The 140,481-nt window shown below is 49.4% G+C and overlaps 5 protein-coding genes across 32 annotated transcripts; all 5 read right to left on the bottom strand.

The window, feature by feature from the left end:
* Positions 1-47,619: 47,619 nt before the first annotated feature.
* On the bottom strand, positions 47,620-54,737 carry WDR13 (WD repeat domain 13). 6 transcript variants are annotated; one of them, XM_021080039.2, is made up of 10 exons: positions 54,624-54,737; positions 54,081-54,275; positions 53,266-53,506; positions 51,875-51,984; positions 51,626-51,756; positions 50,464-50,771; positions 49,666-49,846; positions 49,421-49,562; positions 48,310-48,428; positions 47,620-47,891 (listed from the first exon to the last, which is right to left on the bottom strand). In XM_021080039.2, exons 3-10 carry the CDS (start codon positions 53,269-53,271, stop codon positions 47,707-47,709), a joined length of 1,182 nt encoding a protein of 393 aa, XP_020935698.1. In that variant the 5' UTR covers positions 53,272-53,506; positions 54,081-54,275; positions 54,624-54,737; the 3' UTR covers positions 47,620-47,706. The 6 variants fall into 6 exon arrangements, with proteins under 6 accessions (XP_020935698.1, XP_020935699.1, XP_020935695.1 ...); XM_021080040.2 differs by having other exon boundaries at positions 53,266-53,885; positions 54,196-54,275; XM_021080036.2 differs by having other exon boundaries at positions 54,196-54,275.
* A 15,494-nt stretch (positions 54,738-70,231) lies between these two features.
* RBM3 (RNA binding motif protein 3) lies at positions 70,232-73,770 on the bottom strand. 9 transcript variants are annotated; one of them, XR_014834579.1, is made up of 8 exons: positions 73,670-73,728; positions 72,945-73,063; positions 72,596-72,702; positions 72,180-72,448; positions 71,853-71,952; positions 71,651-71,750; positions 71,124-71,209; positions 70,232-70,807 (listed from the first exon to the last, which is right to left on the bottom strand). XR_014834579.1 is itself a non-coding variant. In XM_005657795.4 (7 exons), exons 2-6 carry the CDS (start codon positions 73,045-73,047, stop codon positions 71,149-71,151), a joined length of 471 nt encoding a protein of 156 aa, XP_005657852.1. In that variant the 5' UTR covers positions 73,048-73,063; positions 73,670-73,728; the 3' UTR covers positions 70,232-70,807; positions 71,128-71,148.
* Positions 73,771-81,239: 7,469 nt separating this feature from the next.
* Positions 81,240-95,515, bottom strand: TBC1D25 (TBC1 domain family member 25). 2 transcript variants are annotated; one of them, XM_021079832.2, is made up of 6 exons: positions 95,283-95,515; positions 93,186-93,295; positions 91,144-91,298; positions 84,007-84,134; positions 83,681-83,869; positions 81,240-82,844 (listed from the first exon to the last, which is right to left on the bottom strand). In XM_021079832.2, exons 1-6 carry the CDS (start codon positions 95,400-95,402, stop codon positions 81,474-81,476), a joined length of 2,073 nt encoding a protein of 690 aa, XP_020935491.1. In that variant the 5' UTR covers positions 95,403-95,515; the 3' UTR covers positions 81,240-81,473. The 2 variants fall into 2 exon arrangements, with proteins under 2 accessions (XP_020935491.1, XP_084863981.1); XM_085007855.1 differs by lacking the exon at positions 95,283-95,515 and adding an exon at positions 93,694-93,772 and having other exon boundaries at positions 93,186-93,607.
* A 3,742-nt stretch (positions 95,516-99,257) lies between these two features.
* EBP (EBP cholestenol delta-isomerase) lies at positions 99,258-107,191 on the bottom strand. Of its 6 annotated transcripts, none has more exons than XM_005657790.3 (6): positions 107,070-107,191; positions 106,690-106,795; positions 105,472-105,842; positions 101,243-101,279; positions 100,981-101,111; positions 99,258-99,724 (listed from the first exon to the last, which is right to left on the bottom strand). In XM_005657790.3, exons 3-6 carry the CDS (start codon positions 105,770-105,772, stop codon positions 99,501-99,503), a joined length of 693 nt encoding a protein of 230 aa, XP_005657847.1. In that variant the 5' UTR covers positions 105,773-105,842; positions 106,690-106,795; positions 107,070-107,191; the 3' UTR covers positions 99,258-99,500.
* A 1,113-nt stretch (positions 107,192-108,304) lies between these two features.
* Positions 108,305-124,109, bottom strand: PORCN (porcupine O-acyltransferase). Of its 9 annotated transcripts, XM_005657803.4 has the most exons (16): positions 123,972-124,109; positions 123,546-123,657; positions 123,133-123,305; positions 121,385-121,577; positions 120,972-121,015; positions 120,428-120,609; positions 120,217-120,347; positions 120,084-120,101; positions 118,151-118,165; positions 117,902-118,027; positions 117,637-117,737; positions 115,365-115,441; positions 115,173-115,236; positions 114,975-115,060; positions 112,253-112,363; positions 108,305-108,755 (listed from the first exon to the last, which is right to left on the bottom strand). In XM_005657803.4, the coding sequence occupies exons 3-16, from the start codon at positions 123,266-123,268 to the stop codon at positions 108,654-108,656; spliced, it is 1,386 nt and encodes a 461-aa protein (XP_005657860.1). In that variant the 5' UTR covers positions 123,269-123,305; positions 123,546-123,657; positions 123,972-124,109; the 3' UTR covers positions 108,305-108,653. The 9 variants fall into 9 exon arrangements, 8 of the variants coding, with proteins under 8 accessions (XP_005657860.1, XP_084863983.1, XP_003360347.2 ...); XR_014835359.1 differs by lacking the exon at positions 123,546-123,657 and having other exon boundaries at positions 117,868-118,027; XM_085007857.1 differs by lacking the exon at positions 118,151-118,165.
* Between the last annotated feature and the right edge of the window lie 16,372 nt (positions 124,110-140,481).

Here is a 140,481-nt window from a genome sequence, read left to right as displayed (position 1 = left end):
GGTCACTTTGCTGTATAGCAGAAATTGACAGAACACTGTAAATCAACTATAATTAAAAAATTAAAGAAAGGGTTAAGGATCCGGTGTTGCTGTGGCTGTGGCGTAGGCCAGTGGCTACAGCTCTGATTCAACCCCTAGCCTGGGAACCTCCATGTGCCTCAGGTGTCGCCCTAAAAAGACCAAAAAAAAAATAAAATTAAAGAAAAGCAAATAAATAAAAAGAACAAAACCCCTAATCCAGTTTTTCCAGTTGTTCTCAGCAGGAGAATGGATTGAAAACTTCTAAGTCAGCCCCACAGCGGGGAGCAGAAGTCCTAACTCACTTCTCAGTAATCTGGTGAACCCCCAGGAACCTGAGCATATCCGTAACCTGCACCCACCCATGTTCCCCCAATACCTTCCTCTGCCAACCCCCAGGGGGTCACCCAATGAAGAGTCATTTCCTGTCTCTCCCTTGTGCTTATCTGCCTTTATTTTGAGGGGATATTGCTTGCAAGATCCCGACTGCCATGCCCCAAGTCCTGAGTAGGTAAAAAGACACCTTCAGTGACATTGGGGGTGTCTTCCACATTCGGGTCACTGTCACATGATTGAGCCCATGATGGAGAGGTAGGTCCTACCGCTGGCCTCTGAGACCAAACTGAGGCCAAGACAGCGAAATGTCCTTTGCCACACTGTCCTCCTCCCCTTACCTTCTGGCTCCTCGGGGTCCTCCCTACCCCTGATGGAGGGGTGCTTCCTGGGGACAGGCCTAAGGAAACAGCAGTTCCCAGCCCTCTGACTCAATGCTCCCTCTTCACAAGAAACATCTGGGGAGGGCTTTTGCCATCCTGGAATGACATTCATGTATGTTCCAAGTTTCTTTCTTTCTTTTTTTTTTTTTTTTTGTCTTTTGTCTTTTTACGGCCTCACCCGCGGCATATGGAGGTTCCCAGGCTAGGGGTCAAGTCAGAGCTGTAGGTGCTGGCCTACACCACAGCCACAGCAATACCAGATCTGAGCTGGGTCTGCGACCTACACCACAGCTCATGGCAAAGCTAGATCCTTAACCCACTGAGTGAGACCAGGGATCGAACCTGTGTCCTCATGGATACTAGTCGTCGTTCCCACGACAGGAACTCCTTTTTTTTATGTTACAGGTTTTGATGGTGTGGGGCTGTCCCCCAGCATCTCAGACCCCTGCCCGTTCAATGCCAAAGTACCCCAATCATTGTGATAAACAAAGTCTGCCTACCAGGATTTCCCAGGGCAGGCAGGAACTAGACCTCTGCCTTTTTTTTTTTTTTTTTGGCCACCCTGTGTGGCACATGGAGTTCCCGGGGGCCTGGGATCAGATCTGAGCCGAAGTCACAACCTAAGCCACAGCTGCAGCAACACCAGATCCTTAACCCACTGAACTGGGCTGGGTATCGAACCTGTGTCCTGGTGCTCCCAAGACACCTTGGATCCCATTGTGCCACAGCGGGAACTTCTTGCCAGCTCCCTACCACCTAGCACGAGACACCGCATACAGAGGCTCAATCAATATTTGTTGAATAATCACTATACAGTCCAGGTATTTATGCTGTGATTCAGTGCCCTCTTTCCATTAGGCTCCTTTGTCCTCCCTTCAATCCCCTGCCTGGGAAATGGGACAAGGAAAACAGCTTAGTGTGCAGGGGCCAGCCCCTCCCACAGAAGTGTCTACACTGTCCACTGATGCTATGGGCAAATAGGCACTTTAGGGACCCTCAGGAGATGGGCTGATTTCTAGTCCTGGTGGGGGTGGAGCGAGGAAAGGGCATGCACAGAAAAGCAGAGACACCTGTGGACATTAGAATTGCTCAGTGGAGGGGTTCCCATTGTGGCGAAGCGGGCATGAACCCAAGTAGTATCCATGAGGATGCAGGTTGGATCCCTGGCCTCACTCAGTGGGTTAAGGATCCAGTGTTGCCTTGAGCTGTGGTGTAGGTTGCAACTGATGCTCAGATTGCACATTGCTGTGGCTGTGGCAAAGGCCAGCAGCTACAGCTCCAATTGGACTCCTAGCTTGGGAACTTCCATATGCCTCGAATGTGGCCCTAAAGAGCAAGAAAAAAAGGGGGGGGGGAATTGCTCAGTAGATAGAACCCATTATGAAGCCTCCAGCTTTGGCTCTGGCTCTGGCACTTACCAGTTGTTAACCTCTAGGTGCCTCAGTTCTCTCATCCATAAAGTGGAGATAATAATAGCAGTTAAGACTGTTGTGAAGACTGAATAAACTCATTCAAGTCGAATGATGAGGACATAACACGTTATAATTAGTCATCGGTGTGTGTTTTCATGAAGTAGCCCAGTAACTTGGAGATAAATGAACTATCCCTCCCTCAGCCTAGCATTGTCACCCCTGTCCCAATCCTCTCCTCACTGTCCTCCATTAGACGTTCAGGTCCAACCATCATTGGCGGATGGTCAGAGACCTTCCCACTGCCCTTTCTCTATGTTTCCTTGCTGCAAAGCCCAACTCAGAGATCCATTCTCTGGGACCATCCAAGACTCCTCCAAAGCCAGGACATACTCCTAGAGACCTCCCTGCCAAACTCGAAGTCCCACCCACCACGTTTTATGCCCTCCTCCTTCCACCTGCAGGGGAAAACACCGTGCCAGCCAGCCTTCTCCTTCCCTTCTAGGCTGGTGCTGCTAACCTTGGACCAGGCGGAAGCCAAAGGTGCCCTCGTAGTCCCTACACTGCCCACAACCTCAAAGTCACCACCAACGCTCCCTAAATGGGTACTCCCTACCTCTCTACCACGATCTGTGACCCCCAAGTGTCTATTTCCCAGCCTGTGTGACACCAGAAGGGTCCACACCCGAATTTGTATGACTCTAGGAGTTTCCACTTTCCGGTCTCTGAGTACCAGGGACCGCCCACACCCTTGACAGGGAGCCCAGGAGTAATCCATTCCTGCAGCCTGGAACGGACTACTGAGGGCCGGGGGTGGGGGTTGGGGGGGGACGCAAAATGGAACAGTCTGCCCAGGATCGTACCACTGCGGAGAGGGTGGCCATCTTGTAAGAAACAATTTTGTTTGTGGTGGAGGAAAAAAACGGCTGCCTCATTCCCTAATGGAGAAAGGACTGTCGCCATCCTGCTTGTCCCAAGATTCCTGTACCGTCCTCCCGACTCCCAGCCGCTTCAGGGGGGTGTGCTCACGCTGGTCGCGCCCTCAGCAGCTCTTACACCCGCCATCTTAAACCACTCTCACCGTCCCCTCTATTCCTTAATTTCGAAGTAGCTCGCTAAGCAGCGGAGCCGGTAATTGGCTCAGGGGTGGGGAGAGCAGGATCCAGGGCTCTGATTGGTCGATAGTCAAATTCTCCTCCCAGCTCTTCTTTGAAGCTGCAAGGGTTCGGAGAATAACACAGCCCCGCCTCCGCTTCCGCGCTCCGGGCTTCCATTGGTCACGGGTTCGGAGCATGCGCAGTGGGTGCCAGACCCTTGTGCCTGGCCTCTTAAGCTGCACTTTGGGGCTTTCGTGTGATGGGTTCGAATACCGCCTCGGAGGTTCAGATTGTTTACGTGTAGAAGGGGTAAAAATTAATGTTTACTCCTGGGGGTTAGTAAGATCACACACCAGGGCGTGGTGCCTAGTGCACTGAGCCATACAATCGTAAACTCTGTAACTATCCCACTAGGGTTTTCTTGCCACTGCCCAGGGGTTCTTGCATTCATTATTCTCTAGTCAAAACAAAAGGCGTTCTTTGAGTTTTAGGAAAACTCTCAGAAGTTACTTTAAATAAAAGTACATCTTGCCACAATAGGATGAGCACAGTTGGGCCAGGACTGAAAATTGCGGTGAACATCTTGTGGTCTTCAGATATGATGTACTAAAATTATTAATTTTACTCCTGAAAAGACTGGTACAAAATTACAGGAGTTCAAAGCCCTGACAGCGAGGCCTTTGACAAAATGTATTTAAGAGAATACAAACTTTACCCAGTATTCAATGTTGTGCAAAGCGATGGTTAGGCCTGGTCAGACCACGACAGGATTGCTATGATTGCTAGGTGTTATTTAATGTACATCACAGTGATACCTACTTTAAAGTCTGCAATGTTTACATTATATATGTAAACTAAACTATAAGTCTAGATTATATGCATTATATAAATATCTATAAATACATACATGATTCACAGGGATATAGATGGTATAGGTGGGGCCCCAGTTCACTGGCCTGGGTCAGTCACATGCTGAAAGGGAGGGGACTGTTGATCATTTAACACAGTGCCCCCAATTTTAGGAAGCCTGTGCCCTGAGTCTCCCGCTTTCACCAGACGGGACAAATTTCTCTTAATTCACTCAGAAACTCCAAGTGTATGCCCAGCACTGCCTCCACTGCTGAAAACACAAGCAGGCCTTTGTATCAGCTCTGATTCTATTACAAGTGTGCATATGGGCACTTGAGGTGCTGGGTAGAAAAAAATCGAAAGGTCAGTTAAAGTGTGAGCACTTGGTCATCACTAAATGTTTCTGATGGTGACCGGATTTGTAACATATACTTCAATTTTGTATCTACACTCAGGGTCCACAGTTGGTGAGGGGTGCATTGTTTTTGAGATCTTGCCCTAATGCTTATAGTATGGTATGAACCAACATGCAATACGCTATATAGTTTCTTTTTACAGAAAAACACCCCAAAGTGATACAATTAAAGAAGACAGAAATGGAAGGTCTTTAGCTTATGAATTAAAGGATGAGTCTATTTGAATAAAATAAAAGGATTTAAAAAAAAAACTCCAATAAATAGGAGAGCCTGTCGTGGCTCAGCAGGAACAAATCTGACTGGTATCCATGAGGACGCAGGTTCAATCCCTGGCCTCGCTCAGTGGGTTAAGGATCTGGCATTGCCGTGAGCTGTGATGTAGGTTTCAGACACGGCTTGGATCTGGCATTGCTGTGGCTGTGGCGCAGGCCGGCAGCTGTAGCACTGATTTGACCCCTAGCCTGGGAACCTCCATATGCTGCAGGTATGGCTCTAAAAAGACCAAAAAAAAATTTTTTTTTTAAATAACAAACCTCCAATAAGTATAGCTTGCTTTATATGTTTGTAGTCCTTTAAATTATACATCATCATCAACTTGATTACAAACAACTTGAAGAGAAAAAGAGTTGTGGTGTTTTGTTTGTTTATTTGTTTTGGCTGTGCCCTAAGCCTGTGGACATTCCTGGGCCAGGAATTAAACCCTCACCACAACAGGGACCCAAGCCTCAGTGATAATGCTGTATCCTTAACAGGCTGTGCCACAACCAAACTCCGTTTTTTTTTAAGTTGGCTACATTTGGTAACTATGGGAGAACACAACGTGTATGTTTAGAGGCTCATGATCAACAGAGCTTTCAGAGAATTGAATGATAAAAATGTACACACGCAGTTCCTGCTGTGGCACAATGGGATCAGGTGTGTCTTGGGAGCACTGAGTCGAAGGTTCGATCCCTGGCCATTGCCTTGTGACTGTGGCTTGGATCTGATCCCTGGCCCAGAAACTCCATATGCCACAGGATAGCCAAAAATGAAAAAAAACAAAACAAAACAGTAAAAATGTACACATGCATTGTATTGGCATAGCTGGTGTGAGTGCTGCAAGTTGGTCAGGAACCTTTTAAAATTTATTTATGGCTAACAATGGTTTTTTAAAATCAAAGCAAAAAAAAAATTTTTTTTTTGTCTTTTCTAGGGCTGCACTCTTGGCATATGGAGGTTCCCAGGCTAGGGGTCGAATTGGAGCTGTAGCCACCGGCCTACACCAGAGCCACAGCAATGCAGGATCTGAGCCTTGCCTACGACCTACACCACAGCTCACGGCAACTCCAGATCCTTAACACACTGAGCGAGGCCTGGGATCAAACCCACAACCTCATGGTTCCTAGTCGGATTCGTTAACCACTGCACCACGACGGGAACTCCTAAAATCTTAATTATAAAATAATTATAGCAATGCAGGGTATTTGGCAAGGAATGAGACCAGTTACCAAACAGAATCTCTCCTCCTGCCATAAAGCTCTGAATATCTGCTTGTGAGGTCCCTGAATGTCATAGTGGTTTGTTTTTCATAAAGAGTAAAAATAGATGCCAGTTTACAGTGCACTTAATGGCCAGACAGCTTCTGAGCCTCATCCCAAAGATTTATTTTCCCAAAAGAAATACACTATTTACTGAAATCAAAACAAGTAAATGGAGGAATTCCTGGTGTGGCTCAATGGGTTAAGAACCTGACTAGTATCCGTGAGCATGTGGGCTTGATCCCTGGCCTTGCTCAGCGGGCTCGGGATCCTGAGTTGCCACAAGCTGCAGTGTGGGTCTCAGATGCAGCTTGGATCTTGTGTTGCTGTGGCTGTGATATAGGCTAGCAGCTGCAGCTCACATTCGACCCCTAGCCTGGGAACCTCCATATGCTGAAGGTGTGGCCCTAAAAAGAAAAAAAAAATGAAGTCGAGGAAGAGGCGTTCCCGTTGTGGCTCAGTGGGTTAAGAAACCGACATAGTGTCCACGAGAATGCAGGTTTGATCCCTGGCCTCGCTCCATGGGTTAAGGATCCGGCATTGCCACGAGCTGTGGTGTGGGTCACAGATGCGGTTCAGATCCTGGGTTGTTCTGGCTGTGGTGTAGGCCAGTAGCTGCAGCTCCAGTTTGACCTCTAGCCTGGGAACTTCCATATGCCATGAGTGCGGCCCTAAAAAGGCAAAAAAAAAAAAAAAAAAAAGAATAAGAAAAAGAGGAAGAGACACCAGAGCTGTGTGCACACAGAGAAAAGGCCAAGTGAGGACACAGGGAAGAGGCAGCCATCTTTAAGCCAAGGAGAAATCAAACCTGCCAGCCCCTTAAACGTGGACTTCCAGCCTCCAGAACTGTGAGAAAATCAATTTCTGCTGTTTAAGCCAACCAGATCCATGGTGCTCGATTAGGACAGCCTGAGCGCATTAGTACAGATGGTTACAAACATGCCTCCCCTGTCTGTACTCATGCCCCCTAGCCGAGTGACTTTGCAGCTCCCTCATCCAGAGGTGGAGTCTATTTTTTTAGGCAGGCTTTGTGACTTGCTTTGGCCAACAGAATGCACCAGAACTTCCATTAGGGGAGATCTCGAGCTCAGGCCTCAAGAGACCTTGCAGCTTCTGCCTGGCCCCTGCTGCAGGGTTGCCCTGAGCCCTCCATGCCAGGGAGCCGGTCTGGTCTGCTGGAGGATGAGAGCGACGGTGGCGGAGAACCAAGACTCACTGCTGATAGCTGGCATCAACTGCCAGACACATGAACAAGGCCACTGGAATCTCCAGCCCCGATGATCCTCCAGTTGACTGCAGCCACATGACCGCGCAGAGAGAAATCCAAGTTCATAACCACCAGCTGATCCCAGGTCAAATTGCCCACCTACAGGATCATGAGCAAATACACTGTTGTAATTTAAAGCCACTAAGTTTTTTTATTTTTATTTTTATTTTTTTGGTGTCTTTTTGCCTTTTCTAGGGCCACACCCACAGCATACAGAGGTTCCCAGGCTAGGGGTCTAATCAGAGTTGTAGCCGCCAGCCTACACCACAGCCACAGCAATATGGGATCCGAGCCGCGTCTGCAACCTACACCACAGCTCCTGGCAACGCTGGATCCTTCTCCCACTGAGCGAGGCCAGGGATCGAACCTGCAACCTCATGATTTTTAGTTGGATTCGTTAACCACTGAGCCATGACAGGAACTCCCAAAGCCACTAAATTCTGTAGTCCTTTGTTTTGCAGCAGTAATTAAGCTGACATAGCATTCTCTCCCTGGTCTGGGCTTCGGCAACCTGACAATATTCCTGAATGGCAAACTTTGGGCAGCCAAAGTGCCAATCCTTGTTGGTGGTAGACCACAGAGGCAGAGAAGACACTCTGGGCCCCTGGCTGAGAGCCTCCTTATGACACGCAATCCTTGTCCACTTCAATTCTCCTTCCCCAAATTCAGAGTCAGTAGCCTTTGCTGGCCTTTTTGTTCGTCGGTTTGTGTTGCTGTTGTTGTTGTTTGTTTTAGCCATGCTGGAAGTTCCCAGAGCCAGGAATTAAAACTGAGCCATGGCAGTAACCCGAGCCACAGCAGTAACAATGCCAAGTCCTTAATTGCTAGGCCACCAGGGAACTCTTGCCTTTGCTGTTTTTGAAGTTGTCATGACTACTGGACATTCCAAAAACAAAAATAAAAAAAAAAAAAAAGAGAAAGAGAGAGAGAGATTCTTAAGGAGCTCTTGCTGTGGTGCAGTGGGTTAAGAATCCAACTGCAGCAGCTTGGGTTGCTGGAGAGGCTTGGGTTTGATCCCTGACCCACTGCAGTGGGTTAAAGAATCTGGTGTTGCCGCAGCTACGGCGTAGATTGCCGCCGTGGCTTGGATTCAGTCCCTGGCCTGGGAACTTAACATATGTCTCAGGTACAGCCATTTAAAAAAAAAAAAAGATTTTTTTAAGGCAATTATGAGCCTTTACCAAAGACATGTCACTGCAAGGTATATTATGGGCAAGTGACAGCACATAATTTGAATACCTAGTTATTAGTCTGAATAAGAAGGTTGAAGGTGTTAACTACATAATTTCAAAATTAAAAAACAGTATTCTTCAAGATTTAGAAAAAAAGACAGTTAAGATTGCATGGTTATTAATTTGACAGAAGTCAACACAAGATGGGAGAAATTGTCTCTATCTGGAATATTTGTCACACACAAAAAAAAAGAAATGAAGACTTTGTGATAGGGCAATAAATGCTTTATGTGTTTTTAAAATGTCCCTCTAAGAATAATAGCTTTTAGGTTTTTTTTCAATGTTTTTCTTTTTTGGTTGCACCTGCAGCATGTGAAAGTTCCCAGGCCAGGGATCGAACCCTTGCCACAGCAGTGATCTGAGCCACAGCAGTGACAACACCAAATACTTAACCCGAGGAGCCACACAGGAACTTCAAGAATAATAGCCTTTAAATATTAAAAATTATATGTTGTGGTATTATTTTTAATTTTCTTTAATTTTTATTTTTTTTTTATTTTAGGGCCACAGGTACAACATATAGAAGTTCTCAGGCTAGGGGCCACATCAGAGCTATAGCTGCCGGCCTACGCCGCAGCCACGGAAATGTGGGATCAGAGTCTCATCTGTGACCTACACCACAGCTCAGGGCAATGCCGGATCCTTAACCCACTGAGCGAGGTCAGGGATCAAACCTGAATCCTCACAGATACTAGTTGGATTGTTTCCACTGAGCCACAATGGGAACTGCTGTTTTTTTAATTTTAAGTGATTATTATTTGGCATTTATTTCTGTTACTATTCCTTTTCCTTAATGTTTTGATTATCAAATATCTATATCAGGGAGAGATTATTTTACATATTACTGTCATAATATTTCGGTTCTTAGTAAAAATCAACCATGAATTAATCATATATTTTAACAGAAAATCTCTGTGATAATCCTATAACCACCAAAAAACTCACCGATTATTAAACTATAGTCATTTGTTATTATTTTATTTTATTTTATTTATTTATTTTTGGGTTTTTTTGCCATTTCTTGGGCCGCTCCCGCAGCATATGGAGGTGCCCAGGCTAGGGGTCGAATCAGAGCTGTAGCCTCCGGCCTACGCCAGAGCCACAGCCACTCGGGATCCGAGCTGTGTCTGCAACCTACACCACAGCTCACGGCAATGCTGGATCCTTAACTCACTGAGCAAGGCCAGGAATCAAACCTGCAACCTCATGGTTCCTAGTTGGATTCATTAACCACTGAACCATGACGGGAACTCCCACTCATTATTATTTTAAAGCACACAAATAAAGTGTTATGAAAAATGCAAAAATAATTGCCTATTTTTACATGTTTGCCAAGGCTATTACAGAAATCTTTCCACTGCCAAAGGTAGTTGGAATTTTTACTTGATTTATTTGTTTGTTTATTTATTTATTTATTTTGCTTTTTAGGGGTGCACTCGGGTCATATGGAAGTTCCCAGGCTAGGGGTCGAATCAGAAAGGCAGCCACCAGCCTACATGGCAGCTTGCAGCAATGCTGGATCCTTAACCCACTGAGCAAGGCCAGGGAACCAACCTGCATCCTCATGGATACTGGTCGGGTTCATAACCCATTGAGCCACAATGGGAACTCCTTCACTTGATTTCAAACCAAATCCATAATGTTAACATAATCTCCATTAGCAACTTGTTGGCACTGGGTAAGAGGAAATCCCTCTTTATGTCTTATGTTGAACTTTCAAAACCATTCTCTAATGCAATGTTATTAAAAAGGGCTTTTATTCCAAATGAGCATTGAATTTCATGCCAAGATTTTCCATTTCATATCTTGATTACGCACATTTATTATTATGTTTATTTTTTATTTTTAATATTTTTTTCACTTTGCAAACCCCATTTTTATTTGGATTAAACTAGTTACCACGTAAATCTCTTTTGATACAGAAATCAGGGAGTTCCCATTGTGGCGCAGTGGTTAACGAATCCGACTAGGAACCATGAAGTTTCGGGTTCCATCTCTGGCCTCTCTCCGTGGGTTAAGGATCCGGCGTGGCCGTGAGCTGTGGTGTAGGTTGCAGACGCAGCTCGGATCCCGCGTTGCTGTGGCTCTGGTGTAGGCCGGTGGCTACAGCTCTAATTGGACCCCTAGCCTGGGAACTTCCATATGCCGTGGGAGCGGCCCTAGAAAAGACAAAAAAAAAAGAAGAAGAAGAAGAAGAAATCAGAATAAACCAAATTTTAACCCGGTCTGAAAATGTTCAAGTTCAAAAGTCAATAACACCAATTTGGAGATCTTACACAAAGATTAAGCACATGTAAGTATGTTTGCTTTTGGTCCACATCAAAGCTTACACGCTAATAGGAGTTCCCGTGGTGGCTCAGTAGTTAACGAATCCAACTAGGAACCATGAGGTTGCGGGTTCGGTCCCTGCCCTTGCTCAGTGGGTGAAGGATCCAGCGTTGCCATGAGCTGTGGGGTACGTTGCAGAGGTGGCTCAGATCCCACGTTGCTGTGGCTGTGGTGTAGGCTGGTGACTACAGCTCCGATTCGACCCCTAGCCTGGGAACCTCCGTATGCTGCGGGAGCAGCCCTAGAAAAAGCAAAAAAAAAAAAAAAAAGCTTACATGCTAACAGCACTTCCTTGAATATTAACTCTCAACTTCCAGTCTCTAGTTTCTTCAGAGTTCTTCCCTGCGGTTAAGTGACACTTGTCATTCAGGAAAGTGATATTACCGTAATCCTTCTAAACCTTCATCGAAACAGGAGACCAAAATACATCCCCACGTGGCAGAGGGAAAGCTGTATCACAAGGCTGAGAAACCTCCAGAAACTCACCTAAGGAGCAGAAAAGCCTCCTGACAATTAGGCGACCTTTGTATGGCCCTTCTTCAGACAAACCAATGTGTGTATACACTTTATATGCACATTCACACAGACAGGTGTGTACATGATTGTGCAGATTGTAAAACAATAGATTGGGAGTTCCCGTCGTGGCGCAATGGTTAACGAATCCGACTAAGAACCATGCGGTTGCAGGTTCGGTCCCTGCCCTTGCTCAGTGGGTTAAGGATCCGGCGTTGCGGTGAGCTGTGGTGTAGGTTGCAGACGTGGCTCAGATCCCGCGTTGCTGTGGCTCTGGCGTAGGCCGGTGGCTACAGCTCCGATTCGACCCCTAGCCTGGGAACCTCCATATGCCGCGGGAGCGGCCCCAGAAATAGCAAAAAGACAAAAAAATAAAAATAAAATAAAATAAAATAAAATAAAACCATAGATTGGTCAGGGGCCTCAAGGGGAAAAGCCAAATTATGCAGAGTGCTCAAAGTGATCTGGTGAGTCACACCTCAAATTCATCTCTTCGTTTTGTCTTTTTGGGGGCACACTCGTGGCGTGTGGAGGTTCCCAGGTTAGGGGGCGAATCAGAGCTATAGTTGCTGGCCGACACCACAGCCACAGCCACAGCAACACCAGATCCGAGCAGGTTAAGGACCTGGTGTTGTCCCTGTTGTGGCTCTGGTGACTGCTGTTGCTCGGATTGGACCCGTGGCCCTGGAATTTCTGCATGCCAGGGGTGTGGCCAAAAAAATCAACCACGCAAACAAACAAAAAAGCTGAGCAGCGTCCTCTAAAGCAGGCCCTCTGCTCCCCTATCCCCTCATCTTATTCATCTATCAAAGTCCTAGTCTTTCTTCAGATTTTAGCTGAGACATCGCTCTTCCCAGGAGTCCTTCCCTCACACCCCAAGTTCAAGTTCTGTGCCTCTCTTCTGAGCTTCCAAGACCCTCAGACTTACCCCATCATTCTTTCTGTGTAATCAATAAGTGGGCAAGAGACTTGTGGCTTGGTTTCGCTGTTTCAAGCCTGTAGGAAACATTCAAGAAATAGCTGTGGGGAGTTCCCGCTGTGGTGCAATGTGTTAAGAATCCGACTGCAGCGGCTCAGGTCGCTGCAGAACTGTGAGTTCCATCCCCAGCCCAGTGCAGTGGGTTAAAGGATCTGGTATTGCCAAGCTGCGGCTCCAATTCAATCCCTGGCCTGGGAACATCCATATCCTGCAGATGCAGCCATTAAAAAAAAGAAGAAACGAATTAGCTGTGGGATGAGTGAATAAATGAATGTGTGAATGATACACACCACAGATTTCCACAAATCCTCACTGACTCCCATAATGCACAGTACGCCCAGGGCTGAGCTGTCTGGGGCGGGGAAGAGGGATGAGACAGAAATGAATGAGTCCAGGAGTTCCCGTTGTGGCTCAGTGGTAACGATCTGACTAGCATCCATGAGGATGCAGGTTCGATCCCAGGCCTCGTCACTGGGTTAGGAATTCAGCGTTGCTGTGGGCTGCAGTGAAGGTTTCAGACGCAGCTCAGATCCCATGTCCCTGTGGCTCTGGTGTAGGCGGGCAGCTGTGGCTCTGATTTGACCCCTAGCCTGGGACTCTCCATATGCCGCGGGTGTGGCCCTAAAAAGCCAAAAAAAAAGAAAAAAGAAATGAATGAGTCCAGCCCTTGTGGTTTCACTGCTACTTGGGGAGACAAGCTAGAAGACAACTATGGGTAATGCAGCGTCCCCTAAACTAGTGGAGAGGGAGAGGTGGAGGGAGGGCAGCTGAGGCAGGAAAACCAATTCGATGTCATTGGCGAGGAGGCAAATAAAATTTGGTTCATCCAAATTAGTTTCTCCATCCACATAGGAGAACAATCACATGAATATAAATTACGAACTGGGGAATCAAGCCTGACACCTTCATAGTCAAATGCAGATGAGTAGGCTACATACACTCTTAGCGGTGAGTGATGTATTATCTACAAGTGGGTGTTATTACAAGTGATTTATTACAGTGGGGTCCTACTGCATAGCACAAGGAATATTCAATATCTTGGATAAACTATAATGGTAAAGAACATGAAACAGAATATATAAATGTATAACCGAATCACTTTGCTGTAGAGCAGAAATTAACAACATTGCAAATCAACTGTACTTAAACAAACAAACAAAAAAAGGAGTTCCTGCAGTAGCTCAGCAGGTAAGAACCCAACTAGTATCCTTGAGGATGCGGGTTCGCTCCCTGGCCTTGCTCAGTGGGTTCAGGATCCAGCGTTGCCGTGAGCAGTGGGGAAGGTCACAGACGTGGCTCGGATCTGGTTTTGCTGTGGCTCTGGTGTAGGGTGGCAGCTACAGCTTCAACTTCACCCCTAGCCTGGGAACTTCCATATGCCCCAAGTGCAGCACGAAACAGAAAAAATAAATAAATAAATAAAATAAATTTAAAAGAAACAAATGATTTATTATTTTCCAGTAATTTCAGGGCATTCTGCATGCCACTTGTCCCCTTCTTCCTGCTCTCATCTTCTCAAGCCTGAGTCCTCCACAGAGCCTGCCCTCCTCAGCCGCGGTCGCGGTCAGATCATGTGTGATCTGGACTCCACCCAGTTCTGGCTCAGCCACTCGGGCTCTGCTCGTTCCCTCTTCGGGCAGCACTGGGCTGGGCTGAGCTGTGCCCTGAGGCTGGAAGCAATCTGAAGCCTCATATTTCTGTGTTCCCTTCACAGTGCCTGGGTTAGAGCAGACTGGAAGATGGGGAAAGTTTTATAATATGTATATGATAGAGTATTTATTGCTTTTTTTTTTTTTTTGGTCACGCTCGTGGCAAGTGGAAGTTCCTGGACCAGGGATTGAACCCAAGCTACAGCAGCAACCTGAGCCACTGCAGTGACAATGTCAGATCCCCAAACTGCTAGAGCACCAGGGATCTCCAATTTATTGCTTCTCTAAAAATGTTTCGGAGTTCCCGTCGTGGCTTAGCGGTTAATGAACCCCACTAGGATCCATGAGGACCCAGGTTCGATCCCTGGCCTTGCTCTGTGGGTCAAGGATCCAGCATTGCCGTGAGCTGTGGTGTAGGTCACAGAAGTGGCTTGAATCCTGAGTTGCTGTGGCTGTGGCATAGGCCGGCAACTGTAGCTCCGATTTGACCCTTAGCCTGGGAACCAGCATATGCTGTGGAAGCGGCCCTAGAAAAGGCAAAAAGACACCACCCCCCAAAAAAAGAAAGTAAAAGGTGAGGAGGAACATGGGTGGGCGGGGGGGGATAGCTGAGAGAAAGATCTCTGAGGAGGTAGAAGGCGAGGGGGCTAAGAGCCCAGGGGACAGGGTGGATGGCAGGTGAGAAGCCATCTCTATTGCTCCGAATTGATGCCAAGAGGTGAGACGGTGGCAGGTGCGGCCAAGCTTGGAGCATCGCATGGAGCGGCGTCTCACGGCTCGGGCTGCTAGAACAAATTACCACGGACTGCGTGGCTTAACCAGCCTTTGTTTCTCACACTTACGGAGGATGGACGTCTGAGATCAGGATGCCAACGTGGGCAGGTACTTGTGAGAGCCCACCTCCTGGTTGACAGATGGCTGCCTTTTTGCTGTGTCCTCACATGGCGGGAAGAAAGAGGGAAAGTGGCGGGGGGTCGGGGGGCAGAGAGAGAGAGAGAGGGCATTTCTCAATCTCTCTTGTCACTTATACGGTCACTCATCCCATTCGTGAGGGCATGCAGGGCTCCACCCTCACGACCTAATCACCTCCCAGATGCCTCACCTCTTTTTATTTTTTATTTTATTTTATTTTATTTTTATTTTTGTCTTTTTGCCATTTTCTTGGGCCACTCCTGCGGCATATGGAGGTTCCCAGGCTAGGGGTTGAATCGGAGCTGTAGCTGCCAGCCTACACCACAGCCACAGCCACTCGGGTTCCGAGCTTCATCTGCGACCTCTACACCACAGCTCATGGCAACGCTTGATCCTTAACCCACGGAGCGAGGCCAGGGATCGAACCCACACCCTCATGGATCCTAGTCGTGTTCATTACCGCTGAACCATGACAAAAGATGAGAACTCTGAGGCCTCACCTCTTAATACTATCACTTTGGGGATTAGGGCTTTAACATATGAATGGGGGGCGGGGCACAAACCTTTGGGTCCACAGGAAGTGGTAAAAGCTGTTAGTAGAAAGAATTTCAATCTGTTAGCTTTATTTTCTCTGAGAAGCAGGAGGTGAAGTTACTTGACGGAAACGAGGAGTTAAAAATGGAGTAGTGGGGCTTCAAAAGAGATGGTTTGGGATTATCCTTCTGGTGCATTCGAAGGGAAGCGACCAGAGATCCACAGAGGTTTGGGCAGCTGCCTGCAAAGGTCCATGGGGTGTTTCCTAGTCATCCCCTCTCCGTTGGTACAGAGTGGGGCATACTTGAGTTGAATATCGTCAAATCATTATTGCCAACTAAAAACCATGATGGAAATTCTAGTAGAAGAAGTGACTGGTTTGGAGGACTTTCTAGTGGGAGAGTTCCTCCAGCTCTAACCCCAAACCACACCAGTCACCACCTTTCACAGTAACCTCCTAAAGGGCGCCTCTTGGCATCGCCTGGGCTGAGAAGAGATTCCTGCTGCCACCTTCTGGGAAAATGAATAACCAAAGTAAACGCTTCACTGGTATTCAAGGAGAAACCACATATTGGGACATTGCTGGAGTCATCCTTTGAATTCATTCCTTTACTTACCATTGGACCTATTTTTTTTTTCTGTCTTTTTAGGGCTGCACCTGAGACATGTGGAGGTTCCTAGACTAGGGGTCCAATTGGAACTACAGCTGCTGGCCTACACCACAGCCACAGCCACTTGGGATCCAAGCTGTGTCTGTAACCTACACCACAGCTCACAGCAACACTGGACCCTTAACCCACTGAGCGAGGCCAGGGATCGAACCTGCGTCCTCATGGATGCTAGTCAGATTCGTTTCTGCTGAGCCACAAGGGGAACTCCAAATGGACCCATGTTTGAAATTTCACAGTAGAAATAGCATCTGTGTTAGGCATTAATCAGCCAGTGCATTCTACCTTGCAATTCTCCAATCATTCTGAGGAGACTGGAAATTGTTTTTCAAGCAGTTCCTGCTGCGGCTTAAGAATCCAACTACAGCGGCTCCGGTTGCTTGGAGGTGGGCGTTTGATCCCTGGCTGGGCGCAGCAGGTTAAAGGGTGTCAGCTGTGGCTTAGATTCAATCCCTGGTTTGGAAACTTCCATATGCTGCAGGTGCAGCCATAAAATTTTTTTAAATTGTTTTTGGAAACATTTTTTTTTGCATTTTATTTTTATATCTTTATTTTTTTAAATTTATTATTATTGGAGTTCCCGTCGCAGTGCAGAGGAAACAAATCTGCCTAGGAACCATGAGGTTGTGGGTTCCATCCCTGGCCCCGGCTCAGTGGGTTAAGGATCTGGCGATGCCGTGAGCTGTGGTGTAGGTCACAGATGCAGCTTGGATCCTGAGTTGCCGTGGCTGTGGTGTAGGCTGGCAGCTGTAGCTCCGCGTTAACCCCTAGCCTGGGAACCTCCCTATGTCACGGGTGCAGCCCTAAAAAAGACAAAAGACAAAAAAAAAATCTTACTGCAGTGGCTTGAGTCGCTGCAGAGATGCAGATTCTACAGGTTTGATTCCCCAGTTCTGCCTGGCACAGTGGATTAAAAGATCTGGCATTGGAGTTCCCGTCGTGGCGCAGTGGTTAACGAATCCGACTAGGAACCATGAGGTTGCAGGTTCGGTCCCTGCCCTTGCTCAGTGGGTTAACGATCCGGCGTTGCCGTGAGCTGTGGTGTAGGTCGCAGACACGGCTCGGATCCCTCGTTGCTGTGGCTCTGGCGTAGGCCAGTGGCTACAGCTCCGATTCGATCCCTAGCCTGGGAACCTCCATATGCCGTGGAAGCGGCCCAAAGAAATAGCAAAAAGACAAAAAAAAAAAAAAAAAAAAAAAGATCTGGCATTGCAGCAGCTGCAGTGTAGGTCACAGCTACGGCTTGGGTTCAATCCTTGGCCCAGGAACTTCCATATGCCATGGGCGTGGTTATAAAAATGAACAGAAAGGGGAGAAAGGACATCATCTCAGAATATAGCCACGTCATCCTTTGGGACTCCGGAGATCCAGAGAAGGGGGCAAGAATGGGGGCGAAGATGTCAAAGACTGAGCAGGAAGAAGAGAAGAAAGATAAGAACTTCACTTTTCCCGATCATGCAGGATGGGACAGCTGGTGGAAAGATAAAGGAAATAAGCTTGGGGTAGGGGTAAAGCTTGGGAAGTCCCTTTGAGAGAAATGGGAATTTCTTCCCAAAGGCAAACAAAAGTTCTTTTCTGAGGGTTGTTAAAGCCCAACAGCACCTGCAGTCCCTTCTTGGTTGACAAATTGGTGTGCCATCCCCTGTTATTGGTGATGATTTGGGGGTGGGGGCAAGGAGGTAGTACAGAAACCATGGTCTATTTGTGGAAGCCTGGAAAAGTCAGATCTGAAGCCAAGAAAATGAAAACTTTATTTTGTCTTTTTAGGGCCACACCTGCGGTATATGGAGGTTCCAGGCTAGGGGTTGAATCAGAGCTACAGCTGCTGGCCTACACCACAGCTAGAGCAACGCCAGATGCAAGCCATGTCTGCAACCTACACCACAGCTCATGGCAATGCCAGATCCTTAACCCACTAGGCAAGGCCAGGGATCAAACCTGCGTACTCATGGATACTAGTCAGATTCGTTTCCGCTGAGCCACCATGGGAACTCCTGACATGTGTTTTTGTAAAGAACCCTACGAATGCTTCTCACAGTTCTAATAGCAGGTCCTTGAGGAAGTCAGTAGTCTTTGGTCAAGAGAACAGCGGTGGCAGCACCATCCTTCAGCCCTCATTTCTCATCTGGCCTATCTTGCAGGCACACACTATGCTTGGGGTTGCTGAGGCTGCTGGGGCAAGATAAAGCCTGTCCAACTCTCCTGGCTTGGGCACATGTTGTATAGCTTTGTCAAGGTATAATTTACACATAAAATCCACCCATTATACAGATGGCCAAAAAACACATGAAAAGATGTTCAACATCACTCATCATTAGAGAAATGCAAATCAAAACCATGATAAGGTACCACCTTTCACCAGCCAGAATGGCCATCATCCAAAAGTCTACACACAAGAAGTGCTGGAGAGGGTGTGGAGAAAAAGGAACCCTAGTACACTGTGGGTGGGATTGTAAATTGGTGCAACCACTGTGGAAAGCAGTATGGAGATGCCTCAGAAAACTAAACATAGAACTACCATTTGATCCAGCCATCCCACTCCTGGGCATCGACCCAGAGAAAAGCATGACTCGCAAAGACACATGCACCCCAATGTTCATTGCAGCACTCTTTACAATAGCCAAGACATGAAACAACCTCAATGTCCATCGACGGAGGAGTGGAGCAAGAAGAGGTGGTCCATATACACAATGGAATATGACTCAGCCATCAAAAGGAACGAAATACCAGATTTTTAGCATCATGGATGGACCTAGAAATGATCATGCTAAGTGAAGTCAGCCAGACAGTGAGACACCAACATCAAATGCTTTCACTGACATGTGGAATCTGAAAAAAGGACACAATGAAATTCTTTGCAGAATAGATACTGACTCACAGACTTTGAAAAACTTACGGTTTCCAAAGGAGACAATTTGGGGGGTGGGGGGATGTGCTTGGGTTGTGCGCTGTAAATCCTGTGAAACTGGATTGTGATGATCACTGTACAGCTATGGATGTGATAAAAAATAAAATAAAAATTCACTCATTGTAAGTGTCCAATTCAAAGGGTTTTTTTTTGCCTTTTTGCTTTTTAGGGCCACCCCCATGGCATATGGAGGTTTCCAGGCTAGGGGTCTAATCGGAGCTGTTGCCACTGCCCTACACCACAGCCACAGCAACACTGGATCCTCAACCCACTGAGTGAGGCCAGGGATCGAACCTGTGTCCTCATGGATGCCAGTCAGATTCGTTTCCACTGAGCCACGACGGGAACTCCTGTTCCTTTGTATTACTGAGGGTCATCCAATATTTGGATATACCACGTTTTGTTTACCCGTTCACCAGTAATGGACATATAGATAGTTTCCAGATTGGGCTTATTACAAATAATGCTGCTATAAATATTCACATACAAGTCTTTGTGGGGACATGTTTCTATTTTCTTGAGTAGATTCCTAGGATCGAAGTAAATTTTTAAGAAATGTGTCCTGGAGTTCCCGTTGTGGGGCAGTGGAAACAAATCCGTCTAGCAACCATGAGGTTGTGGGTTCAATCCCCGGCCTTGATCAGTGGGTGAAGGATCTGGCGATGCCGTGAGCTGTGATGTAGGTCACAGATGCAGCTCGGATCCTGCGTGGCTGTGGCTGTGGTGTAGGCTGGCAGCGGTAGCTCCGATTTAACCCCTAGCCTGGGAACCTCCATGTGCTGCGGGTGCAGCCCTAAAAAAAAAGAAAAAAAAAAGAAAAAAAAAAGAATTGTGTATTAGCTGGGAGTTCACGCTGTGGTGATGGGGGTTAAGAATCTGACTGCAGTGGCTTGGGTTGCTTCATTGGCACCAGTTTGATCTGCAGCCTGGCACAGCGGGTTAAAGGACCTGGCATTACTGCAGTCGTGGCATAGGTCTCATAAGTGGTATTGGCAAAGGAACAGACACATAGATCAATGGAGCAAAATAGAGGGCTCGGAAATAGACTCACACAATACTGATATTTGGTTTTTGGCAAAGCTGCAAAAGAAATTCGATGGCAGCAGGAGAGTCTTTTTCTTTTTCTTTCTTTCTTTCTTTTTTCTTTCTGCTTTTTGGAGCCGCACCTGCAGTATATGGAGGTTCCCAGGCTAGGGATCGAATCAGAGCTGCAGCAGCCGGCCCACACCACAGCCACAGCAATGTGGGAATCCAAGCTACATCTGTGACCTACACCACAGCTCACAGCAATGCCAGATCCTTAACCCACTGAGCGAGGCCAGGGAACAAACCCGTATCCTTATGGATACTAGTAGGATTCCTTTCTGCTGCACCACAATGGGAACTCCTATAGGACATTCTTGAAAAGACCAAACTCTAGTGAGCGGAACAGATCCGTGATTTCCAGGGAGTTGGGGTGCAGGCAGGGTATATCTAGAAAGTAATAGTAGAAAGACTTTTTTGGAGTGATGGAAATATTTTGTATCCGATTGTGGTGGTGCTCGCACAAAGATGTAAAATTCATGGAGTTTGTCAATAAAAGGATAAAAGTCCTGGAGTTCTTACAGACCAAAAAAGAAAAAAAAAATTCGAAATTCTTTACATGGGCAAAGGATAACAAAATTTTTTTTAATATTTTAAAATTTTTTCTTCTTTTTAGGGCCACACCCACAGCATACGGAGGTTCCCAGGCTAGGGGTCAAATTCGGAGGTGTAGCCACCAGCCTATACCACAGCCACAGCAACTCGGGACCTGAGCTGCGTCTGCAACCTACACCACAGCTCACGGCAACGCTGGATTCTTCACCCACTGAACAAGGCCAGGGATCGAACCTGCAACCTCGTGATTCGTAGTCGGATTCATTAACCCCTAAACCACGACGGAAACGCCCATGATTTTTATTTTTTAATCTTATTGAAGTATAGTTAATTTACAATGTCTGTTAGTTTCAGGTGTACAGGAAAAGATACACACACACATATATATTCTTTTTCAGATTATTTTCCCTTATAAGTTATTACAAAATATTGACTAGAATTCCTTGTGCCATGCCGTAGGTCCTTGTTGGTTATCTATTTTCTATATAGTAGGGTGTATATCTTAATCCCAATCTCCTAATTTACACCTCCCCAGCCTCCCCTTTGGTAACTGTAAGTTTGTTTTCTCTGTCTGTGAGTCCCTCTTTGTAAGCAAATTCACTTGTATCCAAACATGTTTTTTTTTGTTTTTTGTTTTTGCTTTTCAGGGCTGCACCTGCAGCATATGGAAATTCCCAGGCTAGGGGTTGAATCAGAGCTACCGCTGCCGACCTACGCCACAGCTCACGGCAACGCCGGATCCTTAATCCACTGAGCGAGGCCAGGGATCGAACCCGCATCCTCATGGATGCTAGTTGGGTTCGTTAACCACTGAGCCACGAAGGCAACTTCTAGCTGTTCTTGTTGATCTTGAACTCCTCATGGAAGCTTCATGTTGGGCAGCCTCGAGGATGGATGGACCACTTCAGGCTGACAGGTGGAGCGCCTCCACCCCTCCTCTTAGTGATGCTGAGGCCCCTTCCTCACCGCATATTCCTTATCGCTTTGGTAAATGGAGGAGTCCCTGGCCCTCCCAGGGGACCTGGTCATCTTATGGGTTTTTCACAGCACATATTCACTCCAGCATACTCACGTTGACCCTTCACCATCTGTTCCAGTAGTCCTGCCACTTCTAGTTCACACAGCATGAAGCTTGCTCCAGGCCTCACAGATGGCGGTGAAAGTTCAAAAGTGCAAGGATGAAAAAAAAATCCTAAAAAAGTTAAAAAAAAAAAAAAGCTTAAATTCATGAGAATAAGGATCAAAGGGCTATTTCATTTCTCCTCCGGTCAGATGGTGATGATAAGAGCCGTTTATTGTTTTGCCCCGGGTGTGTGTGTGCAGTATCTAGAACAGTGCCCAGCACATCGTGGACAGTCAATAAATACTTGTTATATGACTGATTGGAGCCCTCGCTTGAAAAATAGCTTTAAACCTAGATCTGTATCACTGCCCAGTTAACCTTCAAGGCGGAGGCCACACAGGGACAGCTCCTCAATAGTTTATAATAATCTATATGGGAAAAAAGAATGGATAGATATGCATGTATCGCCGATTCACTTTGCTGTACACTGGAAACAAATGCAACATTGTAAGTCAACTATAATCCAATAAATTTTAAATAATAATATGCATAAAATATGCACGTATAATGTATTATTCAAATATTAAAAAGACTGAGGACAAAATATAGGTATCATTGGACAAATAAGGATGCACTGATCAATGCCCACAGATGCAAGGTGAAAAATATACCAAAACATGTTCTCCAGCTGGAGTTCCCATTGTGGCTCAGTGCTAACAAACCCGACTAGAATCCAAGAGGATTCCTGGCCTCGCTCAGTGGGTGACGGATCCGGCGTTGCCGTGAGCTGTGGTGTAGGTCACAGATGAGGTTCTGATCCCACGTTGCTGTTGCTGTGGCTATGGTGTAGGCCAGTAGCTGCAGCTCCGATTGGACCCCTAGCCTGGGAACCTCCATATGTCCCAGGTGCAGCCCTAAAAAGCAAAAAAAACAAAAACAAACAACAAAAAAATGAAAGAAAGAAAAGTGAGCAAAGAAATTGGTGTGAATGCTGATAGATAAGAAACATTGAGTATCAAAAAAAGTAGCATTAATTATACACTTTACATTTCTGATAACTTTTTTTTTTTCTGTTTTAGGGCCGCACCCGTGGCATATGGAGGTTCCCAGGCTAGGGGTCCAATCGGAGCTGCCGCTGCTGGCCTACACCACAGCCACAGCAACGTGGGATCTGAGCCTTGTCTGTGACCTACACCACAGCTCACGGCAATGCCAGATCCTTAACCCACTGAGTGAGGGCAGAGATTGAACCCAAAACCTCATGGCTACTAGTTGGACTTGTCTGTGTGGCACCACAACGGGAACTCCTACATTTCTGATAACTTTTGATAACAAGCTAGACATTGAATTACCAAAAATATTAACAGGAGAGATGAGAGGAAGAAGAGTGGCCTGCGATCCTGATGAATCTGTTTTTGTTAAAGTGATACATCAGGATTTTAAAAAGCAGACAATAGGAGTTTCCATCATGGCTCAGTGGTTAACAAATCCAACGAGGAACCATGAGGTTTCGGGTTTGATCCCTGGCCTCGCTCAGTGGGTTAAGGATCCGGCGTTGTCCTAAGCTGTGGTGTAGGTCGAAGACACAGCTCAGATATGGCGTTGCTGTGGCTCTGGTGTAGGCCAGCGGCTGCAGCTCCAATTAGACCCCTAGCCTGGGAACCTCCATATGCCACAGGTGCAGCCCTGGAAAAGATAAAAATAAAAAAAAAAATTTTAAAAAGCAGACAATGGGCATGCTGATTAACTCTAGTCATTGGTAGGAAATTGTAGGTTTTAGTTTGTTAAGAATTCTATATAAACATAAAAATAATAGGAATAGAATATATACCTCCCAGAGTTCCCTGATGGCTCAGAGGCAGATTAAGGATCTGGCATTGTCACTGCTGTGGCTCAGGTCACTGCTATGGCATTGGTTTGATCCCTGACATGGGAACTTCTGCATGCGAGGATGAGGCCAAATTTAAAAAGAAAAAACTATATATATATATATAAATTCCGAGCCACTGAGGGGAAAAAAAAAATTAAAACCCCTAAATCAATCCAAGAGGTGAAACAAATGTACATATGCACTGATATTGTGTTGTAAAAATATTTATATTTACATATGGGTAGTTTAAAATTAGAGGTTATACCTCTAATTAAGGAAAATTATACTATTGATTAAATTTAGGCCTTCCTGGTGTGGCTCAGTGGTAACAGCTAGTATTCATGAGATTGCAGGTTTGATCTCGGGCCTTGCTCAGTGGGTTAAGGATCCAGTGTTGCCTTGAGCTGCAGTGTAGGTCGCAGACGTGGCTTGGATCCGGCATTTGCTGTGGCTGTGGTGTCCGCCAGCAGCTGCAGCTCCAATTTGACCCCTAGCCTGGGCACTTTCATGTGGGTGTGGCCCTAAAAAGACAAAATAAATAAATAAATAAATAAACCTGAGCCCCAGCCCCAGCTGTGACCTACACTACAGCTGCATCAATGCTGCATCCTTTACCCTGTGCCACAGCAGGAACTCCCACACCTAGACGTTTTAAGTGTGTGATTTTATATGAAGAAGGAAAGTAAATGATTTTCTCAAGTATAATTTCTAAATTTTCTAAACTTCGCAAAAGAACATGTTGCCTTTCCAATCAGAACGAACACTAGTTTTTAATCTATAAAAACATAAAGAGATAGCAGGCACTTCAAGAATAACTGTATGGGACAGTGTTATAACATGAGGGTAAATGATGATAATACTGGATATGTTTCTAGCAAATTAGGTTGAGATTTGAAATATTTATTTTGTGTTTCTATATTTTTGAATCTCTCGCTATAATCAAGCATTCCATTTGAATTTTTTTTGGTCTTTTTTTTTTTTTTTTTTGGCATTTCTTGGGCTGCTCCCGCAGCATATGGAGGTTCCCAGGCTAGGGGTCGAATCAGAGCTGTAGCCACCGGCCCACACCACAGCCACAGCAACGCGGGATCCGAGCTGCGTCTGCGACCTACACCACAACTCACCGCAACGCTGGATCCTTAACCCACTGAGCAAGGCCAGGGATCGAACCCGCAACCTCATGGTTCCTAGTCGGATTCGTTAACCACTGCGCCACGATGGGAACTCCCCATTTGAATTTTAAAATTGTAAAATAGGCATTCAGAAGTATCGTTACTGAAAAACTGCGTATCATATAGTAATACTGAAGTGAAAAAGTCTGATCCAAAATATGTATGTGGGAACTCAATTTTATGGAAATATATTTATGTAAATAAACACGGAAATTTAGAAATATTTAAACATGTAAAGTACAGAAATGAGAATTATGGAGTTCCCGCTGTGGGGCAACAGACTCAGTGGCGTCTCTGGAGCCCTGGGACAGGGGTTTGATCCCTGGCCGGGCACAGTGGGTTAAGGATCTAGCATTGCCACGGCTGCGACATGGGTCACAACTGCAGCTCATATCCCTGGCCCATATACCTCGGGTGGCAACAAAAGAAAAAAAAATTTTTTTAAAGGAAATGCGAATTATCCCTAGAACGGTGGGTCTTTGCCTGACATTTATTTCTACCATGTAGTTCCTTCTTTTCTGAAAAACTCACAAGCAGCGTGGATGACTTTGCTCATGAGAAAACAGTATTTCTGGAATGAAAGTAAAGGAGATAGGAAGCCACGGAAGGCTCGCATTCCGATATAAACGATAAAACCACAAGACAAACCTGCCTGTCGCCTCTCCACGTAGGGAGCATGCGCGCTCCGCCCGTGCGCTCCCCCCACCCCGCCCCGTGTGAACATTGTGTGTCGAACTGATGGGAGCCGTCAGACCGGTCCTTCGAAGAAGGGCCACTGGCCCCAAATAGTTCTTTCCCGCTTACCACACCTGGCCTACCGCACTGGTTCGCAGAATCCACTGGGGGTCTTGCTAAATAAACCCTAAGCTGCGAGGTCCCAGCCTCAGTTTTCCCATGCAGCGGGTCTGGGGTGGGATCCGAGAATTTACCTTTTTTTTTTTTTTCTGTCTTTTTGCCATTTCTTGGGCCGCTCCCGCGGCATATGGAGGTTCCCAGGCTAGGGGTCCAATCGGAGCTGTAGCCACCTGCCTGTGCAGCCATAGCAACGCGGGATCCGAGCCGCGTCTGCAAACTACACCACAGCTCCCGGCAACGCCGGATCCTTAACCCACTGAGCAAGGGCAGGGACCGAACCCGCAACCTCTTGGTTCCTAGTCGGATTCGTTCACCACTGATCCACCACGGGAACTCCTACATCCTCGCTTTGAGAACCGCCGGCCTCGTGTCTGGGTCCGCAAACTGAGGACAATGAGCCTGGCAGGTGTGTGAGGCCCGGGACCTAAGGGCTCCGTGGCTAGGGACGCTCTCCTCCAAGGTTTTTAGCTTTCCAGCATTTCTCGACAACTTGGGAAAATTGCGGGCATCTAATGTGGGGTTAACTAGTGTGGATTTACCAAGCCTAGGCAGAGTAGAAATGGAATTTTAGAAAGGGTGTCCGATGAGAGTTTGCAGTGTGGTCCTCAAATTTATTTCCGATTCAAAGGAGGCAGGCAAGTACTGCCGCAGTGAGCAGGTTTCCCGCAAACCCTGCAACAAGCAGCTTCCTTTCCAGCAGCCATCAGGCGCCCAGGCGTTTTTTTCAGACGCGAAAGGCGGGTGAAGAGGCCGCGTCGATGAGGGGGTGGGGTGAGGGATGGAGGGCGTCTTGGCATTTCTGGAGCAACATCGCCACCAAGAGGAAAATTTAACAAAGCCTCAAGCCACGTGGGCAAACAGAATGAAGCTTCCATAAAAGAAAGGAATGCTTTGTTGAAATAGAAAATCCAGAAGTCTTGAGAGAGAGATCCCGAAGCCAAGTTGAAGATGATCCCACAGATTATAGATGGGACAATTTGAGCTTCAACAAGTTATTGTCATAACGGGTTGAAATACATGAAATATAAACCAGTTTAAGATCCGCAAACTCCCAGGAGTTCCGGTCATGGCTCGGTGGTTAAGGAACCCGACTAGTATCCATGAGGTTGTGGGTTTGATCCCTGGCCCCGCTCAGTGGGTTAAGGATCCAGTGTTGCCGTGAGCTGTGGTGTAGGTCGCAGACGTGGCTCAGATCTGGATCTGGCATTGCTGTGGCTGTGGTGTAGGTCGGCAGCTGTAGCTCCGATTGGACCCCTAGCCTGGGAACCTCCATATGCCACGGGTGCAGCCCTAAAAAGACCAAAAAAAGAAAAAAAAAAAATCCACAAACTCCTGATACAAATAAAAATAGCTTATTGGTCACCTTGGGAGAATGCTTGGGAAACAACTCTGTATAAAGAAAACTGATAAATACAGCAAAAGAATTAAGCATCTATCTTTTTTCTTTTCTTTCGTCATTTTAGGGCCATACTTGTGACATATGGAAGTTCCCAGGCTTGGGGTCAAATCCCAGCTGTAGTTGCAGCCTACACCACAGCCACAGCAACACTGGTGTTCGACCTACACCAGACTTTGACAACACAAGTCTTCAAACTACACCACAGCTCATGGTAACACTGGATCCCAGACCCACTGAGTGAGGCCAGGGAAGCGAACCCAAACTCACATCCTCATGGGTACTAGTCAGATTTGTTTCCGCTTCACCACAAGGGGAACTCCATCTCTTTCTTTCTTTCTCTTTCTCTTTTGTCTTTTTGGGGCCACACCTACAGCACACCAGTCTTCGACCTACACCCCAGCTCACCACAACACCAGATCCTTAACCCACTGATCGAGGCCAGGGATCGAACCTGCGTCCTCATGGATGCTAGTCAGATTCATTTCCACTGAGCCACAACAAGAAGCCCCCTTCCTTCCTTTCCTCCTTTCTTCTTTCTTTCTTTCTTGGCAGCACCTGCAGCATATGGAAGTTCCTGGGCCAGGGGTTGAATAGGAGCTGCAGCCTATCCCACCCTTAATCCACTGGGTGAGGCCAGGGATGGAACCACATCTTCACAGAGACAACATCGTGTTCTTAACCTGCTGAGTCACAACGGGAACTCCTATCCTGTTTTTCTTATACAAGGCAGCACTGGCGAGGGGGCAGTTCTCCTTTATTATATTTGGGCTAACAAATGAAGAAGGAATAATTACAACATGGTAAATCAGCTATATGTCAATAAAAATTTTAAAAATAAAAAAATAAAAAAAATTAAAAATGAAGAAGGAACGAACAAATAAGAACATTCCCTTTTGAGAGTTCCCTTGTGGCACAGTGGGTTAAGAACCTGGTGTTGTCATTTCAGCAGCTCAGGTCGCTTCTGTGGCACGAGTTTGATCGAACTCCAATAAATATGACAGGAACTCCAATAAATAAACCATTCTGATAGGGGTGGAGTAGGCACAGGTAGTTGTAGAAGTCCCAGTAGAGGATCATAGATAGAGAAGGAAATCTAGGGGGTGCTGGGAGATCATTGTAAGTTCAAACATTGCTGGAAAAAAGGGAGCTCCCATTGTGGCACAGTGGAAACGAATCCAACTAGGAACCATGAGGTTGCGGGTTCAATCCCTGGCCTCGCTCACTGGGTTAAGGATCCGGCGTTGCTGGGAGCTGTTGTGCAGGTTTGAAGACGCGGCTCGGACCCCGTGTGGCTGTGGCTCTGGTGTAGGCCAGTGGCTACAGCTCCGATTGGACCCCTGGCCTGGGAACCTCCATACGCCGCGGGTGAGGCCTTAAAAAGGATGAAAGACAAAAAAAAATATTGCTGAAAAAAGCCATCAGAACGAGGCAGGCTTGCTTGACAAGTGGAGGTATGAGAATTGCCTCAGGTCATTGGGTGGGGCTGGGATGAGGCCTGCATTCAGATTCAGACCTGGGGCAGGAGTTTGGGGACCGCCCTTCTGCTGATTTGAATACACAGCTTACTGGAGACCCAGGAGGAGCTACTACTCCCAGAAAGGAAGAGGCGGTCTTCTCCGACCCCCACTCCCCTCGGAAGAGAAAACTGTAGCCCACCCCATCCTCCTCCGGGCATAGCTTCAGTGCCTGCCCGCTGGCACCTCTCACAAGGGTCCTATCCTAATAAATCTATTTCTTGCCTATCCCTTTGTCTCTTGCTGAATTCCTTCTGCGCAAAGACATGAAGAACCTGAACCTCAAGTGAGTCCAGACACAGGGTGAGGGATTCTAATTTAAAACCATGGGTTCGGAGTTCCCGTCGTGGCGCAGCAGAAACGAATCCACCTAGGAACCATGAGGTTGTGAGTTCGATCCCTGGCCTTGCTCAGTGGGTTGAGGATCCAGCGTTGCCGTGAGCTGTGGTGTAGGTCACAGACACGGCTCCAATCTGGTGTGGCTGTGGCTGTGGTGTAGGCCAGTGGCTACAGCTCCAATTGGACCCCTAGCCTGGGAACCTCCATATACCATGGGTCCGGCCCTAAAAAGACAAAAGACAAAAGACGAAAACAAACAAACAAAAACAACCCTGGGTTCAAATCCCAATCTGGGTTTTGCCTGAGTTCGAGTCCCAGCACTTGGGTTCAAGTCTCAGTTCGTATTCTGGCTAGGGTCAGGCCATTGGTACTGTCAGTTTCAATTCCATTCCAATGTTCCATTTTTGTAACCCCTTTGTGAATAAGTGGATCCAGGCGCCACCCATAAATGACTGATGACACCTCAAAAAAAGAGAGAGACAACCAACAGTCTGTGCCTAGTTATGGGGGCGCAAAGCATCTCTGTGAAACCATCCTGAGTGTATATAACTATTCAGGGAACTGAGAAGGCTGACTGGCTATTGGATGAGTTAGGATTTCTTATTTTTATTTTATTTTTTTTTAGATGAGAAAATGGTATTGAGGTTAGAACTTCCCAACCGTCCTTATCTTTCTGACAGACACCCACACTGACAGAGTCTAGAGAAAATAATATGATGCCTGAGATTTGCTTTGAAATAATCTGAGGGGTGCCTAGTGGATGGGATAGAGATGAAAGATGGTTGGTCATGTTTATAAACTTTGGCCAAGTTTACAAAGGTTGGAGCTGGGGGATGAGAACAGAAGGCTCCCTTTGTTGATCTCAGAGTTCTCAACGTGGCTCAGTGGAAATGAATCTGACTAGCATCCATGAGGACGCAGGTTTGATCCCTGGCCTTGTTCAGTGGGTTAAGGATCCAGCGTTGCTGTGAGCTGTGTGGCGTAGGCCAGCTAGCTCTGATTCGACAAAACAAAACAAAACAGTGTCCCTTTGCTGATCTCTAGGCTTTTGTTTAAGTTCTTTTTTTTTTTTTTTTTGTGGTCTTTTGTCTTTTTAGGCCCACACCCGCAGCATATGGAGGTTTCCAGGCTAGGGGTGGAATCAGAGGTATAACTGCCGGTCTACACCACAGCCACAGCAATGCCAGATCTGAGCCGAGTCTGCGACCTACACCACAACCTCATGGTTCCTAATTGGATTCATTTCCACTGTGCCACGATGGAAACTCCTATATAAGTTTCTAATATGCCATAATACAAAGTAAAAATAAAATCTGATGACTATAATTATGCCTTTTTATCTTTTTTGGAGTTCCTGGGCCGGGGAACAGATCCAAGCCCCACATGTGATCTACAATGCAGCCCAAGGCAGTGCCAGATCCATAACCCACTATGCTGGGCCAGGGATAGAACCTGCATCCAGATGCTGCAGAGACCCCGCCAATCCCGCTGTGCCACAGTGGGAACTCCTGGAATTATGTGCTTTTATAAGCACAGCGCCCTTAATTCAGACCAAGATTTGAACACACTCTTAGCACACACTGCATTTATATAACTTGTATACGTACAGCTGGTGTGAAATGGGGCTTAATAAAGTTTTAGATGTCCTAGTTTCATGCAATCCTGAGTCATGTTACCACTTATGAGTCATTTCCCAAATCCACAACACCTCCTTCCTGTTAAGGAAGTAGCAATTCAATCCACAATTAGCTTTTCTTTTTCTAGTAAAGGCAGGCACGAATTCTTGTGGTGGTGCATTTTGTATGTACATGGAATTTTGTTTTACCTGTAGAGGGTCTCAACTTATCCTGAGCCATTTCTTTTTTTCTTTTTTTTTTTTTTTTTTTTTTTGTCTTTTTAGGGCCACACCTGCGACATGTGGACATTCCCAGGTTAGAGGTTGAATTGGAGCTATAGCCACCGGACTATGCCACAGCCACAGCAATGTGGGATCCGAGCCGTATCTTCGACCTACACCACAACTCCCAGCAACGCTGGATCCTTAACCCACTGAGCGAGGCCAGGGATGGAACCTGCAACTTCATGGATGCTAGTCCGATTCATTTCCACTGAGCCACGACGGGAACTCCTGTCCTGAGCCATTTCATGGTTAATTGCATGTGCAGGAAATTCATGTTTCAACCACTTGTGAGAAATGACACTTCTCTCAATCAGCCGTATTAGCTGTTAGGGTTGCTTAAAATCCCTCAGTGGCTCCCAGCCTCCCTGGAAGGATGCCTTCTGCTCACACATCAATTAATTTCTGGGTTTTGTCGGCTGAGGTCAAGGTGGCAGGAAGGTTCTCAACACACAGGAAAAGAGCCGTTGTGACCTAGACCGCAAGCACCAAATGGGACCCCCTTCCTTCCAGGGAACAATGTGACTGGCAGCCGTTTCAAGGCTTCTGGAATCAGGTGCAGAGCCTGTGCTGGAAAGAGCCAGCACGGGAGGCCTGAGACTGTGGCCTCTGTACACCAATGTCAAATAGAAACTCAGAGACTGGAGTTCCCGTCATGCCTCAGTGGCTAACGAATCCAACTAAGAACCATGAGGTTTGTGGGTTCGATCCCTGGCCTCGCTCGGTGGGTTAAGGATCAGGCGTTGCCATGAGCTGTGGTGTAGGTCACAGATGTGGCTTGGATCTGGCGTTGCTGTGGCTGTGGTGTAGGCTGGCGGCTACAGCTCCGATTTGACCCCTAGCCTGGGAACCTCCATATGCCGCAGGAGCGGCCCTAGAAGAGACAAAAAAAGACAATAAAAGAAAAAACAGCTGTTTTCACCTCCCGTGTAGGGAAAACCCAGGTTTCCATCTCTTTCTGTGTTTCCCTTTCCGGTGTGTCTCCTTTCCTACTCACAGAGAACACTCACGACGCCTCTGACACCAGATGTGTGGGGTTTCCCCTACCCCATGCAATTCTGTGTGACCCCAGCTGGATGTCCTACAGTTTAACTCAGTAATGGTGACACTATCTACGTGGAGATGGAATCGGATCCCGCGGGTTAAGGCTCAGTCTGATGAGACTCTTCCCATCCTGCTTCAGATGCCAGTTGCAAGTTGTACGTTCTCAGGGTACCCATAACCTCTGACTGGTTTGGTTAAAATTCAGAGGTACCAGAGATCCCACTGTGGTGCAATGGGATCGGTGGTGTCTTGGGAGTGCTGGGACTCGGGTTCGAACCCCGGCCCGGCACAGTGGATTAAGGATTCTGAGTTGCCGAAGCTGTGGCTTCACTGATGACTGAATCCCTGGCCTGGGAGCTCCATAGGTCACGAGGCAGCCAAGAATAAAAAATTAAAAAGAGGAATTCCTGACGTGGCACAGTGGCTAACAAATCCAACTAGGAACCACGAGGTTTTGGGTTCGATCCCTGGCCTTGCTCAGTGGGTTGAGGATCTGGCGTTGCCGTGAGCTGTGGTGTAGGTCGCAGACGCGGCTCGGATCTGGCATTGCTGTGACTGTGGCGTAGGCCAGTGGCTACGGCTCCAATTAGACCCCTAGCCTGGGAGTCTCCATATGCCGTGGGAGTGGCCCTAGGAAAGGCAAAAAGACCAAAAATAAATAAATAAAAAGAAAATCAGAGGTTCCCCGCAGCCCCCTCCTCAGGTTTGATTAATTTGCTAGAAAATCAAGGAACTCGGCTCACAGAAATCAGGGAAGTGCTTACCAGTCTGTTTAAGGGCAGGATAAAGGGTCCAGATGAACAGGCAGATGAAGAGATGCACAGGGTAAGGTCTGGGAGGCTTCCTAGCGCCGGAGCTTCTGTGCCCGTGGAGCTGGGGTTACCCTTCCAGTGTGGTTGGTTCACCGACCTGGAAGCTCCCAGAACCCCAGGCCATTGGGGTTTCATGGTGGCTTCCTCACGTGGGCATGATCAATTAGTAACTCCGTTTCCAGCCCCTCTCCCCTCTCTGGAGGATGGGGGATGGGGCAGAAAAATCCCAAGCTTCTTTGTTTTTTTCCTTTTTTTTAAAATGGCCACACCTGTGGTATAGGGCCATTCCCAGGCTCGGGGTTGAATCAGAGCTACAGTGGGTTGAGGATCTGGCATTGCCGTGAGCTGCCGTGTAGGTCACAGACTCGGCTCAGATCCCGCATTGCTGTGGCTGAGGTGTAGGCCGGCAGCTGCAGCTTTGATTCAACCCCTAGCCTGGGAACCTCCATATGCGGCCCTAAAAAGCAAAAAGATAAATATTTTATTTATTTATTTTACTTATTTATTTATTTGCCATGGCTCTTTAGAACATGTTTGTCCTGGGAAATATAGATCTCTTGCCTCTGCAAGTCCCTAATACCGTTTTTTATTTTACTTTATTTTTATTTATTTATTTATTTATTTGTCTTTTTAGGGCTGCACCCATGGCATATGGAGGTTCCTAGGCTAGGGGTGCAATCAGAGCTACAGCTGCCAGCCTACACAACAGCCACAGCCACGCTGGATCCTTAACCCACTGAGCAAGGCCAGGGATCGAACCCTCGTCCTCATGGATACTAGTCGGGTTCGTTAACCACTGAGCCAGGATGGGAACTCCCCTAATGCTGTTTATTTACTGCAGGTGACATCTTACCCATAATAACAGGCTTCCAGTGACTCCTCCTACAGAAGTTACTGTGTTTGGTCGATAAGGACCACAAAAGCAAGCCTTGCACAGAGCGTGGTGGGGAAAGTGGACAATACTTCATTTTGTGAACATGCTAAATTTTCCATTTGGTATTCTGTAGTATAAATGTAGAACAAGATGACTTTTTTTAAAAGAATGAATGTTTTGTTAGAAAAGGATCTCTCGGAGTTCCCGTCGTGGCTCAGTGGTTAACGAATTCAACTAGGAACCATGAGGTCACAGGTTCGGTCCCTGGCCTTGTTCAGTGGGTTAAGGATCTGGCGTTGCTGTCAGCTATGGTATGGGTTGCAGACGCGGCTCAGATCCCACGTTGCTGTGGCTCTGGCATAGGCCAGCAGCTGCATCTCTGATTCAACCCCTAGCCTGGGAACCTCCATATGCCACAAGAAATGGCAAAAAGTCAAAAAAAAAAAAAAAAGAAGGATCTCTCTTATTTTTTTCTTTTTACGACCACATCTGGGGCATATGGAAATTCCCAGGCTAGGGGTGGAATCGGAGCTGTAACCGCCAGCCTTCACCACAGCCACAGCAACGCAGGATCCAAGCCGCGTCTGCAACCTACACCACAGCTCATGACAGCGCCGGAGCCTCAACCTGCTGAGTGAACCTGGGTCCTTATGGATGCTAGTCGGGTTCTTTAGCCACAATGGGAACTCCTCCTGAACTCTTTCAACAATAATCACTGTGTTCCTAGAATGGGCTCTGTTGCAAGGACGACTGTACCCCTGCCTTCCACCTGCCACCACCAGTGGGGAGGAATGCCAAGGGCATGGCAGGGTAGGGAGTCCCCATTGTACAATGAATATCTGTTCCTCATCTGGCATGGCTTGAGCTCGACCTGGGGGAGCATGATGTCACCATACTAATGAGCCAAGATGCCCTGCTGGAATTGTGGAGAAATTGTCTCAGAAGTCCCTGGAGGTGGTGGACATGGCCCAGAGGACTGCCTGGCACCTGGTGCAGAGCCTGTGGATGGAGTGACTGACTTGTGTACCAGTGGCGGAGGACACACAGGTAAAGTCACCTGCCACCAAGTCTGCAATTTTAGGCGCCCTAGACAGGAGGCAGTCTCACATGTGGACTAGTCACGGTGAGAGCTGATACATAGGTAGCTCAAGGCCAATGGTTGGGAGTGATTGTTTAGGCCTAGAGCCTTGAACTTGGCTTGTAAACGACATGAATGAGAGTCACTCAAAATCAGCCTGGCACCACCATTCTAATGCCTCCGTCTCATAAGATCCTGTGGAGGAAATGCCACACCAGCCAGGAGAAGCAATCCATTTGACAAGCCACCCACCTGCCCCCAGGAGTGGCCAGAGAGCCCTGGGACAGCCCCATAGGTATAAGAACCAGAGCTCATCAGGGCATCTGTCTGACCCCATACATGGGTAAAGGGTAAGAGAGGGCACCTCTAAAAAGGAAAAATTGGGATCAGGGCCCATGTGGGTTCTGGTCCAGACTTAGGATACCTCACTCAATTGGCACTTTTGCCCTGGCCAGGCCAACTTCTTTGTATATTAGAAGTCGTACTAATTACAGGTATGTATTATTTTTTTTTTGGCTGCACCCTCAGCATGTGGAAGTTCCCAGGCCAGGAATCGAACCTGTGCCCCCGCTGCAACCAGAGCCACAGCAGTGACAACGCCAGATCCTTAACCTGCTGTGCCACAAGAGAACTCCAGAAGGACTCATTTTAGACTTTCTTGCTTCATGGAATCACTTCCTAGGGCTAGGATGAGGCAAATGAAGTGTCTCCAGTATAAAACTTAAGGAAGCGGGAGTTCCCGTCGTGGTGCAGCGGAAATGAATCTGACTAGGAACCATAAGGTTGCAGGTTCAATCCCTGGCCTTGCTCACTGGATTACGGCCCTGGCATTGCCGTGAGTTGCAGTGTAGGTCTCCATTGCAGCTTGGATCCCACAGCCCTGAAAAGCAAAACAAAAACAAAACAAAACAAAAAACACTTGATGTAAGAATCCTGAGGTTACCAGGGGCCCCCAGGAGGAGCTGGAAAATGAAGCCAACATGGAGAAGCCAAAGCAGAACTTTGAGCAGGGCTTCTGAGTATTATTATCTAAGCCTCTGAGTCCAGCCTTGTCCAAAGTCAAACTACACCCGAATGTCTTGGTTGTCTGCTGTGGGTCGGGAATTCAGGCAGAGCAGGTCAGCAATGATGGCTTGTCTCTGCTCCTCCTGACCTGGGGCCTCAGCTAGGAGACCAGAAGAAGGCCAAGGGCAGGGTCATCTGAAGGCTCCCACACCCACATGGGTGGTAGTTGATGCTGGTTCCAGCCTGGGCCTCTCCATGTGGTTGGTTTGGGCTTCTTCACGGCATCAGGGCTGGGTTCCAAGACGGAGCTTCCAGAGAGAGAGAGAGAGAGAGAGAGAGAGGCAGGGGGACGTTGTATCACCTTTCATGACCAGTTTTGGAAGTTATATAGTGTCCTTCCCCCGACATCCTACTCATGGAGGCAGTCACAAGGTCCTGCCCAAATTCAGATGGAGAAGAAAAAGGTTCTCTCCACCCCCACCCCGCTTTATTTTGCTTTTTTAGGGCTGCACCCACGGCACATGGAGGTTCCCAGGCTAGGGGTTGAATCGGAGCTGTAGCCACCCGCCTATACCACAGCCACAGCAATGCGGGATCCAAGCCGCATCTGTGACCTACACCACAGCTCACGGCAATGCCGGATCCTTCACCCACTGAGCAAGGCCAGGGATCGAACCCGCAACCTCATGGTTCCTAGTCAGATTCGTTAACCCCTGACCCACGATGGGAACTCCCTGGGGACTTTTATATGCTGAGAGCACAGCCCAAAAAAATCATTAAAAAATAAAGTGTAACCTAGCCCAGTGCCTGCAACATAGCAAGTGCTCAGGGATAATTAGAAGTTATTGTCAATAATCATTAGCATTGGAGTTGCTGCCGTGGTGCAGTGGGTTTAAGAATCTGACTGCAGCAGCTTGGGTTGCTGCAGAGGCAAGCCTCGATCGCTGGCCTGGGAAATTCCATATGCCATATATTCAAGTCTTAACCCCTGGTACATGTGAATGGGATCTTATTTGGAAATCAGGTCTTTGCAGGTGTAATTAAGATGTAAGTTAAGGAGTTCCCATCGTGGCGCAGCGGTTATCGAATCCGACTAGGAACCATGAGGTTGCGGGTTCGGTCCCTGCCCTTGCTCAGTGGGTTAACGATCCGGCGTTGCCGGGAGCTGTGGTGTAGGTTGCAGACGCGGCTTGGATCCCGCGTTGCTGTGGCTCTGGCGTAGGACAGTGGCTACAGCTCCAATTCGACCCCTAGCCTGGGAACCTCCACATGCCGCGGGAGCGGCCCAAAGAAATAGCAAAAAAACAAACAAACAAACAAAAAAGATGTAAGTTAAGATGAGGTCGTACTAGATTAGGGTGGGCCCTGAATCCAGTCACGTACATCCTTATGAGAAGAGGCACAGAGGGAGTTTCCCTGTGGCTCAGTAGAGTGGGAGCCTGAGTGGTACCATACCATGGGCTTGTAGGTTTGATCCTCGGCCTTGCTCGCTGTGTTGGGGATCAGGCATTGCTGTAGGCTTCGGCGTGGGTCGCAGTTGCAGCTCTGATTTGACCCCTAGCTCAGAAACTTCCATATGCCATGGGTGCAGCCCTAAACAAATAAATAAAACAATAACAAAACCCACTACACTCTGCTCCTTGCCCTTCCCTATTCCCCCTATTTAGAAAAAAAAAAAGAAAAAGAAAAAGGGAGTTCTCGTCATGGCTCAGCGGTTAATGAATCTGACTAGCATCCATGAGGATGCAGGTTCGATCCCTAGCCTTGCTCAGTGGGTTAAGGATACAGCGTTGCCATGAGCTGTGGTGTAGGTTGCAGACACCGCTTGGATCCTGAGTTGCTGTGACTGTGGTGTAGGCTGGTGGTACAGCTCCGATTCGACCCCTAGCCTGGGAACCTCCATATGCTGTAGGTGCGGCCCTAAAAAGCAAAAAAAAAAAAAAAAAAAAAAGGCACAGAGAAACAGGGAGAATGCCATGGGCCATCAAGGATGCTGGCAATCCACCAGAAGCTGGAAGAGATTAGAAAGGACTCTCCTTGGAGCTCCCTGGTAGCCTAGTGGTTAAGGATGCTGCATTGTCACGGCTATGGCTTGGGTCTGATCCCTGACCCAGGAACTTAAAAAAAAAAAAAAAAAAGGTCTTTCCTTAGAGACTTCAGAGGGAACAATGGCCCTGTCGACACCTTGATTTCAGATTTTTTTTTTAAGGAGTTCCCATTGTGGCTCAGTGGTTAACAAACCCAACGAATCTATGAGGACACAGGTTCGATTCCTGCCCTTGCTCAGTCAGTTAATGACCCAGCAATGCCATGAGCTCTGGTGTAGGTCACAAACACAGCTCGAATCCTGCATGGCTGTGGCTGTGGTGTAGGTCAGTGGCTACAGCTCTGATTCGACCCCTAGCCTGGGAATTTCCATACGCCACAGGTGCAGCCCTAAATAGACAAAAAAATAAGTAAATAAATTTCAGACTTCTAAATTCCAGATCCATCAGAGAATAACTTTGGGGTTTTTTGGGTTTTGTTTGTGTGTTTTTAGGGCCACACCTTGCGGCAAATGGAAGTTCCCAGACTAGGGATTGAATTGGAGCTGCAGCTGTGACCTATGCCATACCCATAGCAATGCCAGATCTGAGCTGCGTCTGCAACCTACACTGCAGGCTCACCGCAACGCCAGATCCTTAACGCACTGAGTGAGGCCAGGGATTGAAGCTGCATCCTCATGGATGCTAGTTGGGTTCTTAATCCACTGAGCCACAATGCGAACTTCAAATTTCTGTTATTTTAAGGCCTTCCCCTGCAACGCACACACAAAAGACTCAGAGGTTTACTGACACCTTATTCTTTTCCAGGCACTGGGAACACATTGATGACTAAAGTAAGGACCCTGCCTCCAAGGAGCTGGCAGCAACACAAGCAGTCAAGGAGTTCCCGTCATGGCGCAGTGGTTAAGGAATCCGACTAGGAACCATGAGGTGCGGGTTCGGTCCCTGCCCTTGCTCAGTGGGTTAAGGATCTGGTGTTACCGTGAGCTGTGGTGTAGGTCGCAGATGAGGATCGGATCCTGTGTTGCTGTGGCTGTGGTGTAGGCTGGCAGCTGCAGCTCCAATTCAACCCCTAGCCTGGGAACCTCCATATGCCGCAGGAGCGGCTGTAGAAAAGGCAAAAAGACAAAAACAAACAAACGAAAAACAATCAGTCGAGCAAGGGATGGAGGAGTGTGAGGATGACAGCATGGGACTGTGTAGAAGAGTCTCAGTGCTAGGGGTCCCCAAGACCAGCCCCAGGTTTGACAATTCACTCTGAGGACTCACAGGACTCTGTGTAGTCATACTCACCATGCTTTATTAAAGTGAAAGGACATGGAGTTCCCCTCGTGGCTCAGCAGTTAACGAACCCGACTAGCATCCATGAGGATGCAGGTTCGATCCCTGGCCTCGCTCCGTGGGTGAAGGATCCAGCATTGCTGTGAGCTGTGGTCTAGGTTGCAGACATGGCTCTGATCCCACATTGCTGTGGCTATGGCATAGGCTGGCAGCTGTAGCTCCAATTCCACCCCTAGCCTGGGAACCTCCATATGCTGTGGGTGTGGCCCCAAAAAGACCATAAATAAATAAATTAATAAATAAGTAAAGCGAAAGGACATAAAGCACAAAAAGGCACATGGGGCAAAGTGGGGAGAGGACCAGGAACTAGCCTCTAAGACTCCTTAGAGTCCCATGGGATACGCTTAATTCCTCTAGCAGTGAACTGTGACAACGCATCTGAAACATCGTCTAGAGGGAAACTCACCTGCTGGGAGAGGTCAAGATTTTTTATCAGGGGCTGGTCACGTGGGCACCCTCGGGAGATCATGCAGCAAAATGCCAACTCCCCAGAAGGAAAGCAGGTGCTCAGCGCAAACACCCAGGGTTTGTACAAACCGGAGGCACAGTCAGCCACCTGTCATTTAGAGACCTGCTGGGGACCCTCCCAAAATCCGAATTCCCGGATGCCAGCTGTATGAGTCAGCTCGGGCTACCATACAAGTTACTGCAGGCTGGGCGGCTTCAACAAGAGAAATTTCTTTTCCACGATCAGTGTGCCACCAGGGCTGCCTTCTGGTGATGGTGAGGACTCTTCCTGGCTTGTAGACAGCGACCTTTTTTTTTTTCCTTTTTTAGGGCCACACCCTCGGCATATGGGGTCAAGTTGGAGCTGCAGCTGCCGGCCACAGCCACAGCCACAGCCACAGCCACTCTGGATCCAAGCCATGTCTTCGACCTACACCGCAGCTCATGGCAACACTGGGTCCTTAATCCACCGATCAAGGTCAGGGATCGAACCCCCATCCTCATGAATACTAGCTGGGTTCGTCAACCCCTGAGCCACGACAGGAACTCCGTGATAGCCGCCTTCTTGCTGTGTCTTCACATGGCCTTTCCTCTGCGCCTGCACCAAGAGAGCCAGATCTCATCCTCTTCATGTAAGGACATCGGTCCGATTGGATCAGGGCCCCATCCTTATGAGCTCATTTAACCTTAATCACCTCCTTAAAGCCTCATCTCCAAATCAGTCACTTTGGCAGTAGGGCTTCAACATGCCTTTATAGTGGGGACATAATTCAGTCTTTAACACTAAGGGCCAACTTGTTTTCTTTTTTCTCTTTGTCTTTTTAGAGCCGCACCGGGGGCATATGGCGGTTCCCAGGCTGGGGATGTAATTGGAGTTGCAGCTGCAGCCACAGCAAGGCCAGACCCGAGCAGCACCTGCAATCTCCACTGCAGCTCTTGGCAACACCAGATCCTTAACCCTCTGAGCAAGGCCAGGGATCAAACAGGAATCCTCATGGATACTAGTCAGGTTCTTAACCCTGAGACACAGCGGGAACTCCCAAGGGCCAACTTTGCAAGCAGAGCTGTCCTTTCTAAGGACAGCAGTCTTGTAACCGAGCAGGACCCTGAGAGGCCTTCCCAGCGTGCACCTTCACTCATGTCCTCCACTTGCCCTTTTATCTACAGGAAAACTTTAGTCAAAGAGCCAATTTAGGAGTTCCCGTTGTGGCGCAGCAGAAATGAATCGGACTAGGAACCGTGAGGTTGTGGGTTCGATCCCTGGCCTCACCCAGTGGGTTGAGGATCCGGCGTTGCCATGAGCTGTGATGTAGGTCGCAGATGCAGCTCGGATCCGTGTGGCTGTGGCTGTGGCGTAGGCTGGCGGCTACAGCTCCAATTGGACCCCTAGCCTGGGAACCTCCGTATGCCTCGGGTGTAGCCCTAAAAAGACAAAAAAAAAAAAAAAGAATGACCAAGACCAGATCAACCCTGTCAGGAAGCCAGAGCATCATCACCCTGGATAGATAGAAGAACAGCTTCAGAAATTCTAGCCTGAACTTCACTTAGGGTGGTAGGAGGAGACTGGTGGCTCCTTTTTTAATAACTGAGTGCTAATTTTCTAATCATTATTGCATCATGGTCTGAGATTATGGTCAATGGAAGTTTTTTGTTTGTTTGTTTGTTTTTGTTTTTTAGTAACTTGAGGGTTTCTCGGAGTTCCCGTCATGGCTCAGCAGAATCCGACTAGTATCCATGAAGATGTGCGTTTGATGCCTGGCCTAGCTCAGTGGGTCAGGGATCTGGCGTTGCCGTGAGCTGTAGTGTAGATCGGAGATGCTGCTTGGATGCTGGGTTGCTGTTGCTGTGACGTTGGCAGGCCTGCAGCTGTAGCTCCGATTCGACCCCTAGCCTGGGAACCTCCAGATACCATGGGTGCGGCCCTAAAAAGCAAAAAAAAAAAAAAAACAAAAAACTTAGTTGAATCTCCATTATCTAATTATTAACGGCAGAAATGAAAGACTATCAGAGTTCCCTGGTGACCTAATGGGTAAGGACTAAGCCTTGTCACTGCTGTGGCTTGGTTCAATTCCTGCTGTGGCTTGGTTCAATTTCTGCATGCTACAACTACAGCAATCAACCAACCAACCAATCAATCAATCCATTAAAAAAAGGAAAGAAAGAATATCTACTCATTTCTGTTCTCCTTTGTGAATGGGGTGCAGACACTCCTAGTGTCACACTGACAGGAGTGTGAAGGCTCCAGGAGTCACCCAGGCTAAGTGTAGGCACACTTGGGGTAACACAGACTAGGAAGTGGTTTCCCATGAATCACCCACAGTGTAATTTGGAAACTGGATTGAGACAGGCTGAGTTTATTTTTTATTTATTTATTTATTTGGTCTTTTTGCCTTTTCTAAGGGCCGCTTCCCACAGCATATGGAGGGTCCCAGGCTAGGGGTCAAATTGGAGCTGCAGCTGCTGGCCTACACCAGAGCCACAGCAACACAGGATCTGAGCTGCGTCTGCGACCTACACCACAGCTCACGGCAACAACGGATCCTTAACCTGCTGAACAGGGCCAGGGATCGAATCCGCAACCTCATGGTTCCTAGTCGGATTCGTTAACCACTGAGCCATGACAGGAACTCAGAGACAGACCGAGTTTAGACACTCCTGGTATAACACAGACTGTGGTATGAATACTTCTGGAGTCATAGAGACTAGGGTGTTGATATTCTAGTCACAAGGACTGAAGTGTGGACACTCCTGGGGTAGGGACCTCCTGCAGCCACACAGACTGGAGTCTGGACCCCTGTGGTCATATAGACTGTGTTGTGGAGACTCCTCAGCTCACACAGAGTCAGATAATGGGTCATGGGAGGGTCCATATCCTAGCCTGTGACTCTGCTAGGATCTACATTGATTTCTGTGTCCAGTTTTGTCCACACTGCAATCTCTCACCTCATTACATCCCACTGTAGTTTGTATTTCAGCAGTACTGACCACTCTGAAGTCCTTATAAATTCACTAGTTTTCTGGAATTCCCGACATGGCCCAGTGGAAACAAGTCCGACTAGGAACCAGGAGGTTGCAGGTTCAATCCCTGGCCCCGCTCAGTGGGTTAAGGAGCTGGCGCTGCCATGAGCTGTAGTGTAGGTCACAGACGCAGCTCGGATCCCTCGTGGCTGTGGCTGTGGCTGTGGTGTAGGCCGGCAGCTGTAGCTCCAATTGGACCCCTAGCCTGGGAACCTCCATATGCTGCGGGTGTGGCCCTTAAAAAAAATGTTCAGTAGTTTTCATCCCCTATATTTGAATTCAGGCAAGAAGGCCACTAATGCTGGAACATTTACTATAAGCCCAAGTTGGAAGTCTTTCCATCGGGGCACAGATGTTGAAAGACTTAATAACGGTCCAGGTTCAAGGTCAGAAAATAGGGAATGGATGATGGACTAGCTACATGCCAGAGTCCATGCTCTAAAACAAGAGATTATTGACAGTGAAATTACTAACAAAAGCCCTTGTCTAAGGTCAGGCCGGATGGGCAATCACAGCGGTAGCCTTAGAGGCCCCAGTGGAAGATGATGCCATCAGGGGGGGATTGATGGTGGAAGAATTAACAGGGACTGTGGTTCAGGGAGTTCTCGTTTTGGCTCAGCGGGCTAAGGACTCGATGTTGTCCCTGTGGGATGTGGGTTCAATCCCTGGCCTCACTCAGTGGGTTAAGGATCCAGTGTTGCCACAAGCTGTAGCATAGATGGCAAACGCTGCGGCTCAGACCTGGCATTGCTGTGGCTGTGGCATAGGCTGGAAGCTGCAGCTCCGATTCAACCCCTAACCTGGAAACTTCCATATGCTGAGGGTGCAGCCCTAAAAAGCACAAAACAAAACAAAACACAAAAAACAGTGACTATGGTTCAGTCAGATAAGAGGAGCATTGATGGCAGCAGAGTTAAAACACAGGTTCAGTAATAGACCAGAAAATCACTGATAGTGGAATCAAGAGATGCAGATTTGGGGTCAGATAAGAGGGATCAGGATCTTTTTGTTTGTTTGTTTGTTTAGGGCCACACTCCGGGCATATGGAAGTTCCCAGGCTAGGGGTCAAATCAGAGCAACAGCTGCTGGTGTACACCACAGCCACGGCAATGCTGGATCCATGCTGCCTGAGACTATACCACAGCTCATGGCATCATCGGATTCTCAACCCCCTGAGCGAGGCCAAGGATTGAACCCAGATCCCCACGGATACTAGTCGGGTTCCTTATGGATAAGCCACAACGGGAACTCCAGGGGCCAGGATTTTTAAAATTAGTTAACAGCTGTTCTCTTTGCGAGTTCGAGTTTTTTGAACACAAGCCACCAGCTCTCCTTGCTTGGCCCTGAGATAAACCTTTCTCTGTGCCAAATATCGAAGTTTTGGTTTGTTCGGCCTCACTGGGCATTGGGCACAGAAACTTGCGTTTGGTAACAATTTTGGCGAAGCCAGCCTGAGCCCATGGCAGATTGACCTGGCCAGAGGCAGCCCCTTCCCTGAATCCCAGCAGCTACCTGAGTTCATCTCAATCTGGGAACTGGGAGGGAATGCAGGCGCCTGCCACCCCAGGGTGTGAGGTTGTTTGGAGCTGAGAAACATCCTGAGATACAGTCGACATCTGGTGTCACTTGGGATTTTTTTTTTTTTTTTTTTTTTTTTTTGCATTCTAGGGCTGCACCTGCGGCATATGGAAGTTTCCAGGCTAGAGGTTGAATTGGAGCTGTAGCCACCGGCCTACACCACAGTCACAGCAAGGCTGGATCTTAGCCGAATCTTCGACCTACACCACAGCAACAACCCTGGATCCTTAACTCATCGAGTGAGGCCAGGGATTGAACCCACATCCTCATGGATACTAGTCAGATTTGTCTCTGCTGTGCCACAATGGAAACTCCCTGGTGTTACTGGGAGTAAGTCGCTCCAGCTTGCACAGGTGGGAATTCTACCCACTTTATCTGGGTCCATCCTCTTTTGGGAGCCAGGCCAGTCTGGAATCCTCTGTCTGGGAGTGGAAGTGGAATTTTGGGGCTACTGATTGTGGGACCCTGTTTGTTGTTTGTATGTGTATGTGTCCCCCACACACACACACACAAAAACAACCCACAAATGTTCTGATTATCTAGACAAGAGAGGTGTTGATGTTAGAATAGTTAGCAAATGCTTGAACTCTGACCAGAGAGGCATTCATGGTGCAACAGTTAACATAGCCCCTGGTTTAGGGTCAGATCAGAGAAAAAGAGATGGGGACAACTGAATAAATATCTGGGTTTGAGGTCAGCCAAGAGGGGAATAGAGGAGTTCCCATTGTGGCTCAGTGGGTTACGGACCCAACTAGTACCCGTGAGGATGTGGGTTTGATCCTTGGCCTCGCTCAGTGGGTTAAGGATCTGGCATTGTCCTGAGCTGTGGTGTAGATCACAAATGTGGCTTGGATCCAGAGTTGCTGTGGCAGTGGTGTAGGCCGGCAGCTATGGCTCCGATTCTACCCCTAGACTGGGAACTTCCATGTGCCACGGGTGCAGCCCTAAAAAGCAAAAAAAGGGTCGGGGGGAGGAACAGATTCTAGAACAGTGAACAGAGCCTGGGCTTTGAACTCAGATTCTAGGAGCACTGATGTTGGAAGAAATAACTGCATGAGTTCAGCAACAGATCCACAGGGAACAGGTGACAGAGCAGTTACCAGAGGACCCGGTTTAAGGTAAAACCAAAGGGGAGTTGATGGTGGTGTATTTAACAGGTTTGAGGATAGGCCTGGATTGGAAGAATTTAAGTGGCTGTGCAACATAATTAGACCAGTAGATTGCTGAATTTGGAAGAGTTAAGAAATCCTGGTGAAGAATCAGACAGATGGAAGAGCAAAGATAGTGGAAAAGCTGTGATTAGGAATCAGGATGACACTGAAGGTGGAATGACAGTAAAAGAGACCCTAGTTTGAGAACAGATCAGGAGGACATTGACGTTGCAGTAGTAAATAGTGGACCAGGTCTGAGGCCGGACCAGGGGAGCACTGCTTAAGAGTTCACATGGGGGAGTTCCCATCATGGCACAGTGGTTAACGAATCTGACTAGGAACCATGAGGTTGCAGGTTCGATCCCTGGCCTTGCTCAGTGGGTTAAGGATCTGGCGTTGCCATGAGCTGTGGTGTAGGTCACAGACATGGCTCGGATCCCGCGTTGCTGTGGCTCTGGCATAGGCCGGCGGCTACAGCTCTGATGAGACCCCTAGCCTGGGAACCTCCATGTGCCGCAGCAGTGGCCCAAGAAATGGCCAAAAAAAAAAAAAAAAGAGATTTAAATGGGGAGTTCTCATCATGGCACAGTGGAAAAAATCCGACTAGGAACCATGAGGTTGCGGGTTTGATCCCTGGCCTCAGTCACTGGGTTAAGGATCCGGTGTTGCCGTCAGCTGTGGGGTAGGTCGAAGATGTGGCTCTGATCTGGCATTGCTGTGGCTGTGGTGTAGGCCGGCAGCTGTAGCTCCGATTGGACCCCTAGTCTGGGAACCTCCATATGCCACCAGTGCAGCTCTAAAAAAAAAAAAAAAAAAAAGAAAGAAAGAAAAAGAAATGCTTCTGGATGTATGTAACCCCGCTGTCCAACAACTGTGGTTTGAATGAACAAAAGGTTATTGTCCTCCACCAACAAGACTGCTGGTGTTAGTTCAGCCTCTCAACAACCTTGGGCCAGTTTTGTGTCTCTGGGACTCTGCTGCGGACTGACCCAAGGTCTCAAGATGGTAGCTGCACATCCCACTGAGGCCTCTGGATGTGGCAGCCTGTGGAGCTGCAGCGAAGGATGGGGCTGGAGGAAGAGCGTCTTTGATATCCTGGCAACGTTGACATTTCCTCGTGACTCAGGTCACTGACAAGGGGTTTGGGTTACTATCGATCTCCCTGTCTGCACCCCAAGCTTTCTGCCCTCACTCAGGGCTCCTCTTGAATACTGAACATCACTCTGTGGTCTCTGGGCTGTTCCGGACCTTGAATTTGGGCTCTGGGTGGGCATGGGGCGGGGGAGCTGGAGGTGGTCTGGGGTTTCTCTGGGGTGGAGAGAGATTCCCCATCCCCTTCCCTCTCCAACAGGAGCCGCTACCTGAGCCTTGGCAGGGGGGCCCACAGTTGCTCTGCACTGGCTTGGCGCTCTAAGTCCTCAACACCTCTGCTCCGTGCTTGCGAAAAACAATCAATGCACTGACAGGTGTGGGGCCCAGGTAGCAGCTGCCCGAAGGTCGGGTTGGGGGAGCCCAGGAGCCTCAGCCTCCCTGAGAAACCAGCAGAGTCCCGCGGACTAACAGGGTGAAATCACTGTGGTAGAAGCCAACATTCCTTACTTCAGCCCTTCTGCTGCGGCCACCCCGGTGCGAGTCCCCATTACTGCTCACCTCAACTACCGTGGGGTCTCCCGACCGGCCCCCCACTTCTGCTCACCCGCCCCAATCTGTTCTCTTCTCAGAGGGGGATCCTCTTATAACCAAGTCAGATCATGTCCCTACTCCGTTCAAAACCTTCTTATGACTCACCCCTCATGCAGCAAAAAAGCTCTAGACCAACCATGACCCCAAAGCCCTCCAGGATCTGGCCTGTCCAACCTCGTGTCCTACCAAACCCTGATCCAGTCACATTGACCTCTACAACAGTCCTTCTGGCGCATTCTAGCCTCAGGGCCTTTGCACTGCCTTTACTCTGCCTATAACATTCTTCTCCCTCACACATCATGGCTCCCTCTCACGTCATTCATCTTTAAATTTCACAGTCAGGAACCTCTTTCGTGGTCACATCAAAAAAACAACACAACCTCCCCGCTGCCACCCGCCACCACCCCACCTCTGGAAACTCTATCCCCTGTCCCCACTTTTTCTTCCCAACACTCAACTTTTGCTGACCTATTATCTATTTTTATCTATTCTTTACCTGCCCGCACCGGAATATAAGCGCCATGAGGGTAGTGGTTCCTGTCAGTTTAGGTCATAACTAGACCCTCAGTTCCTGGCACATAGTAGGTGTTTGATAATGTCTGTCCAGTGTGTGGCTGTGGAAAACACTTGAAGTGGTGCCTCTGACAGGGCCGGCCGACCTTCCTAAATGGGTGTTGAATGAATGAATCAATCAATGCATGAAGGCGTGAATGAGGAGGTGAACCCCGTCGCATCTTGGGGCCTAAGAGCTGCCCTCTCCCCCCGCAGATCTGGGAGCCAGCCATCGGCACGACCACGGGTACTTTATTTACAAACACAACTGGGGCAGAAGGCCGGTGGGAAGGTGGGACAGTGGCAGGGCTGACATCTCCTACTTCTGCTCCCGCCTCCAGACGATGACCATGCCGCTGGCGTCACTGGAGGCCAGCAGGCTCTCGTCGCAGTTGAAGCTGACGTCCAGCACGGGCGCGCTGTGGCCCTGCAGCTTGTTGACGGCGGCCTTGGCTGCTCGCTCCACGTCAAAGAAATGCACGCACATGTCCTCGCTGCCTGTCACTGCGCAGGGGAGAGGAGAGGCCCTCAGGAGGCATCGCAGGGGGCCACTGGGTGCTCTGCGTGTGACGCCTCTGGGGTGTCTGAGGTATTGCAGGGTTTCGGTCCAAGGCGTGAGGTCCTGTGGCTGGGGGCTTGGGGGTGGACCGTCCCTAGATGGGAGGTCGCCTAGCTGTTTTGGCTCTGTGTTCAGAAGGTCTCTGAGCTCTCTGTGGTTGGTGGGAGGGGCTCCTGTGTCTTAGGTTGGGAGGTTTCTGCCTGTTTGGGGGTCTACGTTTAGTGTGAGGTTGCTGGGACACGAGGACTCGAGGAGCAGGAGGTCAGGGCATCAGGGTGTCATGATATCTGAGCCAGATCAGCACCAGCCTTGGTCCCTGCCTCTCCCCAGCCACCTAGACCCCCCTGCCCCCATGGCACTCACCCACACAGGCCCCTTGGCGGAAGGACATGAGAGGGCAGAAGATGCTGCGTACGGGGTGCGAGCTCTGCTCAATGGGGAAGCTCCTCTTCAGCTGCAGGGTCCCCTCATTGTCCACCACCCTGAGAGGAGGAGGAGAGTGGGTCAGGGGGCAGCCTCAGCCAGTCTATGTCCCCACCCCTGCACCTAAGGTCTTTTCAAGGTTCATGATTTTTTTTTTCTCTTTAGGGCTGCACTGGAGGCATATGGAAGCTCCCAGGGTAGGGGTCAAATCGGAGCTATAGCCACAGTCATGCAGGATCCGAGGCTTGTCTGTAACCTACACCATAGCTCACAGCAACGCCAGATCCTTAACCCACTGATCAAGGCCAGGGATCGAACCCACATCCTCGTGGATACTAGTCAGATTCTTTTCCGCTGCGCCACAATGGGAACTGCCAAACCCCTCACTTTTTTTTTTTTTTTTTGCTTTTTAGGGCCACACCCACGCCATATAGAGGTTCCCAGGCTAGGGGTCTAATTGGAACTACAGCTGCCGGCCTACACCACAGTTACAGCAATGCAGGACCTGAGCCGCATCTGTAACCTACACCACAAGTCATGGCAATGCCAAATCCTTAACCCACTGAGCGAGGCCAGGGATCGAACCCGAAACCTCAGGGTTACTAGTTGGATTTCTTTCCACTGTGCCACAATGGGAACTCTGCAAACCCCTCACTTAAAAAATAAATAAATAAAAAAGGAAGGAAGGAAGAAATGCAGGCCAGTGCTCTAAGGGGGCTCCAGTCTATCTTATGGCTCAGTTTGTTCATCTGTGAAATGGACACGAGAACAGCACCCACCTCATAGGGTTGCTATGAGGATTAAATGAGATGTTACGTATGCAGCAGTGCTTTGAACAGGGCCTGGCCCCCGTAACTGCTACACACATGCTAACTACTGCGATTACTACTGCTCCTGCTGGTGTCACCATTATTGTGTGAGTACTATTATTAGGAGACCAGACCTCCGCTCTCAATGAAAGTAACCTCCATGGCTTAGTCTGCTGGGACCATGGGGTTTCCCATCTCAGTCTGACGGAGGTGGCAGGCCCCCTACCTCCAGGCAGACCCACCTGTAGAGCAGCAGCTTGTTGAGGCAAGCATTGATGAGCAGGGAGGGGTCCCGGGCCTCGCGGCTGACCCAGGAGCGGGCGGAGATGCTGGTCACGGGGCTGCCCTCGTGCACCACCAGACGCTTGGCTTTGGTCAGCTTCCCTGCGGCAGCAGAGGGAGGGGAGGCAGAGGTGAGCGCAGGGACTGGGCACCTGGAGGCGGCGGGGAGCTCGAGCACCTGGAGGCGGGCCGGGGGCTGGCCTACCTGTGGCCATGTCGAAGAGGAAGGAGAAAATGCTGCCACGATCATCGCCCGCCCAGAGGAGCCGGCCGGGGGCGTCAAAGGACAGAGCGAGGACGCGGCCTGTCAGCTTGCTGGAGCCGCCCTTCACCTTCTTGCCCGTGGAGATGTTCATGACGTGCACGTTGTGCTTGGCGTTCCCCACCTGTGCGTGAGACCCGCACACCATCACCCTGCTCCCAGCCAGTCCCTCCTTGAGTCTGACCACAGTGGGGCGGCTGTGGATGGGGCAGGCTGATCCCTACTGGACACTCATCACGGTGAGGCTGGGCCAGGGGACCAGAAGGTGACCCAGGCCTGTACCTCCCGAGCCAGCCCCTCTTGTGACCTGACCGGAGTAGGCGACTGCTCCCAGGAGTAAAAGGGGCCTGTCCTCCCGGTCCTTCCGGGAGGGTTTACTACACTGGGGTGGTAGTTGCTGCTGCAGCTGAAAAGAGCCCAGAGCACAGGCTCCCTTGGCCAGCTCCCCCTACCCCTCGCTGAGGGCCCGGCCAGCAGCCCCTGTAGCTGGAAAATGGTAGGATCAAGGCTGATGGGACTGTGACCCCTGATTGCCCCCCCTCCATCCCCAAGGGTCTACCACAGTGAGGCCAGGCCAGACCAGGAACTGCACCCCCCTGGTTCTGCCCTGCTGCCCTCTGAGTCTGACCAGCAGAGGGCTGAGGCCATGGACTAGAGGGGTCTCCCTCATCCTGATCCCCAAGGGGCAGCCCTCCCAGGCTCGCAGCCCGCCTTTGGTGAAGGGGCGCCCTGGGGCCTGACCACAGTGAGGTTGTTGTTGACGGGCTGGAAGGTGCAGCAGAGCAGTTCGGCCCCGTCGGGGTCAGGGATCTCCCGGATGCAGCGGCCATCCTCAGAGGCCCAGATGCGCATGGTGGCATCGAGAGAGGTGGACACGAGGATGTCATTGGAGAGGGACCAGGCGAAGTCGGAGACACCCCGCGTGTGGCCCCGCAGCACGCGGAGCACGGTGGGCGGGGCGGGCACCAGCTGGCACAGCGAGATGCTGCCATCGAGCGAGCAGCAGGCCAGGCGGTGCCGGTCGTCGTTGGCGAAGCGCACCCGTGGGACTGCAAGGCCAAGGGACCGTTTGTGAGAGCTGGCAAGGTCACCAGTGCTTTCATTTAGAGGAGGTTCTGATGTGTGCGCTTGGGGGCAGGACCCACCACACCAAGCGCAGTGGCCTCAGCAAAGGGCTTTCCTTGGCTAAGAAGGGGAGCTGGAACCCCAGATGGCCCTATGCCAAAAGCTCCCTAAATCTTGGCAGAAACCTCAGGGACTGCAAATGATTTCTGAAACGTGCAAAGGCCTCTACATCTCAGGAAGCGCTCTACAATTACCAAGGTCTTGGCGGCTTGAAAAACTCACTCTGCCTTTGCAAGGTTTTAAGCTCATCCAAGTGACTCAGGACCCCAAAAGCTTCTGCAAAGTGTTTTAATTTTTTTTTTTTTTTTTTTTTTTGCTTTTTAGGGCTGCACCTGCAGCATATGAAAGTCCCCAGGCTAGGGGTCCAATCAGAATGACAGCTGCCGGCCTACACCACAGCTGTAGCAATGCAGGATCCAAGCTGCGTCTTCGACCTACACCACAGCTCATGGCAACGCTGGATCCTTAGCCCACTGAGCGAGGCCAGGGATCAAACCTGCATCCTCATGAATACTAGTCAGGTTCGTTAAACACGGAGCCACGAAGGGAACTCCCAAAGTGCTCTTTTTAAGCTGCTGAGCCCTCTATGGTAGACAAAGTAGCCTAGACTTTGCAGATCACGCTGCAGGGGGCTTTTAGGTTTACGATAGGTTTGATGAATGGCAATTCCTCCATCGGAGATGGGCCCGAGATGCTGCATTCCAGAAAAGGATGCACCAGGTGGCTATCTGCGTATGGGCAGATGTGTGGTGAGGGGACCTGCCACCCACTGGCTCACCTGCCTCATCCACGTGTTGGTCAAAAACATGGTACATGCCCGCAAAGGCATAGTTCTCGCTCAGCGATGTGTCCCCGGCCATGGCTCGACTTGCTTCTGCCGCTGACGTGGGCACCACGCTGCCGGGGGGCCTAGGCCCCAAGAAGAGGGAGGGATGAGAGGAGGGAGGAACTAGCATTTGGCCCGCCGTTGCACTGTGGCCCCTCTCCTCCTCACAAACCCCCGCCCTCCGCTGCCCCTGGTGCCCACCTGTCCTCATAGACAGCACGGTTCATCTGTGCTTGCAGCTGGTAGGAGCCGCGGCTGACAGAACGGCGGTGCCCACGGGCCCCCAGAGCCCGAGGATCATCCTCGAAGTCCTGCAAACACAGAGGGTCAGGGAGGGCACACCTGGGAGACAGCCCTCAAGAACGGATGAGGTCTGGTGTCTTCAAAACACACCCAGAACCAGATCCCTCCTCACCCCTTCCACCGCCACCACCATTGCCTGGACTACTTTGGCGGCCTCTGTACTAGTTCCCCTGCTCTCACCCTTGCCCTGCTCAGGAAATACTCGACAAACATTCTTTGCACAAAAAGCGAACACTTTTCCCCCAGAAAACCACTCGGCTTGGTCTCTTGCCTCATTCACGTCTCAGCTCAAGTGTCACCTCAGAGAGGCCCTTCCTGATCATCCCATCAAAAACAGCTTCCCAGGGAGTTCCCGTTGTGGCGCGGTGGCTAACAAATCCGACTAGGAACCATGAGGTTGTGGGTTCGATCCCTGGCCTTGCTTGGTGGGTTAAGGATCCAGCGTTGCTGTGAGCTGTGGGGTAGGTTGCAAAGGTGGCTCTGGCGTAGGCCGGTGGCTACAGCTCCAATTAGACCCCTAGCCTGGGAACTTCCATATGCTGCGGGAAGCGGCCCTAGAAAAGGCAAAAAGACAAAATAAATAAATAAATAAATAAGCTTCCTGGAGTTCCCATCATGGCTTAGCGGTAATGAACCTAACTAGTATCCATGAGGAGGCAGGTTCCATCCCTGACCTCACTCAGTGGGTTAAGGAGTCGGCGTTGTTAGAACTGTGGTGTAGGTCACCGATGCAGCTCAGATCCCGAGTTGCTGTGGTTGTGGTGTAGGCTGGCAGCTGTAGCTGTAGCTCTGATTCGACCCCTACCCTAGGAACTTCCATATGCTGCTGCAGGTGCGGCCCTGAAAAAGCAATGCTAGAGCTGTGGCATGGGCCGAAACTGCAGCGTGGGTTCAATCCCTGGCCAGAGAAGTTCCACAGACTGCGGGTGCAGCCAAAAAAAAAAAAAAAAATTAGCTTCCCTCTGTCCCCCACACCAGTCTTGCTTCACCCCCAAATCTGCTTTATTTTTCCACGGTTAGCACTTCTCACTACAAACCATGGTAGTTATTGTTTATCTGGTTTGCTATGTTTATTGACCTATTTATCTTGCTTATTGCCTGCTGATCAACCTGTTATCTTGTTTATTGTCCGTTTGTTGATTTATCTCATACATTGTCTCTTTCTACCCTCTGCTCATCCCAAGAGCCTGGAACAGTGCCTGGCACATAGCGGGTGCTTGACAAGTCTGTTGAGTTAATATACAGGGAGGCAGGTGATACGCATGGCAGGTGGCTGGGGAGGAGCTCACCTCCATGCGGTCAAGGGTAGTGCGGCTGCTGCGGACGATGCTGTTGCTATAGGCACGAGCACTGCCTGGCTCGGAGAGGGGCCCGTAGCGCTGGCCCAGCAGCTGCCCACGCAGCCTCAGGTACTGCCGACGCAATGCTGGAGGGTGCCCAGCCTTGGCATTCTCCCGCAGTAGCTGGCTGCGCCGCCGGATATACTGCGTCCGAAACTGTGGAAACGTTGGTGTGCGGTATGCGTTGTATCTACGATGGCAGGAGGCAAGGCGGGTAGCAGGCACAGGACAGAGGGAATCAATCAGCTCAGGGGATGGGGAAGGAAGAATGAGGTTTGTGGCAGTGAGGGGTCAGGATGGCAAATGATCAGCAGTGGTGATGGGTTCCTCTGGTGCTGTGATGAAGGCGAGTCACAGTAACAATGGACAGGGCAATGAGGTCAGTGTGGGCACAATGGAGGTTGTCCGCAGCTCTGCTGGAGACTGGCATGGGATATGGGTTGACTGAGTTAGGGTAGACAATAGGTGCCACGCTGACATGGTGATGGAGATTACTATGGGGCAATGGTGGGGATCAGTATGGGATGGCGATTGGGTCAGAATGGGGAAGTGATGTTGGTAAGAGAAGTCTGGGGGCAAAAGTGGGGAATAGGATGTCACTAGCCTGGGATCCATCACCCCCTCCCAAAGGCTCTAATAACACAGACGCTTTGCGCATGCCCCACCTGTGACTGTATTTTCCTAACATGCTCTTTAACGACCCTCTATGGCCAATCCTCCTCACTGCGGGCAAGCCCCCACGCCATGCTACTGCGCATGCTCACCTCCAGCAGGCCCACTCAGCAGCACAAGGCAAGGTCTCCGCCCAGCCTCATTTAACGCCATTGCGCATGCACCACAGTAACTTCCGCTCCCACGAGGTCCGACCCCCCGCCTCACCTCGCATCTACTGCTAAAACCTGCTGCCACACCGCGGCCATTCCCCGGCCTCCTCTTCCGGCGTGTCCGCCCGCGGGAGCCTGCAGGACAAGGGCCTGGAAAGTCAGCGTCTCAAGTGAAGAGATCTAGTTCCGCCCCTTCCGCCAGGCGATCGTTGCCTTAGACACCGAGTCCCTCCAGGCCAGGACGTCGCGAAATCCCACCCGGTTATTAGCATGGTCATCACCCTAGTCCTGCCCTTCCCGGGCAGTGCCCTGATGACGCACAAAGGCAACTCAGACCTGGCCCCGCCCCTCCCCGATCACCATAGCAACGCCCCTCCTCCCCACCGCCTAGCTATACTCGCTGGCTTCCCCACCCCTCCTGCCACCACCGCCCCCCGCCTTCCCTTCTCGGGTCCAAGATTAGGACCCGGGATCAGGGACCACCTCCGGGGCTGCCTCCGGCTCTTGAGGCTCCCGGGGCGGCCCTGAGACCAGTGTCACCCTTCTCTCCTCTCTCTCCCTCTCTCTCCCAGGCTCCAGGCAAGATGGCCGCCTACTGCCAGGGAGAATGCTGAGTTCAGAGCAAATCGATAGGAATCCTCCCCAGGGCGTGGGAGCATCACGCAGGCGCATTAAGGGACAATAGCTTCTGGCACCAGGATGAAGGCTCCACCCTTTTAAAGTATATCCACCTTTAGTCCCTAGTGGCATTTTTTTGTGTACACTAGAACAATGTCCAGGGGCCACAGGGACAGGCGCGAGTATGTGAATCACTCACTAAAAATCAGAAATAGTACTTTCAAGAAAAAGAAACACGACTTTCTTTTGAAAGAGTGGTATAAGCTGCTTTTTAGCCACACAATCTTGACTAAGCAAGATTTGAAGTGCACAATAAAAAATAATCACACATGCAAGGCCCCTAGAAAGTTTTCCAGCAGTTCCTGTTGCATATCAGTGGTTAACAAACCCGACTAAGCTACATGAGGATGGGGGTTTGATCCCTAGTCTCGTTCAGTGGGTTGAGGATCCAGCAGTGCCAGGAGCTGTGGCGTAGGTTGCAGACGCCACTCAGATCTGGTGTGGCTGTGGCTGTGGCTGTGGCTGTGGCGTAGGCCAGAGGCTATGGCTCTGATTCAACCCCTAGCCTGGGAATCCCCATATGCCTGGGGTGCAGCCCTAAAAAGAAAAAAAAAATCCAGTTCTTAGGTGACTGATGGGCCTTTCAGACACCCCTGAAATGAGGAGTCCTTTCTGTGTTGGGGTGGGGGCAGTGGGCTTGGATTCTTCCAGGAAACTTAGTGTGAGTCTCTGAAGGCAGAAGACATAATTAGGCACAACAAGCTTTGAGGTTTGGATTCCAAGAGGCTATCTGAATCATCCTTACTTTGACTCCAAAAGGAAGCTGCATCTCTAGTCATCTTAAAGTGATCAGAATATACAATGTATGAAGCTGAAATATAATGTTTAGTAGTCTCCTGTTGGATCTTAACATCAACTGACACAGTTCTCACAAATATTGTTCAGATGATTGTATCTGCTATAGAATGTGTTAATTTTTCACACTGTTTTTTATAACAAACAGTAATTTTTTGGTCACACCCATAGCCTGCAGAAGTTCCCCGGTCAGGAATTGAACCCACGCCATAGCTGTAACCAGAACCACAGCCATGGCAATGCTGGATCCTTAACCTACTAAGCCACAAGGGAACTCTGAGAAATATTTTTTAAAAGCCACCTAACATGAGACACAGCCAAAAATATATTGCCCTTTGTGTTCTAACAAAAGTAGACCACACTGTATTGTACTAATTTAGTACCTCCCTCCTCCATGTAACTAAGCTACAGGTGTCTTTTCAGGATATTGAACACCTTTTTGTTTCATAATTGCTAAGGAATAAACTATTTCACTGAACAAACATGTAACCACTAACATTTATTGGACAATGTGTTGGATATTGTTCAAAGTGATTTACATGTATTAATTTAATCCTAATAACTGAATGTCGTGGGTCCGTCCCATTACTATCCTCATTTTATGGATGAGGAAGTCCGAAGCCCAGAAAGTCCATGGATAACGCTTTGTTCAACTGGACCCCCATTTGTGACCAGCATTGGTTTTACAGTTGGCTCTTGTAAACACAGGTTTGAACTATGCAAGTCCATTTATACACAGGGTTTTTTTTCAATAAAAATTACAGCACTACACCATCCACGGTTGACTGAATCCACAGATGCATAATCATGGATATAGAGAACCAACTACGGGATTTGAGCATCTGTGGGTTTTGGTATCCACAGCAGGTCCTGGAGCCAATCCTCCACAGACAGCAATGAACAACTTTTTTTTTTTTTTGCCATAAAGGATGATGCAATCAACATCTATCTGGCTCACCCTGACACTCCCTAGTCAGAACCCCACCCCTTCATCCTACCATTCAGCTTCCAAAGAAACCTGGTGGGAACAAGTCACAGGAACGTCAAGGACACCAGGAAGATTTGTCTCACTGCCAGAATTAATTTTTTGTTCTTGTTATTTTAAAAATATTCATGTTAAGGAGTTCCCGTTGTGGCACAGTGGTTAACGAATCCGACTAGGAACCATGAGGTTGTGGGTTCGATCCCTGGCCTTGCTCAGTGGGTTAAGGATCTGGCATTGCCATGAGCTATGGTGTGGGTCACAGACGTGGCTTGCATCCCGCATTGCTGTGGCTCTGGCATAGGCTGGCAGCAACAGCTCCGATTCGACCCCTAGCCTGGGAACCTCCATATGCCCTGAGTGCGGCCATAGAAAAGACAAAAAAATGTATGAATTACCTATTAATGTGTATAAAGTGTTCATAATGACACCTGTTGCGAGACCATTTGCTGTCATTCCAGGAAACAGTACTTTTCAGAAGGCAGTATAATTTGGCCACTACCACAGGCTCTGACAACTTATGTGGTATTTGTAAATCTTAGACTAGCATCTGGATCACAGAAGATTATCTACTAAATGTTGACTACTGGTAGTTGTTTTAGTCTTTTATCTTTATTTTTTTAGGGCCGCACCCACAGCACATGAAAGTTTCCAGGCTAGGGGTCGAATCGGAGCTGTAGCTGCCAGCCTACACCACGGCCACAGCAATGCCAGATCCGAGCCTCGTCTTTGACCTACATCACAGCTCACGGCAATGCTGGATCCTTAACCCATCGAGCAAGGCCAGGGATCAAACCCGCAGCCTCATGGATACTAGTCGGGTTATTAACCGCTGAGCCACGATGGGAACTCCATGTTAGTTGCTTTAAAAGCTTTTCCCGGAGTTCCCGTCGTGGCGCAGTGGTTGACGAATCCGACTAGGAACCATGAGGTTGCGGGTTCGGTCCCTGCCCTTGCTCAGTGGGTTGACGATCCGGCGTTGCCGTGAGCTGTGGTGTAGGTTGCAGACGCGGCTCGGATCCTGCGTTGCTGTGGCTCTGGCGTAGGCCGGTGGCTACAGCTCCGATTCAACCCCTAGCCTGGGAACCTCCATATGCTGCGGGAGCGGCCCAGGAAATAGCAACAACAAAAGACAAAAAGACAAAAGACAAAAAAAAAAAAAAAAAATCTTTTCCGGAGTTCCCGTCATGGCACAGTGGTTAACAAATCCGACTAGGAACCATGAGGTTTCGGATTCGATCCCTGGCCTTGCTCAGTGGGTTAACAATCTGGCATTGCCGTGAGCTGTGGTGGAGGTTGCAGACACGGCTCGGATCCCCCGTTGCTGTGGCTCTGGCGTAGGCCGGTGGCTACAGCTCCGATTAGACCCCTAGCCTGGGAACTCCATATGCCGTGAGAGCGGCCCAATAAATGGCAAAAAAAACAAACAAAAAAAATAATAAAAGCTTTTCCCAGTAACAGATCCATCTGCCACAGGTAAATCTGGTGCAGAAATAATGTGAATTAGAATGACCACAGCCACCCCCTTACATTTTTGTGCTTTGTATTTTTTCAACTTTCATTTTTAAACATTTACACACTCTCAGAGTTCCCGTTGTGCCGCAGCGGTTAATGAATCCAACTAGGAACCATGAGGTTGCAAGTTCGATACCTGGCCTCGCTCAGTGGGTGAAGGATCTGGCATTGCTGTGAGCTGTGGTGTAGGTGGCAGACGAGGCTCGGATCCCACATTGCTGTGGCTGTGGTGTAGGCCAGTGGCTACAGCTCCAATTAGACCCCTAGCCTGGGAACCTCCATATGCTGCAGGTGCAGCCCTAGAAAAGGTTAAAAAAAATAGAAAAGAAAATTTACACACTCTTATTGGATTAAAAATGGGTTTTAAACAATAAGCTGATGACAGAAGGCACTTTCAGTTTTTTGGGAGCTTGGAGAGAAAGGGGCAGAATTTATGTGTGTGTGAATGGCAGGTCAGAGGGGGTCTCAGGCCTGGGAGTATCAGGTCACCAGAAGCAGCTCCTGGAGGTTTTGAGTGACCTTGGTTACAATCATCTAAAAAAGCTCAAGTCCATGAAGAATCACAAGTCCTACCCACTCTAATATACTGGGGCTATGTTACTGTCAGAGTGCTGGTTGAGGGTGCCGAATGAACAAACAAAAACAGATTAGGACAGAAAAGGCAGGTAAGCCAGAGCTGTTTAAAGACAATGCCACAGAGTTCCTGTTGTGGTGCAGCAAAAACATAGCTGACTAGCATCCATAAGGATGTGGGTTCGATCCCTGGCCTCGCTCAGTGGGTTGAGGATCCGGCGTTGCCGTGAGCTGTGTGTAGGTTGCAGATGCGGATCGGACCTGGTGTTGCTGTGGTTGTGGTGTAAGCTGGTGGCTACAGCTCCAATTAGACCCCTAGCCTGGGAACCTCCATATGCCAAGGGTGCGGCCCTAGAAAAGACAAAAAGCAAAAAAATAAAAAATAAAAATAAAAAATAAGATAAAATAGAAACCAGATCCTGCACTTGGGAAAAGCCTCTCAGACCACTTGAGCAACCTCCAGCCAGCTGCAATAGCAAGCCAAGCTTCCAATATTTATCAAGCCCCTACTAGGTGCAAGGCACTGGAGAAACAGCAGTAACTCAGATAAACGGTCCCTGCTTTCATGGACTTGCCATTCTAGTTGTAAAGGTAAGTGATAAATAAAATATTTATTTATTTACTTACTTAGTCTTTTCGTCTTTTTAGGGCCACACCAGTGGCATATGGAGGTTCCCAGACTAGAGGTCTAATCGGAGCTGTAGCCGCCGGCCTACACCAGAGCCACAGCAACACCAGATCTAGCTGCATCTGTGACCTCCACCACAGCTCACGGCAACGCCAGATCCTTAACCTGCTGAGCAAGGCCAGGGATCAAACCCACAACCTCATGGTTCCTAGTCGGATTCGTTTCCGCTACTCTGCGATGGCAACTCCAAGATCATTTTTTAAATTGGTATTTACTATCACTAAAATAGTATTTTGGTTGGCGTTGAAAGCAGTGGGGGGAGAGGGGGAGGGATGAAAAATAAATTTAAGCTGGAACCTGAATGAAAAGGAGCCAGATACACAAAGCTCCGGACACTGAATGTGTGGATAAGGCCAGTGAGGGCAGGCAGTGACTGATTCAGAGGAGAAATCACTTCACAGGGTCAGAACTGAAGTCACTCTTAAGATCTCAATCCCATTTACCCAGTGAATGATTCAGTGCCAGACTGGGGGCCTGAGCAAGACCAGACCTTGGGTTTGGTACTTCAGTCCCAGGTGGTACAGCTACATGAGCACAGCCCTCGATTCTTCCTGCTTTTTCTTGCTAATCCACTGAACCTGTATCTGGTTGCTTTTCTTTTTTCTTTTTTGTCTTTTTAGGGCCACACCCACAGCATATGGAGGTTCCCAGGCCAGGGGTCAAATGGGAGCTGCAGCCACTTGCCTACACCACAGCCATAGCAACACCAGATCTGAGCCACGTTTGCAACCTACACCACAGCTCACAGCAATGCCAGATCCTTAACCCACCGAGTGAGGCCAGGGATCAAACCTGCATCCTCATGGATACCAGTCAGATTTGTTTCCACTGACCCCGGACCGGAACTCCTCTGGTTGCTTTTCAAATGTTAAGCCATCCTTGCTTTCCTGGGATAAGTCTCACCTGGATTTGGTGACAGCCTGCATTTACCAAACACTTACTATAGCGTTCTTACAGAACTGTCACAACAGCCCTAATGAGATAGTGGGACATTTAGCCCCACTTTGGAGATGAGAAAAGTGAACCCTGGAGGGATTTACTGCCCATGGCCACAGATGTAGAAAATATTAAAACTAGCATTTGGGGAATTCCCATTGTGACTCAGTGGGTTACAAACTCAACTACTATCCATGAGGATGCAGGTTGGATCCCTGGCCTCGCTCAGTGGGTTAAGGATCCAGCATTGCTGTGAGCTGTGGTGTAGGTCGCAGATGCAGCTCTCACTTGACCCCTAGCCTGGGAACTTCCATATGCTGTGGGTGTGGCCTTAAAATGACAAAAATAAATATTAAAAAATAAATAAAACCAGCATCTGGAACCCGGCAGGAAGTAGAACCAGACTAAGTTTCTCATCCTGGATACCAGAAAGCACCACCACTCTCTGGTAACAAGCCAACAGTGTTGATGACAATACCCCATCCCTCTGTCACCTCTCTGTACATCCCTTTAGTCAAATCCCAAAGCAACTTCCACTCCTGTCTTTCAACCTCCTGCACTGGTAGATCTGCCCTGAAATCTACAACAACTCCCAGTTGGGTGAGAAGCCGACCTCTTAGGCTTCCCCTCCAACTCTGTCCCCTGTTACTCTATCCGGTTATGTTCCAGTCATACTGACTTTCTTGCACATCCTTTTAAGATTGCACAGGCGGGGAGTTCCCATCGTGCAGTGGAAACAAATCTGACTAGCATCCATGAGTACGTGGGTTCGACCCCTGGCCTCACTCAGTGAGTCAAGGATCTGGCAATGCCGTGGGCTGTGGTGTAGGTTGCGGACGCGGCTCGGATCCGGAGATGCTGTGGCTGTGGTGTAGGCCAGTAGCTACAGCTCCCATGTGACCCCTAGTCTGGGAACTTCCATACGCCTAGGGTGTGGCCCTAAAAAAAAAAAAAAAAAAAAAAAAAAAGACAAAGATTGCACAGGACTTCCCTGGAGGCACAAAGGGTCCAGTGTAGTCACTTGGGTTGCTGCTGTGGTGTGGGTTTGAATCCCTGACCCGGGAACTTCTGCATGCCATGGGCACAGCTAAAAAAAAAAAAAAAAAAAAGAGACTGCACAAACTGTTCCATTCCTGAGATCTGGGAAACTGTCTTCTGTGCACACAACACTTTTACTCATCCTACAGTAATAGTACTGAAATGAGCACCTTGTCCCAGGCACTGCTTGAGGTATTTCACATAGAAAACCTTTTTTTGTTTTTTTTTTTTTTTTTTTTTTTTGGCCATGCCCACAGCATGCTGAAGTTCCTGGGTCAGGGATCCAACCCACACCACAGCAGTGACAACGTTGTTGTATCTTTAACTTGATGAGCCATGAGGGAACTCCAAAAAAAGACCTTTAATACTCAGGACAACCCTATGAAGTTGGTACTATTATTAGCCCATGTCACAGATTGGGAGATGGAGGCAAAGACATGAAATAACCTGTTCAAGGCTACACAGCCAGTGAGTGATGGAGTTGGATCAACCCAGGCCACCTGGCTCCAGAATCCTTACTCTTTAACCACTGCACTATTTAACGCCAATTCCCAAAGTGCTTCGCGTGAGGTCCTCCTGTGTGGATTCATAACAATCTCTCTCTCATCCCACCCCCTTTGTTTGATCTGTCAGCAAATCCCGTCAGTTCCCCCTTCAGAACTTACCCAGAATCCAACCTCTCCTCTCCATGTCCCCTGCTGCCACCACCCTTGCTGGCCTCCTCACTGCTTCTGCCCTTGTCCCCTCCCTGTCTGTCCTCACAGCAGCCAGAGGGTCCTGTTGCAACCCAAGTCAGCCCCCGGCCCTTCTCTACTTAGACCCCTGCTCCATCTCAAGAAAAAGCCAAAGTCCTCCCTATAGCTGGCAAGGCCCTACAGGACCAGGCCCTGTTACCTCTCTGACCTCATCTCCTGCCACCAGCCCCCTCGCTCACTCTGCTCCCACTGCACCGACCTTCTTATTGTTCTTCACACACACAACCACAGGGCCTTTGCACTTGCTTGCTTTTCCTTCTGCCTGTAATTCTCCTCTTCCAGATGTCAAGGCAAGGCAAGGCTGAGAGATTTGGCTGGTAAAGAAATGTGTCCTCATTTGATTCAGATATTTGCTACTTACAGAGACAGCAAGAAGAGCCACAGATGCCAGCTCGTGTTCCTCATGCCGGGTAATGGAGAAACTAAAAGGGGCCAGATGACTGCAGCACGGATGGTAGGATAGTGTATTGCCAAGAAGCTAGAAATAAGCTAGGCAGTTCTACAACCTTAAATCAGTGGAGAGAAGGAACAGAAAGCCACATACCTTACTACCAGAACCTTGGGAGATGAGAAACCGTCTCATGACAGCCTCCTTGGTAGAGAGGGAGGTGAGTGAGAAATGGCCTTGTAGCCTCTTGTGCTCCGTGTTCCGAGGATGACAGGGCGTTCTGCCAATACTCAGATCAGCTTGCCTACGTGGCCCACGCAGAGACGTGCTGGGCAACCAGAGCGCCATGGTGGAACCATGACCTTACCATTCACCCTCTAAATTCTTTTTTTCTTTTTAAGGCCCCACCTACGGCATATGAAAGTTCCCAGGCTAGGGGTCAAATGGTAGCTGCAGCCATCAGCCTGCAACACAGCCACAGACACAACAACGCCAGATCCAAGCTGGGTCTGTAACCTACACCACAGATCACAGTAACGCCAGATCCCTAACCCACGTAGCAAGGCCCGGGATCATACCCGCATCCTCTTGGATACTAGTCGGGTTCTCAACTCTCTGAGCCATGACGAGAATGCCTCTCCCTCTAATTTCAAGTCTCTGCTATAAGATCACCCCTTCTCTAACCATCTTGTGTTAAGATCCCATCACTCTCCATTCTTTTTTTTTTTTTTTCTTTTTAGAGCCGCACTTTGGGAATATAGTAAGTTCCCAGGCTAGGGGTCAAATCGAAGCTGCAGCTGCAGGCCACAGCCACAGCCACAGCCATGCGGGATCCAAGCCACATCTGCAACTTACACCACAGCTCACGGCAACGCCGGATCCTTAACCCATTGAGACCAGGGGTGGAACCCGAATCCTCATGGATACTAGTCGGGCTCATTACCACTGAGCCACATGGAAACTTCCACTTGCCACTTTCTTACATTATGCAACATACTCATTTATTACTTTATCATCTGTAGACTCCCAATATGTGATTCCTGAGCAAGTAACTTATCATATCCATTGCTGTGTTCCTACTATTACTATCTGGCGTACATAAGAAACGCTTGCTAATATTTATTGACTACACACAACTAACTACCAGATGCTGTTCTCGGTGTTTCCCAGGTCTTAACTCATTTAATGGGTATTATCTCCATTTTACCCCCAAGGAGACAGGTTTCTAAAAGGAACTGGGTTTCAAGGGAAGGAAAGCAGGACCTCTGGTGCTGAGCAAAGGAACAGCGGGCCTGGAAAAGCCAGAGGGGTCCTCACGGCTGTGACTGGGGAAGGGAAGAAAGGGATTCTAAGACCAGTATCTGGAAAATAGTAACAAATGTAAGATGGCAAGAAAGAGAAGCTAGCATTTCAGTTTCTTGAGGCCCCTGGAAGAGAAATGCCTGCAACTATACAAAAGGCTTTGGGGGAGTTCCCGTCATGGCTTGGCGGAAATAAATCTGACTAGCATCCATGAGGACGCAGGTTCCATTCCTGGCCTTGCTCAGTGGGTTTAGGATCCGGCGTTTCTGTGAGCTGTGGTGTACGCTGGTGGCTATAGCTCTGATTAGACCCCTAGCCTGGAACCTCCGCATGTCGTAGGTGCGGCCCTAAAAAGACCAAAAAGAAAAAAGAAAAAAAAGGCTTTGGAAAACAGGGAAGGCAGAAAAAAGTTGTCACCTATCCACTCCCATACCACATCTCTAACAGGTTTTTTTTCAAACTTTTTTATTATAAAATTTCAAACTTACAATAGTACTGATAAAATGAACTTCCATGTACTTATCACCTAGGTTCAAAAATTATAAACATACTGCATTTTCTAAACTGCAAGCTCCGGGATTCCCATCATGGCTCAGTGGTTAACAAATCCGACGAGGAACCATGAGGTTGTGGGTTTGATCCCTGCCCTTGCTCAGTGGGTTAAGGATCTGGCGTTGCCGTGAGCTGTGGTGTAGGTTGCAGATGCAGCTCAGATCCCCGTTGCTGTGGCTCTGGTGTAGGCCGGCGGCTACAGTTCCGATTGTACCCCTAGCCTGGGAACCTCCATATGCCGCAGGAGCGACCCAAGAAATGGCAAAAAAAAAAAAAAAAAGACAAAAAAATAATAAAAATAAAAATAAACTGCAAGCTCCATAAGCTCTTGAGTGGTTTGGGGCCAGCTATCTTTGTTAAAATAAACTAAAAATCAACACGGCATTTTTCACATTCCATTCCTTACACCTTTCTTCCACTTAGACAAGTGGATAGACTATACCCCAGTGGAAAAAAAATGTACTTCTATGAATTGCAGTCAGAAAGTTTAAAATGGAGATTGCAAGTTCACTCAGATCACTATCAAGTAGAAAGAGGAAAGAAAACTCCCTGAGTTTTCAAGGAAGCTTAAAATTGAGTTTAGAACAGTATATTAGAAACCTTTATGTGCAATTCCCGTTGTGGTGCAGTGGAAACAAATTTGACTAGTAACCATGAGGTTGCAGGTTTGATCCCTGGCCTCGCTCAGTGGGTTAACGATCCAGCATTACTGTGAGCTGTGGTGTAAGTCACAGACATGGCTCAGATCCTTCATTACTGTGGCTGTGGCATATGCCAGCAGTTGTAGCTTCGATTTGACCCTTAGCCTGGGAACCTCCATATGCCGTGGGTGCGGCCCTAAAAGGCAAGGAAAAAAAAAAAAAAGCAAAAGAAACATTTATGCAGAACAGTGCCACAGACAGCTTTCAACAATTTAGAAGCTTTAATTTTCTTTGTGCTTTCACTGGTATGTTAAAACCCTAGTCCTAGAGACTCTAGGGAAGCTCCCCATAACCAAACACTACTATTTCTAATAGTCTATTGTATGCACGTTCACACTAAGTGAGAATAATAAAGATGGCAAGTTTCAGGTCTTGTCAACAATTTGAAAAAAACACTTTTGGCTTTTCAGATATCTGTACACTTTTTGTTTATTTGGGTTTTTTTTTTTTTTTTTAGTCTTTTTGGGCTGCACTGGCAACATATGGAGGTTCCCAGGCTAGGGGCCCAATCGGAGCTGCAGCTGCCGGCCTACGCCGCAGCCACGTGGGATCCGTGCTATGTCTGTGACCTACACCACAGCTCACAGCAACGCCGGATCCTTAACCCACTGAGTGAGACCAGGGATCAAACTTGTGTCCTTATGGTTCCTAGTCGGATTCATTTCCACTGTGCCACGATGGGAACTCCTCCACAACTTATTTTAAATACCTTTTTGAAAAGTATTTCACACCCTCAAATCCAGAATGTGGGGCAAGTTGTAGGGATAGAATCACAGATCTCACCTGTTCTAAACATGTCACTCTGGAGCTCCCATTGCATCTCAGCAGGTCAAAAACTTGACATAGTATCCATGAAGATGCAGGTTTGATCCCTGGCTTCACACAGTGGGTTAAGGGTCCAGCATTGCCGTGAACCGTGGTATAGGTCGCTGATGCAGCTCAAATCTGGCGTTGCAGTGGTGTAGGCCAGCAGCTGCAGCTCTGTTTCGATCCCTAGCTTGGGAACTTCCATATGCGGTGGCTCTAAAAAGACAAGTCACCTCTAATACTTCTTTGTGAGGTGGACACTTACTCCCATTTCACTCGTTAAACCTGAGGCAGAGAAATTATGCTAGGACACAAAGGTCTGATTTCGGCCACATGGGGTGAAAGGGGCACGGCTTAGGATTTATTCTGGACCTTGAAATGGGCAGGGGGTGTTTCTAAGAGAGGTTTGTATGATTCTTCTTAGTATAGGCAAGACCTAGGGTTAGAAAAGTAGAAGTATTAGCTGGCCTGGCCTTCACGGGCCTTGGGACAAAGGTTCTCAAGGCATCTTTTTTTTTTTTTGTCTTTCTTGGGTCGCTCCCGCGGCATATGGAGGTTCCCAGGCTAAGGGTGGAATCAGAGCTACAGCTGCCGGCCAACACCAGGGCCACAATAACACAGGATCCGAGCCACGTCTGCAACCTATACCACAGCCCACGGCATCGCCAGATCCTTAACCCACTGAGCAAGGCCAGGGATTGAACCCGCAACCTCATGGTTCCTAGTCAGATTCGTTAACCACTGAGCCACAACAGGAACTCCTTCCTCTTTTTTTTTTTAAGGGCTGCACATGTGGCATATGGAAGTTCCCAGGCTAGGTTCAAGGCATTTTTGAATGCAAGTTTTTGGTCTTGGTAGGTTCTTCGGAAACATGCACGTTAATGAGATTTTGGTCAAACTGCAAAGTTTTTAGTAAGGGGTTGGAGCCTCATATCTGATTGTATTATGAACTATATAGCACCAAAGAAAACTGAATCTTCTAGGCCCCCTTCTTTAGACCAGGCCTCTCTGGGCCAGATTACTACACAAAACCTTCTCCAAAAATATTTATGGTCTTTGTTGATGTCACTTACAGAATCATTTTTTCCTTAGGCCGACCCACGACATAAGGAGTTCCTGGGCCAGGGATCAAACCTGTGCCCTGGCCCTGCAGAGATGCCACAATGGGAACTTCAAGAATCATTTTGCTGCAGGAACTTTGTGACTGAGTATGGAATCCTGCCTCAGATCATATTAGGAGACGGACCATTTTACTTCCCAAACAGTAGAGTGTGCTGGTGTGCCCCACCCCAAGCATTAAGTGGTCCTTCTGCCAGATCCCACTGCCTCAACTCTCTGAAGGCACACTACAGAATGTCTTGAGACCAAGTACCCAACTGGTAGGAAAGGAGTAGCCCCAATGCTTCTTTACCTGGTTCTAGATCAGTGGGCCTGGTAGGTCTCAGAAGTTTCTGTCTCCATCCACCTCCCAAATCAAATTCATGACCCGCTAGTGGGGGAGTGGGAAAGGGTCCTGGGGCCCAAGTAGTTAGAAGGCACAGGAGGCAGGCCACCAACACTAGAACTCTCACAATACAGGGACCCATGTAGTCCGTCAGCATGGGTGGTTGTTTTAACAGCATCATGTACTGAGTGGCTTACTCCCCACACTTCTGGAAGTTGGAGGTCCAAAAACAGGGCACCAGCATAGTTGAGCTCTCCTGAGAGCCCTTTTCCAGATCACAGAATGCCAAATGCTTGTATCCTCCCATGGTTGAGAGCAGGTTTCTTGTTTTTGCCTTTTGGGGCCTTACCCACAGCACATGGAGGTTACCACACTAGGGGTCAAACCCACACCACAGCCATAGATAGCAACACGGGATCTGAACCACGTCTGTGACCTACACCACAGCTCAAGGCAACACTGGATCCTTAACCCACTGAGCAAGGCCAGGGATTAAACCCGCATCCTCATAGATACTAAACGGATTCGTTTCAACTGTGCCACAAGAACTCAGAGCAGTTTGAAGCTTTTTTTGTCTTCTTAGGGCCGCACCTGTGGCACATGGCAGTTCCCAGGCTAGGGATCCAATTGGGAGTTGTAGCCGCCAGCCTACACCACAGCAACGTGGGATCCAAGCCACATCTGCAACCTACACCACAGCTCATGGCAACGCCAGATCCTAACCCACTGAGCGAGGCCAGGGATCAAACCCCGGTCCTCATGGATACTGGTTGGGTTCGTTAACCACTGAGCCACAAGGAGAACTCCAGAGCAAGCTTTCTTAGTCACTTTTTTTTTTTTTTTGGTCTTTTTGCCTTTTCTAGGGCCGCTCTTGTGGCATATGCAGGTTCCCAGGCTAGGGTTAGAATCGGAGCTCTAGCCGCCGGCCTACTCGAGCCACAGCAACGCGGGATCCGAGCCGCGTCTGCAACCTACACCACAGCTCACGGCAATGCCGGATCGTTAACCCACTGAGTGAGGCCAGGGACCTAACCCGCAACCTCATGGTTCCTAGTCGGATTCATTAACGACTGTGCCACGATGAGAACTCCATAGTCACTCTTTTAAGGGTATTAATACTATGAGAGGGGGAGCCTGATCCATCCCCTCACTCAGCTTGCCTAACACCATCACAGTGGGGAGGAGACATCCCTATTTACACCCCATGACTGATTAAGGCAATTTAAGACAATCTAGGAGGAGGAGTTCCTGTCATGGCACAGTAGTTAACGAATCCGACTAGGAACCATGCGGTTGCAGGTTCAATCCCTGGCCTTGCTCAGTGGGTTAAGAATCCGGCGATGCCAGGGGCTGTGGTGTAGGTTGCAGACGTGTCTCGGATCCTGTGTTGCTGTGGCTGTGGCGTACGCCGGTGGCCACAGCTCTGATTGAACCCCTAGCCTGGGAACCCCCATATGCCACGGGAGCGGCCCAAGAAAAAGCAAAGACAAAAGCATGTATGGAAATTGCATTCCATGATCCACATCCCCCAATCAGCATGGTTCAATCAATGCAGTCAATTGATAAAGTAGATCAGCATAATGTACGAATGGTGATAAAATCAAAGTTGCTTTGGACTAGATAACAAAAGGACTCAGGTTGTCAGAGCCCTGAGATAAGACACTGAGTGTGTTTCAGTACAAGCACTGATGAAAGAAACCTGCTTCAGTAGAATTTGCTAATTAGTGAAAGGAAAAAAAAAAAAGACATCCTAAGACAACCTGGTGATACTTGGCTTAGTATCAGCCAAGTAGAATAGAAGACGCCATGGCCACAGGTCATTAATTAGAAACTCTTAAGAGGAACAAAGCTCATGGGACTGCAATGCAGGAGTCAGAACTAAATGGAGTTAAGTATAGCTGAAAATCCAACTAGGAGTTCCCACTGTAGCTACTATATGTGAAGATGTAGGTTTGATCCCTGGCCTTGCTCAGTGGGTTGAGGATCCAGCATTGCTGTGAGCTGTGGTGCAGGTTGCAGATGCAGCTTGGATCTTGCATTACTATAGGCCAGCAGCTGTAGTTCCAACTTGATGCCTAGCCTGGGAACTTCCATATGCAACATGTGCGGCCCAACTAGGGGTGAAAAGCCACACCAGACCATCACCACCTCACCACTGAAGACGACCCTCTTGCCACCATTTATACTGAATGCCTGTGGCTGATGGCTTTGCCAACTCCTTTCTTGGCTGCGCCTGCAGCACGTGTAAGTTCCCAGCCAGGGCCTGAACCCACACCACAGTAGCAACCCTGCATATGTACTTACTAAATACACCTGACCCTCAAATAGAAATGATGAAACGCCCGTAAGGCTGAGGAACATGAGGTTAAATGACACACCTAAGGTCAAGTAAGTGGGAAACAGCAAAGCCTGGATTTGAATCCTGGAATCTGAATCCAGAACCTGTGCTCCTCATACTGTAACTGCTGCCAATCCCGTTATTTGAGGGGCCAGCACCACTGTTTACAAGCAGGATTTAGCACACCTCCCCTCCCCAACCCCACCAAATGCTTATTATATTCTCACAACAGTCCAGTGAGGAGGGCACCTACCTGATACTCAGTGAGAATAGGGAGATTCAAACCCAGTCAGTCATTCCCAGATGGACACTGTTCAACACCATGGGACCAAGAGACCATCTTGGGAAACCTGACTCCAGCCATAAAGGTTTTCACCTGCACTCCCCACCCTCCTCACAGACCTCATGTACACCCAAACCAATTCCAAACCACCAAGCTTTGAACTCAAGGTCTCTACCCTTCTGGCAGTCCCTGCCCACCCCCCTAACTAAATCCTTTTCCAAGTCTCCCTCTTGACTTTCCTCTATCTTTACTTTGTAATATGCCTCTCTACCTTAATTTGAGTAATAATAATAAAAAAACCACTATCAACATCGACTTGTTTTCAGGTTTTATCTTTTTAATCAACTCTGTCAAGGACATCCTAAACACTACATGAGACACAACAGAATATTTTTTCTTCCAGTATTAGAAAAGTGACATACACAAATATTTTTAGAAACTTCTATATAGTCAAGGCAGAGATCTGGAGTAAAAAAAAACACCTGTAAGTAATCCTATTCTGGATTTCTTACAGTTACAGTCAGAAATTGCTTCCTAACCGTGATTAAACATTGTGTATACGTTCTTAAAATGTTCCTAGATGCGTATTATTTAAAAAAAAAAAACTCTATCGGGTCTGGCCAAACATTTTTTGCCAGAACCAATAATCCTGAGAGCCCAAACTAGAAAACTGGTAAAAAGGGGGAAAAAAATACCCAGACCCTATGAATGTCTCAATTTGTCTTTAAATGGGGAAAAAGTTTTTCTAAACATGGAGCTTTTAAAAACATCTTTAACAAGCTACCTTGGGAGCTCACTTCAAAAAAACAGGTTGATGTACTAGAACAGATGTTTCTTTACAAACAGCCATTTGGAAGGATGGTCCTGGATCAGAGGTTTTATTCCTGTGTATCTGAGAACAGCAAGAAGGAGGAGAATTGTGATGTCGGGAACAGGCTAACACGCTCGCTTTGAGGGGTTGATAAGGATGCTGGAAGTCTGGATAACAGGGACACCCCTCCATCTCTTTTAGGCAAGACAGGTTCGACACCCACCCCTCCCAACCCCCACCCCCCAGACAATCCTTGGCAGGCACCTGAAAGCAAGGGAAAGCTAGAAACGGTATCAGGTGGGCCTGCTGAGGTATGCACAGGCAGGAGGAAAGGTGACAGAATAGGACAGGGCTGGTGGACAGAGATCGATCTGCTCAGTGGCAACACAAATCTCACCTACATTAGGTGCGTTTGCCTCATCTCAGTTGTCGTAATTGTCCCTGTAATTTCCTCCTGAGTAGCGGTCATAACTACCCTGGCTTCTGGGAAAAGAAACATAGTAGTAATACAAGAACATATTATATATTCCTTGACAATATTAAAGACCACGTATACTTACACAGCCTGTAGTTTTTCGTGTAGAACACAAACTTTAATGTGTCAAGTAGAATATACCAAACACACGAATATCACGCATATACATGCTCGTACATATAACTTATATACATGTTAAATCACATTAAATATTAACATAATATACCCAATTAACCAATATAGCACAGTAAACACATACACATCACCATCTATTGCACCTTGCAATTACATGACCAGAGTATTATATTTAACCCAAAATAGTTTCATAACAATTTATAAAAGCAAACACTAGCAGCACCAAAGCAAGACATGCATGAATCCTGGGACAGCTAAGCTCTTAAGGAGAGGGAAGAAGCACCTCCAGAGCCAACAATCCTTTGGCTACCCACCTGCTGCCATAGTCTCTGGACCTTCCATATCCATATCCGTAGCCATATCCTCCAGGTCGACTGTCATATCTGCCATTTCCATAGCCCTGGTCCCCTCCACCTACAGCAAGCAAGAAATATTTTCATGGCTGCTCTCCAAACATAAGCCAGTAACAGGTGGCTCTCCTCCATACCCCATGGTCAAACTTACCACTGCACTTACCTCTAGAGTAGCCACGACCACGGGCCCCAAAGGCACCCCCTCTCGTTCCCCGGGCCGACTTGCCAGCGTGGTCCACACGGATCTGGCGACCATCCAGAGACTAGGTGTAGGGAAACAAAAGGATGGATGGGTTGGTGGTCAGACAGGGCAGTGGTAAGGTAAGAGTGGGCTGGGCAGGTGGGCAAAAGAGCCCAGAAATTTCTGCTGGGCACCAGGTTCTGGGTGCCACATTCCAGAACAAGCTCCTTTGGCCAGAACGGCTTTATCAGGAGGTACAGAATCCCACAAAACGACCTGAATCACCGTGTTCCCCCTGCTACTACTTACATCTTGACCGAACTCAGGTTGAGCTCTCCTCCCCACTCCTCTAAGCTGCCCAACTATTAGGGCTAGATAGACACCTCTCTTGGTTTGAGGCTTCAGAGTCCATCCCAGAAGACTCACGAGGTCCTCTCCGGGCCAGGCCCGCAGGTCTGCAGACTCTACTACCTAAGCCCAGGGCAGGTCAACCATCCACAGGTGGCTTCTCGGCCTCATGCAGGACCAGTCGTCGCCTCCCAGGCAGCCCGGCTCTGTCTGCCGCTGCCCTCCACCCCCTAGAACAGAAGGCAGTCACGCTCCTGTGAGTGGGCACTGCGGGGCTTGGTGGCCGCGCTGCCCCTGGCAGACAGAGGGAAAAAAACAGAAAGAATGGTGGAAGTGACAGATGGGGGCAGGGCCCCTATGCAGGTAGGAGGCCTCACCTCTCCATTCATGGCTCTCATTGCATTTGAAGCATGTTCTGGATTGGTGAAGGTAATGAAGCCAAAACCCCGGGATCGCTGAGTCTCCCGGTCCTTGACAACGACCACTGGGAAAAGGGAGAGGAGAGAGAGGTGAGGAAAAAAAGCGGCAAAGGGTGTCAGGTAAAGAATGGACCTCCCTTCCACCAACCCTCAATTGAGTTCTCAGCCTTGGGCCTAGGAACAAAGGAAGGAAAAGGGTAATGTAAAGGCTTGGAGTCCTGACCCTCCTCTCCATGTTCTTTGAAACGCATGGGGCCCAGATGTTCTCCCACAACTCCCCCCATCACACCTCTGGCCCATGTCTCACCCTCAGAAATAGGTCCGAAACTGCTGAAGTGGTCTTCCAGAGCCTGCTCATCTGTGTTGAAGTTGAGCCCTCCCACGAAGAGCTTCCCTTCTTCAGAAGACATGTCAATAAATTGAGTCCTTCGGGGAGGATATGGACAGTGGAGATGAAAGAAAAGGTCGGAGTTTTGAGAAGAGACGAGAGAATGGAGAATAGACAAAAATAACTAAATAAGGAGACCCCCCACCCAAAAAAAGTAAAGAAGCCAAAAAGGCGGGAATCTGCCGGGCTGGCTCAGCGAGATAGCCGTTTTGGGGGACCACTTTCGCGCATGCTCACAAAATCCCCTGCCAACACGCCCGTCATTTTGTGCGGCCGCGCATGCCCAGAACACCCTTGCACGCTCCCTCCTCACCAGCAGAAGATGGTGGAAGTCACGTGACGAAAAAAACCGCACTCCCCCACCCCCGACACACATCCCCACCTCCCTTCCGCAGGTCTCTGCCGTCGCGTGGTCACTGCCGCTACCCAAGCCGCCAGTCCCTCCCGGCATTCCTCGCACTCGGAGATAGCGCGCCAGCCTCGCACCAACCCCAAAAATGTCACCTCCGAGCATGGGACCCGCCTGCCCCGGAAAAGCGCAAGTCTACGTGTCAGAAACCTCTACTCTCCCACTCGCTCTCGCCCAACGCGGCGCACGTTAGTGAATCGAGGAGCGGCCCCTCTGCCAGACCAACGCTGCTTACCTGGAAATTAGAAAAAAAGGCAGAAGACACGGCTACAGCTAAGAAGCCGACAGACTGGGAAGAATGTCGCGCGGGAAGACGCTTGATAAAGCGTACGTAGCGTATACGTCACGGAACGTCTGCCGCGCGTGCCGGCGTGAGTGCTCATTGGATGAGGCCATTGAGTCTCATCCAATGGGGTGGGAGGAAGTGACGGCAAAGCCTAGGGAGCAAAGCGTTGAGCCCGCCTCAGGGAATGGAGGCGGTTTTTGGGTAGTTGGTGCACGGTGATGTCAGCATCCCTCCACTGGCCACAGCTTTCTTCATCCTGTTTGTGCACAAACCTTTCCGCTCTCACACTCCTTTCCATTCCGGACATCACTCCAATCTTGACGTCATTTCCCCCATTGGTTCTGATGTCTTCCTTTAGGTCCGCCGATAACTTCTTTCACCTTCTAGTCCTCTAACTTCATATCCCCAGTGCTTTATCCCCGCACAGTCCCTGAGTCATCAGCCTTCACAGCCCTTAACATCAGACCCTTTGTTTCTCAGTGCCTGACTCTGACTCCTACATTTTCTTCTCTGTGCCCGACATCTAGCCACCTGGTATGGGACTCCTTTCCCTGGCATTATTCTTGCTCATTTATAACTTCAGCGCTCATTCTTATCTGGCACCCTCCTGAAGCCAGTTTCTCGAATTCCCCCACCAGTAGACTGCCCGAGGGGCCTTCTAAAAACAGGATGCCCCAGGATTTCCCATCATGACTCAGTGGTTAACGAATCCGACTAGGAACCATGAAGTTGTGGGTTCGATTCCCAGCCTCGCCCAGCGGGTTAAGGATCCGGCGTTGCCGTGAGCTGTGGTTGTAGGTCACAGACGCGGCTTGGATCCCGCGTTGCTGTGGCTGTGGTGTAGGCCGGCAGCTACAGCTCCGATTAGACCCCTAGCCTGGGAACCTCCATATGCCTCAGGAGCGGCCCTAGAAAAGGCAAAAAGACAAAGAAATTTAAAAAGTAAATAAATAAAAACAGGATGCCCCAAACTTCAATCCAAGAGAACGATTTTTGCTGTCACAGGGTTGCTGAACCCTTGATGCACAGAAAGGACTTTAAGAATACATAATGCTCTCATCCCAAACAAGAAGTGTTTGAACCCACTGCCCACAATTTGGTCTTTTTCAGCCTTCTGAGTGTCTGAGCTACCTTTACAATGAATAGATTTGACAGACTTTTCATTTCCGAGGAACCCATCAAGGAAGAATGGGTTAGTTTGTCCTTGGAAACTCTAAGTGTGTTAACTCATGGGGTGGACTTGTCCAGCCTGCTAAGAGTCAGGACCCCAAACACAGACTAGATTTGTTAACTTTTGGAGTACTGTATGGTGTACATCCACAAAATGGACTTGTCTGGCTTTTGCCATATCCAGACCCCCTAAGCCCAGGATGGATGTGAATAGATTTTACATTGTCCACATATGTACTGGTCTTAGCCCCTGAGAATCTGAGCCCCCATGCAAAAAAAAAAAAAAAAAAAGGTACTTGTTTACCTCTCAAAGTGTCTGAACTCTGATCGTATTCCACAGCTTATGACACATCTTCATGGTCCATACAAAACCTCTCATTTTATTTATTCTTTTATTCTTGCACCCAAATATCATTTTCTTCCTCCCACAGTTAAACACTTTATCAAGTTTAATGTGTATGTTTTGGTGTGAGTGCATATAAAATCTGCATTTTTGTGTATGCTCTTAAAGTAAATGGTACTGCCATTTTTTTTTTGACTTTTTTTTTCAGCCAGCATTATGTTTTGGTTTTTTTGGGGGGGGGCACACCTGTGGCATATGGAAGTTCTCAGGCTAGGGGTCAAATCAGAGCTGCAGCTGCCAGCCTATACCACAGCCACAGCAACTTGTGATCCGAGCCACATCTGCGACCTATGCTGCAGCTTAAAAGGCAATGCAGGATCCTTAACCCACTGAGTGAGGCCAGGGATCGAACCCACATCCTTTTGGATACTAGTTGGGTTCTTAACCTGCTAAGCCAGATTGGGAACTCCCAGCATTATGTTTTTAACATCCATAAGTGTTGTTATGGGTACACCTGATCTGTCCGTTGCCTCTTTTTTTTTTTGTCTTTTTAGGGCCTCTCCCACAGCATATGGAAGTTCCCAGGCTAGGGGTCAAATCAGAGCTGTAGCTGCCACAGCCACAGCAATGTCAGATCCAAGCCCCGTCTATGACCTACCCCACAGCTCATGGCAACACTGGATACTTAACCCACTGAGTGAGGCCAGGGATCAAACCCACAACCTCATAGTTCCTAGTCGGATTCCTTTCTGCTGCGCCATGACCGGAACTCCTATTTTGCATTCTTTTAAAATAGTCTTGGCAGAAGCCTGTTGATATTTTCAAAGAACTAGCTTTTCATTTTGCTATTTATCATTATTTTAAAAATTCTCTTTGGCACTTATTTCCTTCCTTACAATTTTTCTTTCATGACTCATGGAGTCATGGGTTTGTTCCTCTCCTTTTTCCAACTTCTTGATTTGAATGCTTAGATTATATTTTTCAACCTTTCTTCTTTCCTGATAAATGTATTTAAAGCTATACATTTTCTTTTAATAACTGATTTTGCTGTGCCCCACAAACTTTGCAAGTAATGTTTTTTTTTGCTTTTTAGGGCTGCACCCGCAGCATATGGTGGTTCTCAGACTAGGGGTCGAACTGGAGCCACAGCTGCCAGCCTACACCACAGCCACAGCCACGGCTATAGCAACATCAGATCCAAGCTGCATCTGAGACCTACACCACAGCTCACAGCAGCACCGAATCTTTAACCCACTGATCAAGGCCAGGGAGAAAACCCGCAACCTCATGGTTCCTAGTCAGATTCATTTCCATTGCGCCACAACGGGAACTCCTACAGGTAGTATTTTTATTTAGTTCTAAATACTTCTAAATTTCCTTTACGATTTCTTCTTTCATCAAGGGGTTATTTAGGAGTTCCCGTTATGGCACAGTGGTTCACAAATCTGACTAGGAACCATGAGGTTGCAGGTTCGATCCCTGGCCTTACTCAGTGGGTTAAGGATCTGGGCGTTGCCGTGAGCTGTGGTGTGGGTTGCAGACGTGGTTCGGATCCTGCATTGCGTGGCTTGGTGTAGGCCGGCGGCTATAGCTCCAATTGGACCCCTAGCCTGGGAACCTCCATGTGCCGCAGTAGCGGCCCTAGAAAATGCACAGAAAAAAAAAAAAAAGACATCAAGGGGTTATTTAGTAATGCTAGTTTCTAAAAATGGGGGCTTTTTTTGTTATTGCTCATTTTATTGCATTATGGTCATAGCACATGTTTGGAATGAGGTGTTACCGTTGTGGCTCAGCAGGTTAAGAATCTGACTAGTATCCTTGAGGATGCAGGTTCATTCCCTGGCTTCGATCAGTGGTTTAAGGATCCCATGTTGCCACAAGCTGTGGCATAGGTCATAGGTGCAGCTCGGATCTGGCATTGCTGTGGCTGTGGCATAGACCAGCGGCTATGGCTCCAATTAGACCCCTAGCCTGGGAACCTCCACATGCCACAGATGCGGCCCTAAAAAGACAAAATAAAAAAAAATCATTTAAGGTCTCTGTTCTAATTTTGTGTGTGTGTGGTTTTTGGGGCCTCACCTGTGTCACATGAAGTTTTCAGGCTTGGGGTCAGATTGGAGCTGTAGCCTCTGGCCTTTGCCACAGCCACAGCCACTGGGGATCGGAGCTGAACCTATGACCTACATCACAGCTCATGGCCAAGCCAGATCCTTAACCCACTAAGCAAGGCCAAGGATTGAACCCACGTCCTCATGGATACTAGTCAGGCTTGTTACTGCTGAGCCACAACGGGAACTTCCTATATATTTTTATAATTACTAATGTATTAAAACTTCTGACTTCTCATTTCATCGTCTCCATTTACAGTAGTTTTATTTTTTTCTACCATGATGCTCATACCTAATATTTCCTGAATCCTTTTTATATCTTTTGTTCCTGTTTTATTTATTTATTCATTCATTTATTTATTTATTTGCTTTTTAGAGCCGCACCCGTGGCATATGGAGGTCCCCAGGCTAGGGGTCTAATTGGAGCTACAGCTGCCAGCCTACACCACAGCCACAGCAACGTCAGATCCGAGCCGTGTCTGCCACCTACACCACAGCTCACGGCAACACCAGATCCTTAATCCACTGAGCGAGGCCAGGGATCGAACCACATCCTCATGGATCCTAGTCGAGTTCGTTAACTGCTGAGTCATGAAGGGAATGCCTCCTGTTTTATATTTTATCTCTTCTTTATTATACTTATTTAAAATTCTTCATCTGCCTGCCCCAATATTTCTACTTTAGATGTTATATGTCACCCAGTGTGGTAGCCAGTGATCCCTGCCTCCTGGTATTCACATTGTGTGTAGTTCTCTTCCATGTGGTACTAGGGTCGGCCTGTGTGACCAAGAAAATACAATAAAAGTGATGGTATGTCACTTCTGAGGTTAGGTTATAACAGACATGGCAGCTCTCTCTTGGTCATGGTCTCTTGCCTGCCTGTTGGGACCACGCATTGTGAGAAGCTCCACGGAGAGTCTCAGCAGGTGAGAAACTGAGGCCTCCTGCCAACAGCTGACAATGTGACTGAAACCTCAGATGAGACCCAGAGCCAAAACCCCCTGGCTAAGGTGTTGTCACATTCCTGACTCTCAGAAACTGAGAACATAAATATGTGTTGCAGAGTTCCCACTGTGGATCGGCAGGTTAAGAACCCAACTAGTATCCATGAGGATGTGGGTTCGATCCCTGGCCCCACTCAGTGGGTTTAAGGACCGAGCATTTTGGTGAGCTGTGGTGTAGGTCGCAGACTCGGCTCGAATCTGGCGTTGCTGTGGTTGTGGTGTAGGCTGGCAGCTGTAGCTCCAATTGGATCCCTAACCTGGGAAACTCCATGTGCCACGGGTGTGGCCCTAAAAAGACAAAAAAAAATTGTTGCTTTAAGTTGCTAAGTTGGGGGGGATTTGTTATATAGTGATGGATAACTAACACATCCGGTTTATTTTTCACTGGAGGTAATTATACTGCCCTGGTGTCCAGTTATTTTGGCAGTGAGCTTATATTCCCCTAATATGAGTGGCTATTCTGGCTGATAAAATGTGTGGAGGGAAGGCTGAAGGCCAGACTTGACTCTGTTCAGTCACCTGGAGTCCAAGGGGTAAAGGGAAGTGTGAGGAGATGAGCCAGAGGGTGGATAGTCCCAGGCACCACACAAGCAGGGCTCTCACCCCCCCCCCCCCGTCACACCACCCAACAATCCTGCTGGTAGGGTTTCATCTTTATTTATTGTATTTTTGGGGCCACAGCCACAGCATGTGGAGATTCCCAGGCTAGGGGTTGAATCAGAGCTGTAGCCGCCGGCCTACGCCACAGCCACAGCAATGCCAGATTCGAGCTGCATCTTCTACCTACACCACAGGTCATGGCAACGCTGGATCCCCGACCCACTGAGTGAGGCCAGGGATTGAACCCTCATCCTCATGGATACTAGTCGGCTTCATTACCACTGAGCCATGATGGGAACTCCAGGGTTTTGTCTTTAAACCCTAAGTGGGGGTCAGCTCCCAGGTGCTACCACCAGCCCTGGCATCTGGAGGGGGACAATGGAGGAGCGACTGCCTCTGATCCTTGTCCCCCAGACATCTGTACCAGTGGTTTGGATGATTTCTGCAGTGACGGGACAGGCAAGGCAACATGGAGCAGAGGTGACAGCCAGAACTTAAATCTCTAACCTATCCTGTATCTGCTGCTTCCAGCCACCCACCACTCAAAACACGAGACAAGTTACAGCCAGCCTCCCTCTCCTGAGCAGTCTTCCTGGCTCTGCTGCAGTTTCTAGAATTCATGTTCCCTTCTGGGTGAGGTCTGCCATCTTGGCAGGAACCAGAAGTCCCAAGAAACTCTGGGGACTAATAGAGACTTTTGTCCTTTCTCCCATTCACAGAAAGGTCTCCCTGTGGCCTTCAGAGGTCCCCAGCTGTCCATACACAGAATTGACTTGTCTGACCTCTCAAATGCCTGAGCTCATGAATCACAGAAAACACCCAGAGGGTGTCAGCTGCTTCCTGACACGGGGACATTTCAGGTCCTCAGAGGGCCAGAGACCCCCATGTCTTAGATGGCCCCTGGGGGCCAGGGTCTCTGAGCCCCTTATCCGCACTTGCTAGATCCACAGTCTCGGAGACCCTAGGCACAGAATGGTCTTGTCCTGCGCTTCTGGTGACTGAGCCCTCATCTGGGGAGCGGTCAGCTTCCGCTCCCGTACTGGGGTGTGCGATGGCATCCTTTTAAGGGTTATCTCCAGCTTTACAAGGCATTTCTTGGGAGGGACCGATGAGAGTACAGCTGCCTGATGCCCCTCACCTGGCAGCACTGCCTAACGCAGCAACTTCTGGCCAGAACCTGGCACAAGTGAGGCCATAGCTGAAAGGAGCCCAGTTACCTCACCCATTGTCTACCGCCTCCTTTGTGGAGGGACAGCCCCCGGCCCGTGAGAGAAGCTGCCTTCTGAGAAGCTAAGTGGGGAAAAAAGGACCTTTGTTTGATCATTATCCTCCACATATGTAGGTGATTTCTCTTAGGGCCTGAAGTTTACCAGGGCTTGATTTGTTTTGTTTGTTCACAGTAGTGGGATGGAGAAGGCAAAGACATGAGTTTTGTTTTTTGTTTTTTGTGTTTTTTGCTTTTTAGGGCCACACCCGCAGCATATGGAGGTTTCCAGGCTAGGGGTTGAATCAGAGCTACAGCTGCCGGTCTATACCACAGCCACAGCCACGCCAGATCTGAGCTGTGTCTATGACCTATACCACAGCTCATGGCAACACCGGATCCTTAACCCATTGAGCGAGGCCAGGGATTGAACCCACGACCTCATGGTTCCTAAGTCGGATTCGTTTCCACTGTGCAACGATGGGAGCTCTACATGGTTTCTATGGCTGAAATGGTTCAGACAGGTATCCGTGAGCTGGAAAACCAGTTTGGGGCTTGGGGCCCCAGGCATGGCAAGGTTACAGTCCCTTAAGCTGGCCCCAAGGCAAGTGACAAGAATGGGAATCTTAGAGCCCTGCCCGGGACCTCTAACATTCGTGTATAAGACTCACAGGGAAGGGTCTGGATGCTAGAAATGGTGACAGGTGGCATGTTAGAGATAGCTGGCCCAATGTTTCTAAGCAGTCCACACCTCCCAGTCTTTGTAAGGCATCTGGCCCTTTCTGAGTCAGGGCCATCCCTCGTTCAAGGGCCTGTCCTTAAAGCATATATTCACAGCCATACTCCAGGCCCTTCCAGGTAGACATACATACTACACAACAGCCTCAGGCCTCCTCAAACCTGTCCTTGACCTGGGCTCATCTTCTAGAACGGATGTCTCAGCATCCATTCTGCTGCCACTGGGGAAGCAGGAGGCACCCTTCACTTGAAACGGGAAGTATGTCGGTTCCATCAGGTAAAGAGCCCCTGGGGACTCCGCATACCACACAAACCAGGGAGGGGGCAGAGAGACACAGAGACCACAGGGACCTTCGTGTGTGCAAAGTACAATTGTTAAAAACAAAACAACAAGGACAGAAGGAGGAGGCCATGGCCTCCGTGGGGCTGTGCTGAGGCAGAGCCCCATGCTCTCAGACCTGGGGAGAGAGGGCACTGAGCTCCCACAGGTCTAGGGCGGGCGGGCAGGGAGGCGTGGTCTCGTGGAGGCTCTCGTGGCCACAAACGGAGATCTGGTGGGGCTGATGGCGGGCTGGAGGCAGCCTGATCAGGATGGGGCTGTGGCCTCCGCCCCCTCCTCCGAGTCCCACACCTCTGACTGCAGGTAATCAGCGAAGAGAGCCTTGGCCCGGCGGAGGACGCGCCCCAGGTGGTGTTTTCGCACCAGGCGGTCAAAGTGCATGGCCAGCTCGTTGTAATCCAGCCCGTTGCGCATGATGTGGTCGCGGTGCTCCAGCAGGATGGCCAGGCAGAGGAAGAGCATGAACGGGTTCCCTCGGCCAAACTCCTGCGGTGGGGGCAGGCCCAGGGGGGGTGGGGGGGGCAGGGGCTTCCCAGGGTCTTGCGGGGAGCCCGCCTCTGGCATCAAGGGGGAGCCCACAGCCGCATCACCGGCAGGAGAGGCGTCCTGGGTGGATGGCGGAGAAGAGGAGGATGGGGAGTCGGGGCGGGAAGAGGGGGAAAGCAGGGGGTCGGAGGAGTTCAGCAAGGGCTCAGAGAGAGACTTGGAGCTGATGAGGGCAGCGGGGTGGGGCAGCTGGACCAGGGCGTCCCTCCTGGGGCCCGTGTTATCCCTGAGTTGCTGGAGGTCGTCCAGGCTGGCTTGTCTCAGGAGACGCCCCCCGCTGCTGCCGCCGGGCCCCTGGCTGGTGGCGGCCAAGTGGTCAACTGCATCTTCAAAGGCACTGCCTCCCCCGCCGCCAGCGGGCCTCAGCATGTGCCTCTGCCGCACGGGCCGCCCCCTGTGGGCCCCGAAGCCGGTGTCTGCCCCCAGGCTGGGGGGACCGACGAGCTCTACCTCGTGCTCTGGCGGATCAGGGGGCAGCGAGCTCCAGGTGACCTCCAGCATGCGGAGGGCGTCGTCGAAGGCGAACTCGCGCTTGAGCTCCAGCAGCAGCCACCGGTAGCAGAAGAAGAGGTCGTCGGCACCGGCTTCCTGCAAGTACTGGTAGAAGTCGGGGTCCGCGTGGCGCAGCAGCAGCTTGAGGTGCGCGAACTTGGTGGCCATGGCGCGGCCGTCAGGGTGGAAGTTCGCGGCCAGGCGCTTCATGATGCCACAAAAGCAGACGAAGGCGTGGCCCTCGTGGTCCATGACGGCCAGGATGGGCGAGGCCAGGTCGCTCATGCCCTGGCAGTAGGATACCTGTGGGTGCGTGACGGCGTAGGTGGTGAGCAGGTCGTGCAGAGCCCGCAGGTGCGGGCCGTCCTCGGGCCCCGCGTAGTAGGGGTGGGCCCGGTCGGTACGCAGCACGTCCTTGAGGACGGTGCTGCGGATGAACTCCAGGTCCTCGGGGCTCGCTCGCTGGGCCCACTCGCTCTTGAGCTGCTCATACTCGCGGCTCTTGCGTTTCATGTAGTCCATCCGCTCGCGGCCCGTCAGCCCGTCGGGATACACGTTCAGCAGGTACCGCCACACCACCTGGCCAGGGATGAAAGGAGGTGAGGCTGAAGGTCCCTGGACCAGTTGCCCCACCCTGGCATGTTACCGCTCAGCCCCCTCCGGCCTTGGGCCTCGGCCCTCTGCTGCTGACTCCTCGCCCCCTCCTGAAGGTGAGCCTGTTGCCCTGGACTAGTTCCACATAACCCCATGATGAGGGGGCCGGCCACAGGTGTCTCTTGAGCTATTTGGTGTTTTTTTTTTTTTTAAGTTTTACTGAAGTATAGTTAAAAAAAAAAAAAAGGAAAAAAATGGAGTTCTCGTCATGGCTCAGTGGTTAACGAATCCGATGAGGAACCATGAGGTTGCGGGTTCGATCCCTGGCCTTGCTCCGTGGGTGAAGGATCCGGCGTTGCCGGGAGCTGTGGTGTAGGTCGCAGACACAGCTTGGATCCTGCATTGCTGTGGCTTTGGCATAGGCCGGCGGCTACAGCTCCGATTCGACCCCTAGCCTGGGAACCTCCATATGCTACCGGGACAGCCCTAGAAAAGGCAAAAAAAAAAAATTAATTAAATAAATTTAAAAAATAACTTACAAGGTTGTGATGATTTCTGCTGTACAACAAAGTGACCCAGTCACACACATACACACATCCATTCTCTCTCGGATTCTTTCCCCACACAGATGATCACAGAATACTGGGTAGAGTTGCCTGTGCTCTACAGCACGTCCCTGTGGGCCACCATTCCATACCTCAGCGTGCACAGGCCCGTCCCAAACCCCCAGTCCATCCCTCCCACCACCCTACCACTGCCACCTCTTGAGCGCTTTGTGACTGCGGGAGCGAGGGAACCAATGAGTGGCCAAGAAGGCTCACCTTTCGCAGGGAGGGCTCAACGCCACCATGATAGATCCGCAGGCGCAGCTCCTCGGGACGGGAGAGCTGGCCCTCGTGGTTCAGGTACGTGTGAAATTCCGCATCACTCAAAGGGGGCTTGAAGGGCTTCACGTCTTCCCCATATGACCAGCTCAGCACCTGCTGGACCTTAGACAAGGTGCGGCCCACCTGTGAAGGAAGGAGGCCGGGAAGCCACTGGTCAACTGGGGCCAGGGGCAGGGGCCAACCGGCATGCTTGGAATCCGGGGTACTGAGGGGGCCCTGCCCTCCAACCGTGGCTGGGCCCCAGGGCTCCGTGAAACCACCTGAGAGAGGATGGACTGTGTGAAGGGCAGGGCAGCTGTCGTCAGCGAGGACCGTTTCTCAGCTAGCAGCACATCGGAGCCAATGACATCCTTGGGGCTGATTATGTCCCAGTCTTCCAGCAGCGGGCCTGGGCGCACAGAATGACAGGGATGAGACCCCCCAGACCTCAGGGCCAGGTTCCTCTCCCACTAAAGCCAGGCCACCCATAGGGCAATGAGCCACTCCCCTACTCCCTTCCCATGTCACCCAAATTATGCAGAATGTCAACCCATGACTAATCCTCTTGCGGGAACTGTTTCACAGAACGGCTGGGTAGACTCTCACAGCATGAGTCCAATGATATAAAATAATAGTTATTGAGTACTTACTATGTGCCAGGAGAGATCACAGAGCTTAATGTCAGTATAAACAAGAGGAACAAGGAGTTCCCACCATGGCTCAGCAGGTTAAGAACCTAACTAGTAGCCATGAGGATGCGGGTTTGGTCCCTGGCCTCGCTCAGTGGGTTAAGGATCTGGCATTGCCATGAGCCGTGGTGTAGGTCACAGACATGGCTCGGATCTTGCGTTGCCGTGACTGTGGCGTAGGCCAGCGGCTACAGCTCCAATTGGACCCCTGGCCTGGGAACTTCCATATGCCGTGGGTGTGGCCCTAAAAAGACAAAAAATAAAAAAATTGAAATTAAAAAAGGCAAGGATGAACTAACAAATAGCACATACCATGCCCGGGACTCCCCCAACTCTGTTCACCTGCTGGTAAAATGCTCACATTCTGAGAATGAAGACAGGCTCTTGCCAGCTTCCGAAAACAAAGAACGGGCTGCTCACAGCAGCAAAGTTGTGAAAGGTTGAAAAACTGGTGATGGGCTCTGGAAGCCAGACACTGGCTCACAGCACACATGGGGCACTGACAAGAAAGGCTTGAGATCTAACGGCCCCACACCCAGCCAAGCCTGCATGCATCCACCACAGCCAAAGCAAGATTTTTCTCATCATTAAGAGTCCACCTAACCCATGCCCCTTATTGGAAGAAAACAGATAAGTTCGCTACCAAATGACAGCTGAATGACTATAAGGGCTCAAGTTGGGGGAGGCAAAAGGGAGGGTAAATGGTGACAGGCCACAGTTTTTGTTTTCTGTCTTTTGTCTTTTTTGGGCTGCACCCATGGCTTACAGAGGTTCCCAGGCTAAGGGTCGAATAGGAGCTGTAGCTGCCAGCCTATGCCACAGGCACAGCACTGTGGGATCTGAGCCACATCTGAGACCTACACCACAGCTCATGGCAACAGCAACGCCGGATACTTAACCCACTGAGCGAGGCCAGGGATTGAACCCTCATCCTCATGGATACTAGTCGGGTTTGTTAACCACTGAGCCATGACAGGAACTCCAGGCCACAAGTTTCTAATGTTTACAGTTAAACAGGAGTTCCCATTGTAGCTCAGAGGTTAAGAATCCAATTAATGGAGTTCCCGTCGTGGCTCAGTGGTTAACAAATCCGACTAGGAACCATGAGGTTGCGGGTTTGATCCCTGGCCTCGTTTAGTGGGTTAAGGATCTGGTGTTGCCGTGAGCTGTGGTGTAGGTTGCAGACGCAGCTCGGATCTGGCGTTACTGTGGTTCTGGTGTAGGCTAGCGGCTACAGCTCCGATTGGACCCCTCGCCTGGGAACCTCCATATGCCTCAGGTGCGGCCCCAGAAAAAGACAAAAGACAAAAAAAAAAAAAAAAAAAAGAATCCAATTAGTATCTGTGAGGACATGGATTCAATCCCTGGCCTCTCTCAGTGGGTTAAGGATCTGGCATTGTTGCTGTAATGAAGTACTCAGATGAAGCTCGGATCTGGCATTGCTGTGGCTGTGGCGTAGGCCCCGATTTGACCCCTAGCCTGGGAATTTCCATATGCTGCGAGTGCAGCTGTAAAAAGATATATGTGTGTATATACACACACAGATACACACACACAGTTAAACATAAAATAACAAAGATCGGAACTTTGTTTTTTGCCTGTGCCCGCAAGATATAAAAATTCCCAGGCCAGGGACTGAACCCGTGCCACGGCAGCAGCCCAGGCTGCTACAAGGACAATCCTAGATCCCTAACCCACTGAGCCACTAGGGAACTCATGGGAGTTTGTAACTCAAGTGGTACATTGGAATCCCTGAAACATAAGCCATTTACTCTAATGAAAAAATAATGATAATCTGGAATTGAAAAAAAATTACTTTTTAAGCAAAGCCCAGAAATTAAGGGTTAGGAATCAGAGGAAGAATGAGAATTAGAAGTATTCCTGGAGTTCTCTGGTGGCCTAGTGGTTAAGGACTCAGTATTGTCACTGATGCGGCTCTGGTTACTACTGTGGTACAGGTTTGATCCCTGGCCCAGTAACTTTGCATGCTATGGATACAGCCAAAAAAAAAAAAAAAAGTCAGAGTTCCCATCGTGGCTCAATGGTAATGAACCTGACTAGTATCCATGAGGATGCAGGTTCGATCTCTGTCTTCACTCATTAGGCTAAGGATCTGCCGTTGCCATGATCTGTGGTGTAGGTCACAGATGTGGCTCAAATCCCGAGTTGCTGTGGCTGTGGTGTAGGCTGGCAGCTACAGCTCCAATTCTACCACTAGCCTGGGAACTTTCATATGCCATGGGTGCGGCCCTAAAAAGACCAAAAACAAAACAAAAACCAAAAAAAAAAAAAAAAAATGGGAAGTGTTCCAAAGCTTCCATTTCATGACAGAAACTGGATGGAAAAGTGGTCAAAAGATTTCACTGTTGATTGTGTAAGAAAGCATAAAAATCCAGCCATGGACTTTTTATGAGAGACATACCTAAAACTAGGTGACAAAGAAAGCTTAAAAATTGGGAGTTCGGAGTTCCCGTCGTGGCGCAGTGGTTAACGAATCCGACTAGGAACCATGAGGTTGCGGGTTCGATCCCTGCCCTTGCTCAGTGGGTTAACGATCCGGCGTTGCCGTGAGCTGTGGTGTAGGTTGCAGACGCGGCTCGGATCCCGTGTTGCTGTGCCTCTGGCGTAGGCCGGTAGCTACAGCTCCGATTCAACCCCTAGCCGGGAACCTCCATATGCCGCGGGAGCGGCCCAAGAAATAGTAACAATAACAACAACAACAACAACAAAAAAGACAAAAGACCAAAAAAAAAAAAAATTGGGAGTTCCCTTGCAGTGCAGCAGGTTAAGGATCCGGCATTGTCCCTGCAGTGGCTCTGGTCATGGTTGTGGCACACATTGGATCCCTGAGCCGGAAACTTCTGCATGCTTTGGGCATGGCCAAAAAAAAAAAAAAAAAAAAAAAAGGAAAAGGAAGAAGAAAGGTTAAAAACTGAAGAAACCTGAAGGTATCCCTGGCAAACACAAAGAACCAGAAAGCAAGAGCAGCCACATGAAAGTCAGAAAAAGCACTGCTCAAGGCCAAAAACATTATGGGAAAAGAGAGACATTCTATATTGATTTTAAAAAGAAAGAACCTATTAATAAATTGGGCAAAGGATTTCTACAAGCACAAGCTCATCTAGTGGCAAAACTGGATATGAACTGACATGAGACTATATATAGTCTTTATATAACCCACTAAGTGTGAATATGCACACATTTCCCTGAAGAAACATCCAAGTGCTTCCTTATGCCCCAGGCCTTGCTCACAGTATCACACAATATATGCTCTACATACTATATTGCATAAAACCTCCAAAGCTCCCAGACGCTAAATTACACAGATTCTATGCAATGCCAATCAGAAATGTAATGACGTTTCTCTTGGAACTGGATTAAATTATTTTAAGGTTCATATGAAGGAACCTTAAGAATAGTTAAGAAGAGCCAAAAAAAAAAAAAATAGTGGGAGGAAGGCAATGCTTGCTTTATTAAGCTGTATCACAAAACCACTGTGATAAAAATATGGTGTCAGCACTAGCATGAGACAGGGCCAATGGTGGAATGCAATAGAAAGCCCAGAAATAAATCTGAGTACATGAGGGAACTCAGTATATGACAACAGCGGCATTTCATATCAGTGTGTGAAAGGTTGCTATTTAATAAATGATGCTGGCATTTAACTATTTATCTGGATTTTTTTTCCTGCTTTTTAGGGCCGTACCTATGGCATATGGACGTTCCCAGGCTAGGGGCTGAATCGGAGCTGCAGCTGCCAGCCTAAGCCACAGATGTAGCAACGCCAGATCCAAGCTGCATCTGCGACCTAGACCACAGCTCATGGCAATGCTAGGTCCTTTAACACACTGAGCGAGGCCAGGGATTGAACTTGCATCCTCATGGATACTAGTTGGGTTCATAACCCACTGAATCACAATGGGAACTCCAATGAATAAGTATTATGTGTGCAGAATGGCTCCAATTGTTCAACACATGTTAGCTGTTTACATGTTACTATGACATCAATAAAATGCCTCAAGCATCCCAAACAGGCAGTGAACCATGTCTTCCACTCCACAACTTTTTTCCTTCTTTTTAGGGCCACACCTGTGGCATATGGAAGTCTGGGCTGTGGTTTGAATCACTACAGCTGAAGCTGATGCCACGGCCACAGCAGTGCCAGATCCAAGGCTCATCCTCAACCTATGCTGCAGCTCATGGCAATGCTGGAACCTTAACTCACTGAGCAGGGCCGGGGGTGAAACCCACATTGTCACGACACCAGTCAGGTTCTTAACCTGCTGAGCCACAATGGGAACTCCCCACAACTTTTATTTTAGAAATATCTCTGGAGTTCCCGTGGTGGCGCAGTGGTTAACGAATCCGACTAGGAACCATGAGGTTTCGGGTTCGATCCCTGCCCTTGCTCAGTGGGTTAATGATCCGGCGTTGCCGTGAGCTGTGGTGTAGGTTGCAGACATGGCTCGGATCCCGCGTTGCTGTGGCTCTGGCGTAGGCCGGTGGCTACAGCTCCGATTGGACCCCTAGCCTGGGAACCTCCATATGCCACGGGAGCGGCCCAAGAAATGGCAAAAAGACAAAAAAAAAAAAAAAAAGAAAAAAAAAAGAAATATCTCTAATCAGGAGTTCCCGTCGTGGCTCAGTGGTGAACGGATCCAATTAGGCTCCATGAGATTGTGGGAAACTCCATATGCTGCGGGTGCGGCCCTAGAAAAGACAAAAAGACAAAAAAAAAAAAAAAAAAAGAAAATATATATATATTTCTTTTCTTTTTTTTTTGTCTTTTCTAGGGCCACACCGTGGCATATGGAGGTTCCCAGGCTAGGGGTCTAATCGGAGCCATAGCTGCCGGCCTGCAACAGAGCCACAGCAACAAGGGATCCTGGCCACGTCTGCGACCTACACCACAGCTCGCGGCAACACCAGATCCTTAACCCACTGAGTAAGGCCAGGAATCGAACCCGCAACCTCATGGTTCCTCATCGGATTTATTAACCACTGCGCCACAACGGGAACTCCTATATATATTTCTAATCTACAACAAAATTAAAAAGATGAATACCTTGACTATCCAGACATCCTTCACCTGGCTCTCCTAACTGTTCAGGTTTTGGGCATGTTTGCTTCATCTGGCTCTCTCCATATATGTACCCTTTTTTGGTGAATTTTTTGCAGATATTGTGACACTTTACTCCTTAATACTTAACTGTCTTTTTCCAGAGAACAAGAATATTTTCTTTTAATAACCATGATACCATTACCATACTCAGGAAATTTAATGCCGATGCAGTACTATTATCTAATAGTATGCTCCATAACCAATTTTTTTTATCTTTTTTGTCTTATTTTTTTAGGCCCGAACCCACGGCATACGGAGGTTCCCAGGCTAGGGGTTGAATTGGAGCTACAGCTGCCGGCCTACGCCACAGCCACACCAACTTGGGATCCGAGCCGTGTCTGCGACCTATAACACGGCTCACGCCAACATCGGATCCTTGACGCACTGAGCGAGGCCAGGGATCGAACCCACAACCTCATAGCTCCTAGTCAGAGTTGTTTCTGCTGCGCCATGATGGGAACTCCATAACCACAATTTTGGGACTATCCTAATTTATCTGTGGGCTCCCAGGGGCCAGTACAGGTAAGAGTAGGGGAACAGGAGTTCCCATTGTGGCTCAGTGGTTAACAGACTTGACTAGGATCCATGAGGATGCGGGTTCGATCCCTGGCCTCGCTCAGTGGCTTAAGGATCCGGTGTTGCCATGAGCTGTGGTATAGGTCGCAGAGGCAGCTCGGATCCCGAGTGGCTGTGGCTATGGTGTAGGCTGGCAGCTACAGCTCCAATTCGACCCCTGGCCTGGGAACCTCCATGTGCCGTAGGAGCAGCCCTAAAAAAATGAAAGATAAAAAACAAACAAACAAAAAAAAGAGTAGGGAACAGATATGAGAAGACTGCAAGTGGCCAGAGCTCAAAGGAACAAACACGTGAACATAACTACAGGATGAGTGAATGAATAAATACCATTATCATCACTATCATCAGCATTATCATAGTTATGTATTATTATAACTTAAACATGTAATACTACAGCTCTAATGTTACAGTGCATTAAACCATTATAACATATATTTCTAGATTGTATGCTATAACAAATACAACCTAATCATTACTGTGATTAGAGCTAATACTTTTTTTTTTTGTCTTTTTGCCATTTCTAGGGCCACTCCCGTGGCATATGGAGGTTCCCAGGCTAGGGGTCTAATCGGAGCTGTAGCTGCCAGCCTACTCCAGAGCCACAGCCACGCAGGATCCGAGCTGCGTCTGCCACCTACACCACAGCTCACGGCAATACCAGATCCTTAACCCACTGAGCGAGGCCAGGGATTGAACCCGCAACCTCATGGTTCCTCGTCGGATTGGTTAGCCACTGAGCCACAACGGGAACTCCTAGAGCCAATACTTTTTGAGCATTCACTATGCAGCCATGCACAGTTCCAGGCATTTTTGCATGAATTTCCCTGTTTAATCCTCCTGATGGCCTTAAGATATCATTATCTCTACTTTACAGGGAAGGAAATGAAGGCCCAGGAGCCAAGGCAGGATTTGGATCCAGGACACCTTGCTCGCTAGCCCCCTGTGCCGGAAATGTATCGTGAAGGGTGGACTCATCCTATGGGGAAAGGGGGCGGGAATCCCAGCAGGGCCCTGGGGCACCGGTTACTCACTATCCTCAGTGGGCCGAATATCCACGCGCAGATGCAGGTAAGGTTTGGAGGCAGTGGCGAAGGCCATGCTGAGGTCCCAGTCAGACAGCAGTGAGAGGTAAGCTTCCTGCCCCAGCCGATCGCGGCCCAGGTAGCTGATACCAAAGTTCTTCTTTCTGCACAGAGGAGAGGTGGCAGCTTTCAGTGGAGTCCTCAGGGACAGTTTAGGAAAAAATCAGGGGAAGACAGATTTTTTCTGGCTATGTCGGTGGCATGTGCAAGTTCCCAGTCCAGGGATCAAACCTACGCCACAGCAGTAACCAGAGCCACAGCAATAACAACGCCAGGTCTTTAATCCACCAAGCCAGGGACTCTAGACAGATGGTTTTGAAAACAAATTCTTGCGAGTTCCCATTGTGGCTCAGCAGTAACGAACCCAACTAGTACCCGTAATAAAGTGGGATTGATCCCTGATCCCACTCAGTGGGTTAAGGATCTGGTGTTCCTGTGAGCTGTGGCATAGGTCACAGGTGTAGCTCAGAGTCTGCATTGCTGCGGCTGCGGCGTAGGCCAGCAGCTGTAGCTCTGATTCGACCCCTAGCCAGGGAACCTCCATAGGCTGCATGTGCGGCCCTAAAAAAAGAAAGAAAGAAAGAAAACCATTTCCTACTATGTGCTGGGTACTACACCAAGGATTTCAGGCAGCCTGAGGTCAGATCATTTATTTCCACTTTTTCACAAACACAGAAACAGATACACACCTGCCAGTATCTGGAGAGCACGTTGGAAACTGATAACATGGTCCCCTCTAGAAAGGGTAACAGAGTAGTTAAGGGATAGAAGTGGGAGGAAAGCTGCCTTGTGCATAAAAAAATAAAGCAATCTTTGCATTTGTTATTTTTCACAACAAAAAAAAATACTTATGCCAAAAAAGTCGAATAACAGCTAAGAATTTGGTTTTCAGTTACCCCTGTGCATCTACGCAAAGAAGTACATTGTGTGGAGTTCCCGTCGTGGCGCAGTGGTTAACGAATCCGACTAGGAACCATGAGGTTGCGGGTTCGGTCCCTGCCCTTGCTCAGTGGGTTAATGATCTGGCGTTGCCGTGAGCTGTGGTGTAGGTTGCAGACGCGGCTCGGATCCCACGTTGCTGTGCCTCTGGCGTAGGCCAGTAGCTACAGCTCCGATTAGACCCCTAGCTTGGGAACCTCCATATGCCGCGGGAGCGGCCCAAAGAAATGGCAAAAAGACAAAAAAATAAAAAAAAAAGAAGTACATTGTGTGATGGAGTTCCTGTTGTGGCTCAGTGGTAACGAACTCGGCTAGTATCCATGAGAATGTGGGTTCGATCCCTGGCCCCACTCAGTGGGTTAAGGATCCGTCGGTGCTGTGAGCTTTGGAGTAGGTCTCAGATGTGGCTCAGATCCAGCATTGCTGTGGCTGTGGCGAAGGCCGGATGCTACAGCTCCAATTTGACTGCTAGCCTGGGAATTTCCACATGCCGCAGGTGTGGCCCTAAAAAAAAAAAAAAAAAAAAAAAGTATGTTGTGTAATAACTCTTGTAACCATGGAAACATCCTAACTACCCACCACCTTTGTGCTCTTTTGAGTGTGTTACCATGTGCATATATTCCTCCAAAATAACAAAAATGAAAATAACCATCACATCTGCCCCCCAAGAGACATCAATTTTCATGTATCAGGTTGGCAAATTTTCCAGTGTCTTCTAGTAACTAGTGTTGGTGAGGGTGTGAAGGAATTTTATATGCTGCTGGTGAGACCATAGATTGGTAATACCTATTTGGAGAGCATTTTGGAAACATCTGTTGAAATTTTAAAAAGCATACACCATTTAACTCAACCATATCACCGCTAGGAATTTATCCTATGGCTAGATTTCCCCAGATGTTCTGAGATATGCATGTAGCTGTTTGTTCACTGTGGGGTTATTTATAATGAAACAAAAAAACAAACCCAAAACCCTGCCAAACAACACCAAAAAGCCAAAGTGCCACTGTCGAGGTGAGTGGCCCATCAGTTTTCCCCAGCATCCTGTAACTCACCCATTCAAGTCAAAGGCTCGGATGAGGATGTGCTGTAACACATCAAGCGAGGTGATCTGGGGGTCAACAGCAAAAGAGCGAAACTCGGGTGGCAGGAAGCTCTCACATTTCTGGGGAGAGAAGACACAGAGTAGGTCATCAGGGGTCACACCACCACGATGAAATGGAGTGAGTGGCAGGAGGCCAAATCTAGTGGGGAGTCCTGGGCCATGGGGAGGATTTTGGTTTTTAATTTTTGGGGGAGTTCCTGTTGTGGCTCAGTGGGTTAAGAGCCTGACTAATACCCATGAGGATACAGGTTCTCAGTGGGTTAGGAATCCAGCACTGCCGAGAGCTGCAGTGCAGGTCTCGGATGTGGCTCAGATCTGGCGCTGCTACGTCTATGGTATAGGTTGGCAGCTGCGGCTCCACTGACCCCTAGCCTGGGAACTTCCATATGCTGTAGGTACAGCCCTAAAAAGACAAAAAAAAATTTTTTTTTAATAAATTTCTTGGCTATGCCCATGGCATGGGGAAGTTCCTGGCCCAGGGGTTGAACCCACACCACAGCAGCAACCTGAGCCACAGCAAAGACAACACTGGGTCCCAAACCACTAGGCCACCTGGCACTCCTGGGAAGACTTTGGGTTTTTGCTCTGAGAGAGGAGGGGGCCTTGGGAGGGTTCTGAGCAGAGGAGGGATGTGCTCTGATTTAGGATTTAATAGGATCCTTTGGATGCTCTGTGAAGAACAGACTGTGGAGGACAAAGGAGAAAGCAGAGGTCCAGTGAGGAGGAGGCTACTGCAATAGTCCAGGCATCCAATCCTTCTATGTCCCCTCAACAATGGTTGCCAGGATCACCATGTCCAGTCTGGCCCTTATTAAACCAGTCCTCCATGCTGCAACCCATCAAGCACATCTATCTAACAACACTCCCCTGCTTAAATCTCTTCAAAGGGAACCCCAGGGTCCCCAACAGGTAGGCCTATAGGACCCCAACCAGCCTCTCTCCAATCAGCTTTTTTGAACCTTACACTCTGGTACTACCAAACTCCTGGAAGTTACTCTGAACACATTCTGGCTCCAGGCCCTTGAGGATGCTGATCCCCCTGTCTGGAAAGTCCTTCCCACTTTCTTCAAGTGGCTCACTCACAGCTCTGGCTTCACCTGTTTTCTGAACTCCCCAGCCTCTACCTACATGCTTCCTCTACTGCACCGAAGTGATCTGTGTACTTCTCTCCAGAATCTACCCTCTTCTCATCACCACCAGTGCCACCAACCCGGTGGGTCGGTTGGTCGGAGTCACCAACACTGCTTGCTGCAACTGTTACAACTGCTGCAACAGTTTTCTTACTCCAGAGTACCCACCCCAGGCCCTTCACAATCTGCCCCTCTCTGATCACCTCCCTCTCAGGACTCTAGCAATACAGGAACCTAAAGGAACATGCCAAAGCTTATCCCCCACCTCCCAGCCTTTGCCAGTGCTGTTCCCTCTGCCTAGAACACGCTTCCTTATTGATCTGCACATGGCTGACTCCTTTTTATTAAGGGTCTCTGCTCCTTCCATACCTCTCTGCGGATTTCCCTATACAACCTTGGCTAAAGTGACTCCCTAGTTCAGAACCTTTTTCTTATGTCCCCATGACATTCACCAGTGTCTGAGGCATCTCATTTATTTGGCTGTTTGTCTCCCGACGAGTGTGTTCGCTCATCCAGGGTGGGGACCTGCCAAAAACTGCACTCTCCAAACATATGGTAACTGATTTCAGCGCCTGCTTTTCAGACAGCAACAGCCTCCCTCATTCCTCAGGGCCCCGCTCAACAATTAAGGCCCCTCCTCCAACCCTATAGCCCCTCCTCTCTCCCCGCAATCTCCACCTATCCATTCCAGACGCTCCTATCCCTCCCTTTCCAGACCCCACGCCCCATTCCCTGCCCCCGCATTCAGGGGGCAGCCCCCCCAACCCCCTACCCACGCCATCATCACTCTGCCCTCAAGCCTCGCCCCTCACGTAACACCCCAAATCTCGGGTCCCGCCCTCCACCCTAGAACAGCCATCGCCTTGCCCTTCCCCCGGGAGCCCCGGGCGGGTGGGCCGACCCGCCGACAGCCTCACCTTGACTCGGACCCGCACCACCTCTCGCTCCTCCTCTTCAGCCGCCGCCGCCTGGGCTCCCCCACCAGGCGGGGGCGCTCCGGAGCCAGCCAAGTCCGGGGATCCAGTGGCCGTCGCCATGCCGCCGCCACCCTCCTAGGGTGACAGTTGACCGTTGCCCCCTACCCTTGCGCGCACCCCAGAGTGCGGGCGCCCGCGGCCCCACCTTGCGCCCGGGCGCAGGCGCAGAGGGCGCCGCGCGACCCTGCTCCCCCTCCCACCTGGCACAGGGTGGAGGTCGCCTCTGCGCGTGCGCACAGTGTGCCGTGGCCAAGAGCCCCGCCCCACGAAGCCGGGCATTTTGCTTCACTTTAGCCAGTGTGCAGGCCCCTAGTGAGGCCCCGCCTCCCCTCGTCCCAGGTTTGGGTCTTTGGGCAGTTTGCTTCCGGATGCACCTAGGTTTGTGTTAAAGTGATGACCTATTTGGGCGAGAGAAGTGGGCCGGGGAAAGGAAGCTGCTGCGCGATGACGTCAAGGCCCCACACCCCGCCCCAAGTCGCCTCCAATCTCGGCATACAGATGATGTCATCTGTTTCAAATGCCTATGGATCTCACCTCAGATGAATCCGCTGAACAGAAGAATAAACCTTTTTCCAGAACTTTTAAAGAAAATAGCTTACACGTTGTGAAAATTCATGGAGCTGTACATTTATGGTTTTTGCAGCTTCTGCCTGCATGCTATACTTCAATAAGTAATGTACCCCCAAAATGCCATTTTTATGCTCTCTAGAGGTCCTAGCTTTTTAAGTTTTTTTTTGTTTGTTTGTTTGTTTGTTTTTTTGCCTTTTCTGGGGCCGCACCTGAGGCATATGGAGGTTCCCAGGCTAGGGGTCGAATCAGAGCTGTAGCTGCCAGCCTACACCAGAGCCACAGCAACACGGGATCCGAGCCGCGTCTGCAACCTATACCACAGCTCACGGCAATGCCGGATCCTTAACCCACTGAGCAAGGCCAGGGATCGAACCCACAACCTCAAGGTTCCTAGTCGGATTTGCTAACCACTACGCCACGACGGGAACTCATGCTTTTGTTTTTATTTAATCCTTATAACCTGTTGAGGTCGGTCCTGGTATTAAATATCAGCTGAATACTGGATATACCTTAGACTCGCTTGAGAGAGTTTATGTACTGCAAAACGCAAAGATATATTCTCCTTACTTCATTACACAACATCCCTGTGGTTTGGACAAAGTACAGGCTGCCCTTAACAAATGTAATTTCCAGCAAAGGAGTCCTGTGAGGTGCCTGGACTTCAACTATTGCTGGAGTGTTGAATGGATGCTATTCATAACGTTAACTTTTTGGAGAGGTCTGCAATTCTATTTTGATATCTGTTAAATTAATTTGTTGTCTTGGCATTAATATTAAGTAGATCTCTATTTTCTAGAAGGTGTAAATACTGGGGAGTTTTTTGGAAAGCCAGAAGAGGGTTATTGGCACATTTCTCTTGTCCCCTGTACTGGAGCCAAAAACACTTCTTGTGGCACTGCTGGATTTTCTGATGGAAACAAGCAGTTTGCAAGTCTGCTTCTAGAGAGTTCCCGTTCTGGCTCAGCAGGTTAAGAACCTGACCAGTATCCATGAGGATGCGGGTTCGATCCCTGGCCTCGCTCAGTGGGTTAAGAATCTGGTGTTGCCATGATCTGTGGTGTAGGTAGCAGACACAGCTCAGATCGTGCGTGGTTGTGGCTGTGGTGTAGGCCAGCAGTTGTAGCTCTGATTTGACCCCTAGCCTGGGAACCTCCATACGCCACGGATGCGGCCCTAAAAGAAAAGGAAAAACAAAACAGTGAGGCTTTTCTTAAAAAGCTGCACTATGGGCTTGAGTGGAACCACACAGGTTACCTAGAGCCAGCCTACAGATATCTTCGGTTTTATTATTCTTTGTCATCACCTCTAAATTCCTCAAGTGCCCATTTATTTTATGACTGAAGCTCTGAGGTTGGTGACAGAGACTGCGGGATGAGTGGTGGGGTCTGGAAGGTGAGGGGGTATCTGTGGGGCGACTGATGGGAATCTGTTGGTCATCTGTGGGGTGAGTGAAGGGATGTGGGGTGAGTGATGGAAGATCTGCGGGGATCTATGGGGGCGAGTGATGGGGTATATGAGGTAAGTGATGGATTCTGCAGGATGGGTCATGAGAGGATTATAGGGTGAGCAATGAGTGATGTCTATGGCGAGCGATGACAGGCCTATGAGGTAAAGGAGAGGGGATTTGTAAGGACAGTGATAGGGTCTGTGTGATACATGACAGGGGGTCTATGGGGAGAGTCACGGCGTTGTACGTCATGGGAGGTCTGTTGGGGCAAGTGATGCAGGTCTGTGAGTTGAATGATGGGCAGTCTACAGAACACATGAAAGGTTGTTTGTGGGGAATGATGGGTATCTTAGGAGTTAATGATGGAACATGTGGGGTGAGTGATGGAAGGATGTGGGGGTGAGTTTTGTGCCCTTCTCTTTTGGCCTTCTCCATGGCAGATGGGGTCCCCAGGCCAGGGATCAGATTCAAGCCACAGGTGCCAACTACGCTGCAGCTGCAGCAACTCCAGATCCTTACTCCACTGTGCTGGGCCAGGAATTGAACCTGCGTCCCAGGGCTGCAGAGACGCCACCAACCCTGTTGTGCCACAGTGGGAATTCCTGTGTGTTTTGTGGAATCTCTGGGGTGAGTGATGGGGATCTAGGGTAGTGATTGGGGGTCTTTGGAGTAATGGGGGGGTGGTTATGGAGTTAGTGATGGGTTTTCGTGGGTTCCCTGATCTGGAGACAAGGGGCTGAGTAAACTGAAGAACTTGAAGATTTGGAAAACTCTCAGCCTGTCCATGTTGCAAAAAATAAAGTGTGTATGGGGTTCTGGTTGTGGCGCAGCGGAAAGGAATCCATCTAGGAACCATGAGGTTGCGGGTTTGATCCCTGGCCTCGCTCAGTGGGTTAAGGATCCGGCGTTGCCGGGAGCTGTGGTGTAGGTCGCAGACGTGGCTCAGATCCTGAGTTGCTGTGGCTGTGGCGTAGGCCGGCAGCTGTAGCTCTGATTTGACCCCTAGCCTGGGAACCTCTATATGCCATGGGTGTGGCCCAAAAAAGCAAATAAATAAATAAATAAATAAAATAATAAAGTGTGTATAGAGAGAACATCATGGGTGTGGGTGGATGATCACAACTTCAGAGATTACAGCTGAGGCCCATGGCTCTCATCAGCCATCAGGGGAATCTGTGGGGTCAGTGATGGGGGTTTACAAGGTCATAGATCGGAGGTCGTGATGATGATGCGGGTCTATGGCTAAGAGAATGGTGGTCTGTGGAATGAGTGATAGCAGGTGGGGGGGGTCTATGGGGTCAGTCATGGGGCATCTTTCAGGTTAGTTTTTTTTTTTTTTTGTCTTTTGTCTTTTTTGTTGTTGTTGTTGCTATTTCTTGGGCCGCTCCCGCGGCATATGGAGATTCCCAGGCTAGGGGTTGAATCGGAGCTGTAGCCACCGGCCTACGCCAGAGCCACAGCAACGCAGGATCCAAGCCGCGTCTGCAACCTACACCACAGCTCACGGCAACGCTGGATCCTTCACCCACTGAGCAAGGGCAGGGACGGAACCCGCAACCTCATGGTTCCTAGTCGGATTCGTTAACCACTGCGCCACGACGGGAGCTCCCCTAGTTTTTTTTTTGTTGTTTGCTTTTTAGGGCCTTGCCCACAGCATATGGACGTTCCCAGGCCAGAGGTCGAATCAGAGCTGTAGCTGTCGGCCTATGCCACAGCCACAGCAACTCAGGATCTGAGCCGAATCTTCGACCTACACCACAGCTTACGGCAATGCCAGATCCTTAACCCACTGAGCGAGGGCAGGGATCGAACCCGCAACCTCATGGTTCCTAGACGGATTCATTTGCACTGCGCCACAATGGGAACTCCTGGGGTTAGTAATCAAAGATCTCTCAGTATAGGGTCAAGAACTTTTATTTGATTTCAAAACCTGTCCCCATCTTGGACTTCCTAGGTTCTCTTGTAGCTTGAACAGCAGCTGTACCTAGCTCCTTTCTTCTATCTCTGGTCTTTTTGGTGCCCACCCATCAGCCCGAGTTTGACAGATCAATTCGATTGGTCCTTCCAATCTGTAGGAGCAAGGACTGGACACAGGTGGCGAGTTCCTCAACGGCCAGTGTTCAAGCCCAGTTCATCACTCATTAGTTTTGCTTGCTCTTGGCTCTGGAGGCTTTGGAGTCCAGCATCCTCTGGGCGTGACTGAGTTGCTTTATCGAATCAAGCACAAGGATTCCGGGCAGCACCAGCCACAGAGCATTCATGAAGACAAAGTAAAACCAGAAGTAGATTGGGTGGCCCAGCTCCCCGTGCTGGAATCCGTCACGGTGCTCTGTCAGGAAATAGAGCACATCCCCGTATATCTGACCTGCAGGAGGCGGAAGGGGAAGAGGGAGACCGTGTGAGGAGGAGGAACGCTTCCAAGCCATTTGTCAAGGCATCAGAGCTCAGGATTCCCAAATTCAGAGAGCTGAGAGGTTAAAATCATACCGCTGAAAAGTTGAGAGATCAGAAAAGTGAGAATTCCAGAAATCAGAAGCAAAGACTTTCTGAACTCAGGAAAGTTCTCTTGTGGTGCCGCGGCTTAAGGATGCAGCATCATCACCGCAGCAGTCCAGGTCGCTACTGTGGTGCGGGTTTGACCCCTGGCCCGAGAACATCCACATGCTGTGGGCGTGGCCAAAACAAAACAACCCCCCCCCCAAACCTTTAATTCAAGATAGCTCAGGAGTTCCCATCGTGGTGCAGGGGTTAATGGATCTGACTAGGAACGATGAGGTTGTGGGTTTCATCCCTGGCCTCGCTCAGTGGGTTAAGGATCTGGCATCACTGTGAGCTGTGGTGTAGGTTGCAGACATGGCTCAGATCCTGCGTGGCTGTGGCACAGGCTGGCAGCTGCAGCTCCGATTCAATCCCTAGCCTGGGAACTTCCATTTACCACGGGTGCGGACATAAAAAGATTAAAAAAAAAATGGGGAGAAAAAAAAGACAGCTCAGGATTTCAGGACCAAAGAGAACTCATGGAGTTCCCGTCACGGCTCAGTGGTTAACAAATCTGACTAGAAACCATGAGGTTGTGGGTTTGATCCCTGGCCTCGCTCAGTGGGTGAAGGATCCGGCGTTGCTGTGAGCTGTGGTGTAGGTCGCAGACGTGGCTTGGGTCCGTTGTTGCTGTGGCTCTGGTGTAGGCCAGCAGGTGCAGCTCTGATTAGACTCCTAGCCTGAGAACCTCCCTGTGCCGCAGGTGCAGCCCTAAAATGACAAAAAATAAAGAAAGAGAGAACTCACATTTTTGGAAAGCTAATGATATAAGGAGATAAGAGGACTCAATGCCAGAGGAAGGAATCTCAGAATCCTGTTCCAGGGGAATCCGGGGACTTCTCATCACCACAGGCCACTTCACCTCACATGACCCTCACAGGGGCCTCTGTGACCAAGTGGGAGGAGAAATGAGAACACTGGCCAAGCGGGGGTGTGGCCATTCCAGAACCTCAGTGAAGTTGGGCACTCAGTCTAACTCAGCCCTGGATGGGCGCAACAGAGATGTCCCACAGGCAGGGACGCCCCCAAGGCTGTGGGTCCCCCATCAAGCCCTCTAGCACCCCACATGGGCCCTCTCCTCACCCACAGAGACCACCAGCTGGAGGACAAAGCGGTGGGGCTGCTGGCGGAGAAAGGCGATCACCACCCATAGGCTGAGTGGTCCCCAGAGGCAGGCGGTGATGGTCTCCATGCAGATGGTGAAGTTATCATTCCTGCGGGGAAAAAGGATGCAGGGCGACTCGGACATCATTCTGCTCCACCCACAGGGCACCCACCAGTGCTCCCCGATCCACCTCCTCCCCCAACACCACGCAGGTCTCCCTTGACAGAGGCAAATACTTACAGGATGTATCGGCTGTCTCCCTTGGCATATTCCTTCCCTGAAGAAGAGGAGACACACATGAAGGATATTGGTAGGAAAAGGACTTGTGAAAGCTGAGGGCCCATGGAAGAAGGTAGGCTTTTTTTTTTTAGCCTTTTCTAGGGCCGCTCCTGCGGCACATGGAGGTTCCCAGGCTAGGGGTCCAATCGGAGCTGTAGCTGCTGGCCTACACCACAGCCACAACAACGTGGGATCCGAGCCACATCTGCTACCGACACCACAGCTCATGGCAACACTGGATCCTTCACCCACTGAGCGAGGCCAGGGATCGAACCTGCAACCTCATGGTTCCTAGTCAGATTCATTAACCACTGAGCTACGACGGGAACTCCAGAAGGTAGGCTTTATAACCACTCCCCATGCCTCCGTTTCGTCATGTGTGGAATGAGGTAGCTGTTTGGACTCTAGAGTCAATAAATGTATATGTATACAAGATACTGTGTGCAGGAATTCCCGATGTGGTGCAGTAAGATCAGAGGGGACTCTGCAGCGCCAGGACGCCGGTTAAATCCCTGGCCCAGTACAGTGGGTTCAAAGATCCAGTGTTGCCACCACTGCAGCAAAGGTCACAGCTGCAGCTCAGATCTGATCCCTGGTTTCAGAACTCCATATGCAGAGGGGCAGCCAAAAAAGAAAAAAAAAAAAAAAAGATAATGCGTGCAAACCTGACACAGAGCAGTAAGTGTTGCTGCAATTGTCTGGTATTCAGGAAAAGTCCGGGACATAAAATGATGCAGGTATAAATGGTGGAGTGAGGGAAGTAGCCAATGAGTGCGACAGAGCACACATGGGGGTGAACAGATGAGTAAACGAAAGAGTGGAGAATCAGTTAAGAAAAGACAAATCACCCAGAGTTCCCATCGTGGCGCAGTGGTTAATGAATCCGGTGAGGAACCATGAGGTTGTGGGTTTGATCCCTGGCCTCGATCAGTGGGTTAAGGATCCGGCGTTGCCGTGAGCTGTGGTGTAGGTTGCAGACGCGGCTCGGATCCCACGTTGCTGTGGCTGTGGTGTAGATGGGCGGCTACAGCTCCAATTGGACCCCTAGCCTGGGAACCTCCATATGCTGTGGGAAGCGGCCCTAGAAAAGGCAAAAAAAGTACAAAAAAAAAAAAAAAAGACAAATCACCCAATGTAAAAATAGACGAGACCAGAGTAGGTTTTTTCACAAAAGAGGATTTTCAAATGGTCAATGAACATATGAAAAGTACTCAAACTATCATTAGTCATTAAGGAAAATCAAATTAGAACCATAATGGGAGTACCTGTCGTGGCACAGCAGAAATGAATCCAACTAGGAACCATGAGGTTGCAGGTTCAATCCCTGGCCTTGCTCAGTGTGTTAAGGATCCGGTGTTGCCGTGAGCTGTGGTGTAGGTCACAGACATGGCTTAGATCTGGCATTGCTGTGGCTGTGGTTTAGGCCAGCAACAACAGCTCTAACTGGACCCCTATCCTGGGAACCTCCATATGCCGTGGGTGCGGCCCTAAACATACAAAAGATAAAAAGTAATAATAATAAAAATAAAACCATAATGAAATACCACTCATCCAACTAGAAGGACTAAAGAAAACACCTGGATTTCCCACTGTGGCCCAGTGGGTTAATGATCCAGCTTGTCTCTGTGGAGGTACCGGTTCAATCCCTGGCCCAGCTCAGTGGGTTCAAGGATCCAGCGTTGCTGCAGCTGTGGTGTAGGTCAAAACTTCAGCTTGGGAGTTCCCGTTGTGGCTCAGTGGTTAATGAATCCAACTAGGAACAACGACGTTGTGGGTTCGATCCCTGGCCTTGCTCAGTGGGTTGGGGATCCGGTGTTGCCGTGAGCTGTGGTGTAGGTTGCAGACGCAGCTCGGATCCTGCGTTGCTGTGGCTGTGGTGCAGGCTGGTGGCTACAGCTCCAATTCGACCCCTAGCCTGGGAACCTCCATATGCCGCAGGAACAGCCCAAGAAATGGCAAAAAGACAAAAAACAAAAAACAAAAAACAAAAAACAACTCCAGCTTGGATTTGATCACTGGCTTGGGAACTTCCATATGCTGCGGGTGCAGCTGAAAAAGAAAAAAAAAAAAAGAAAGAAACACCTGACCATACCAAGTGTCAGCAAAGCCGTGGAGAAATTAGAACTCTGGTGGGAATATAAAATGGTGCAGCCATTCTTTTTTTTTGCTTTTTTGAACCTGCGGCGTATGATAGTTCCCAGGCTGGGGTCAAATCGGAGCTACAGCTGCCAGCCTACACCACAGCCACAGCCATGCCAGATCCAAGCCATGTCTGTGACCTATACCCCAGCTCAAGGCAATGCTGGATCCTTAACCCACTGAGTGAGGCCAGGGATGGAACCCGCATCCTCATGCATCCTAGTCGGGTTTGTTAACTGCTGAGCCGTCAAAGAAGAGAACTCCCTTTTTTTTTTTTTTTTTTTTTATTCGGCCGTTCTTGAAGACAGTTTGGCAGTTTTTCATAAAGTCAAGCACATTCACCATGTGACCCAGCCATTCCATGCCTCCATATTTACCCAAGAGAAATGAAAGAAGATGTCCACAGAGAGACTTGTAGAATGTTCTAGCAGATTCATTCATGAAGTCAAAAAGGAGTAGTGTTTGTAACAGCCAAAGATGGGGGGAGATGCCTATCAATCCTGAAAAAGTCAAATTAATTCTGTCATAGTTATGCTTTCAAAGCTCTTTATGAATTTGAGTGGCATTTTAAAAAAGCAAAGTTCAAAAGTGTATCTAGTGAAGTTTCCATTGTGGCTCAGTGGGGCACGAACCCGACATAGTAACCATGAGGATGCAAGTTCCATCCCTGGCCTCGCTCAGTGGGTTAAGGATCCAACAGTGCCACAAGCTGCGGTATAGGTTGCAAATGCGCACAGTGCTGCTGTGGCTATGGCGTAGGGCTGGCGGTTGCAGCTCTGTTTTGACCCCTAGCCTGGCAACTTCCATGTGCCTTGAGTACGGCCCTACAAAAAGGGGAAAAAGAAAAAGATGTGTATATAGCATGTTATCATTTACAAAAAGGAGAAAAATAAAAATGATGAAGACAAGGAGTTCCCGTCATGGTACAGCAGAAATGAATCTGACTAGGAACCCTGAGGTTACGGGTTTGATCCTTGGCTTCGCTCAGTGGGTTAAGGATCTGGTGTTGTCGTGAGCTGTGGTGTAGGTCGAAGACGTGGCTTGGATTCTGTGTTGCTGTGGCTGTGATGTAGGCTGGCAGCTGTACCTCTGATTTGAACCCTAGACTGGGAACCTCCATATGCCACAAGAGTGGCCCTAAAAAAAAAAAAAAAAGTAAAGATATAGTTATAAGGTATCTACTACCTGCCAAACCCTGTTCTAAGTGTCTTACGTGTATTTGGATATTACAATTCTCCCTCTTTTTTTTTTTGCTATTTCTTGGGCTGCTCCCACGGCATATGGAGGTTCCCAGGCTAGGGGTCGAATCGGAGCTGTAGCCGCCGGCCTACGCCAGAGCCACAGCAACGCAGGATCCGAGCTGCATCTGCAACCTACACCACAGCTCACGGCAACGCTGGATCGCTAACCCACTGAGCAAGGGCAGGGATCGAACCCGAAACCTCATGGTTCCTAGTCGGATTTGTTAGCCACTGCGCCACGACGGGAACTCCACAATTCTCCCTCTTTTACAGTTGAGCAAACTGAGGTTTATGTGTGTGAAATATAAGCAATTACTGGGGGCAACTTGGTAGATAGAAGGTAGATAGATTTTCACTGCATATTTCTTTAAATGGGTCCAAATCGCTTTGGATCCATGTGAATATATATGCGACAAAAAAGTTAAATACATTTTAAAAATATATTAATGGGGAGTTCCCGTCGTGGCGCAGTGGTTAACAAATCCGACTAGGAACCATGAGGTTGCAGGTTCAATCCCTGGCCTAGCTCAGTGGGTTAAGGACGCGGCGTTGCCGTGAGCTGTGGTGTAGGTCGCAGACAAGGCTCAGATCCCACGATGCTGTGGCTCTGGTGTAGGCCGGCAGCTACAGCTCCGATTCGACCCCTAGCCTGGGAACCTCCATGTGCCATGAGAGCAGCCCTAGAAAAGGCAAAAAGACCAAAAAAAAAATTTAATTAATGGGAAAAGTGTCAGTGGGTGGGTGACCATCTAAGCCAATCTCTGCCCAGGAAATTCCCTCCCACAGCACGCTGAAGAACTTAGGACTCACAGAGTTGAGATAAGAAGGCTTGGTCTCCAAGAAGCTCCTCGTGGTAGAGACAGAACCAGCCCTCAATCACCAAGTGAACGAACCCACAGACTGCAAACCAGCACAAGGACAGTCTCCGCCAAGTGCTCAGTGGGACGACCGCAGCACGACCTGACAACAGCCAGGTAGTGACGACTAAGACTCCAGAGGCGGAGAAGAGGCCAGCCAGGATATGCCAAGTGGGGCAGTCATTAGGCACAAAGTTGTCCAGCCTCAGGTGCCGAGGCCAGTATGGATGCATGGGGCTGGCGTTGGTGGTCATGTCTTTGTCGGCTGACAGCTGTGGGCTGTGTATGGATATGTAGAAAGGAGAACAAAGAAAGAGGAAAAACCTGGGAAAAAAAAAACAAAGGGAAAGCACAGAATGAGATCATAAAATCAAATCTAGGAGTTCCCCCTCTGGCTCAGCGGTAATGAACCCGTCTAGTATCCATGAGGACGTGGGTTTGATCCCTGGCCCGGCTCGGTGGGTTAAGGATCCAACGTTGCTGTGAACTGTGGTGTAGATTGCAGATGCAGCTCAGACTCCGCATTGCTGTGGCTGTGGCACAGGCTGACAGCTACAGCTCCAATTCAACCCCTAGCCTGGGAAATTCCATATGAGGCCAGTGCTGCCCTAAAAAGACACACACACGCACACAAGCACACGCACACACACAAAATCAATCTGTTATGATAAGAAATGTAAATGGACTCAATTAATTATACGCTGTTTTAAAAACATGACTGGAAGACCACGCAAAGTCTGAAAGTTTGTTCCAGCCCTCCGGAAGCCATATGTGGTGGACACAGGAACCAGAACAGGTCCCAGCCCTCACTGGTTACAGTCTGCAGGGGAAGACAGGAACCAGGTCTAGTCTGCCCTCATTGGTCACAGTCTGGTGAGCAGACACAAGAATCAGACTAGATCCTAGCCCTCATTGGTCACGCTCTGGTGGGGAGAGACACAGGAACCAGGCTTGGTCCACGCTTTTAGAGGTCACAGACGGCTGGGGGAGACAAAGGAGCCAGGCCTGGTTCCAGCCCTCAAGGGTCACAGTCTGCTGGGGGAGACACAACGACCAGGTTAGGTCCCACTGCAGGGGTCTCTGTCTTGCATCATTCAATGGACAGCTATTACCCTCCCCATAGTTCTGACAACTGCAGGACAGAAGAGAGAAAACTAATCAGAAATACTACCCTCAGGTTCAGTGTGTGGGATTGCCCGATCCCTCCTGAAAGAGTGCAACCCGCAGCCAACCTGCAAGAAAGAGGAACGTGGAGGACAGGATCCCAGCTTGGGGCGCTAAAAAGGAAAAGGAGGGTCAAAGACAGAGACCACCAATCAAAACCAGAATCCTCTACTCCAGCTGCCCAATGAGAAGGTGGATCTTCTGTCGTCCGGACAACAGCGCGGTAGCCGGGGATCCTGCGCAAGCGCGTGGGAGGGCGGGGAGGCACGGCGTGGGTTGGCAGGCGGGTGGCGGAGAGAAAGGGTCTCGCGCAGGCGCGCCGAGGGTCGGTCATTTGGCAATTAAGAGCTAGGGGATGGAGTGGCAGTCCTGGCGGAGAGGACTCACCCAGCAGCGCGGTTGCGGCGGCTTCTCCCACAGCCTCCCAGGTCTCTCTAGGCTAGCTCGCAGGGTCCGAGAGAGCCGTGATTCTTACCCATCCCTTCACGGTTTCCTCGCCTTATGGAGTTGGCCAATGGAGAGGCTCGCAAGGCGGCCAGTGCTGCTCCCAACCAGTAGGAATTCTCTGTGTGCCTCCGACCCCGCCCTCATGTGTGGTGCCATTTTCTCTATTGGTTGAGACCCAGTCAGGAGTGGGAGAGGCGGGGAGGGCCAAGGTTGGTGGGCGTTTTAGGGCGGAAGCCAATCTGCGGCGAGTCTCGTCTTCAATTTCCCTATCCGCTTATCAATCCCATCGGAAATCGAGTGTTTATCCTCCCCCCAATCTTCTGTTGAATCAGCATTGCATTGTGTCCTCTCACCTTTGCCCTCGTTTTCAAAGGCGGAGCAATCAGATCTTTTTCCTAGACCAAACTTCCATCGTAATCCTGGAATGCAGCAGGCAGATCACAATCTATACACTGCTCCTCAGCCCTATAGCCATTTGCACCTCTCCCCATTTCAAGTCAGAACAACCAATCAAAACCCAGGCCCCTCAGCCTTGCTGGCCAATGGGCATGGAGACTCTCAGTCTCCCTGTGCCAACTCTAAAGAGCCAATCCCGGAGTTCCCTGTTGTGGAGTAGTGGAAAGGAATGCGACTAGTATCCATGAGGATGCGGGTTCGATCCCTGGCCTTGTTCAGTGGCTCGTGGGTTGGGGATCAGGCGTCGCCGGTCAGCTGTGGTGTTGATCGCAGACACAGCTCGGATCCCTAAAGAGCCAATCCCTACTCTCTAACTCTAAGCCAGCAGGCACCCAGACTGCTCAGTCAGTATCCAGACCCAACCCAGGCCTCCTATCCGATTAGAACACACACACCTCAGTCCTAAGGACCAAAAAGCATAACCTCTTCATCCCTCTTGCTTTCCCTCCTCTGTCCAGTCAGAGCAACCAATCAGAATGGCGATCCCTATTTTTCAAGCCAATTGGCTCCCACCCCATCCAAGAATCTAGTCTGTCCTGGCCCCACTGGAACCGGGCAGTGGTATTCTCAGGCTCATCATCCAATCATGATAATAAATTAACCAGGAACCAATCACAGTGTGCTCCCTCTTCAGGGTTCCTAGGTACCAAAATTCTATCCATGCTGTGCCTCCTTCCTCACTCACTCTTATTTCCCAATGAGCAGTGAAAAAAAAGAGGTTTTTGTATATTTCCTACTTTTATTTGATAATAACAAACTGCATATAAAAAGGGATAAGGAAGGCGGGGAGGCCCTGGATCTCCCCCTCTCTGCTTCCCCAAGCATCCTCCACCCCTAAGCCCCAGCAGGGACTACACTCCCTTCCCGCCTTGTGGTGGGGTGGGGATTGGCAGGCATGGAAATGCTGTGTGTGTGTGTGTGTGTGTGTGTGTGTGTGTGTGTAGGTGTTGAGGGGGTCAAGGATGGAGAGAGGGTCAGAATTAGAGAGAGGGCCTTCCCTCATTCCCCATCAGAGCTGGCACCCTGAGGAGGGGTCTTGAGGGAGCTGCGAAGGTCCACAGCTGTGCCTCAGCCTATGAGACGATAGAAGATCCAGCATCCAAAAGTGACCCAGTGACTGGCCCAGCTGAGCTCTGACCATTTGTGGATAGTGTATGCCATGCCATAGCCCTGTGGGAGAGAAAGAGGTGACAGTTGGTCCCATCCAGCGAGAACAAAGAAGGTCTCAGGAAAACCCATCCTTTGCCCAAGGACATTTCAGTGACTCCACTGCTACCCTAAATGAGGTCCCAGAGAAGACACTGGCTACATATGAAAGGTAAGCAGACTCAGGGTTTGGTTTTTTTCTGTTTTCTTCTCCTTTCAAAATTTAAAAAACAAGACAAGGCAATCCCACTCTCTGATTTCTACTCTTCCTTACATATAAAGAGCTCCTAGAAACTGATTTTTTCCCTATTTTTTTTTTTTATGGCCACATACAAGGCATATGGAAGTTCCCAGACTAGGGGTTGAATTGAAGCTGGAGCTGTCTACACTACAGCCACAGCAACGCCAGATCTGCGCCGCATCTGTGACCTACACCACAGCTCACGACAACGCCAGATCCTTAACCCACTGAGCGAGGCCAGAGATTGAACCTGCAACTTCATGGTTCCTACTCGGATTCGTTTCCCCTGCGTCATGACAGGAACTCCTTTTTTCTTTTCTTTCTTTTTTTTTTTTTGACACTCATCTTTTTCCTCCGCTCAAACTGGCATACATATCCATGAAATCTGAGAGCCCCTCTGTGGGTGGGGCAACAAGCAGTATCACACACTGCTGGTGGGATAGTGAAAAGAAACTTGGAGTTAATGAATCCGACTAGGAACCATGAACGGATTCGATCCCTGGCCTTGCTCAGTGGGTTGGGGATCCGGCGTTGCCGTGAGCTGTGGTGTAGGTTGCAGACTCAGCTCGGATCCCGTGTTGCTGTGGCTGTGGCGTAGGCCAGTGGCTACAGCTCCAATTCGACCCCTAGCCTGGGAACCTGCATATGCTGCGGGAGCGGCCCAAGAAATGGCAAAAAGACAAAAAAAAAAAAAAAAAAAAAAAGAAAGAAAAAAAAAAGAAACTTCTCCATCACTATGAAGTCTAGATCCTACAGTTCTAGCTGCACCTGTATGAATCCACACGGGTGTGAGGGTATTACTTGCTGCAGCAGCATTTATCATAGGAAAGGAGTGGCGATCACCTGGGTGTCCACCAATAAGGGACAAATTACATTGTGTCACAATGGAAAAAATGAGGACACTATGTACTGACATGGAAGCCTTTTAGGAATTACTATGTGAAAAACACAACATGCAGCATAGTGTCATTCATGTGTTACCTTTAGGGTAAAAACTCGGTGGGGGAGGGAATTAAAAAGTATTTTTATTAAAAAAATTTTTTTGTCATTTTAGGGCTGCACCCACGGCATATGGAAGGTCCCAGGCTGGGGGTGAAATTCGAGCTGCAGCTCCAGGTCAACACCACAGCCACAGCCATGAGGGATCCGAGCCGCGTCTGTGACCTACACCACAGCTCATGGCAATACAGGATCCTGGACCCTGTGAGCAAGGCCAGGGATTGAACCCCCACCCTCACGGATACTACCCTGATTTGTTTCCACTGTGCCACAACAGGAACACCAAAGATGGGTTTTTTTGTCTTTTTCTTTTTTTTTTTTTAGTACTGAACTTATGGCATATGGAGGTTTCCAGGCATGGGGTTGAATCAGAGCTACAGCTGCCAGCCTATGCCACAGCCACAGCCACGCCAGATCCCAGCCACGTCTTTGACCTATACCACAACTCACGGCAACACTGGATCCTCAACTCACTGAGTAGGGCCAGGGATCAAACCCAAATCCTCATGGAGACTAGTTGGGTCATTACCACTGAGCCACAATGGGAGCTCCTAAGATAAGGTTTAATTTTCAATTAAAAAAATTAAAATTTTGGAGTTCCCGTTGTGGTTCAGTAGTTAACGAATTCGACTAGGAACCATGAGGTTGTGAGTTCGATCCCTGGCCTTACTCAGTGGGTTAAGGATCCGGCATGGCCGTGAGCTGTGGTGTAGGTTGCAGACGCGGCTCGGATCCTGCATTGCTGTAGGCCAGCAGCTACAGCTCTGATTCGACCCCTAGCCTGGGAACCTCCATATGCCACGGGAGCGGTCCTAGAAAAGGCAAAAAAAGACCCCTTCTCCAAAAAATTAAAATTTAACTAAAAGAGAAGAAATGCCTGGATCCTGCTAGAACCATAGGAATGAACATTATTTTTAAAATGTTTTTCCTTGGAGTTCCCGTTGTAGGTTAAGGGATCTGGTGTAGGTTGCAGCTGCAGCTCAGATTCAATTCTTGGCCTGGAAACTTCCACATGCTGCGGCTGCAGTCATAAAATAAATGAATAAATAAATAAATAATAATAAAAAAAAGAATCTGGTATTGCTGTGAGCTGTGGTATAGGTCGCAGATGTGGTTTGGATCCTAGGCTGCTGTGGCTGTGGTGTAGGCTGGCAGCTGTAGCTCAGTTCTACCCCTAGCCTGGGAACTTTCATATGCCACAGGTGGGGCCCTAAAAAAAAAGTGAAAAAATGGAGTTCCCTTTGTGGCTTAGCAATTAACCAAACCGACTAGGATCCATGAGGATGTGGGTTTGATCCCTGGCCTTGCTTAGTGGGTGAAGGATCTGGCATTGCTGTGGCTGTGGTGTAGGCTGGCAGCTACAGCTCTGATTGGACCCTTAGCCTGGGAACCTCCATTTGCCGAAGGTGCGGCCCTAAAAAGCAAAAAAAAAAAAAAAAAAAAAAAAAAGCAGGGTGAGGGGGAAGTAAATTTAAAAGGTAGCATAAACATTTGCACATACACTTCTTTTTTGGCCAGGCCGGCAGCATGGGGAAGTTCCTGGGCCAGCAGCCATGGTGACAACACTTGATTCTTAACCCCCTAGGCCACTAGGGAACTCCAACATATACTTTTTAAGTAGAACCCAGGCATAGCACAGTCAATGTAAGTAAAAATCCTTTTAAAAACAAATTAAGTAAGAACAGAATCTTGCAAATTCTATCTAAATAAAGATATGATGAAATAATTTACTTTAAAAAAGGTAAAAGCTGGGAGTTCCCGTCATGGCTCAGTGGTTAACGAATCTGACTAGGAACCATGAGGTTTTGGGTTTGATCCCTGGCCTTGCTCAGTGGGTTAAGGATCTGGTGTTGCCGTGAGCTGTGGTTGTAGGTCACAGACGCGGCTTGGATCCCGCGTTGCTGTGGCTGTGGCGTAGGCCGGTGGCTACAGCTCCGATTCAACCCCTAGCCTGGGAACCTCCATATGCCGCAGGAGCGGCCCTAGAAATGGCAAAAAGACAAAAAAAAAAAGGTAAAAGCTGCATTTCGAACTCCATCACTAGAATATAACGTTTATAAGCAAAATAAACATAGTTTGCACACTTCACCCAAGTAAAAGAACCAACAGTATGAATCAACCAGAGGGACAAGGGAAAAGAAGGACAGAGGAGCACTGGCCGCACAAGCTAGAGACACACGACACGAGGTTGTCACCCCTCAGCCTCTCACCTTTGTCCTCATGGTTCCCATGAGCGGGTAGCACATCCCTGGGTACCCCCCAGGCCAGGGCCCCAGCTCACCTGCTCCTCTGTGGTGTCGTCCACATCAACATCGAACAGGGAGCCCAGGTAAGCCAGATGGAAGGTGGCCAGGGCCCCAAAGAACAGGTTTAAGGCTCGAATCCCCAGGCCCTGTGAGGGACAGATGGAGATGCTTGGCAGCTGGACCTAATCATTGTCCCTCAGCCCTACCCAGGCAGACACAGGGACATCCCCTGGGGCAGGAAAGAGATTTTTTTTGTTTGTTTGTTTAGCTTTTTAGGGCCACTCTCAGCCTATGGAAGTTCCCAGGCTACAGGTGGAACCAGAGCTGCAGCTGCTGGCCTACGCCACAGCCACAACAATGAGGGATCCGAGCTGCATCTGCAACCTACACCACAGCTCATGGCAGCACCAGACCCTTAACCCACTGAGCGAGGCCAGGGATCGAACCCAAGTCCTCATGGATACTAGTTGGGTTCTTTAGCACTAAGCCATAATGGGAACTCTGGGATGGTTCTGATCCTCCTATGGGAGCTCAAGGGGGATTCAGGATGAGGGTACTGCTAGCTTGAAACTGTCCAGGTTGGAGGAGACACAAGTATTCAGGCAGAGGAGGAAGAATGGTGGGTGGGGCTTAGAGTTGGGGGTTTACGGTGATAAACATTGGTTGTTGGGTGGGAGATAAATCTTAAATTGTCCAAACTAAACAACAACAACAAAAAAATAGGAAGTTCCCATTGTGGCTCAACGGTAACAAGCCCGACTAGTATCCATGAGGATGCAGGTTCGATCCCTGGCCTCTATCAGTGGGTTAAGGATCTGGAGTTGCCGTGAGCTGTGGTGTAGGTCGGAGACACAGCTCGGATCCTGCATTGCTGTAGCAGCAGCTGTAGCTCCGATTCAACCCCTAGCCTGGGAACTTCCATATGCCACAGGTGAGGCCCTAAAAAGCAAAAAAAAAAAAAAAAAAAAACCAAAAACCAAAACAAAACAAAAACAAAACCAACCAAACAAAAAAACCAAAAACCAACAAAAAAATTGTCCAAACTTCTTCTTCTTCCTTTTTTTTTTTTCTTTTCATTTTAGGGTTGCACCTGTGGCATATGGAAATCCCCAGGCTAGTGGTAGAATTGGAACTGCAGCTGCCGGCTTACACCACAGCTATAGCAACTTGGGATCCGAGCCATGTCTGCTACCTACACCACAGCTCACAGCAATGCCAAATCCTTAACCCACTGGGTGAGGCCAGGGATCGAACCTGCATCCTCAGAGATACTAGTCGGGTTCGTTACTGCTGAGCCACAAGGAGAACTCCCAGAAAGTGTCCAAACTTCTTGTTGCAAGAAGAATGAGAAAAAAAAAAAAATCAAACCAAAGCAAATCCCATCATGACCTATTGGGCCCACCTCTCTCCCTCTCAATCACTCTGCTCAAGTGAGACTGGCCTCCTTGCTGTTCCTTGAATTTTCCAAGCCCTTTCCCATCTGAGGCCCTTTACACTGGCTGTTCCTCTTGCCTGGAGGCTTCCCTCTCTCACCTCCTTCAGTTAAAGAACTCAAAAGTCATCTACCCATTTTGGAGTTCCCGTTGTCGCTCAGTGGTTAACGAATCCGACTGGGAACCATGAGCTTGCAGGTTCGATCCCTGGCCTTGCTCAGTGGCTTAAGGGTCTGGCGTTGCTGTGAGCTGTGGTGTAGGTTGCAGACGTGGCTCGGTTCCCACGTTGCTGTGGCTGTGGTATAGGCTGGCGGCTACAGCTCCAATTAGACCCCTAGCCTGGGAACCTCCATATGCCACGGGTACGGCCCTGAGACCACTCACCACTGCCCGATACTTCCTCTCCTCTTTCTCATATGTATTTTCTCCTCGGCACTAATTGCAAGCTTACGAACTACTATACTTGACTAACTTATTTTTTATGTACTGTCTCCTCTGTTAAAATGTTTGTCCCAGAGAGCTGGGACTTTGGTCTGTTTTGTTCACCACTGTGTCACCAGCACCTAGAACAGTGCCTGTACTGGCAGGAGCTCAACAAATGTTCACTGGGGAAAATGAATGCCAGGTGGGTATACAGCAGTTGCTTGATAAATGTTTGTTAAGAAATGGATGCCGGAGTTCCCATCGTGGCTCACCGACTAGGATCCATGAGGATTCAGGTTCAATCCCTGGCCTTGCTCAGTGGGTTAAGGATCCGGCGTTGCCAGGAGCTGTGGTGTAGGTCGAAGCCACAGCTCAATCCAGCACTGCTGTGGCTGTGGCATACGGGCAGCAGCAGCTTCGATTTGACCCCTAGCCTGGGAACGTCCATATGCCTTGGGTTCAGCCCTAAAATGCCAAAAAAAAAAAAAAAAAAAAACGGAATGGATGCCGGAGGATTCCCAGAGTGGCTCAGTGGGTTAAGAAACTGACTCATATCCATGAGAATATGAGTTTGATCCCTGGCCTCGCTCAGTGAGTTACAGATCCAATGTTGCCACGAGCTGCAGTGTAGGTCTCGGACGTGGCTTGGATCCTTAGCTGCTGTGGCTGTGGTGTAGGCGGGCAGCTGCAGCTCCCATTCACCCCGTAGCCTGGGAACTTCCAGATGCTGCAGGTGCAGCCCTAAAAAGCGGGGGAAGAAAAAAAGGAAGCTGGTGAATAGAGGTGAGGTTCAGGTACTGGGAGAGGAAGCTGGGCACCCTGAGACAGACACAAGATGGAGACAGGAGTGATTTCTGAGTGAGGCCGAGTGTCAGGCTGCCTGGGCTAAACAAACCCTCACCGAGCGATGCTGGTGTGGACATTCTGGTGGGCACCGTTTTGACAGGACGCAGGCACTGAGGATCCGAGCCAGGCGCTTTCGGAGGACTAGGGCAGATGGAGGGAGGAGGTCAGGGTGTCAGGGGAGCCTCAGGAGACTGTGGCTCCAGCCCCTCCCGCAACCTCCCATCTCATCAGCTGGCTTGGGTTCTGCACTCACCATGCTCCACATACGTGATAAATGCCAGGGACAGCAGCACTGCAGCCAGGTGGAAGCTGAAGCCCTGGGGTTGTGGCGGGGGTGGGGGTGGGGGTGAGGGGGGTGGGGAAGGGGACACTGAGGTGAGTGCAAAGGAGGCCCTGCCCCCCCACCCACCCAGCTACCACCCAGATCCTGCTCTGCCCTGCTCACGTGCAGGAGGGCACTGGCTGCATAGGTGACCAGCACGGCTGAGAAGGTCCCCAGGCGGAGAGCATTCTTGAAAACATCTGCAGGTGGGGGGAGATGCAGGTCAAGAGTCTCCTCAGATTCCGCCCCTGCCCTTCTGGGGGTGGGGGTGTCATAGGGCAGGGTGAGGCCACCCACAATCTCTTGAGGCCTCCAGGATAAATTCTCTTTATAATGGCTTCAGACGTTACATGTCTAAAACTTAGCTCCTTGGAGTTCCCGTCGTGGCTCAGTGGTTAACGAATCCGATGAGGAACCATGAGGTTGCGGGCTCGACCCCTGGCCTTGTGTAGCGGGTTAAGGATCCAGCGTTGCCTTGAGCTGTGGGGCAGGTCGCAGACATGGCTCGGATCTGGGGTTGCTGTGGCTGTGGCGTAGGCCGGCGGCTACAGCTCCAATCCGACCCCTAGCCTGGGAACCCCCATATGATGTGGGTGCTGCCCCAGAAAAGACTAAATAAATAAATAAATAAAACTTAGTTCCTGGAGCTCCCTGGCGGCGCAGCAGCTTAAGGATCCAGTGTTGTCACTGCTGTAGTGCAGGTCTAAGCCCTGGCCCAGGGAACTTCCGAATGCCATGGCCAAAACAAAACAAACCAAACCAAACAAACAAACAAACAAACAAAACCCAAACAAGCAAGCAAGCAAACAAACAAACTTAGCTCCTGATCTTTCTTCCCAAGTGCAGCCCATGTCAATTCCACCGTTCTGGTTCCTCAGGGCAAAAATCTCCCCATCGCCCTTGATCTGCTCTCCTCCTGGTTTCCACAACCAGACTCTCAGCAAATCCTGTCAAGTCCATCTTCAGTTTATCCTGAATCTAACCTTTCCACTTCCATGGGCACTCTCACCCCTTTCAGAGCTGTCTTCATAGTAGCCAGAGGATCCTGCTACAACCCAGGGCTGCCCATAGCCTTCCTCCACTCCATCCTTTGCTCATCTCAGAGAAAAAGCCAAAGTCCTCCCTGCGGCCAGAGAGGCCCTACTGATCCGCCTCACTTACTTACTCTGATCCCACCAAACTGGTCTCCTCATTGTTTCTCAAATGTGCCAGGTATGTTCCTGCCTTAGGGGCTTGGCACTTGCTATTCCTTCGATGTGTTAAGTCCCCACCCCCATATTTGCACTGCTTGCTCTCTCGCCTTCCTCAAATCTGCAAAATATCAGCTCCTTGGTGAGACTTGCTCTGGCTCATTTATTTAAAATTACAGTCACCCTCACCCACACACTCCTAACACTCCCAGATTATCTCTACCTGCTCTTTTTTCTGTCTTTTTAGGGCCGCACCCGTGGCATACGGAGGTTCCCAGGCTAGGGGTTGAATCAGAGCTGTAGCTGCCGGCCTACACCACAGCCACAGACACATGGGATCCGAGCCACGTCTGGGACCTACATCACAGCTCACGGCAATGCCAGATCCTTAACCCACTGAGAGAGGCCAGGGATCAAACCCACAGCCTCATGGTTCCTGGTTGAGTTCATTAACCACTGCGCCACGATGGAACTCCTTTCTTTCTTTCTTCTTCTTTTTTTTTTTTTTTGGTCTTTTAAGGGCTGCACCCACAGCATATGGAGGTTTCCAGGCTAGGGGTCCAATCAGAGCTATAGCCGCCGGCCTATGCCACAGCCACAGCAACACCAGATCTGAGCCGTGTCTGCCACCTACACCACAGCTCACGGCAACACCAGATCCTTAACCCACTGAGCAAGGCCAGGGATTGAACCTGTGTCCTCAAGGATGCTAGTCAGATTCATTTCCACTGAGCCACCACTGGAACTCCTCTTCTTTTTTTTTTTTTTTTTTTTTTAATGGCTGCCCCCGAGGCATATGTAAGTTCCCAGGCCAGGGATTGAACCCAAGCTGCAGCTTCAACCTGTGCCCCAGCTGCAGCAACGACAGATCCTTTAACCCACTGCACCTGGCTGGGGATTGAACTCATGCCTCCAAAGCAACCCCAGCCACTGCAGTCAGGTTCTTAACCCACTGAACCACAGTGGGAACTCCACTTTCTTTCCTTTTTTTTTTTTTAATCACAGCACTTATCACCACCTGAACTACTATGTATTTTTGTTTCTTAGTATCTCCTCCCCTGACAAAACATGTCAAGTCCACAAGGGCAGGGATTTGGGCGGTTTTTTTGGTCCCTGCACCATCTTCAGCTTGTTGTATGAATGAGTAAAAGGGACACGGGTTGAGGACCCCCCCACTCTCTCGGAGTGGTGACTTGGTGACTCACAGTTATTTAGCCAATAAGACATGGGCAGGTTCCAGCTTGTGACAACTTCCACCATGGACCGGGGCAGCTCCACGTTCAGTGGTTTAGAGACGGTCAGGTCCCTGTGAGCAAAAGAGACATGCCAGCTCCTTGGGACTTCAACCCACCTGACCGCCACACTTTTGTCTTGGCTGTTCCCTCCCCCCGGGGGGGCACCCCCCCTCCTCCCTGCAGCTCCTCTTTAGGCAGTACCCTGTGGGGGAGGGGGCCCCCCAGCCCTCCCCACCATTCCAGGTGATCCTTCTCCTCGGTGAAGCCGGCCCCCGCCAACGTGGCTGTGGCCTCGGACAGAAAGCCCACAAAATAGTTGCTGAAGTGGAAGGAGACAGCACTTTCGTAGGCTCGCAGCCACCTGAAGAGGGAGGTGGGGAAGGAGCCAGGGAGAGAGAGAGGCATCACGCCCTGCCCCACCCCTACCCCAGCATGACCCCCCAACCACGTGCCAGCATCCCCAGCCCCACTCTGTAAGACTCACCTTACCATGGTGCCCCTAGGGGTCAGGAAGGCAGCAGAGAAGAAAGGAAAGAGAGTCAGAGAGGCCCTGGAGGCTGGCCAGAGTTGTTCATCAACAAGCAAGACAGGAGTTCCCGTGGTGGCGCAGTGGTTAACGAATCCGACTAGGAACCATGAGATTGAGGGTTCGATCCCTGGCCTTGCTCAGTGGGTTAAGGATCCAGTGTTGCCGGGAGCTGTGGCATAGGTCGCAGATGCGGCTTGGATCCCATGTGGCTGTGGCTCTGGCGTAGGCTTGGCAACTACAGCTCCGATTAGACCCCTAGCCTGGGAACCTCCATATGCCATAGGAGCGGCCCTAGAAAAAAGACAAAAAAAAACCCAAAAAACAAGCAAGACAGAAACGTGGCGGCCAAAGCGCTGCACTGTGAGAGTCCCACGCATCCCTTCATCTGGACACTGTCAGTTTCTTTCTTTTCTTTTTTTTTTTTTTTTGCTTTTTTTTAGGCCCGCAGGTGTGGCATATGGAAGCTCCCAGACTAGGGGGCGAATTGGAACTACAGCTGCTGGCCTACACCACAGCCACAGCCGCGATGGATCCAAGCGGCATCTGCGACCTGCACCACAGCTCACAGCAACGCCGGACCTTTTAACCCACTGAGTGAGGCAAACCCGCATCCTCATGGATCCTAGTCAGGTTCGTTACTGCTGAGCCACAATGGAAACTTCTGTCAGTTAGTTTCATGTGGCTCCAGCGGATGTGTGAGCTGCCCTAAAATATGCCATAGTCCCACATCCTCGTGTGAACAGACATCCAAACCTAGCTACTGTTACGAGTCCAACCCGACAGCCCTCCGCACTGACAGCCACATGGCCAGACATGCATACTGTCACACTCCCAGCAATCTGGCCTGACTCTGTGACCGTAAGATACATGGAAGTCCTTTAGTTTGGCACAGAGACCATCAAGCACTCCGTTATGCACACAAACACAACTGTACACTCAAGAGCATCATCCAATCAGTGGTACAATCAGACACGTCAGAGACAGGCAGCATCTTACAATGAAAAAAGCAGAGGTTCTGGAATCTGGCCTGGGATTAATGCCTGGCTGCTGAGCTGGGTGGCACTGGGTAAGTCATTCTACCTTTCAGAGCCTCATTCAGTGTCAGACACAATCCACGGCCAGGGAGTTGGGGAGAGGGTCATACAATCAAACGGCTGGCTGAAATCCTAACAGCTACACCAGGGGTGGATGGTTGGTCCTCCCAACAGGCACAGGCACACAGCTGCTCACGACTCCTCAGCCAGAGGATACCAAGGAGCCAAAGACAGTAGACATACAGGCGGGAGCCATCACGGGCAGACACACAACACATGACAGTCGCACCCATTTCCGGCCAGAATTAGGCTGCAGCTGAGGCAATGCCAGATCCTTAATCTGCTGTGCCGGGCTGGGAATCAAACCCGTGTCCTGGTGTTCCAGAGAGGCCACTGATCCCGCTGCACCACAGCGGGAACTCTGAGCCAGATTTATCTTATCCAGTAACAGCCAGCTACCCCCATGGTTGACAGCCTCACAGCCAGACAGCCAGCCAGAATGCCAGCCCCACACAAGGAGTCACTGGCTGAGAGGCAAACAGCCCCTACACACCCCTAGCCGGAGTCACAGACAGGTCAGCATCACCAACCAACACACAGTTGTCATTCCCACGGCAGTCACATAATCGTGAAACAGAGGAACAGAGGGACAGCCAGACACGGTATGTGTGACAGAGTGTTCAATTTACACGGAGTCATGGGGCCAAGCTTGGTCAAAGCCCAGACACTCAGTCTCTGTCTAGTCACTGGGTCGATGGTCAGACAGTCTCAGATTTACAGAACCTGTCAATTACAGATGGTGCCCCCCACCCCCCAGTCGGCCCCACTCGCCCTCAGCACCTGCCCTCATTTACCTGGCTTTGCGTTTCTTGCTGTAGTAACAGAAGACAGACAGAAGCATTAAGAGACAGGCTCAGAGCTGGGGAGACCCCAGGTCCCTTCCCAACCCCCTCACTGCTGGGTGGAGACCTCGAAGGCTGTGCTCACTTGCGAAGAAGGCGGTCACCGTCCAGGGGGATGAAGTATGGGAAGAGGTAGGGGCCCACACAGGTGGACAGCACAAGGCACAGCAGGGCCAGCGCCAGGCTCCGGGCCACCTTCTGCAGCCATCGGCGGCTCTGCGGGGATCGAGGCTCCGTGAACCCTGCCCCACGGTGCTTCCCACGGACCCTGCCCACCTGTCCACCCAGGACCTCACCAGCGGGCGGCCTTGGACGGCCTGTAGGTAGCTGTGGAAGGATATCCAGGGGCCAAAGACGATGGTGCCCACGAAGTAGAGGTAGCCCATGAACTCCACGGGCGAGGGCACCGCACCCACCTCGCCCCGGTCCAGGTCGAAGCCCAGAGACACCGCCTTCATGGCCACGATCATCTGGGCCCCTGTGTGTGGTGCTCACAGTCAAGTGGATGAGCGGAGAGCAGGTCCGCATGGGGAGGGGGTGAGAGGCGGTAGGAAAGAAGAGTAGCAGGGTGGACAGGTGGGCACAGGGTCAGACCGGCCGTTGAACAGGGGGGCCCAGGACCCGCTGACAACCCGACTCAAGAGGGTCAGGCAGGTTCAGGAGAGGGGACGGATGGATGGGTGGGGGAGAGAGAAACCCCGACGTAAGGGCGATCTGAGGCCTGCGCGGCCCATGGGCGAGGCAGATGGGGGAGAAAAGTGGGGCAGGAAAGCCGGGGTGGGGGCCAGTTAGGAGCTGTGGAATGGGGCCGGGGCCGGGGCCGGGGCCGGGGCTGCCTACCTCGCATCTTGTGCCAGGTCACGGTGTCTACCATGTGCATCTCACTGAGGAGAAAGGTAGTGGCCTTGGCCCTGTGACTCCCACGGCCTCGGTCACCACCAAGGGGGGGACAACCCAGCTGCAGAGAGGGTATACCTTCCCTGGCCCTGTACAACCTCAGGGAGGAGGAGCTCTCCAGGGCTCCCTCCTCCAGGGGGAGCTCAAGTCCAGCCTGTCCCTGTGCAGCCTTCAGAGAGAGCAACTCTCCCAGGTTCCTCGAGGCCTCCCCCCTCACCAACCTCCAGAAACACCCCACGCCCTCCCTGGGCCGGAGGATGGCCCCAGGGTGGGGGGGAGGGGACGACCTGGGGACCCAGCCGCCCTTCCACCACCACTGCCACCGACAGGGTAAGGAGGAGGACTCACACCCCTACCCCATGAGCAGGTAGATGAGGATGGTGACAGAGAGGAAGACGCCGCGGTGGGAGGAATGTCGGCAGAGGAACAGCACGAGGTAGCACAGGAGGCTGAGGAGCACGACCCAAACCATGTGCAGCTGGAAGAAGTGATAGAGGCTGAAGAAGCCGCCGGCCACGGTGCTTGCGTGCTTCAGGTAGGAGGGCAACCCTTTGGGTGAAAGAGAGCGAGAGAACAAGAGAGGGAATTTGAGCGTCATCCTGGGAGGAGGGCGCAGTTCGGGGCAAAGGCTTAGAGGCTGGAACATGGTGGGATGACAGGGGACCCAAAGCAGGTGTTGAGGGGCTGGGGAGGGGGCAGGGCTGGGGTTTAGAGATGAGACATCCATAAAGCGCATGTTGGGAACTCCGGAGGAAATTTGAGTCGCTTGATAATATTATTGCATCAGGGTGAAATTTCCTGAATGGGTGATGATGGCGGCTGTGGTTGTGGAGGGAAGGTGTCCTTGTTTTTGGCGGCGGGGGGGCACACACAAGAGGATTTGGGGTGAAGTGTCAGCAGGTTATTTAAGTGATTCAGGAAGATGATAGACAGGTAGATAGATAGCCAGATAGCTAGCTAGCTAGCTAGCTAGATACATAGTTGGATGGATAGATAGATAGTTGGATAGATAGATGGATGGATGGATAGATGGAGTGAGTAAGCTAATGTGGCAAGATATTGAGAGAGAATCGGGTAGTGTATATATGGGTGTTCATTGTACTATTATTTCAACTTAGCTTGTCAGTAACTTTGAAATTTTTCAGAATGGCAAACCTGGGGAAAAAATAAAAACATCCATTGAAAATAAAAGAACGAGAAAAGAGAAAGCGGGGAACCTTTGAACCCCAGATTTCCCAAATTCTCGGCATCCCACGGGAACTCTGGGGACTTGGGATCTTGTCATTTGGATACAGGCTTTGCCATGGTGTGTGGAAACATTCCAGAATCCTAGAGGCCGGAAATCTTATTGTGCCCTGATTTCAGACATCCAGAATGCCAGGCTTCCAAAAGCTTAGACTGTGAGAATTTCTTTCTTTTTTTTTTTAGGGCCGCACCCGAAGCGGCATATGGAGGTTTCCAGGCTAGGGGTCAAATCGGAGCTGTAGCCGCCGGCCTACACCACAGCCACAGCAATGCCAGATCCGAGCCACGTCTGTGAACGACACCACAGCTCATGGCAACGCCGGAGCCTTAACCCACTGAGTGAGGCCAGGGATCGAACCCGCGTCCTCTTGGATACTAGTCAGGTTCATTAACCGCTGAGCCACAACGGGAACTCCAGAATGTGAGAATTTCAACATGTCAGAATCCCCAAGCCCTGTAATGTGATACTTTGGGATACGTGGTACTTTCCATGACCCTGTGACATCAGCATTTCAGGATCATAACCTTGGGATGTAGACATTTCAGGATCCCGAGTTCCGAGAACTTCAGCCTTCTGGAGTCTCAGAACCCAAGAATACCAAAAGGCTTGGGTTGGCAGGATGTGGCATTGTGGTTGGCAGGATGTGGCTTGGCGAGGTGCAGCATGGGGTGGTTGGGTGTCGTAAGACGTGATATGGAAGGAAGGGCGTTTAGCCTGGTGGGATGTGGTAGGCTGGACGTGTTGGAGCCTGGCTTGGCTTGGCAAGATGTGGCAGGATTAGGTGTGGTTTGGTAGGGATGGAACGTGGCAGGTGTGATAGGGCCTGGCGTGGTGGCCCGTGTGGTGGCAGGCACTTACCAAGCCTCCAGAGGAGGCGGCAGGCGAGGCAGATGGCAAGGAGCAGCCAGATCTGGTCAAGGCCCTGCTGGGCAGTAGGCAGGAGACAGCCCTGCAGCAGCTGCTGGAAAAATTCCTGGCGGCTGAAGGTAGCCATTGCGGACCCCCACGGATGGATGGACAGATGGATAGACCTGCCAAAGAGGGGGCACAGAGGGAGCTAGCTGGGATGTCCATGGGGGCAGAGGAGGCTCAAGGAATGGGCTTGAGTACACAGATTTCAGTTTGGGGCTGTCCAACCCTTGTAGAGATAGGGTACCAGGGGGCTGGGGGAGGGTGTGAGTGCCAAGTTGACTGAGCTGCCAACTGTGTGTGTGTGTGTGAGGTGTCCTGGGTGCACACACACAGCCCATGACCTGCCGTGAATGAAGGACCTGTATTTCTCGTATGCTGGGAACAGTCCGGGTCCGATGGTGATTGAATGGTGTACATTCTAGGCCCGTATATCAAATTGGGGGGCTCCCTGGTTTCCAAGGTAGAGTCACTCTGTGTGGAGGGCAGAGAGGGAGATCCTGTGACACTTGGGGGCCGTGTGCATCTCTCCTTGAACGGATGTGGGGGGTGTCCTGTATCCCCCGCGCGCCCCATCCCACCCCCACCCGGCCTCTCCCGGCCGCCAACAAAGCCCTGCCCAGGCCCAAGGGCTGCAGGGAGGTGGAGGTGGTGGTTAGGGACACAGCAGGAGGGGGAGTCGGAAAGGTGATGGAGAGGGGGCCCTAGCACACGCGCTGCAGACCCGCAAGGGGAGGCCGGCTCGGGATGGGAGCGGGAGAGCCGCGCGTGCACTACCGGTGACCTACCTGGCAGTAAGGAAGCTGCGGTCCAGGGGGCCGGGGACGCGCCGCCGCCGCCGCCACTGTCGCCGCCTCCTCCGGGCAGCCTCCCCCGCAGGCCGCAAGGCCGGGACCAGCTGCGGCTCCCAGGGCGGTGCGGAGAGCGGGCCCTTTAAATCCCGGGGAGGCCCGGCCGGCCCTCTCGGCCAATGAGAGGACAGGAGCGGGGCGGGGACGGAGGAGGAGGGGAGCGGGAGGATTGAGGGAAGGAGGAGTGGGAGGTTGAGGGGAGCGGGGCGCGGGAGGACGTCGGCGGGCGGAATGTTGGCTCCCGCACCTCTCCGACCTCTTGGTGTGCCAGTCCCTGAAGGGTCGTGTCGGGCGGTCCAGCAACACACTCTCCGATCGCCAAATTCCTAATCCTTGGAAGCCGAGATGGGAAAGATGGGGGAGGGAGGAGGGGAAGCCCGCTCCCTCTCCCAGCCGTCTCGCCCCCGAAACTGCCCACCCGCGCACGTCTTCGTGACACTGTGGTGCCCCCGTTTCACGGATGGGAAAATAAACCGATGTCTCGCTGTTCCCATCCTTTGAGGGAACTATGGGAATTTCTAACCCTCCCCGCCACCAGGGATCGGCCAGAAACACTTACAAGTACTGACTCTGTCACCAAGGAGCACGAATTAGGCGCCTGTACTTTCCCCATAGGGACTTCTGGTGCGCACTTAGCTTGTCGTTGAGAACTGATTTGCCTGCTAACTTCTCCACCGGACTCACCTCTGCATTGAGGGTGACCCTGGCAACTATTGAGTATTCCCTATGAACCAGGAGGCTAGTAGGGAGCACCGATTGGGAGTATGTATAAAGCGCTTACAGCATCTCCCAACAATGGCTTATATTGGGCTCTCTCTGCGCCAACTCTGAGGATTTATGCAGCACTTGCTGTCTAGCCTCCCTTACCCTGCAGTGTCTGGACACTCCACTCTGCCCTTAGGGTGTGAGGGGCTTTTTACCAAAGGAGCATTTCTTGGGCACGGACTGCATACTTAGCTATCAAGTGGAGGGGAGAAGGAAGCCAAGGTCAAGTTGAACCCCACCCTGACCTGAGGAGCTAAGGAAAACAGGTTGTAAGGAGATTAATGCCTGCCTGTGTGGAGCTGGGCTAGCCATGCCCACTCCCTGGGCTTCTGTGTCTCTTTCTGTTAAACAAAAGGATGGGATTAGCAGTTCTTTGCTTGGAAATACCAATGGTAATTGAACAAAAATGTATGTCTCCTCTCTTTGAAAAAATGTTAACATGGGAGTTCCCTTGAGGCACAGTGGGTTAAGGATCCATGTTGTCCCTGCAGCAGCCTGGCTCGATGCTCTGGTGCAGGTTCCATCCCTGGCCCAGGAACTCCCACACGCCACAGGTGTGGCCAAAAAAAACCCAAAAAACAAACAAACAAACAAAAAAAACGGAGTTAAATGGAGTTTAACATGAAGTTAAATGGGGTTTTAACTCATAAATTAATATATATTCATATACGACAAATGAAAAACTTTTAACACAGTAAGACTATCTACCTATCATCTACCTACCTATCTACAGTTGACCCTTGAACAGCGAAGTTTTGAAGGTTTGATCTGCACAGATCCACTGATGATAGGTGGATTTTTTTTTTTTTTTGTCTTTTTGCCTTTTCCAGGGCTGCTCGTGTGGCATATGGAGGTTCCCAGGCTAGGGGTTGAATCGGAGCTGTAGCCTCCGGCCTATGCCACGGCCACAGCAATGCGGGATCCGAGCCCCGTCTGCGACCTATACCACAGCTCACGGCAATGCTGGATCCTTAACCCACTGAGCGAGGCCAGGGATCGAACCCGCAACCTCATGGTTCCTAGTCAGATTCATTAACCCCTGAGCCACGACAGGAACTCCAATAGGTGGATATTTTTTGATAATAAACACTGCAGTGTTCATCTTTGGTTGGTTGAATCCTTGGATGTGCAGGAACCGTGGATACGGAGTGCTGACTATGAATTATACACAGATTAACCCCTCTTTTAGTTGTTCAACAGTCAACTGTAAAGAATAATTACGTAGGTCAGATGCACAAATCTTAATTCCTTTCCCTAACAGCAGAATACAGACCATAAATTTTATAAATTTGGCTTCATTCTACTTTTTTTCCCTCAGCTTTCAAACATAGTTGAGTCAACAAGTGACCCACAGCACAAACCAGAAATATTTCCCTTGGTTGTAAGACCTGGCATTTAAACCTGGAAAATCATCACTATGCAGAACCCTGAGCTTCACAGGCTTGATTGTTTCCATCCAGTCTTTTTATGTGTGTGACGAAGAACTAGTCTCCAGATTCTAGCACTTATAAAGGGCATCTACAAGTCAATAAGAAAAGGACAGTGTTCCCGTTGTGGTGCATCAGAAATGAATCCAACTAGGAACCATGAGGTTTCGGGTTCAATCCCTGGCCTCACTCAGTGGGTTAAGGATCTGGTGTTGCCGTGAGCTGTGGTGTAGGTCATAGATGTGGCTTGAATCTTGCGTTGCTGTGGCTGTGGTGTAGGCCAGCAGCGATAGCCCTAAAAAGGTGCAGCCCTAAAAAGCAAACAACAACAACAACCAAAACCAGAAAAGGACAACCAATACACTAGAAAATGGACAATGGACATAATAGGTAATTCATGTCAGGAGATACTTGAAATGGCCAATATGTATAATATATGAAAAGAGAACTCAATCTCCTTAGTTATCAGGAAATCGCAAATTTAAAAAAAATGATCATTATTATTATTATTATTTTTTGCTTTTTAGCACCAAACCTGCAGTTCATGGAAGTTCCCAGGCTAGGGGTCAAATCGGAGCTACAGCTGCCGGTCTACACCACAGCCACAGCAACGCCAGATCCAAGACACATCTTCGACCTACACCACAGCTCATGGCAACGACGGATCTTTAACCCACTGAGCGGGGACAGGGATTGAACCCCTGTCCTCATGGATTCTTATGGGTTAGCTACCACTGAGCCATGACGGGAACTCCCAGGAACATGCAAAATTAAAACCACAATCAGATACTATTTCACATCTACTAGATCTGATATTTTATATTTTTATTGCTGGAACTTAGTAGAGGGTAGGCATTCAATAAATATGGGTCATATTTTATAGCATTCGTAGCCATTCTGGTTTACGGTATCTTGGACATTTAAATGGTCTCCTTGTAATTAAAGGGATGAAAGTAAGACAACGAGATCCCATTCTTCACTTATTAGATTGGGGGAAAAAGCCAAGCATCAGAATAATAATTTTCTCTCCCTCTCTCTCTCCATATCTATCTCTCTGTTTTTTTTTTTTTTTTTTTTTTTCAGGGATGCACCCACAACATGTGGAGGTTCCCAGGCTAGGGGTCAAATCAGAGGTGTAGCCACCAACCTACACCAGAGCCACAGCTACACGGGATCCGAGCTGCGTCTGTGATCTACACCACAGCTCACTGCAACGCTGGATCCTTAACCTACTGAGCAGGGCCAGGGATCGAGCCCGCAACCTCATGGTTCCTAGTTGGAGTCGTTAACCACTGAGCCACGACGGGAACTCCCTTCAGTATGAATTTGCTAAAAACAAAGACATTCTCTTACACTGCTACCAGCAGAGGATGAGTTCAATTTCTCCACACCTTTACAAACACTTTGTTACCTGCCTTTTAAAATTTTTATGTACTTTTTTTGTTGTTCTTTTGCCTTTTTAGGGCCACACCAACAGCATATGGAGGTTCCCAGGCTAGGGGTCAAATTGGAGCTGTAGCTGCCAGCCACAGCCACAACCACAGCCACACCAGATTCGAACCTCGGGGCAACGCCAGGTCCTAATCCCACTGTGCCAGGCCAGGGACCGAACCCTCGTCCTCATGGATACTAGTTGGATTCGTTATCCACCGAGCCACGACAGGAACCCCCTGTTGTCTGCTTTTTTGATTCTAGCGATCCTAGTGGGTGTGTCGATACTGTCCTTTTATAGGAAAAGGAAATTGTAGGTCATGAGCTGCATTCCTATATCAGGTTCTTTTTGGTCTCTTTCAACCTGGAACAATGTCTCGGTCTTCCATTAACTTTCAGGACCTTGATATCTTTGAGGCGCGCAGCTTGGTTCTTTGGAAGAATGCCCTTCAATTTGGGTTTATCTGATGTTTCCTCAGGATTAGGTTTGGATTATGCGTGTTGGGCAGGAATTCCACAGAACCGATGATGTGTTCACCTCAGTGTATTAGGAAGCACATAGTGTTGGTTAATTCTAACACTGTTGGTATTAACGTTGCTCATTTGATTAAGGTGGTGTCTTCTGGGAGTTCCTGTCATGGCTCAGTGGTTAACGAATCCGACTGGGAACCATGAGGTTGTGGGTTCGATCCCTGGCCTTGCTCAGTGGGTTAAGGTTTGGGCATTGCCATGAGCTGTGGTGTAGGTTGCAGACGAGGCTCAGATCCTGATCCCGTGTTGCTGTGGCTGTGGTGTAGGCTGGGCGGCCACAGCTCCGATTCGACTCCTATCCTGGAACCTCCATTTGCCATGGGAGCGGCCCAAGGAATGGAAAAAAAAAAAGAAAGAAAGAAAGAAAGAAAGTGGTGTCTTCCGGGTTTCTCTACCTAAATGTACATTTTGAGGGTCTTTTTTTTTTTTTTTTAGGGGCACACCCGAAGCATATGGAAGTTCCCAGGCTATGGGTTGAATCGGAGCTGCAGCTGCTGGCCTACACCACAGCCACAGCAGCGAGGGATCCGGGCTGCATCTGCCACCTACACCACCGCTCATGGGCAACGCCAGATCCTTAACCCATTGATTGTGGCCAGGGATTGAACCTGCCTCCTCATGGATCTCATGGATGCTAGTCAGGTTCATTATTGCTGAGCCACAATGGGAACCTATCCTCTATTTTTCCTCAAACTTTCACTCACTGAATGGTTTAGCATCTGTTGGTGATCTTTGCCTAAAGCAATTACCGCTATGATGGTGGATGTATGACGAGCTTCTTGGATATGTGTAGTTGGGATTTTGCTCTGAGAAAGAGCTTTCTCTTCTTCCCCATGCATTTATTTATTCATCTGTTTCTTTGTTGCAGAATGGAATTCATACTTTACAGGTTAAAATCCGTTGCTCCTTTTATGTATTTATAAAAGTAGCCTAATTGAGAAGTTCCCACTGTGGCGCAATGGGATTGGTGGTGTCTCTGGAGCGCTTGGGATGCAGGTTCAATCCCTGGCCTGGCACAGTGCGTCAAGGATCTGGTGTTGCCCCAGGGTAGGTCGGATCTCATCCCTGACCTCAGAACTCCTTATGCCTTGGGGTGACCAAAAAAGGAAAAAGAAGGTAGTTTAATTGAGATATAGTTTACATACCACAAAATTCACCTGAATGAATGCAATGGTAGTATATTTCCAGACTTGTGCAAAAGCCCACCACAATCTAATTTTAGGATGTTTCATCTCTCTAAAAAGAAACCTTGGAGTTCCCATCGTGGCTCAGGGGAAACGAATCTGACTAGGAACCATGAGGTCGCGGGTTTGATCCCTGGCCTTGCTCAGTGGGTTAAGGATCCGGCGTTGCCGTGAGCTGTGGTGTAGGTTGCAGACGCGGGCTCGGATCCCGAATTGCTGTGGCTGTGGTATAGGCCGGTGGCTACAGCTCCGATTTGACCCTTAGCCTGGGAACCTCCATATGCCGTGGGAGCAGCCCTAGAAAAGGCAAAAAGACAAAAAAAAAAAAAAAAAAGAAAGAAAGAAACCTGTAACCATTAGCAATAACTTCCTATCTGCCACTAACAGTCCTAGGCAACAACTAATCTCTTTCTGGATTTGCTTATTCTGGACATTTCCTATACATGAAATCATACAATATGTCACCTTTTTTTTTTTTCTTTTTTCTCTTTAGGGCTGCACCTGTGGCATATGCAGGTTCCCAGGCTAGGGGTCCAACTGGAGCTACATCTGCCAGCCTACACCACAGGCACAGCAATGCCAGATCCTTAACCCACTGAGCAAGGCAAGGGATTGAACCTGCAACCTCATGGTTCCTAGTCGGATTCGTTTCTGCTGTGCCGCGATGGCGACTCCTACTTATTTTTTTATAGTAGTCATCCTATGGGTATGAGGTGGTATCTCATTGTGGTTTTGATTTGTATTTCCCTAATGGTTAGCAATGTTTAACATCTTTTCATATAGTTATTGGCCCCATTTATATATATTCTTTGGAGAAATATCTATTCAAGTCCTATGCCTCTTTTATTTATTTATTTATTTTTAAGTTTTTGTTTGTTTGTTTGTTTGTCTTTTTGCCATTTCTTGGGCTGCTCCCGTGGCATAGGGAGGTTCCCAGGCTAGGGGTCTAATCAGAGCTGTAGCCACCAGCCTACGCCAGAGCCACAGCCGCACGGGATCCGAGCTGCCTCTGCGACTCACACCACAGCTCACGGCAACGCCAGATCCTTAACCCGCTGAGCAAGTCCAGGGATAGAACCCGCAACCTCAACCTCAGACTCGTTAGCCACTGAGCCACGACGGGAACTCCGCCCCATTTATATATATTCTTTGGAGAAATATCTATTCAAGTCCTTTGCCTCTTTTATTTTTTTATTTTATTTTTTAAGTTTTTTTAATTACTCAAATGAATTTATCACACCTGTAGTTGTATAATGATTCACAATCCAATTTTAAAGGATTTCCATCCCACAACCCCAGTGCATCCCCCCACCCCCCAAACTGTCTCCTTTGGAGACCATAAGTTTTTCGAAGTCTGTGAGTCAGTATCTGTTCTGCAAAGAAGTTCATTCTGTCCTTTTTTCAGATTCCACATGTCAGTGAAAGCATTTGATGTTGGTGTCTCACTGTCCGGCTGACTTCACTTAGCATGATCATTTCTAGGTCCATCCGTGTTGCTAAAAATGCCAGTATTTTGTTCCTTTCAATGGCTGAGTCATATTCCATTGTGTATATGGACCACCTCTTCTTGCTCCACTCCTCTGTCGATGGACATTGAGGTTGTTTCCATGTCTGGGCTATTGCAGAGTGTTGCAATGAACATTGGAGTACATGTGTCTTTGCGAGTCATGCTTTTCTCTGGATAGATGCCCAGGAGTGGCTTATGCCTCTTTTAAAATGGTTTTTGTTGTTGTTGAGTTGTTGGGGTTCTTTGTATGTTTCAAATATTAGCCTCTTATCAGATATATGATTTGTAAATATTCTTTCCTATTCCATGGGTTACCTTTTCACTCTGCTGATTGTGTCCTTTGACGAACAGAAGTTTAAAATTTTGATGTAGCCACTCACCCAGTTTTTTTTTTTTTTTTTTGCTTTTTAGGGCCGTACCTTTGGCATATGAAAGCTCCCACTCCAGGGGTCCAATTGCAGCTACAGCTGCTGGCCTACATCACAGCCACAGCAATGCCAGATCCTTAACCCACTGAACAAGGCCAGGGATTGAAACTGCATCCTCATGGATACTAGCCAGGTTTCTTACTGCTGAGCCACAATGGGAACTCCAAAAAGAACTATTGTTTATTTATTTTATTTTATGTTACTATTTTATTTTATTTTTCTTTTTTGGCCACTCCACAGCATATGGAGTTCCCAGACCAAAGATCAGATCCTAGCCACACCTGCGACCTATGTGGCAGCTGTGGCAATGCTGTACCCTTAACCCACTTTGCTGGTCTGGGGATGCAACTTGCATCCCAGCACTCCCAAGACGCCACTGATCCCACTGCTTCACAGGGGGAACTCCTATCATTTATTTTTTAAAATTTGTATGTATTTATTTATTTAGTCTTTTTAGGGCTGCACCAAGGCATAAGGAAACTCCCAGGCTAGGGGTCTAATCGGAGCTGCAGCTGCCAGCCTACACCACAGACACAGCAATGCAGAATCCGAGCCGCGTCTGCGACCTACACCACAGCTCACGGCAACATCGGATCCTTAACCCACTGAGCGAGGCCAGGGATAGAACCCACGTCCTCATGGATACTAGTCAGGTTTGTTAACCACTGAGCCACGACAGGAACTCCGCCTATCATTTATATTAATGCTCTAATTGCTCTAGTTTTGGCCAGTGGGAATCTCTTTGAGCTGGCTCCTGTGTCCTTTTGGCATATCTCCAACATTTTTTGAATATATATATATATAGGCCACAACTGTAACATGTGGACATTCCTGGGTCAGGGGTCAGACCTGTGCCATAACAGTGACAATGCTAGGTCCTTAACCTGCTGAGCCACCAGGGAACACCAAGAGCACAACTCTCCTTTAGATCATATCAGGATGTTTCAGGCTTGTACTTTCCCAGTCCTGACCCTGGAGTCAGCTATTTCTCCTAAGAAGCCTTGTTTCCTTTCAGTGGTTAATGGCACTTAGGGCACCGAGATCTGGGCACTGGAAGGGCTCATTGCTTCTCTAGTGTGGCTGAGGCCCTCTCAGTGTACAGTTTGGATATAAATGTGGATGCAGGAGTTCCCATCGTGTCTCAGTGGTTAACGAATCCGACTAGGAATCATGAGGTTGCGGGTTCGATCCCTGGCCTTGCTCAGTGGGTTAAGGATCCGGTGTTGCCGTGAGCTGTGGTGTAGGTTGCAGATGCAGCTTGGATCCCGTGTTGCTGTGTCTGTGGCATAGGCCATTGGCTACAGCTCCGATTAGACATCTAGCCTGGGAACCTCCATATGCCACGGGAGCAGCCCTAGTAAAGGCAAAAAGACAAAAATAAAATAAAATAAAAAATAAATGTGGATGCATATACATCGTGAATCCATATAAACATATGTATGTAAATCCATATGCACCTCTTTCTATTTCTATATTAAAATCCATGAGTTCCTGCTGACATCTACAATACCGATCCAGAGTTTCCTTGGTGGCTCAGCAGTTAACAAACCTGACTAGGATCCATGAAGATAAGGGTTCAATCCCTGGCCTCGCTCAGTGGGTGAAGGATATGGCGTTGCCATGAGCTGTGGTGTGGGTCGCAGACGCGCCTCAGATTCCTCGTTGCTGTGGCTGTGGCGTAGGCTGGCAGCTATAGCTCCGATTCGACCCCTAGCCTGGGTACTTTCAGATGCCATGGGTGCAGCCCTACAAAGCAAAGATAAATAAATACATACAATACAATACAATACCAATCCAGCACCACAGTGTTCATCCTAGACTTTCCTTTTTCTGTTTGTAACTCCCTTCTCCAACAGTGAGAAACCTGATTCTCATTACCCACAAGAATTTTATTTATTTGCTCAGTCCTAAAATACACATTCAGTAGTTTCAGGTTCACTCACCTGATTCATGGTGCAATATAAATCTACCAACTAGAGGTCAGTATCTGTTACGGTCTTTTTGTCTATAACCTGATGGATCCCTTATTCACAAGTTACTCGGGGGAGTTCCCGTGTGGCTCAGCAGGTTCAGGGTCCAGTGTTGTCACTGCAGTAGCTCGGGTTGCTGCTGTGGCATGGGTTCAATCCCTGGCCTGGGAGCTTCACATGCCATGGGTGCAGACAAAAAAAAAAAAAAAAAAAGGTATCTGGGTTCGTTCTTCGTCTTCAGTGAGGCTGTGTTTGAAATATGATTAAGGTTCATTTTTTTCTGTCTGTATTCCATTTTAGGATTTTTCCCCCCCATGCTTGCTAATTTCGTTTATTTATTTAAGTATGGGAAACATGAACATGGGTTCCAAAGTCAGAACCATGTCAACAAGTATGTTGTGACAACAAGGGTGTCACTTCTCTGTCCCATTCCTTCTAGCTGGCTCCCACCCAGCCCTCTGGGCAATCAATCTCAATAGGTGCTGGTTTTTCTTTTTTGTAAAGATAAACACATTTACATATATTTTCTTTCTTTTTAAATTAAAAAATTTTTTTTGTCTATCTGTCTTATCTAAGGCCGCACCCGCGGCATATGGAGGTTCCCAGGCTAGGGGTCGAATCAGAACTGTAGGCTCTGGCCTACACCACAGTCACAGCAACGCAGGATCCAAGCCACGTCTGCAACCTACACCACAGCTCACGGCAACGCCGGATCCTTAACCCACTGAGCTAGGCCAGGGATCAAACCCGCAACCTCATGGTTCCTAGTCGGATTCGTTAACCACTGAGCCATGACAGGAACTCCTCTTTCTTTTTTAAAAAACAGCATTGCAACGAGCATCCTTGCAGATTTCTACACTCATTTTATTTTTTAAAAAATTTATTGCAGTATGGAGTTCCCGTCATGGCTCAGCAGAAACGAGTCTGACTAGCTTCCATGAGGCCACAGGTTAGATCCCTGGCCTTGCTCAGTGGGTTTAAGTATTCAGCATTGCCATGAGCTGTGGTGTAGGTAGAAGATGCAGCTCAGATCCCGCGTTGCTGTGGCTGTGGTGTAGGCCAGCAGCTGTAGCTCCAATTCAACCCCTAGTCTGGGAATCTCCATACGCCCTGGGTGTGGCCCTGAAAAGACAAAGAAAAATTTATTGAAGTATAATTGATTTATGGAGTTCCAGTCGTGGCTTAGTGGTTAACAAACCTGACTAGGATCCATGAGGATGCGGGTTTGGTCCCTGGCCTTACTCAGTGGGTTAAGGATCTGGGCGTTGCCGTGAGCTCTGGTGTAGGTCGCAGACGTGGCTTGGATCCTGCATGGCTGTGGTTGTGGTGTAGGCCGGCAGCTACAGCTCCAATTTGACCTCTAGCCTGGGAACCTCCTTATGCCCTGGGGTGAGGCCCTAAAAGGACAAAAAGACAAAAAAAAAATTGATTTTCAGTGATGTGTTAATTTCTGCTGCACAGCAAAGTGACTCAGTTATACCCAAACACACACAGACACAAATTCTTTTCCTTTATGGTTTATCACAGGATATTGAATGTATTTCCCTGTTCTATAGAGTAAGATCTTATTTATTTATTTTTTTTTGTCTTTTATTAGGGCTGCACTCGTGGCATATGGAGATTCCCAGGCTAGTGGTCAAAATGGAGCTACAGCCGCTGGCCTACACCGCAGCCACAGCAACACCAGATCCGAGCCTCATCTGCAACTTACACCACAGCTCACAGCAACGCCGGCTCCTTCACCCACTGAGTGAGGCCAGGGATCGAACCCGAGTCCTCATGGATCCTAGTCAGGTTTGTTAACCACTAAGCCACGACAGGAACTCCTACTTATGTTTTTTATATCATCTAGTTTATTACATAGAAGGCTGCATACTATAGATATTTTTGTGTATTTTGCTTTTTTCACTTAGCAGTATGTCCTGGAAATCACTCCTCATTTGTCTATAGCTTTCTTCCTTAATCTTTTTCCAGCTGCGTAGGGTTACATCGTGTGACTGTACCACAATTTATTCAAACACTGTCTAGGTATAGGAACTGACATCGTTGACAATATTTTGCAATTCTCAATCATGCGGCCAATGAATAATCTTGTGCGTATGTATCGTCACATTGTTGGAGGTGTATCTTTGGGGCAAATTGCTGGAAGTGGGATTGCCGGGCGAAAGAGAAACATGTATGCATTTTTGTTAGATGTCAAATTCCCCTGTGTTGGGATTGTAAAAAGGACGTTGTAAAAAAGCAGAGAGAAGAAAAAGCTGATATTTACAAGAGAAGTCAAACAGTCTTTCTTGCTGCTATTCACTAGTCCATGTTGGTTTTAAGATTGAGGGATTTAATTTCACAAAGACTGGTCTTTACAGAATGATTTGATTTCCGCAACATTGTCGGAGCCTCTATGGGTGGCTGCACCCTCCCCCACCCAACCCGATGCTGCTAGTGGAGCCACCGTTTCACAGAGGCAGCAACTGAGGTCCCATGTGACAACCCACACAAGGGGCTATCTTGGACAGGCAATTCAAAGCCTGTCTGGGCTCTAAGCAATTTTTTTTTTTTTTTTTTTTTTTTTGCTTTTTAGAGCCGTGCCTGCAGCATATGGAGGTTCCCAGGCTAGGGGTCCAATTGGAGCTGCAGCTGCTGGCCTACGCCACAGCCACAGCTACTTGGGATCTGAGCCACATCTGTCACCTACGCCACAGCTCACTGCAATGCCAGATCCTTAACCCACTGAGTGAGGCCAGGGATCGAACCTGCGTCCTCATGTTTTCTAGCTGGATTCATTTCTGCTGTGCCGCAACAGGAACTCCTAAGCAATTTTATTCTTTTTTTTTTTTAACTTTTTAGGGCCACATGTGTGGCATATGAAGTTCCCAGGCAAGGGGTCGAATTGGACCTGCAGTTGCCAGCCACAGCAATGTAGGATCTGAGCCAAGTCTGGGACCTACCACACACCTCATGGCAACACTGGATCCTTAACCCACTGAGCAAGGCCAGGGATCAAACCTGAGTCCTCATGGATCCTTCATTACCACTGAGCCACAGTGGGAACCCCTCTAGGCGATTTCGGAGATTAAGCAATTTTTTCTTTGTGGGATCCCAGATCTCCCAGAAAATCTGATGAAAGCCCTTTCCTTAGGAATACCCTGGAAAAGAGAAAAGCAGCCCCCACATCCAGGAGCTGGCCTCGAACTCACAACCAGACTTTGGTGTCGTCCTACTGAATGTGAGCAGTTTCATGGCGTGTCAGCCCCAAACACGGCCACTCTGCAACTGCCATAGATTATCACAAAAACAAGGCCACTCCATAATCACATCTGAACACAGACTGAGCTTGAGCATTGTTCAAGCCACAAAAATGACCAAGCAGGACTTCCCACTGTGGCGCCACGGGATTGGTGGCATCTGATCAGCACCAGGATGCATGTTTAATCCTGGGCCCAGCAGAGTGGGTTAGAGGATCCGGAGTTGCTGTGGCTTAAAACTATGGCTTGAATCTGACCCCTGTGTTTTGGGGTGGCCAAAAAAGGAAAAAAAAAAAAAAAAAAGACCAAGCAGTCCTCTAACCTTGCTAATATGCTGCTTCTTTACTAATTATGGCTTTTTTTTTTGTCTTTCTGCTATTTCTTTGGGCTGCTCTCGAGGCATATGGAGATTCCCAGGCTAGGGGTCAAATTGGAGCTGTAGCTGATGGCCTACGCCAGAGCCACAGCAACACTGGATCTGAACCACATCTTTGACCTACACCATAGCTCATGGCAACGCCGGATCCTTAACCCACTGAGCAAGGCCAGGGATCGAACCCGAAACCTCATGGTTCCTAGTCGGATTCTTTAACCACTGAGCCACTACAGGAACTGCGCAATTATGGCTTTTTAAATTCTTATTTTATTTTTTAGTCTTTTTAGGACCTCACCCGTGGCATGTGGAAGTTCCCAAGCTACAGGTTGAATCAGAGCTGTAGCCACTGGCCTACACCACAGCCACAGCAACGCCAGATCCAAGCCATGTCTGCGACCTACACCACAGCTCATAGCAATGCTGGATCCTTAACCCATTGAGTGAGGCCAGGGATTGAACCCAAGTCCTCACGAATACTAGTCAGATTCGTTACCACCGAGCCACGATGGGAACTCCACCAATTGTGGCTTTAGCCTCACTTTATTTTTTTATTTTATTCTATTTTATTTTTGCTTTTTAGGGCCGCACCCATGGCATATGGAGGTTCCCAGGCTAGGGGTCAAATTGAAGCTGTAGCCCTACACAATAGCCATAGCAACGCAGGATCCGAGCCATGTCTGTGACTTGCGCCACAGTTCACAGCAATGCTGGATCCTTAGCCCACTGAGGGCGGCCAGGGATGGAACCTGCAACCTCATGGATGCTAGTTGCATTGGTTAACTGCTGAACCATGACGGGGGACCCCCTAGCCTCGCTTTCATCCTCCCTCTGTCTGGATAATATTTATTAAGCTACCCAATCATAGAATCACTCCACTTCCAATCCAGAGCAAAGCCCTGCTTCCTTAAACCTTTCCCCACATCATCCAAGACCAGCCCAAATCTTTTTTTTTTTTTTCTGTCTTTTTGCCTTTTCTAGGGCGACTCCCACGGCATACGGAGGTTCCCAGGCTAGGGGTCTAATCGGAGCTGTAGCCACCAGCCTAAGCCAGAGCCACAGCAACGCGGGATCCGAGCCGCGTCTGCGACCTACACTACAGCTCACGGCAACGCCGGATCCTTAACCCACTGAGCAAGGGCAGGGATCGAACCCACAACCTCACGGTTCCTAGTCGGATTCATTAACCACTGCGCCATGACGGGAACTCCCCAGCCCAAATCTTAGAAGTCCTCTCCAGTACCCTCTTACTGAGATACCCCATGGCTCCCCACAGGGTGGGCTGATTCTTCCCGCAGGGAGCAATCAACCCAACTTGTTCAACCACAGCCATATTCCTGGGGGGTCTTGGGCTTTGACGGCACTTACAGAGTTTGCTGCAAATTCAAGAGCTCTTTGAAACCTCTAGTCCACAGACTCTTAATTAAGTGGCCTTGTGCCTAGAGCATCAGTAATGTCATTAGGTAGATGAAAAAGTGAGGTCTGGACAGATTAAGTGACTTCCTTTTTTTTTTTTGGTCTTTTTGCCTTTTCTAAGGCTGCTCCCACAGCATATGGAGGTTCCCAGGCTAGGGGTTGAATCGAAGCTATAGCTACCGCCCTACACCAGAGCCACAGCAACTCGGTATCCAAGCGTCGTCTGCGACCTACACCACAGCTCATGACAATGCTGGATCCTTAACCCATTGAGCAAGGCCAGGGATCGAACCTGCAACCTCATGGTTCCTAGTTGGATTTGTTAACCACTGAGCCACGACGGGAACTCCTTAAGTGATTTCCTTAAAGTGCCCTCTGAGCTGGTTTAGCTGGGTGGGCACTGGAAATCGTGGTGGCTGACCCTAAGGTGAAGTATGTCCAGCAGACGTAGGACCTGTCCCCAAGCCTGTTCTGTCTCAGCCAGGCCCCAACAGGAGGGCAACAGCACCATCCCCGACGCCCTCTCTCGCCCCCAGCACGGAGGGCCCAGGCTATGTGCATGCATGCTTGCATCTGAAGGATGGCTGCTTTCCCTCCCTGTGCTAGCTTGCTTTCTATAGATTAGAGCAGGAAGATCCCAGGTTGAGGTGAAGGATAAAGGTACTCCCACACCTGAGTTTCTGTCAGGGAATTTCAGGCAGTGAGGTCTCAGCCCAGACGGCTTCATCTTCCCTGAGCCATCTGCTCTGGGTCACAGAGTCTGGTCCCTCGCAGAGCCGGCACCAGGAGCACGCCTTATCCCCCTCTCTCTGTTTCCCTCTCATACCTCCCTGCCTTTGCCCCTGTCCTGCCCTCTGCCTGGAATGCTCTTCCTCTGCTTCTCATCCTTGAGCGCTCCTAATTTCCCTTCAAGATCCAGCTTGGTGGCGTTCCCATTGTGGCTCAGTGTGTTAAGGACTCGATGCTGTCTCTGTGAGGATACGGGTTCAATAAATGGCCTCGCTCAGTGGGTTAAGAATCCGGCTTTGCTGCGAGCTGTGGTGTGGGTCCCAAACGTGGCTCACATTGGGCGTTGCCAGGCCATGCCTGGAGCTGCAGCTCCAATTTGACCCCTAGCCTGGGAAAATCCATATGCTGCAGGTACGGCTGTTAAAAAAAAAAAAAAAAAAAAAAAAGAGGAGTTCCCATCTTGGTGCAGCGGAAATGAATCCCACTAGGAAGCATGAGGTTGCAGGTTCCATCCCTGGCCTCACTCAGTGGGTTAAGGATCCTGCGTTGCTGTGGCCATGGTATAGAGTTACAGCTCCGATTGGACCCCTAGCCTGGGAACTTCCATATGCCATGGGTGCAACCCTAAAAAGCAAAAATGAATAAATAAAATAAAATAATAAAGTGAGGCTAAAGCCACAATTGGTGGAGTTCCCATCGTGGCTCAGTGGTAGCGAATCTGACTAGTATTCACGAAGACTCGGGTTCAATCCCTGGCCTCACTCAGTGGGTTAAGGATCCAGCATTGCTATGAGCTGTGGTGTAGGTCGCAGACATGGCTTGGATCTGGCGTTGCTGTGGCTGTGGTGTAGGCTGGTGGCTACAGCTCCTATTGGACCCCTAACCTGGGAACCGCCCTATGCTGCCGGTGTGGCCCTAAAAAGCAAAAAAAAAAAAAAAAAAAAAAAGGTCCAGCTTGGTATCACCCATGAGGTGGGAGAAACCTTTTCTACCTCCCGCATGTGGCACTCCCACGCCCTAGGCAGACCCTCCCTTCATAATCCTTATCACACAGAAGTGCCTGTCTCCCCGCTAGGCAGGGCCGGCACATCTGTTCTCTCTGGGGCCCCCAGGGTCTGTGCTGGGTTGGGCTGGGCTCCCAAGCCATGTCCAGCAAGTGCTGCCTACAGGAGTCCATCAAGCAGCCAAATAGTATGGGTGGGTGGGGGTACTGCTGGCCTCTGCCTGCCTGGAGAGCAGAGGATGGGGCCCTCTGGATGTGGGGGATGGGGTGGGGCACTGAGACTCACCCTGCAGTCCTATTGCCCTCAGCTTCCTGCCTCACACCCCCTTCAGGCTGCTGCCCCTCTTCCTTCCAGAGCTGACTTGGGCCTCTCCACAGTTCCTGGCACCCCAGGTCCCTCTGGTGCCCCAAGATCTGCATGTACCTGCCCCACAATGAGCT

This window comes from Sus scrofa, chromosome X, assembly GCF_054392235.1.
Source record: "Sus scrofa isolate SSC_HxYL_T2T_F1_AM1 chromosome X, Sscrofa_HxYL_maternal_Yorkshire_Landrace_v2.0, whole genome shotgun sequence".
Taxonomy (NCBI): Eukaryota; Metazoa; Chordata; class Mammalia; order Artiodactyla; family Suidae; genus Sus; species Sus scrofa.
Note: the sequence above shows the minus strand (reverse complement) of the source record. Positions and strands in the feature narration are given on the sequence as shown.

Excerpts from the sequence above, each read along its gene's own strand:
- WDR13 (XM_021080036.2), bottom strand. The coding sequence starts at position 54,236 with ATGGCCGCGGTGTGGCAGCAGGTTTTAGCAGTAGATGCGAG. Across the intron at positions 50,772-51,625 it reads CCAACACGTGGATGAGGCAG|TCCCACGGGTGCGCTTCGCC; the intron begins GTGAGCCAGTGG and ends TTGGCCTTGCAG. Across the intron at positions 47,892-48,309 it reads CCGCCAAGGGGCCTGTGTGG|TGACAGGCAGCGAGGACATG; the intron begins GTGAGTGCCATG and ends TCCCCTGCGCAG.
- RBM3 (XM_005657795.4), bottom strand. The coding sequence starts at position 73,047 with ATGTCTTCTGAAGAAGGGAAGCTCTTCGTGGGAGGGCTCAACTTCAAC. Across the intron at positions 71,953-72,595 it reads TGAGAGCCATGAATGGAGAG|TCTCTGGATGGTCGCCAGAT; the intron begins GTGAGGCCTCCT and ends CCCTACACCTAG. Across the intron at positions 71,751-71,852 it reads TGGTCGTGGCTACTCTAGAG|GTGGAGGGGACCAGGGCTAT; the intron begins GTAAGTGCAGTG and ends TGCTTGCTGTAG.
- TBC1D25 (XM_021079832.2), bottom strand. The coding sequence starts at position 95,402 with ATGGCGACGGCCACTGGATCCCCGGACTTGGCTGGCTCCGGAGCGCCC. Across the intron at positions 91,299-93,185 it reads CGAGCCTTTGACTTGAATGG|AAAGAAGAACTTTGGTATCA; the intron begins GTGAGTTACAGG and ends TCCTCTGTGCAG. Across the intron at positions 82,845-83,680 it reads TTGAGCCCTCCCTGCGAAAG|GTGGTGTGGCGGTACCTGCT; the intron begins GTGAGCCTTCTT and ends ATCCCTGGCCAG.
- EBP (XM_005657790.3), bottom strand. The coding sequence starts at position 105,772 with ATGACCACCAACGCCAGCCCCATGCATCCATACTGGCCTCGGCACCTG. Across the intron at positions 101,112-101,242 it reads GGAGACAGCCGATACATCCT|GAATGATAACTTCACCATCT; the intron begins GTAAGTATTTGC and ends TTTTCCCCGCAG. Across the intron at positions 99,725-100,980 it reads CCAGCTGGTGGTCTCTGTGG|GTCAGATATACGGGGATGTG; the intron begins GTGAGGAGAGGG and ends CGCCTCCTGCAG.
- PORCN (XM_005657803.4), bottom strand. The coding sequence starts at position 123,268 with ATGGCTACCTTCAGCCGCCAGGAATTTTTCCAGCAGCTGCTGCAGGGC. Across the intron at positions 121,578-123,132 it reads CCGCCTCCTCTGGAGGCTTG|GGTTGCCCTCCTACCTGAAG; the intron begins GTAAGTGCCTGC and ends TTTCACCCAAAG. Across the intron at positions 121,016-121,384 it reads CTCATCTACCTGCTCATGGG|TGAGATGCACATGGTAGACA; the intron begins GTAGGGGTGTGA and ends CTTTCTCCTCAG.